The 124,470-nt window shown below is 36.5% G+C and overlaps 5 protein-coding genes and 1 long non-coding RNA gene across 10 annotated transcripts in view; 3 read left to right on the top strand and 3 right to left on the bottom strand.

Annotated features, from left to right (window-relative positions):
• Positions 1–4,778: 4,778 nt before the first annotated feature.
• On the bottom strand, positions 4,779–5,657 carry LOC121370145 (circumsporozoite protein-like). Its single transcript, XM_041495259.1, has one exon. It carries the CDS (start codon positions 5,655–5,657, stop codon positions 4,779–4,781), a length of 879 nt encoding a protein of 292 aa, XP_041351193.1.
• Positions 5,658–17,961: 12,304 nt separating this feature from the next.
• LOC121371681 (aprataxin and PNK-like factor) lies at positions 17,962–37,963 on the top strand. 2 transcript variants are annotated; one of them, XM_041497751.1, is made up of 12 exons: positions 17,962–18,375; positions 21,825–21,896; positions 23,791–23,954; positions 25,113–25,189; positions 25,580–25,629; positions 26,116–26,293; positions 26,779–27,258; positions 27,868–28,007; positions 28,567–29,066; positions 29,498–29,584; positions 32,737–32,819; positions 34,390–37,963. In XM_041497751.1, the coding sequence occupies exons 1-12, from the start codon at positions 18,280–18,282 to the stop codon at positions 34,647–34,649; spliced, it is 2,187 nt and encodes a 728-aa protein (XP_041353685.1). In that variant the 5' UTR covers positions 17,962–18,279; the 3' UTR covers positions 34,650–37,963. The 2 variants fall into 2 exon arrangements, with proteins under 2 accessions (XP_041353685.1, XP_041353686.1); XM_041497752.1 differs by lacking the exon at positions 32,737–32,819 and having other exon boundaries at positions 34,390–34,515.
• Positions 37,964–38,424: 461 nt separating this feature from the next.
• Positions 38,425–40,062, top strand: LOC121371680. The gene is made up of 2 exons (XR_005957814.1): positions 38,425–39,903; positions 39,968–40,062. It is a non-coding gene; the product is annotated as an uncharacterized LOC121371680 (long non-coding RNA).
• Positions 39,446–63,328, bottom strand: LOC121371679 (methylmalonate-semialdehyde dehydrogenase [acylating], mitochondrial-like). Its single transcript, XM_041497749.1, has 15 exons — positions 63,178–63,328; positions 62,229–62,276; positions 53,957–54,031; positions 53,135–53,296; positions 50,959–51,037; positions 49,366–49,520; positions 48,498–48,645; positions 48,101–48,165; positions 47,317–47,373; positions 46,998–47,057; positions 45,408–45,537; positions 44,536–44,717; positions 44,041–44,220; positions 43,222–43,320; positions 39,446–41,361 (listed from the first exon to the last, which is right to left on the bottom strand). The coding sequence occupies exons 1-15, from the start codon at positions 63,211–63,213 to the stop codon at positions 41,257–41,259; spliced, it is 1,581 nt and encodes a 526-aa protein (XP_041353683.1). The 5' UTR covers positions 63,214–63,328; the 3' UTR covers positions 39,446–41,256.
• Positions 63,329–93,217: 29,889 nt separating this feature from the next.
• Positions 93,218–100,383, top strand: LOC121372458 (protein lin-52 homolog). 3 transcript variants are annotated; one of them, XM_041498769.1, is made up of 6 exons: positions 93,218–93,308; positions 94,690–94,758; positions 97,361–97,395; positions 98,348–98,420; positions 98,725–98,808; positions 99,805–100,383. In XM_041498769.1, the coding sequence occupies exons 1-6, from the start codon at positions 93,266–93,268 to the stop codon at positions 99,864–99,866; spliced, it is 366 nt and encodes a 121-aa protein (XP_041354703.1). In that variant the 5' UTR covers positions 93,218–93,265; the 3' UTR covers positions 99,867–100,383. The 3 variants fall into 3 exon arrangements, with proteins under 3 accessions (XP_041354703.1, XP_041354704.1, XP_041354702.1); XM_041498770.1 differs by having other exon boundaries at positions 93,265–93,284; XM_041498768.1 differs by lacking the exon at positions 93,218–93,308 and adding an exon at positions 93,405–93,495.
• A 2,116-nt stretch (positions 100,384–102,499) lies between these two features.
• The window catches only part of LOC121371678, a 25,002-nt gene continuing 3,031 nt past the window's right edge, over positions 102,500–124,470 (bottom strand). For both annotated transcript variants that reach the window (XM_041497747.1, XM_041497748.1), the window contains 13 exons: positions 122,563–122,681; positions 121,299–121,417; positions 120,418–120,558; positions 118,766–118,867; positions 118,042–118,156; positions 117,266–117,387; positions 116,149–116,271; positions 115,255–115,354; positions 114,966–115,052; positions 114,395–114,475; positions 111,354–113,434; positions 110,535–110,585; positions 102,500–106,383 (listed from right to left, as the gene is read on the bottom strand). In XM_041497747.1, the coding sequence (XP_041353681.1) occupies positions 106,360–106,383; positions 110,535–110,585; positions 111,354–113,434; positions 114,395–114,475; positions 114,966–115,052; positions 115,255–115,354; positions 116,149–116,271; positions 117,266–117,387; positions 118,042–118,156; positions 118,766–118,867; positions 120,418–120,558; positions 121,299–121,417; positions 122,563–122,681 (3,265 nt within the window). In that variant the 3' untranslated portion in view covers positions 102,500–106,359. The remainder of the gene's footprint in view (positions 106,384–110,534; positions 110,586–111,353; positions 113,435–114,394; positions 114,476–114,965; positions 115,053–115,254; positions 115,355–116,148; positions 116,272–117,265; positions 117,388–118,041; positions 118,157–118,765; positions 118,868–120,417; positions 120,559–121,298; positions 121,418–122,562; positions 122,682–124,470) is intronic.

Raw genomic sequence — 124,470 nt, 5'->3', positions numbered from 1 at the left:
CAGCACAGGCGACGAATCAAGCGTATACGTTTGACGATATCCGTTCATAGCGAAGACACACGACTTTTTTAAAAGTGCATTTGAGCTTGTATTTCACATTGGTACATGATGTTATAATATGGTAACCAGATAATGTAACTTTAAATATTATATTTATTCAATGAAGATGGTTAAAAGAAATTTCATATCAAAAAATATATCTATTATAAAAACTGTGAATATGATAAATTTAACATCGAATGGTCCAAGTGGCTTAATCTTTTCGATTAAAAAATACTAGAAACAACTGATTTTATCTACAGTATATAAATGTCTACAAAGTTTCAACTTTACAAAAAATATATATATATTTTTTTATCTCTATTACTAAATCTCATTACTCCATCTCTATTATGATAGCGTTACAATCACGATATTTCAAACTAATATCTTCTCTCTTTTTTTCTTCTTTCTTTTGTTTTTCTCATCGTTGTGCACCTTTGTAATACTACAACCACTTTGTTTTGTTGGGGTTTTTTGGTGTATTTTTTTCAACCTTGTTTTCTCTGTACTAGCCCGTACTCAGAACAAATAAACATAACAAATAGATTACGGGTGTATATTGAGTCCATTTCAATATCCATGATTTAGGTTATTAAAAAAATGAATGTACTGTACAATTAAACAAACTGTGTAGATTTTATATACCTGTTTAAATGTGTGCATATGTTGAATATATTTGAATATTTTCTATGCATATAAATTCTGTAAGGCATTGAGGCAAGGCACCCCATCCTTGACTTTGCCAAAATGATCTGGGGAAATAAATTAAAAAATGTTTTAATAATAATAATTTTACAGAATGTTTTTTAAGTTAACTTTTTGACAAAATTAATTACTCTTATCATTACTGTATGATTTTCTTAATCCTAACCGTAAACTTAACCCATTTTCTTTCTGAGGGAGGACCCCCCCCCCCCCCCCCCCCCCCCCCCCCATCTCTTGACTGTGGTTGCATTCAATTCCATAGAGCCATACCAAAAATTTCTATCTGGCAGAAACACTGTGGTGGTAGTGCTCCATGTTCGTTGTTTGATGATGGTGCATCAGAAACCGACGACTTGTTCATACAAAACCTCTTTTTCTAGGCAAGTATTCGTTCCTGATGAGTCATCAGAAAAGCTGATGTCATGTTGTGTGCAGTGTTCTTTCCGTGTTCTTTGCACCATGAGAGTCCTTTTGCAGATAGTTCCTGCCTCTGCTGCCTCAGGGTGTAATTCACTAGTTTCAAGAATACCTAATTTATCATCTAGTGCAACAGACAAACCAGAATAGTTAAGCAAACTAAAACTGGTATCCTTTAATGAAGAAACTATGTTTAGCAGCTTATTGGTTTGGGATACACCAGGTTCAAGTGAAGCTCATTCAAAGGATATAGGGTTTACATTTCCAATGATGGTGTGTACTGAATATCAAATCCAGAAGTAATGAACACTATACCATGTCCACCTGTTGAGTATGTGGATTATTTCCAGGTTATATTGAGTGAACAGTAAAACCTACAGCTTCTGCTGTGTGTTGGGTATACACTCCTGGGTTTGTTGTGTATTTGGTGATCTCTCCGGGTTCTGTTGTGTGTCCAGGTTATAATGTGTGTTCAGTGATCTCTCTAGATTATGTTGTGTGTCCAGTGATCTCCAGGTTCTACTGTGTGTCCAGTGATCTCTCCAGGTTTTGTTGTGTGCTGGGTGTACTCTCCGGGTTCTGTTGTGTGTTCAGTGCACACTCCTGATTTTATTGTGTATTTGGTGATCTCTCCGGGTTCTGTTGTGTGTCCAGTGAACTCTCCAGGTTATAATGTGTGTTCAGTGATCTCTCTAGATTATGTTGTGTGTCCAGTGATCTCCAGGTTCTACTGTGTGTCCAGTGATCTCTCCAGGTTTTGTTGTGTGCTGGGTGTACTCTCCGGGTTCTGTTGTGTGTTCAGTGCACACTCCTGATTTTATTGTGTATTTGGTGATCTCTCCGGGTTCTGTTGTGTGTCCAGTGAACTCTCCAGGTTATATTGTGTGTTCAGTGATCTCTCCAGGTTCCGTTGTGTGTCTGGTGATCTCTCCAAGTTCTATTGTGTGTTCAATGATCTCTCCAGATTCTGTTGTGTGTTCAGTGATCTCTCCAGGTTCTGTTGTGTGTTCAGTGATCTCTCCAGGTTATGATGTGTGTTCAGTGATCTCTCCAGGTTATGTTGTGTGTTCAGTGATCTCTCCATGTTCTGTTGTGTGTGCAGTGATCTCTCCAGGTTCTGTTGTGTGTCCAGTGATCTCTCCAGGTTGTGTTGTGTGTTCAGTGATCTCTCCAGGTTATGATGTGTGTTTAATGATCTCTCCAGGTTCTGTTGTGTGTTCAGTGATCTATCCAGGTTCTATTGTGTGTTCAGGAATTTCTCCAGGTTCTGTTGTGTTCAGTGATCTCTTCAGGTTCTACTGTGTTCAGAGATCTCTCCAGGTTATGTATGATGTGTGTTCAGTGATATATCCAGACTATATTATGTGCAGTGTTCTCTCCGTGTTTTGTTGAGTGTTAAGTGATCAATTCTCCGGTTTCTGTTGTGTGTGCTAAATTATTTTCTGCGTCTGTTGTGAGTGATATGTCATGTTCAAGTTCTCTTGTGTGTGCTATGTCATGATCATGGTATGTTGTATGTGTGTTCTGTCATGTTCTTCTTCAGGTTCTGTTGTGTGTACTATGTCACATTCAGGTTCTGTTGTGTGTGCCACGTCATGTTCAGGTTTTGTTGCGAGTTCTCCATTATGTTCAGGTTCTGTTGTGAGTGCTATGCCATGTTTAAGTTCTGTCGCAAGTGACTCAATAAAGGCCATGGTATGTGCTGTCCTGTCTGTGGGAAAGTGCATATAAAAGATACCTTCCTGCATTAGGAAACATATAGCGGGTTTCCTTTGATGACTATGAGTCATAATTACCAAATGTTTGACATCCAATAGCCGGTGATTAATTAATCAATGTGCTCTAGTTGTGCTGTTAAACAAAACAAACAAATAAACTGTCGCAAGTGCTATGTCACGTTCATTTTCTATGGTTATTATTTTCTCATGTTCAGCTTTTTGCTATGTTATGTTCAGGTCTTGTTCTTTTGTGTGTTATATATCATGTTCAGGTCCTGTTGTGTGAGCTATGTTATGTTCAGGTCCTGTTGTGTGTGCTATGTCATGTTCAGCTTCTGTTGTGTGTCCTATGTTGTGCTAATGTTTTGATGTGTGTGTGTTGTGTCATGTTCACGTTCAACATTCTGTTGCTTAGCTTAGTCCACATACCACTAGGGTTTCGAACACGTCTATCCAGAGTCCGGCCTCCAATAGGATCAGGGGTCTGACTCAGGACAGGGATATTCTGTTGCAAATATTTGTTAACTGTAAAGTTAATAAAAGTTCATAGATCTTGCTATCGTTTATGTTGAGGCGACATTTTAACGGACTTTTAACCGTACGTCTGATTACACTGTCTTTTGTTACTGGACTTTGTCCTGGATAACTTACAATGACGTTTGTATGAGCAATATTGCTACATTAGGGCAATCCTGTAGGTCTTCAAAGGCAGCTGAAAGGAGGAACTTGATCACCGTAACATATAATTAAATACATGTACATCCAAAATCAGTGTAATTATGCCACATACAACATTATTATGATTTAAAATTGTATCTATCTAATTCACCAAAACATGTTTATTATTATAATTATGGTGACACCATTCTTGTCTGTTGCCAAATGGTTCGTTGCATATAGTACCAAATGTTTTCTTAAATAGACAGGGCTCTCACAATGACAAAAGTCATATTATTTTAGGATTCAAGCACATACAAATCGTCACCTTATTATGAAGAGGTCGTAAGTGACATTTTCTTGTTTTTGAGAAAAAAAACGAAAAATATGTTTCACCCCTTTTGAAAAATCAGACTTATTTTAATATGCAAATGCATTAATGGTTTTATTTATGACCTAAGGAGACATTAATGGTTACATATACCTTTCTTCGATAGGTTATGTAATCTTTGTAAAATTTCACTTACGTCCTTGCCATTCTCAAAGATTCTAAAGGACATCTGAAGTATAATTACGTACGACGTTTGTATATTTGTTTTGAAACAAAATAAATCAACATAATTAAATCAACATTCATCATTTTTCAAGGTTTTTAATACCAGGTGATTTGCATCTCCCTTCTCTTGCAGACTGGCCTGTTTCTGAACGGTGGCTCAATGTATATGTCACTGTTTTCTCCCCAATACCTAGTGTCTTCAGAAATACTGTCTGGCACACTTTAACCCTCCTGTCGTTAATAGTGAAAAAGTAATGCAGAGTACTATTGCGCCTGGTGTCTGCCGTTTTCTTCTTGTTGACCTCCTTTATACATACATGGCTGGCTATGTAATCACGCTGCCTTTGTCTCCCATTTGCCAATAACTCTGAAAAATCCTGTCTCTATCATCATCAGGCAAAATATCATTACATCTGTTAACGCATCTACCGCATCGGTGATAGATGATCTTCCTTTCCGGAACTACAGTCGCTTTTCGCGATGTGTATTCTTTACCTTCATTCCTGGCTCTTTTCCTTACACTCTGCTTCCATTCACTTACATTTCGCACTCTTTTTCTACCACATCCTTTTAGTTCTACACCATTCCCTTCATTCAGCTCTCTGTCATCACCTCCATTAGGCTCTGCTTCGTCCCCAACATTCGGCTTTCCATCTACTTCGCCACCAACACCCGATTCTCCATCATCCCGAACACTCGGCTCTGTTTTGTCCCCCATATTCGGCTCTGCTTCGTCCCCAACATTCGGCTCTGTTTCGTCCCCAACATGCGGCTCTGCTTCGTCCCCAACATTCGCCCCCAACATTCGGCTCTTCTTCGTCCCCAACATTCGGCTCTGCTTTGTCACAGACATTCGGCTCTGCTTCGTCCCCAACATTTGGCTCTGCTTCGTCACAGACATCCAGCTCTGCTTCGTCCCCAACATTCGGCTCTGCTTCGTCACAGACATCCGGCTCTGCTTCGTCCCCAACATTCGGCTCTGCTTCGTCACAGACATCCGGCTCTGCTTCGTCCCCAACATTCGGCACTGCTTCGTCACAGACATCATGCTCTGCTTCGTCCCCAACATTCGGCTGTGCTTTGTCACAAACATCCGGCTCTGCTTCGTCCCCAACATTCGGCTGTGCTTTGTCACAAACATCCGGCTCTGCTTCGTCCCCAACATTCGGCTGTGCTTTGTCACAAACATCCGGCTCTGCTTCGTCCCCAACATTCGGCTCTGCTTTGTCACTAACATCCGGCTCTGCTTCGTCCCCAACATTCGGCTGTGCTTTGTCACAAACATCCGGCTCTGCTTCGTCCCCAAAATTCGGCTCTGCTTTGTCAAAAACATCCGGCTCTGCTTCCTGGTCAACATTTGGCTTAGCTTCACCACCAACACCCGATTCTCCATCATCCCCGTTATTCAGCTGGTCTTCATCAGTCACGCCTCCAGCTCTTTCGCTACTAGTTGTTGGTATTGTCCTTTTTTCTGACGAGATCGTGCTTGGAATTTTCTTTTGGTCTTCCTTGGCGTTGACCTTTGGGGCATGCAAATGTCGGACTCTGCAAAGTTGGACCATTTTCAATATTTTAGTCAAGGCATTGTAAATAAATAAATGGGGGAGAGCCCATGTTTCTTCTATTAGGCTTGGGTTTCAGTCAAACATAGTCTAAGAGAGAACCCTCTACATTTCTCCATTAGTAACAATCAATCTTTTATATGTGGGGAAGATATTTTGCTCTCTCTCTCTCTCTCTCTCTCTCTCTCTCTCTCTCTCTCTCTCTCTCTCTCTCTCTCTCTCCGTGTGTGTGTGTCTCTCTCTCTGTTTCTCTCTTTCTCTGTCTATGGCTCCCTGTCTCTCTCTCTCTCTCTCTCTCTGTCCCTCTGTGTCTCTCTCTCTCCGACTGTGACTGACTGGCTGACTATGAACGACTGAACGACCAACTGACTGATTGACTGACTGACTGACTCACATATTGACTCAGGGAATAACTGACCAAATGAATGAATGATTGTTCGACTAAATGGACTCGCTACATTTTAAAATAATCACCTGTCAAAAGAAAGAAATGTTTTAACGACACACTCAGCACATTTGTTTTACGGTTATATGACGTGAGACATATGGTTAAGGACCAGACAGATGTTGAGAGAGGAAACCCGTTGTCGCCATTTCGTGACCTACTCTCTTCGATTAGCAGCAAGGGATCTTTTATATACAGCATCTCACAGACAGGGTAGTAGGCCTACATACCTCGGCCTTTGATATACCAGTCATGGTGCACTGGCTGGAACGAGAAATAGCCCAATGGGCCCACCGACGGGGATCAATCCCAAACCGACCGCGCATCGAGCGAGCGCTTTACCACTGGGCTACGTCCCCCCCCCCCCCCCCCCCCCCCGTCTAAAGAAAACGCAATATTATTAATATTATCACTAACCTAATACAGGCCCCAAAACAATGAAAGTTACACCATGTACATTTTTATAATTAGCTTTCGTTAGCATTTTGTTTACTGTACTTATCATTATCGCTACTCAATTCTGACTCTAGATCAGACTTTGTAGGTTTATATTCATCTTCAGATGAATAAACAGGATCTGAATCATCTGAATCAGTTAATGATTCGAGAACTTGGCTGACAGTAAACAACTGTTTTCTTCTTGAAGCCATGCTTTCTGAAACAGGAAACTGGTACTAAACATGCTCAGTAGTCACCTAGACCTTATCTTACTAAATTAATTTTACTTGCAACCTTGTGTTACTGAACAAACCTAGTACATCATCAGTTACTACCCAATACTTTGACCCATATGTTAATAACAATTGCCTCAATTACGACCATTGTATGCCAACAATAGGTTTCACCACTGAAGATTCATATGAAACAAAAACATTGATTTTGGCAATTTGGTCAGTTACGACCTTTCATAATAAGGTGACGAAATATTGACATAATGTATACTCTATTGTACTTCGCATTTGTAATTTCTATCACAGACCGATAACAAAGAATACATGTGTCGTATTTGGCACATACGACCTATGTCAGACATAATTATATAATGAACTGTATTTAAAAAGGGTGTATCTACCACACACGACCAGTCGTGTTCTCATAATGGACAGCAAGCAAATCGGAGGAAAGTCTTATGTGTCAGTTACGTCTATTTTCGTGCAAATTGGTATCTATGATTCACTTAGACCATTTAAATCCTTCTGTATAAGCGATGCAATTAGAGACACAGCTACGATTTTTTGTAACAATGTGTAATCGGGGATGACGATTCCGAATATGCAAAAAAAGACGTTTTAGGTCGTATCTGCCACTTAGACCTTTTAGCTCTCGCGCGACGAATTTAGATGCGCTTCCAAAAAGAGAAACATAAATAATAATGTACTCATTGATAATTTTGGTCGCATAATTTAGAGCGGGCGGCCTAGATTTAAATTGGAGAAAGATTTGTTGAATTGCATTCTTAATCGCTATTTAAACAGTGATGAGCTAGTCCTGTGAGTAGCAGTAATCCTGTAGACGATGCAGGTAAGATGAAATAGTGCCGTGATTACATGACTCATTCATCCCTGCCCCCACCGTTTAAATTCGCCACTGGGGATAGGAGATGGGAAGAGACTCGGCCACGATGGCTCTAGATAATGATTTTTATAACATAATAGTATGTTTCTACGACTCACTACAATATAAGGTACAAAACTTTGTTTTGTTTAACAGTAGTATACAGGCCTGTATAGAGTCATGACCTACTTTCCCGTGATCACGTGACCTTGGTAGGAGACAATGGGCTTGGTATAGACAATGGGCTTTTGTGTAGGAAACAATGGCCTTTGTATAGGAGGGTGCAGGTGTCTGACCTTGGTAGGAGACAATGGCCTTTGTATAGGTGGGTGCAGGTGTATGGCCTCGGTAGGAAACAATGGCTTTGGAAAGGTATGCGATCATGGTAAGAGACAATGACCTTTGTGTAGGTGTGCGATCATGGTAAGAGACAATGGCCTTTGTGTAGGTGTGCGATCATGGTAAGAGCCAATGGTCTGGGTGCAGGTGTGCGATCATGATGTATTCAATTAAATGTATTGCATATTACCAAACAAACTGGTGTCGGCAAACAAATAAAAGCAAAGAAACAACAATTAATAATAACACTATGTATAGGCCAGGTGTAAGTGACGTTGATGTTGGTTTTGGCTTCATTGTATAACGTCTATTGTGTGTGGTTTTTTTTGTATTGACAGTGGACATACACCTGGATGTTTTTTCACAGTGTTTTATTCTAGACACCCAAAATAATAGCCGTTAAAATATGTCTCGTGGGGAAGGACTGTAACTGTTTGCCGACTGTTTGGTTTAAAGTGAGGCTTTCATGTCGCCAGACAAAATGCGTGTGTGATGATTTTCATTCATTTGTATTTCTTTAGCACATTGTCGACGTTTTCTTTTGTGTTCGGAGGATCATTGAGCCATTCATTCGTTTTATAATAGAGGAGTACTTTATCAGACCTCTTCATCGGCCCTCATACAAAGACATTTTATTACGCCTCTCCGAGTGTTTATGAAACCAGGTGAACTGCAAAAGACATACCGACGCGTGCCCGTCTCAAGTAGCAGAATAAATTTGTTATGGTATGCACACTGACCGTGAAAGTTTGTTTGTGTTTAGCGACATCACTAGAGTACATTGATTTATGAATCATCGGTTATTGGATGAAAAACTTAATTTTGACAGTTTAGAGAGGAAACCCGCTACATTTTTTCCATGAGTAGCAAGGGATCTTTTATATACACAATCTCATACCCCTTATGGGGCCAGTATTTCATAATTAAATACAAACGTTTTGTGCGTGTGTGCGTGCGTGCGTGCGTGTGTGTGTGTGAATTACAAACACGAAGTAACTAGTGTGTGTGTGTGTGTGTGTGTGTGTGTGCTATGAGAGAAGGAGAAAACGCATTTGCTATGAAGAAAGAACGCTGCAACTCAACGCTCCAACCTAACCTATACTCTTTTAACTACATTTTAAACACGAGTATTTCCCAAGAGTACAAGCCTTTATAGACAACCAGTGTATTATGTCTGGTATATCAAAGGCCGTGGTATGTGCTGTCCTGTACACACAACTCTTGCTACTATAAAGTAGCGGAAGAAATATTCAATCACAAATCTAGTTATAGAGTAGAATACACAAAAAACAAACGCAATGGTTGAGAGAGAGAGAGAGACAGAGAGACAGAGATAGACAGAGAGAGACAGCTAGAAAGAGAGAGAGAGAGAGAGAGAGAGAGAGAGAGAGAGAGAGAGAGAGAGAGAGAGAGAGAGAGAGAGAGAGAGAGAGAGAGAGAGGGAGGGGGGGGAGAGAGAGAGATGTCACACGTGATTAATCCATTAGTGTAAGTCGGCGACACACGCGCCGCCATGGGTTTAACAAGTAGTACGTGTTAACCAAAGGGAAATAGCTGCATTTTTAAACAGAATACTAGAGTACTAGCCTTCGTACAGGGCTTTTTAATTACCAAATGGGTAAATACAGTGATCAATCTAGGATCGATCCCCATCGATGGCCAAATAGGCTATAGCCAACCAGTGCATTATGTCTGGTATATCAAAGGCCGTGGTATGTGATGTCCTGTGCACACAACTCTTGCTACTATAAAGTAGCGGTAAAAATATCCAATCACAAATCTAGTCATGGAGTAAAAAAAAAAAAAAAAAAAACGCAATGGTTTGGTTTTTAATTTATTTATTTTTCTAAAGTACAATCGCTGGTCTCTCTAGAGACAACTACACATGCAATGGACACACATTGGGTTACATCGAGAGGCCTTAAGGGCGACATGTGAATAATATGAGTGTTCATTTCTCTTCATCTTCGTGCTCATCATCAGTATCCTCATCGTCGGTATCGTCGTCGTCTTGTTCGTCCAAATATTCGCCGATCGAGGAACGATACTGATTTAATTTAGAACGAATCTGTGGTCTGAGATCTCTGTCTGAATTCACAAACTGTAGAATTTTTCTCCTGTTGGGGCCTTTGTCAAAGTAATGCATATACGTCAGAAAGCGAGAGTACGTGTCTTTAAATAACTTCCATTGCAATGTCTTCATGTTTCTTTCGATGGCATCTTGGGACATGTTTTTTTTTTTTCTTCGTAGCGTTTCCTCTTGCTTTCGAAATAGTCACGATTGATGTCGAATTCACGCTCGATCATCAGACGTACGCCTTCGTTTTCCAGATCGGACGACGGCTCTTCATTTCCCTCCTCGCACGTTTTCACGTGTCGCTGCAAGTCACTCCCGTCTTTAAAGACCAGACCACACGTATCGCAAGACTGCATCCTCTTGACCTTTTTCAGATAGGGCTCTACCTCATCTTCTTCTTCTTCGTCGTCACTTTCGTAGGCGGGTATGCCTGGTAGTTTTCTCTCTTGAATGCGTTTCTTTGCATGATTTGCTCGTAGAGCTCCTTCTCCGACGGTGGTTGAAACTCTTCTGAGACATTCGCCGTTACACTCGTGCTTATATACCATCCGGACGGCCCCGTCTCTAAACCATTTGGTGGAAGGCGCCAATGTTCGGGCGTGGTCGGTTTTAAGTCCACCAAGAGATGTCCGTAGGGCCTGTGGGTAGCTTCCTCAAACCGCTGCTTGAAATGACGAGTATTTCCAGGATACATCTGCTGTGCCAAGGTTAGGACTTGCTGCTTGTCGATGGGGTTGTTGAACAGTGCCAGGTAATGACAGTTTCTTCTTTGTGTCGGGTCCTTGCTGTTATAGAGGTTCTGGTTGATGGCAATCATAGAGAGGTTTCTGTGGTGACTTCCTTCCGTGAACAGATCGGTGATGCGAGGGTCTTTTCCAGCTGTAGACATCAGGTCGTCCAACACGATGAGATTTCTGACCTTGAACAAAATTTTACTCGAGCAACCATTTTGATCGTATCATAGAGAGGTTGCCATCGTTTGTAGAGCCAGATGATGCGCTGAGGAGGCGGGTGGATTTTACCATCCCTTAGCAGTTTGTACAACAAAAATGTTTTTCCACACGACGTGGGCCCCGACACGATCATGGTGAACGGATGTAACAATCTTAGGGGCTGCTGCTGCAGCGGAGCAGGAGCTATAGGAGCCCTATGAGCAGGAGCTATAGGAGCCAGAGGAGCAGGAGGAGCTATATGAGCTAGAGGAGCCAGAGGAGCCCTAGGAGCCGGAGCTATAGGAGCCAGAGGAGCTATAGGAGCCAGAGGAGCAGGAGCAGGAGCTATATGAGCTAGAGGAGCCAGAGGAGCCCTAGGAGCCGGAGCTATAGGAGCCAGAGGAGCAGGAGCAGGAGCTATAGGAGCCTAGGAGCAGGAGCTATATAGGAGCTATAGAGGCGGAGAGCCCTAGGAGCCGGAGAGCAGGAGCTATAGGAGCCAGAGGAGCCGGAGCAGGAGCTATAGGAGCAGGAGCTATAGGAGCCAGGGGAGCCGGAGCTATAGGAGCCAGAGCAGGAGGAGCAGGAGCTATAGGAGCCGGAGCAGGAGCAGGAGCTATAGGAGCCATAGGAGCCTGGAGTTGAGCTGAATAGAAGGTCTTCCAATGACGTAGCATATTTGATGGTTTTGAAAAAGTCTTTGGACATACGGGACACGATCTTTTGTTCATGACATGTTCCGGAATAAACCAATTCTGATTCATGATGTTGTCTATTGAAGTGTTCGACGTGAACTGACGATGTTGAAACTGCCATGCCCCCTTTTATAGTCTTCTCAAAAATGCTTGTGCCGTTTTTGCCCAGTCTGCTCTCGTCGTTTCTGTTCCACGCCACTCTCTTCACGTTTCCGTTTCTGCTCGGCCTTGGCTTGCTCTACCACTTGTTGTGTTGGGGACACCATGACGACTTTGGGTGCCGGGGGCGTGTTCTGTTCCTCTTTTTCTTTTTTCCATGTAGGGTCATACAGTTCTAGACATCGATCTACACTGTACATCATCTGATTTTTCCCACCACGTTGCACTGGAAAATGAGGTTGAAGTTTACCTTCTGCTTGCAACTTGTAGAAACGGGTCCACTTATCCACGTCGGGTACATATAACTTGTACTGGTATGACATGTTGCTTCTCTGAAGGTTCTACCTCAAATGACGATGTTACCCATTACCCTTTTATTTATACTCTCTACAATTTCACGCATGCACACAAAGATTAAATTTTGTGTGGTACGTATGACCCATCCCCCATCCCAAAGCATAGCTCGTGCACGGCTCAGGGCCACTCCCGGGACCACACTCAGGGGCCTCACACAGGGCCACACTCAGGGCCACTCAGGGCCATACTCAGGGTCACAGGTCCACACACACACACACACACACACACACACACACACACACACACACACACACAGGGTCACCCTTAAATTAATAACAAACAAAATGTGTTATTCACGAGTTTATTTTACAAAACGAAAAGTATCACACTCATGCAATACGTGTTTAATGTCTGAACACGTTATTCACATAGGGACATCTCGGGGACAGTCTGTAATGTTCCATCACTGGATCGTCCATTCTCTGCCATCGGTAGGCGCGTAGTCCACAGCAGTAACAGACAACGGCATCATGGTCTCCCGTGTAGAAGAAACCGGCCTTGGCGAGCTCCCTCGGTTTCTGTCGTAACTGTAAGGGCCACCACCCAAATGTCTGCATTCGTGTATAGAATCCTCTCATTTCGGGTCGATGAAAGAACAAGTAATGTCTCGAAAGACCATCCCATTCATCATCGGCGTCGTAGGCATCATCATCGTAGGGAGCAGCATCCGTTTTATATTCTCGAGCAGCATCCGTCTGATCCATGGGTTCTTCGTTCACAATTTCACCGGGTTCACGTGCAGCGTCCGTTTGATCTGTGTCATTTTCTTCTTGTTTGGTAGTCACTCTTTTGATCGTGTGTCTTTCTGAACATTTACAGATCAAGACGTCGTCCTCGTCGCTACTGCTGCAGCTGCTAACACTGCTCGAATATCCCGATGCCATCGTCTTCGTTCCAGATAGAGTGCAACAAGATACAAAAATCATCAGCAAACACGTCTGCTCTCTTCGAGTTCTCAAGCACGAATGAGCCCTTGGGAGAGAAAACACAGCCTTATATACAAGTCAGTTTAGTTGGAATCATTCTGTTGATGGTACCCATTGGGGGTGCAGAAGGAGCACTGAAGAAATCCCATCTGGTTTTGATGGTCATCTTGCATGGCGCAGGGCACACTCGAGTTCAGCTCTGGTACAAAATCACACATGACTGTGAAACAGCCTTTCAATTTCTCCCATTGTTGTAGAGAAAGGAATATTCCTTTCTTCGAAGGTTTCACAGATTTCGTTTCATCACAACCACCACCACTGACGCAGGTCCACCCCAGTAAAGTTCTTGTCCATACTAGCATGAACATTGGCTCCAAGGTGTTTGACCAATGTTTCATCCTTCCCTTGTTTCAAGGCTGAAATCGTTTCGTCTATCCGACTCTTACATCCACACAGTTCAACCCACTGCTTTAGATTTAGAGCGATATCTCGTTTGGTGGGGAATTTTTCCCCTTATCACTGTCGAATTTCCGGATATGTATCAAAAGTTCTTGCTTCCATGGTTGGGCCACAACGTATACATTTTGTCCAATTTCTAGTTGGCATCGCGATCTTTTACCCCGTTCAGGGCATTGAGTAGTACTTGATGAATGTCCCGATGCCATCTTCTTCTTTCAAAATAAAAAAAAGCAACAAAACACAAAAATGTGAATATCAACAACCTCTAAAAAAAAACTAGACGTAGATCTTGTCTGTGGACTTTTCGGCGAACGAATGACAATGAAGCCAAAAGCACCCTTTTTATACCCGAGGGAGGCACCCCCAGCTCAGTCCAAGGACGCACACCTGTACCCAGGCCATTGTCTCATACACAAAGACCATTGTTTCCTACACAAAGGCCATTGTACCATTGTTTCCTACACAAAGGCCATTGTTTTCCTGCCCAGGTCAGACACCTGCACCTCCCTATACAAAGGCCATTGTTTCCTACACAAAGGCCATTGTTTCCTACCAAGGTCAGATACCTGCACCCCCCTCTACAAAGGCCATTGTTTCCTACACAAAAGCCATTGTGTCATTGTTTCCTACACAAAAGCCATTGTTTCCTACCAAGGTCACGTGGATCGATCCTAAAATGACCGCGCATCAAGCGAGCGTTTTTAGCACGGCTAAGTCCAGCCCCATATAAGGTACAAGTCATAAAAAAGCAGTGCCACGGTAGTATTTCTACTTTTACCGGCCTCGGTGGCGTCGTGGTTAGGCCATCGGTCTACAGGCTGGTAGGTACTGGGTTCGGATCCCAGTCGAGGCATGGGATTTTTAATCCAGATACCGACTCCAAACCCTGAGTAAGTGTTCCGCAAGGCTCAATGGGTAGGTGTAAACCACTTGCACCGACCAGTGATCCATAACTGGTTCAACAAAGGCCATGGTTTGTGTTATCCTGCCTGTGGGAAGCGCAAATAAAAGATCCCTTGCTGCTAATCGGAAAGAGTAGCCCATGTAGTGGCGACAGCGGGTTTCCTCTCAAAACTCTGTGTGGTCCTTAACCATATGTCTGACGCCATATAACCGTAAATAAAATATGTTGAGTGCGTCGTTAAATATTTATTATTTATTTTAAATATGATACATTGCATTTGTATAGAACTTTGCATAACACTGATGCTTCCTGGGGTGTATATTAAATCAGGTTGCACTGTAGGAACAACACTTACAATTATGTTGTCACATCATATCAGAACACAGAAGATCCTGATAGTCATGAAAACACCCAATTGGACACTTTTTGACAAATATATTTTTTTGATATAGCATATATTCACTATATTATCATTATTTTATATTGTGTGCCATTTACTGTTATTTGACAGTCATAATTGCTTAATTAGGTGACACTCAGGCATGGGAGTTCATAATGACCTTGACCTTGGCATTAATTTACTGTGCACTGCTGAGAATAGAGTTTGAAAAAAAGTCTGTGCTGACCAATTGGAGATTTTGGCCCATATTTTTTACTTAAAATATTTTAAAGCTTATTTATCCAAGGTGATGGACATGTCATATAACACTAATCTTATTTAGGATAATAAGTCTAGGCAAGATGAAATAAGCTGTTAGTAATAATTCATTTTCAGTTAAAAAATAATGTTAGCTGATATTAGGTTAAGCTTTTAGATCTCCATTAACAATGTGTATTTGAATGCAATTGGCTCTGGAATGACTATATTTAAATAACCTGATTTCTGCTGTAATTTTAACATACTTTTTAGGTTGGTGAATTATGTTTTAGGCAAATATGGGAGTTTTTACAATTGTTTTTGTGAGTTTGGCAAAAACATTAAAATCTACAGAAGTGGGTTCTGTACAGCCATTTTGCATTCTCTTCTTTATTTGTACACAAATATAAGCTTGGTAATGATAGCTTTAGGTCAGTTCATTAAATCTTGTCCATATATTCAGTGAGTTTTCTATAGTAAAGGGTATTTGAAGTATATACCAAGTACAAGAGCAATTTTGACACATTTGTTAATCTACCTAGGAGTGTGTTAGTATTATCTTCCACTATCACCACACTTGTAAAGCTGTATTTTCCAATATTACTATGTAAATGATGTGTTACATTACAGATTGTAGTAATGCATACGATATAAATATTATATTCAGTTAAAACAGAAAATAATTAAAGAAAAATGACTTTCGCACTCTTTTGATGGATTGAATGTGCTTTTTTTTATGACAAATAAAAAATAAAGATGTAAAACCCTAATGATAACTCTAGATATGATACATGTCTGTAAGCACCAATCACTGGAGATTATTAATAAAATATTAACAGATATATTGGTAGCTGTCAGTGGATTTAATAATGCATATATAAAAACCAACTAGGCTGATGGGTTTGAAAATATTGCATTCAGTGACTTGACATCCAAGCATAGTCCATACCTTGGGTGTTTACCCCACTATGATGTGTACCACATTAATTTACTACTATGGGGTCATCCATTTAGTACGTACGCACAATTTTCCGATTTTTTGCACACACACCCCCCCGTACGCATGCGTACGCCAGTGCCCATCCCCCCCCCCCCCCTTGCGTACATACGCAAAATATCGTCAGTCAGTACCAGTAAATGTAGACAATGCCACCGTCGATGTCATCATGGTATACTATAATGAATGAATACTGCTCATTGTACAAATGCCATGCAGTGGAATGACGCAAAGGGTTAGTATGGCGAACAAAACAGGCGCCGACGATCTAGAACGTCAGTAAATAATCAAATTAACTATATATATATATTTTTTAATTTTACCCTAATAACACCCCCCCCCCCCCCCCCGCCGTACGCAAGCGTACGCAAAATGGCTCTTAAATTTTCAACCCACCCACCCCCCAAAATGCGTACGTACTAAAAGTATGCCCCTTGGGGTCATCCATTTAGTACGTACGCACAATTTTCCGATTTTTTGCACCCCCTCCCCCCCCCGTACGCATGCGTACGCCAGTGCCCATACCCCCCCCCTCCCCCTTGCGTACATACGCAAAATATCGTCAGTCAGTACCAGTAAATGTAGACAATGCCACCGTCGATGTCATCATGGTATACTATAATTAATGAATACTGCTCATTGTACAAATGCCATGCAGTGGAATGACGCAAAGGGTTAGTTAGTATGGCGAACAAAACAGGCGCCGACGATCTAGAACGTCAGTAAATAATCAAATTAACTATATATATTTTTTTTAATTTTACCCTAATAACACCCCCCCCCCCCCCGCCGTACGCAAGCGTACGCAAAATGGCTCTTAAATTTTCACCCCCCCCCCCCAAATGCGTACGTACTAAAAGTATGCCCCCTATTTGTGGATGCAGTGGTGTTCATTTCAGATACCACATGTAATATGCTTTTTTTCTAGTGAAGTTCTTATCATATGCCCATTAAAGTCTTTCAAAACACAGGGTCACTGCAATAAATGAGTTTTAAGGTAATTATTTATTGGAAATGAGAGACTCTGACTATGCATGCACACACTACATATACAACTAAGCATACACAACCAACCCATAGTATGTATCTTCAAGAATAGTATTTTTATTTATTATTTGTTTTAAATATGATACATTGCATTTGTATAGAACTTTGCATAACACTGATGCTTCCTGAGGTGTACATTAAATCAGGTTGCACTGTAGGAACAACACTTTCAATTATGTTGTCACATCATATCAGAACACACAGAAGATCCTGATAGTCATGAAAACACCCAATTGGACACTTTTTGAAAAATATATTTGTTTGATATAGGTTGCATAGTACCAAAGAAGAGAGTACCGTGTCAAGGTTCGATGTGCACCGTCAAATATTTACGGAGTAAAAGCAGCTGTGGGTGTGATTGGTAGTAATATGTGACATTGATTATTTGTGCAAATACTATTATCCATTGACAATAAATAAATACACTTTTATTTGTCATACAGTTGTTATGCAGTATATACCAGAGGTTGAAACTAATGCGGGGTACCCCCAAAAATGGAACTTCAATTTTCAGCAAAAATGACGGTTGCTATTAAAAACATAAATTAAATCTCTTAAATGATATGTGACCCCCCATTTTCTTGCAGCTAGATTAGATGTGAGGTGCCACACTTTCTATTGCTGTACTTCCTGGGTGTGTTGGAACTCTGCTTATATCAGTTTTATTAGTAAACGTTAACATTATCGGCAATAGGAATTGATTTGGTCTAATGGAACCTACAAAAAGATTCTAAACCGGAAGCTGGTATAGAATCATTTCCGCTTCCGGTTTTAAACCCAAACAACGCTGAAAACAACCCTTAAAACTAGTTCAACGCCTTTTACAATATATTTCACACATTTAAACAAACTTAAGAGAACAAATATTAGTATACAGTATTTCTTTTTTTATGTTTAAGATACCAGGTTGTATTTGTAATATGTTTTAAATCGTCTTTTGAACTCAAAATCTGGACATTAGCTTCGTTTTGAATGACTTGAATTCTTGATTCCACTGCAGTGCAGCCAGCTCGTACCGTGAAAATCAAACTTCAAAGCATAGCAGTACATAACAACATATCTAATATGCGCTAATTAAAAACAAAACGCAACCAATGATGTCAGGGATAAAATTGACACCAGTTGGAGGAGGGGACAGTGTTGAAGTTCCGCTTGGGAAAACTGTCATTGGCCGAGGCCCCTTTCTGAAGGTTCTTATTAGTATTTGCACTGTTATGAATGAATTTAGAATAAACTTATAAAACTATATTTTTGTATGCATTTTGTGTTGTGAAATGTGTCAGAGTTTGATAATGGCAATGCATGTCATGTGAATTAACTGGGACTGTAAAGAGAGAATTTGGCCGTCTTGTTTCAGTCCGATAACTGTTTAACAAACCAATATACATTTAATCAACTAATCCATATACATATGGGCAAGTCTTACATATTTCTCCCAAGTTTATTAAGATAAATGTATCAGCACAATATTTATTATTGCTGTGCAGTAAAAATAAATGTCTAAATGTTAAAAAACGGACCTTGGTGAACTAATTCCCCCCTAACAAATTGTTTAAATGTTTGTTAGGGTTAGGAATTGTTACCTTTTAAATCATTTTGTTGTATAATTTAGCTGACATAATATTTATATTGTGTAATTGAATATCGCTACATTTTATCTTTGAAAAATTATCAATTTTTGATATTCTGTGTAAAATGCCTTCCATGGGGGTGCTTTTTGAGGAAATTTAGCACAGAACACAGAATATTGCATTGTGAGACTTTAACACTGGTTTTATTCCATAGACATTAATTCCATCACAATACATTCTATGACCTTTATAAGAATAATAATGCAGTGTTACTTATTAATCCACTGCATGACCGAATACTGATGGTTTGGAGTTCAAATCCAGACCTTTGCACTACATATATATATATTGTTTGTAGTGATTAATAACAATATTCAGTTGATAATGCTAATTCAATACCTGAAAGGGTTGGAGGATACAGAAGTCTTTCTGCTATCAGGCATCGAAATAAGTCGAGAAAAGTCGAGAACGCTGATTCGTTCTTGACAAAAAAATTAGCGGTAGTTTCGTTTCCGAATGTAAACCAGGCAATGCATTCCGGACTTCCGCGTTTCATTTTTTCATAAGGAATTGTATCGCTGTTTTCCCGCACTTGTGCAATTGCAAACAATTATAGTCATTCCGCTTTTAAGCAGCGTCCACTAGATGAATTTACTTCCGCATTTAGTTTTTTCATGTGAAATTGCACCGATATTCGTGCGCACTTGTGCAATTGCAAAGCAATTTCGGCAATCCACATTTAAGAAGCACCCACTAGATAAATTTACTTCCGGATTTCGTTTCTCGTACCAATGTTCGCATGCACCGATACAATTTCAGAATCCTACCTATAAAGTAGTGATAAATGAATAACAAATTTACTAGTTTTACTAATCATCCTGTACACATCTAAGCAATTGAACAGTAATGTGAACATGATCAATTACACTCAAAATTTCACATTTCAAAAATATTAATTTTCATTGTTATTTTTCTAAATTTATTTATTCAATTGTTCATTTATTAAATATGAGTCACATACTTGTAAAGAATTACATGTAATACATTAAGAACAGTGATACGGTAAAGAATGCATCATAAATACATGCATACTACAATAATCATCAGGCGTTAAAAGTAGTAGTAACAGGAATTCATTTCTAACTTTCATATAGTTGTGGTAACCTATAGGTTATCAGGCTATATTTTGTGGTAACCTGTAAATGGGTTACCAGACACCATGCTTATTTTGATGCCTGGCTATATAATTGATCATGTACATGTATAATAACATCCTCATGATTTGCACCCTTGATATCATTAGGGGTATAAAGGAATGCATGTTTGTTTGCAATGCTTATGGTTTTAAAATGGATGGTGAGCAAAGAACTGCACTCCTGAAAATATGTAAGTAGGGTTTCTGCCAGATGGTAAAACAGGTATGGTGCCATACCCAAATGTTTTTGCAGATTTTATTTTTTAAAATTGACCTTTTGACAAGATTAATGACTGTTATCATTACTGTATGATTATCTTAAACCTATGATTATCTTAAACCTAACCCATACCCCCTATCAACTGTGGTTGCATTCAGCACACATTGTACATATTCAATTTCATAGCGCCATACCCAAACATTTATTTGTGGATGAAACAATGGTAAGTGAGCAATTGCTGTCGCTTTATAAATTCACAGTAATTTTGAGTAAATAAATTTAACATGGTGAGCAGGTTTTTGCCCACATGGAAAAGGTTTTGCATGAGTACATGGGGCAGCAGCAATTACTCGCATCAAACCATATGGACTGTATTGTAATACTAAAAATGCACATGGCAGGCCAAAAGTAACCACCCCTATCCAGGATCAGTGAATCCATGGCCACTTTACAGCTTGTTTTCAAGATTTGAGAGGAACTTTAAGATTGTCTATGACAGGTTGGCATTGGGGTTAGGAAACCTGTGCATTGCAACATCCTGATACCATGTCATCACAATTAAATGCTATAAGTTAATGCTATTGGTAGCTTCTTCCAGCCTGACAATTTTGGGGCACATACTTCAACTTGCAAACACTTTATGCAGAGCAACAAGGCCTATCTAGCCATGCATGTAAATCGTTATTTGATATCTTGGGAACATCCTGGATTGCTGAGTTCACCACATGATGTAATCCCAAGCACTGGTGTTTCGAGATGAACATGCCCTAATCATTGTGAAGACCATTGGGGCATCCATGCTTTGTTGTGTAGCTGTGATTATGGTGCTACGGGGACATAACTGTTACTAAACATTTTGACCTCCACTGACATTTTTGTTTTATTTTGTATGACACACACTCATGCTAACCCTGGATAGCTAGATGGGTGGACTAGTCTTGACATTTCAGTGTGATTTCTCGATTGTCATCAATAAACCATTTGAAAGTTAAATATATAACTACTTTTTGGGGAGTGTACAACTAAAATCAGTTTGTTTATACTAGTCACATCTCAGAATCACACCAAGATGTCATCTGCATGTTTATGATGACATTTAGACACTGCTTAGTTATATTGGTGAAATTTTTATGAAGAAATAAAAGTAAGGGAAATTTGGAAAGTCATTTTTAGTACATTTTTACCCCACAAATACAACCACAGAATTTACCTGTTATGTCACACAAGCAACAAACAATGTGGTAAAATATTGTTTAGTGGTCCGTCCTCACCATAGTGTTAAAATTAATTACATATGTTTCCCAAAGAATTGAATAGCCTTTATATTTATGTAGCTAAAAAGACAAAGGTATTACTTTTGTTCTAGTGAACAAATGAGCATGTCATGGTTAATTTGTGGAATGTGACCCAGGAGAGACACATTTTTATTACATTTCAACTATTTTTGTGCTTATATCCAATTAAGGTTCAAGCACGCTGTCCTGGACATGCACCTCGGCTATCTGGGTTGTCTGTCCAGGACAGTGGGTTAGTAACTAACTTAGTTGTTAGTGATTAATTTAATTTCACTGTTTTCCCTCCTGGAATGATATTAAGGACATGTGGATAGTATGAAAAGGCTATTAATTAATGTAAAACCTTGTTGTCTTTTAGATTACAGAGAAGCGTGTTTCCCGTACTCATGCAGAACTAGAATTCTGTGATGGAAAACTGTTTCTAAAATCAGTAAGTTGTTTAATTGTTTTTTATTAACTGCAGCTTTATGGTTTATTTGAAAGGTGAGATATATATATTTATTACCCAGCAGACACTCATAATGGGGAAAAGAAAAATCTTAATTTCTCACTGAGAAATTATCATGCATTGGTCTAACAAACAATACTATTGGATCATATGATGCTTACAAACCAATGACCTTGTCGGTACTAAATATGACATCAAGATTTTGCAAACACACAATGTAGTTTAAAGAGTTTGCGTTTACGGCGGTCTGTTCTGGTGTTAAATTTATAAAAAAAAAATCATTTTAATGCAGTTCATTATAGATTTTGTACCAAAATAAAGATAACTTTTGTTTTTGAAAATTATCTATGAACGTGATTAAATTACAAAGTTATAGCAATACTCGGAACAGTGCGTAAAGTGGTTTATATCGTTTCTATACATGTACATGCTATATGTGTGTAAAAAAAATAAAGGCTTTTAGAGAGAAAAAATAGCTCAGGTAATAAATAGAACAACAAACCCGGCACCATGCAGTTATTATCAAATTTTTGTCCCTCGTGAAATAATTTTCATTTGTCACTCACTAAAGCTTGTGACAACTGAAAATTAGTTCACTTGGGATATAAATTTGATAATATCTGGTAACTCGTTTATTATCCTTTATATATATATATATATATATATATATATACAGCACTTCACATATGTTGTTTTCGCTTCCTATTTATTGCACAAGTTTATTTTGTGCAAGAATAAATAGCATGAGACCGCGTAGCGTTCTTGCACAAAATAAACAAGTTCAATAAATAGGAAGCGAAAACACTGTATGTGAACTTCTGTATTTATTACATACCTCCTTTTATTTTTTTACAAAAAACAGGTTTTACTTCAACATCATTACTACACTTTTTTAAATTTATTAATCAATCCTCCTTTCATGGATTTACTTAATGCTAAGAATCATACTCTGCAGCAATCTTCTTGTGTAATGTTTCAAATACGAGGTGACGTAATATGTAAATCAGATATTACCTCAGTAATAAAAAGGTGCTAACTCCAGTAAAAATAATTTTTAAAGGGAATTCCCCATTTACAAGTTCTGGTCCAGATATGTGTGATACATGATAGATTTATCACACAGTTTGAAAATGTCTTTATCACTATAGTAAGATTGAATAGGTATGTAGTAAATGTTTATTACCCATGTGATATTTTCTCACACAAATTGGAATACATAGTTTTAGAGGTCATAACCTCTGCCGCTGATTGACTCAGACTGTGTCACATAGTGTGACTCTGTGATGATCGTCATGCAATGAATGTGCACATTCTTCTGATTCATTTTTTTGTAATTGGAAATATACTTGTTGTCAAGTTTTATAATTTCTGTCAGCTGTATAATTTAAAAAAATACATATTTTAATAATTTTGTTTAGCCTTGAATACATTTTAGTATTGTTTCAACTTTGTGTAAACATCATTGATAGATGTGTTTAGTAGGAAATCAGTTTCATTGATAAATAGCTAAATCAAGTACATGATGTCATTTTGCTAAATGATGTAATTTTGGTTAGCAATGTCCTCTTCCCCAGTCTTAGGTCTGTGCATTTTCGTGTCTTCATTTAGTTATGTTGAAAGTAATTCTGTCCAATTTTTTATCATTGGTGTGCGATGTAATAAATAGAATACTATACTTGTTCCTGAAAGATACAACTTCTAGTACAACTCATGTGTTTTCAATTATACATCACTTGCTTTCACTCGTGATGTACGATTGCAAACACACTAGTTGTAATATAAATGGTCTCTCACGGGAATTCATTTAGTATCCTCTGTTTATATATATCTGAAAAATACTGAAAATAAATTCATATCGATATTTTCTAATTTCCAGACTCACTCCAACCCATGTTTTGTCCGAATAAAGGATAAAAGTCAGCTTACTCTCCTGAAAGATGAAAAACATGTTCTTGAAGATACTGACGTGTTTGGCTTATTGCCAGACAAGTTATTTTATGAAGTTTCCTATGATGATCCCAAGATGAATGGTACAGCTGGGTATGTTTACTAGAGTGTTTGCTAGTATGTTACAAACTTGTTTCTTACACAGAACAGCAATTTAACAGATGACACTGTTCACTTCTTTATTATTAAGATTTCATATGGTATTTGAGTTCTGTAGTTTAGTACCCGGTACACATAAATCACAATACTAAAATTATGTAATGTTATCGGTAATGTACACCTACACATAAATCAGAATACTAAAATTATGTAATGTTATCGGTAATGTACACACTACACATAAGTCAAAATACTAAAATTATTTAATATTAGCAGTAATGCTTATTACCCACCCCAACAGTCCTTGTTATGAAATTATTTCACCAGTATTGGACTTTTTTTTGTATATTGATTTGATTTGGTAATATATATTATATTAAAAATATGTTAAAAAATTAAATAGGATTGACTGGTTGCAATTTGCTTTGAAAATCTTGTCTCTTCTGACAAACATTCCTCTCTTCCATAACTTTTCATAATGCATCTCTTAGTACCCATCCCCCTCCTAGAGCATTACGTAATTGTTGAATGGCTCCTATTTTAGTTTAAGAATGATAATCCAAGAAATACTCAGTGTCTGCATAATTTTCATCCATATTTATTTTTTCAGTGTAAATGTTTGACATCCAATAGCCAATGATAAATGCATCAATGTGCTCTAGTGGTGTCGTTAAAGAAAAGAAACTTTAATTTTTCAATGTAGGTCTTGGTCATAGTGGTTTTGGGTTTACATGTTGTATTTTAATGTTAAAAGTTAAAGTTTCTTTTGTTTAATGATACCGCTAAAGCTCATTGATCTAATAATCATTGGCTATTGGATGTAAAACATTTTCGTAATTTTGACATACACAGAAAACCCACTACATTTTCCCATTAATAGCAAGGAATTTTATATATGCACCATCCCATAGACAAGATAGCACATACCACAGTCTTTGATATACCCATCATGGTGCACTGGATGGGAACTAGAAATTGTCTAATGGGCCCATTGACGGGGATCGATCCTAGGCTGACCGTGAGTCAAGCAAGCGGTTTACCACTGGGTTATGTCCAAGTATTTTAATGTATGGATATGTATATTAATTAACTGTAGATTACACCTGGATTATGTTTCTATCATGTCGAGTACATGGACTTTTTTCTTAAAAGGTTTAATTCGGCCAGTGAATCTACCTCACAGTCTAAAACATCCCAGAAAGAGAAGTCATCAGCTCTAAAAGATGAAGGTACTAACATATTGTTTACAGCTAATAGCTACATTTCTCATTATAAAGAAAAAATTTAAACAGTGCAATAATCAGCAACAATCAACATAATCATAGGAATAACAGAATAACAATAAAGGTTACAAAATATAACTATCCATGTAGCACCTATAACACCTCACTATATAATTTCTTTTCAACATTACCTGGGGGGTGGGTGGGGGGGGGTGCACTTGTTGAGGACAGGTAATGTATCTATAAAAGAGAAAACACTCCCAAGTTTTCTCCAATTTCCTTTTAGAACTGGATATTAAAGAGTATCTTTGAAAACTGTTACTTTGCATTAAAAATGTTAAAATAAAATCTTTAAGTATAAATTATAATACTCTTCTTTTTTGTGGTCAAATATAGATTCTGATGAGGACCTTGATAGTAAAGCTAAATTGCAAAAAGAAAAGAATGTAAGTATTGTTAATCCCTTTATTCTTTTTTGTAAATTGTTTCCCATTGTATTTTTGATTAATGCAAATTTAAAATTCACACAGAAATAGTTTTAAAAATCAATTTACTATGTATATTAGTCATTTGGCAATGTACTAAATGTTTCACTGTTAACTTATAGTCAAAGATATATATTTCACAGACAGACATAGATTATTTGTATGTCAAGTTATTAGTGAAGTAATATTTAAATCAATAAATAGAAATTAATATGAATCAACATAAATTTTATGTACACATAGATTACATTTTAAAATTCTGGACAGTATTACTTTTTTTTTGTGAAGCATATCAGTAGCAAATTATAAGCATTGTACCTCAGTCTCCTACAATTCACTTGTTTTGTTTTCCATATCACTTCAACTGGAATTTAATTAACTATCATAACAAAATTGAAAATGGTCATTTCTTTGGGGTTTTTTCTATATTAATGGGTTTTTTTACAGACAAAGGTCACAAAAGGTCAGCCTGTGGTCAAGGTGCCAGGTAAGAAGGACATGGCCTTGCCACTGGACAAGAAGCGAGAACTGCCCACGTGGATGAAACAAGTAGCAGCAGCCGGCCCTTTACCTGAGAAGAAGAAGAAACCTGTACCCAGAGTCAGCGCTGTGGCCAAGAGAACAGGTTTGTTTCAAACAAAATAGACTGTTTATTTAATTTAACATGTTAGGTATCCGGAAGTAGATTTTTACATAGGTAACGATAGTTTGATTACCATATATGAATTACATTTGTGTAACCAGTGAGTAACCTAACTGCTGTTCTATACTACACAGATATTGCAAATAATATAATAATGTTTTTAAAATGTTCAAAAGTAGTCTTGAAAATTAAATTTAAAAAAAAATTGCAACTTATAATTCTAAAAACATAGCGATTCATTTCATAACCTGTTGACCATTGTGAATAGTGGGTGGGGGGTGGGTAGGAAATATAAAATCAGGGCATGCTAATATAACGTCTTCTCCAGCTAGACAAAAAGAGTCATTTTAAACTATAAAGAGCATTATTTAGGGAGGGGCATTTTACAGCTAGGTACAGCCCTGCCCATTCACAATTGTGCATTTTTAACTCTGTCCATTGTGATTTAACCTTTATTATCGTTACAGCCAAGTTGGTCCCTGAACCGGAGGATGATAAACTTAATGAGCCTCAACCCAAGGCAACAGCACGCCGAGCTAATGTCAAAAGAAAAGTAAAAGATGATGATTATAGTGATGATGAACCTCAGACTAAGAAGACATCCGGCAGAGCGTCTACAAAGGCAAAAGTAAAGTATAATGAAGAAGATGATGATGATGATGATGATGATGAAGATTATGAAGAACCTGTTCCAAAGAGGGCAACTGGTCGAGGTTCTGCCAAGAGAAAGGTTAAGCATGATGAAGATGATGATGACTATGAGGAGGTAAAATCATCACCTAAGAAACGAGGGCATGGCCGATCGAAGCCTAAAGGCTTGGATGAGGAAGAAGAAAAACCACGACAGCAGCATCGAAGACCAGCGAAGGAAGCAGAATCAGATGATGAGAACTTGTCAATGAGTCAGCGACCCCAGAGAGCTGCTCGCCAGTCAAGGGGAAGCTATGGTATCAATGCTTACTTGGTCAAAATATAAAAGTATCTTGAGTTGTTCTTGTAGCCAGTAGAAATGATTGGCTGAAATCAAAGCAGCCAGCTTTTTAACATATTTGCAGCCCGCTTGTTGACATATTTTCAGCCAGCTTTTTGGCATATTTTTAACATCTTTTTTCAACATCTCAAGGATAACTCTGGGTGAGCAGAAAATTTTGCCAAATTTTCTATTAAATTATAAAAATTGCAGAAACTTGGTTATTTTTTTAGCAAAATATCAATTATTACATGAAATTATTTTGCCAAATTAAAATAAAATTTGCCATTTCTTTTTAAAATTCCCAATTGGTGAAATTTGGCAAGTGCCAGAGCTAGCCTTGCATGGACAGAGGGATGGGGTTTGATAAAAGAAGCTATCATTGGGTGCCATTACATTTTAAAAATATATTATTTAATGTGTCACTGTATTTCAAATACATTTTGAAGGTTTCAATGAAATGTGGTCCCAGTTGTTTTAATATCTCATTTGAGTAATAGGTAATAAGATATATGTTAGCTGTTGTGTAATTAGTTATGACTCAAATCTGATGCTCTGAATTATAATGTTGTATTTATTGTTATAGTTGATGACATCATTATTGGTGAAGATGACGATGATGATGCTCTCCCTCCCAGTGCGAAGAAAGCTGATGATGAGGACAGTGATTTTGTTATTGATTTTGATGATTCTGGCAGCGACTGGGATAGCAAGAAGAAGAAAAAGGTTACCATTGGTTCAGATTTCCATTTGGATATCAGTTTTAGGGTTTACGCTGGACAATCAAAATCATTAACAATTTTGTTAGTTAGTCTGTAGCCAAATTCAAGTTTTATCTTGCCTAACAAATATAACAAAAACAAGAATTGTTTTTATTTGAAATCTGATTGATCCATTTAGCCAAACAAAATATAATGAATTAAGCTGTTCCAAAATTTTTATTTGTATAGCTATGTATTATAACAACAACCATTAGATAAAATGTAAAACAATTGTTTACACTGAAACCACTTTAAAATTTAATGTTCATAAAATAGTAAATAGCATTTTATATAACTTTATATAATAACATTAATTTTGTATAACAACCATAAATGACAAAAGTTATATAATAATAATCATAATCATAATCATATAATAATAATGATAAAACATTAATAATGAAATGACACATTGTATAACAACATCATGTCTATGATGGTCTGTTGTTGCTTCAATCTTTAATCCACACATTAATCCATAAAAAGTTTTTTTTTTTAATGTATTTTCTTTCTCTCTGTTTCAGGGTAAACCATCCCCACTGAAAAGTGTGTCGAGTCGCCGAGGACGACCGAAGAGGCTGACTAAAGGTGATGACTCTGACGATGACACATACGTCCCTCGACCGAGCAGAAGTCGTCGCGCTGCTACCAAGCGAAACTACTCTCAGGAGAGTGAGGAAGAGAGCACTGACGAGGATGATATTGTGTCTTCTCCACGATCAAGAAAGGGCAAAAAACACAAGGAAGACAGTGATGATGATGATGATGTGTCAAAAAAACAATCTTCTAAAAGGAAGAAAACGGTTCAGAGTGATGATGACGATAATGATGTTGGATCGCGGAGAAAGACCAATAGAACTATTAAAAAAAACCAAGATGATGATGATAAGGAGGAAGATAATACTGCTTCTATAAAGGGCAAAAGTCGTAGCAGTGGTGATGATGATGATGATGAAGGTGATGAAAGAAAGAAAAAGAAAAGAAAACACAGAAAACGTTGTGAATTTGGGAAGAAATGTTACAGGTAAACTTGGATATTACTCATTTTTGTAAAGATTCAAAGATCATCTTTGAACCTTCATTGTGAATACAATAAAAAATTTATCCATCCAAATACTTTGAACTAAAGAAAAATAAGTAAAATTTTCCATTTTTAAATTTCACTACGGCAGCATTGTTTAACTCAGTTTTAAAAATATAGAAGATATATAAAACAGTGTGTATTTAAAAATGTCTAACAAAATGGTCATAATGATTTTAAAAACAATGAAATTTTACAAATAAATGGTACTCCTAATACCAAAAATGATATAGGATCATTGATCCAAATTAGACCTAGAATGAAAATAATCTTTTAATTTTTCATTATTTGTTCCTGTGTATTTATTGAGTCAAGTCAGCTGATCGTAAGAATACTATTACTACCACCTGTACCATGTTTTCTTCTCTTGTTAGGAAAAATCCTGCTCATTTTAAAGAGTATTGCCATCCTGGAGATGCTAGTCATGATGAGGAAAGTTCCAATGAGAGTGATAACGACAGGTAGGAACGTTAAAGTTTGTTTTGTTTAACTACACCACTAGTGTACATTGATTAATTAATCATTGGCTATTGGATGTCAAACGTTTGGTAATTCTGACACATAGTCATCGGAGGAAACCCACTACATTTTTCCTTATGCACCAAGACATCTTTTATATGCACTTTCCCACAGACAGGAAAGCACATACCACAGCCTTTGAAATGTCCCCTCCACGAAGATACATTACCTTGATATTGTTCAATAACAGCGTCTGGTCATTTTAAAATTGTTCTTAAATATCCTTTTCAAAACAATTCCTTTTTTTTGTACCAGAAAATATATTTAATATATCTATAAAGTAAAAACTATTTGGTTTGGTTTTCCCCATTTTTGTTTTGTCAGCATGGTACATTGTGTAAACTGTTAAAATGCTTGGACTGTTAGTGTAACATTGTAGGTCGCTTAGGAAACAGATGTTAAATACTGCCTTTTACTACAATTTCTCAAAATTGGACATTTTGGTTTGGTCGTTTTAAAAAATTAATTATTACCAAGTATATTTTAATAATGTGTGCACCATTGTGAAGGATTTTCCAAATGTTCTGTATTAATACTAAAAAACCCAGATTTGAACCACTTTACTGTCCTGGGTCAGAAATCACATTAGATAACTAAAAAACTGTATGAATGTGTTGTCAGTGATAATGTAGAGTTTTGTAATGTATTGAATAAATCCAGAATAATATTGTTTACCTGATTACTCAGTTTACAAATCAATATTTAATTAATATTTCTAATTCAACATATTTGTAAGAACCAATTTGATTGGATCTCTAATAAAATTTCAGGTGGTAAAACTGCCGTTATACCGGTTGCAAATTTTTAGATGCTGCCTACGTTGCATGTATTCATATGCGCAGATTTTGTTTGTCAACAACAGGGCACAATATTTCACGCGAACCGTCGTTCTGTTCGTGTGTCGGTTATGCAAAATTAAATTTATGCGAACCGCAAATCGGTTACGTCGTGATCTTTAGACGTTCAGAAATTAAAACTTGCAGACATGTATTCATGCAGACAAACTACTAGTATTCTGACAAATGTTTTAGACTGATTTTTAGATACTTGATGCACGGCAAACCAGTAGACAACGGTATATTGCAAGGGTTGTGACTTGCGACCAAAGGCTCAGTATAGAGTCGAGCCAAAAGTTTTAAAGAAATGTGCACGGACCGCTAAGGCGCCTAAATTATCTGGAGCTATTCTATTGCGTTTGGTGGCACTAATACGCTTCCGTACTAAAGGAATATATGTAGACATACTATTGGATTGCCTATAATTCTACAAAGGTTGAAAATGGTTTTAACGTAAACAAAAATGCAAAAATGTCACAAAAGCTGAAAGTAATACTAACATCGAATGAGCTTTAAATAACAAACATTTGGAACGTCACTGTAGTATAGAAGTACCATCGATAAAGTGAAAGTTGCATCGCCACTGCAAAATATCAGTGTCAAATTGTGGTCTTTCTTTTTATGTTATTATAAGATTTATTTTTATTAATCTAATCATGCACCAATGAGTAGCTGGAGCTGGAACTGGACATTTGTTGTTTGAGTTTTTGGTGGGGTTTTTTTTAATCTGCTGTATACTAAATTTTACATATCAGTGACAAATGGTAGCCTCTATTTGTTATTTATAAAAGAAAATTATTAGTCTAATCATGCATATGGGCATTTTCCTCCAAATGTATCTATTTTGTTTCAGTACTGGGCTGATATTTAGTCCTTTTACAATAGTGTTAACTTCCGCAAGCTGCACAGAGGTTCTAGAATACAGTGGGCCGATGCCCGACCACAGTGGTTTTTAGATTCGGGCAACTAAAAATTACTTTTTGCAATCCCGATGGCAAGTGCTGAATAATAATAATAATAATAATAATAAATCTACAACGCTACGATCGTACGAAAACAAAAGAAACGTCTACAAGTCACTTCTTTCGATTTGCAATCATTAAAGAAACTGTTTTATAAAATGTTTTCTTTTGTACTTTGTTTTAACTTTGTTTGAGCTAACAATTATGTATTTAAAATATAATTTCAACGCAACTTTGAGGTAACCGATCAGGTAATCCACAGGTTACGGAAATATAATTCACGTAACCGAACAATTGGTTACCTAGGTAAAAACCACGTGAACCGACTTCCGGTTACCTCAGATTTCGAAATATTGTCCCCTGCAACAACAATGTCAGACGTCGGTCAAAACGTCGGCCACAACTATAACCCGTTTGGCACATGCTGGGGTAGAAACTAGGGGGGGAAATCATAAAAATTTTGAAAGCCAAAAAAGAAAATATTCCTGAATTATTCACGACATTAATGTTGACGAAACATCAGCACCGATTCCCCCAAACCCGCAAAAACAAACTCACAACCTGCACAATTTGTCTCAGGGAATGAAACTGGGTTTTTTACATGAAGTCACTTGCCAAAAATAATTTGAAATTCACAATTCAACAATCCATGTGTACAATTATGGCACAAATTTCCAACAGCAGTAAATCTTAACACGCTCACCGTAGTTTAAAAACTAATGCTTTGTTAATGTCAAGGTCGTTTATTATTTCAAACAATTGCTCTATTTTACTGTTCTTATTATTGTTATCAGTTAATAGTTACTCGAGAATACAATTCATTGTATACCACGTTGAGAAGAAATTTAAAATAAATTATTACAAAACGGCATACTTATTTGTTGAGCATAGGAATCATTTGTTGGTATGTAAATCGGTCTACATTCTTGAGTGACATCACTGTAATAACACTATATTTTAGGGAAGTCTGTTATAGTTTATTTCAGAAAAAAAGTAATAAAACAGTTGAAATTAGAATAGGCATAACCCTACTGTATTTACCGTTTTATTGGCGAGGCGTTAGCGGAGCTAATAAAACTAAATTTGTGACAGTAAAACTACCGATATACACCTGCAAATCGGAAAATTCAGTAGGGTTATCTGCTAAGTATAATGTGGCTTAACATAACCATCAGTTGAAAATTAGTATAATTCAGAAGTAGGTTTTCTGCAAGACAGTCTGTACTGTCAATAAATCATATTAATATGTAGAATGCATTACTTTACATTGTTTTCGTAAATATTTAATATTTGTAGAACCAATGCAGAGCATAGAGAGAAATTCTACCATCCAAAGGCAAATTCAAGACCACAGCGGAAAGTTACAAATAATACAACAGGTGTGTATGTTGGCTTTTTAATGAGCCCCGTCGGTGGGCCCATTGAGCTATTTCTTGTTTCAGCCAGTGCACCATGACTGGTATATCAAAGGCTGTGGTACGTTAACATGTCTGTTGGATGGTGCATATAAATGATCCCTTGAGACTAATGGAAAAATGTAGCGGTTTTCTCTCTAACACTGTCAAAATTACCAAATTTTTTACATTCAATAGCCGATGATTAATAAATCAATGTGCTCTAGTGGTGTCGTTAAACAAAACAAACTTACTTTTTAATGAGTGTAGAGAATTGTATTTTAGTTTATTTAAAAAAAAAAAAATATTTTCTCTCACTACAAACTTTAAGCTATAATAGAATTTATTACCCCAGCGGTCACTCATAACGGGGAAAATATTTTCCATATTTTCTCAGTGAGAAATATTCTGCATTGGTCTAAGGAACAATACTATTGGACAATTTGACGCTTACAAATCAACGACTTTGTCGGTACTAAATATGATGTCATCACGATTTGGCAAACACACAAAATGACGTCATGTTTTTTTAAAGAGTTTGCGTTTATGGCTCTGTTTTTGGGTTCAATTTATAACAAAATGTCATTTTAATGCAATTCATTATGTATTTTGTAGCAGAATAAAAAAGAACTTTTGTTTTTGAAAATTATCTATGAACGTGATTAAATTACAAAGCTATAGTAATTGTTAGAACAGTGCGTAAAGTGGTTTACATTGTTTCTATACAGGTTGGCCTTCGTGCATGTGCATCAAAAATAAAGGCTTTTAGAAAAAAAATAGCTGAGGTAATAAATAGCATAACAAACTCGGTACTAGTTATTATAAAATTTATGTCCCTCGTAAAATAATTTTCATTTGTCACTCGCTAAAGCTCGTGACAACTGAAAATTATTTCACTCGGGACATAAATTTTATAATAACTGGTAACTCATTTATTATCCTCTATTTACTTGATTCTGATTTGATGACGTCGATAAATAACTGAATATTGTCCTTCAATAAAATACAGGAAGTGATGTCATTACTGAAAATGGGAGGTAATTAAGAAATGGCTGAAAGAAACTGATTTACTAGAAGTTTGTAATTAATAAAAACAGTGCCAAATTTTGTATAAAATCGGTTTGCTGAACTACTTTATTTTATATAATTTATTCATTAAATTCATAAAAAAGGACAAACACATATCCACACTATCATATTATATTATATACTACACAACTACGTTCATGCAATCTTGTGTTTATTGTTAAAACATCTCAAAAAATTTAGTACTGCTGTTTCTGTTTCATTGTTGACTTGTGGTGTTCAGGGGGCTTGATGCACAGTCGGTCTATTTTTTGTTCCAGCCAGTGCACCAGGACTGGTTTATCAACGGTCATTGTATGAGCTATCCTGTCTGTGGGATGGTGTATATATAAAAAGATCCCTTGCTACTAATGGAAAAATGTACCTGGCTTCCTTTTTGAGACTATATGTCAAAATTACCAAATGTTTGACATCCAATAGTCGATGATTAATAAATCAATGTGCTCAAACTTTTTTTTGTTGTGTTCAGGTAAGAAGAGTGTAATGACTGATGATGGTGACGATGACGGTCTTCCAAACACGTACGACTATAACGACAGCTTCATTGATGACGTCGGCAATGCCAGCTCCGATAGCGATTCCTCGTACCTCGATCCAGCCGACGAGGATTCCGACTATGAACCAGACACACAGGAGATCAAGTCGCTGAAGAAGGAGGCCAAGGGATTTGTCAAAAACAAGAAGCTTGTGAAACCAGTCGGAAAACAAATTGTACCCAAGCCAGACTGAATATTTGCTTGTGTTGTGTGCATGATTTTGTTTCCCTTATATATATTTGTGCTTCAGTGCTCACCATGCAGTAGTGTTTAAGTGTCGTAATTATTTGCGCTGCGGGAGGAACATTAGGCTGTCTTACAGAAAGGAAATTCCAAATTAAATAGCAAAACTATTTTGGTATTAGTATGATGAAAAGCTTACAAGAACCTCCTGTGTTTTAAAGACCCTTCAAGGTTTTCCAGATGTTTTGTCCAGTATTACTTTCATCATAATTCACAAAACTCTCTTAAGTAACTTCACCATGTCTTTTTGCAGTGCACTTTGAGATCGTAAAGTTGCGATAGTTTAGTGAATTGGGCCTCCGATTCATAAAAAAATCTATATTTTTTTTACCTTGCTGTAATCTCATCCGCTGTAATCTCATCCACAATATTCTAAAGTTTGTCAGTTTAGTCAGTAGGTGTTCTTTCATTTGTTTAACCTAATATTATAGACAGACAAACTCTTTTTTTACAAATACAAATAAACAAAACACAGTACAGTTAAAAAAACATATAATGCAACAATGCATAGAAGTACATAAGGCACTATTCTGAAAACCAGGAAAGAATGAAAGATATGTATAAATATGGCAATTTTGATGAGTTGGTCATGTTTTAGTATGGTCATGTTTTAGTATACTAATGTTTTATCATTAATCTTATCATTAATCTTATATTTTGACTGGTAGGAAATGTACTGCAAAATTTGTCATGCAAGCAAATACATAAAATATTACATTTGTATATAGTAAATTAGCACTTGGTTGAAAATCCAGACATTAATGTGGCAAAATTTTAATAACCAACAATCATCTTAATATATTTTTAGTTTTGTTCCGATAAACAGCGATATATCGGTTTTATTGTTTTTAATACAAATCAAAGATATTCTAATTGCTACCTGGTGTGGCCGTAACAAGTCTGTTTAATTTCTTCCTGTCACATGATGACATGACCAATGTTTATCTTTAAAACTGTTTTTAATGCGAGTGACAAAAAGCTTGTTAACCGAAACCTATTATTACTTTGTCATGTCTTAGTAAAAACCTAGTTTTGTAATTGAATTCCTAACTATATATACAAAAGTTGCTTGTTTATTATTAGTTAAGAATATTTATTTTCTTTACATATTTTATTTTTTAAATATTACATTTTTAATATTTCACTAAAATCTTCATGAGCTGCTATTGGGTTGACATGCTGGAAAAATTAGTTTTGAATTTGTTTACCTCATACTGTCTTTACTGTATAGTAGAGGAGAGCATATTAGGTAACAGTTCACAAAGTGTGCATTTTATTGTCAGTATATATATATATATAACATTTTTGGTGGTATTGATTTAGAGAAAATAATACACACGCAACTGTTGGGAGACAGTTTATCCGACTAGTGATTGCTAAAAGCCACAAGTTGTAAGATAAATCATCTTCAGTGGGCGCAATTGTATTATTATATTTCTATAAGAAATCTGTTTAAGAATACAGGAAACTAGCTGCCATTATTTACCTAGTTGGATCATCAATACATCTGGTATGTGTCATATCCTAATGCCCATAATGCCATGCTAATCAACATGCCAATCACCATCACATTGATATAATAGTATCCTAATCACCAATACACCTGGTGTATCACATCCTATCACCAATACACCCAGTATAACACATCCTAATAACCATAACACCAGGTATATCACACCCGGTGTATCACATCCTAATAACCATAGCACCTGGTGTATCACATCCTAATAACCATAGCACCTGGTGTATCACATCCTAATAACCATAGCACCTGGTGTATCACATCCTAATAACCATAGCACCTGGTATATCACATCCTAATAACCATAGCACCTGGTATATCACATCCTAATCACCGATACACCTGGTATATCACATCCTAATCACCGATACACCTGGTATTTCTCATCTTAATCACAAATACACCTGGTATATCCCATCCTACTCGCTGATACACCTAATATGTTTCTGCCAGAAAAAAAAAAATTGGGGTGGGGCACTATGGAATTGATTATTTACAATGGCATGCTGAATGCAACCGCAGTCGCTAGGGAGTATTGGGGGTCTCACCCAGAAAGAAAATGGGTTAGGTTTAGGGTTAAGAAAAGCATACAGTAATGATAAGAATAATTCATTTTGTCAAAAGGTGAACTTAAAAAATAGAATCTGCAAAATTTGGGTATGGTGCCATTCCCATTTTACCATCAGGCCGAAACCCTGTATGTATCACCTAATGACCAATACACCCAATATATCACTGATACACCTGGTATATTGGAATCTCATTAAAAGTGCATCTGGTATTTCACCTCCTAATTATCAGTACATCGCCTCCTAATTATCACCCAATTATTAATACACCTGGTATATTGTATCCTACGATCGTAATCTCCAATACACCTGACATATTGCATCCTGTTCACCAATGTACATCACATTCTAAAAACATAAATACATCTGGTATATCGCATCCTGTTCATCACTATAAATGTGTAAAATCATAATCACTAGTACATTGTAAAGTATTGATGAAACCTACATGATGGTGCATTGTTTACTGTAACGGGTGTCACTGGTTGGATTCCTTACATGAACATAACTTGGATGTTTCTTTTTTTGGAGCATTTTGTGTGTGTCAATATTGTAGAGTTAACAATTTGAGTGCTACTTTTCACAACAGAAATGCTGTCGACCTCTGAATGTTATAGATATATCAAAACCATTTGGCAAATGTATAGGACACAATAAAAGATTCTAGCCATTGTCTGGCTGTTGGAACATTTGGATTAGACCATTGTTAAAGGAAGAAATGCACACAGGTCAGGTTTTGGTATGAAGACAAATTCCAAATGAGATTGCTGTATTGTGTAGTGCAAAAAATGTTACATGATCAGTTTTTTGTTGTAGCAGAAATCAGCAGACACTAAACATGTCTGGGTTTTGTTTAGTTTTCTGTATATTAAAACATTTTACGCATGAATGCTAAACAGATGGATAGTTCATCATACAAACCATTTTTAAAAACTGTAAAAGGTTTATGTAGTCACTGTTCAATATCAAATGTTTATGCTGCTTATTGCAAATGTTAATACTTCACAGTTGCTTTCAACGTGTAGCACATTTTTGAATATACATCTTCATTTTAAAGGGACACACCCTAGTTACGGCTAGTTGTTAACCATTACGGCATTGTTTTTCACCCATTTTTTTCACAAATAAAATTGCACTTTACTTACCGTTTATTAATTAGAATATACATTTCCATTCACCTGAAGTGTTTTTTGGTAATCCTGGTTTTTGTAATACCACAAAATGCATTTTTCGTATTTCATAAAATGGCACGGGCCTCTGAGAAAAAAACGTTGAGCAGACAAGGTTTAATATATTTTTAGAGGGGATATTTCCATTTCAGTGTCACAGACGTTGGTATACCACGTGACCGTTATCATTTTGGTTCGGTTTGTTTTCTCGTGCACGGTTCGTGCAATCAACATCCGATTTGTTGTTGTTCATGAACATTTTCAGTAACAAGTAAGTGTCTCAATACAAAACGTTAGCAAAATTATAGTCTTACGATATCTGGAGAGGGGATACAACCAGGACAGAACAGTTGGAACATGTCCAGAAGAGGTGAAAAGAACGCACCCAAAGTCTGTGAAATTTGTCGTGACGTAGGCATTGTTGTGCTTTGAGCGACATCTACCGGTGACATCAGAATACTAACTTTCAAAATTATTTCAAGCAATTGGGACGTGGGGATTCCCATGGTATTTATCGATATAAAACTGCTTTTTATTTGATAAAAACGTGAAATTATAATTTATTTTCGCTGGATGGAACTAGGGTGTGTGGCTTTAAGTAAATCATCAATATATTTGTACAAATTTTAAGGGCAGTCTGTATCAAAATAAAGACAGCTATTATATACCTGTGTACAGTTTCCTATCATTTGGGCTATGATGTTTATATAATTATATATATATATATATACACACACACAGAATATTGTCTTGTATTCTAGATCTTTGTTTTAGAAAATATTAAAAGTATTTCTTTCTTGAATACTTATTTACAAACTGTGAAATCATTTTAAAATCATTGAAAAGCTACACTATGTTTACCAAATGGTGTGCAAATAAATTATGTGGATTAATATATATATTTTTTTTTTATCAGAATGTTAAGATCTTCAGATTGGTCCTATGATCCATTTCACTTCAGGAGACTGGTAGTCCAATTATTTTGTTCTTTTTAAAATCACCTGCTGGTTCTGTAGACAATTTTAAATGCACATTAGTCATGCAACATGTAGCCTAGTGGTTAAAATGCTCGCCCGATTATCGGTCTAGGATCGATCAGCCCATGCTCCAAAACTGATGGAACCAAGGCTGTGGTATATATACTATCCTGTCTGAGATGCTGCATATAGAAGATCTCAAGCTGCTAATTGGAAAGAGTAGCCCATTGCATAGCAGTAGCAAGTTTCCTCTCTCATTATCCATGTGGTCCTGACTCTGGACCCTATGTCTGACGCAATATCACCATAATTAAAATGTGTAGAGTGTGTGTGTCGTTAAATAAAATATTTCACCTTATTAGTCATGCAACCAATTGTGTTAAGTAGCATCCTTTATCAAGACACCATTGTTTCCTATACTTCTATACAATTTTGTTGATCTAATTTATAAAAATTATGTGAATGGTATTAGAAAAGTAATGGAAGTGAAATCCGACAACAAAAACCTGTGCAGATAAATAATTTACTGAATTACATGTTATGTACAATAGTTTTATTGTGAACTCTGAGATTCATATATAGTTCTAACAAGTCACACTCAATGTAAATATTCTGATTAGTAGTCAATACAAGCATCAGAAATCCAAAAAGGTTACAAGACAAATGAGGAAAAACTAAGCCAGTTAAATAATGCTGAAAAGAAGTTTGTAATACATCTTAAACATCTCCGTCCAAAAAAGCCATTTTTCTTTAGGAAGAAAACAAAATATTTTCAAGCAGTGTAGTTGTCAAAAAAATATATATATTCTCAAAATTAATTTTTAAGCATTATACAGAGTATTTCATAAGTTAATCGATCTGAAACAAATAACCAGAAATAGCACAAATTAGGATGAGGAATTGGGTATTAAAAAGTTGCTTCAATAAACACAGGAAAAATGGGTAGAAAAACCCTTATAAAAAAAAAGTATAACTACCGTCACATGATGTATATAGGAGTTCACCATTCCACAACAGAACAGGAACAAAAGTATAACTACCGTCACATGATGTATATAGGAGTTCACCATTCCATAACAGAACAGGAACAAAAGTATAACTACCGTCACATGATGTATATAGGAGTTCACCATCCCATAACAGAACAGGAACAACAGAACAGGAACAAAAGCATAACTACCGTCACATGATGTATATAGGAGTTCACCATTCCATAACAGAACAGGAACAAAAGTATAACTACCGTCACATGATGTATATAGGAGTTCACCATTCCATAACAGAACAGGAACAAAAGTATAACTACCGTCACATGATGTATATAGGAGTTCACCATTCCATAACAGAACAGGAACAAAAGCATAACTACCGTCACATGATGTATATAGGAGTTCACCATTCCATAACAGAACAGGAACAAAAGTATAACTACCATCACATGATGTATATAGGAGTTCACCATTCCATAACAGAACAGGAACAAATGGAATGTTCTCTACATTTGCAAGTAATCATGAGTTTTATTTTCATTGTGGCAGTTTTAATTAATGTAGTTAATTCTGAGAAAAAAAGGGGGGTATTGAATTAAAAAAATATCCACTTTATATACATTTAAAAATCTTTTTTAATGTAAATCTGCTAGCACTATAATTGGTGTTTTATGTCATGTGGCTGTAAGTGGTCATGTTACTAGTTAATTATATGCTGCTAACAATGCCACCTATTCACACTTAAACAATGAAAATGAATCTGTCAAGAGAATGAATGAAGATATCTGTTGCTGTCATACTCTTCTTAGTAACATAGTTCTGGGCCCGTGCTTATAAAACTTAGTCTAGACTTTAATAATTAAAGTTCAAACTTTAATGCTATTTGAATGGCATTGCCATGACGTTAAAGTCTGGACTTTAAGGTTTATAAGCATGTGGCCAGGTATTCACTTTATATAATCTTAAATGTATCACGTAGGTGTTTTTCTTCTTGTTTAAACACCCAATGAAACCAAGGTTAGTTTCCCCATCATTAACTCTGACCACGCATATTACATTTACATTTATTACGTAACAAATGGATACTAATTACACAACAAACCTAATTTATAAACTTGTTTTCATTTCAAATTGAAAGCTGCCTTCAAATCAACAGATCCCTTCATAGTGCCACACATTAAGTTACAACCATGATTTGTTCACTGCTAAGAGTACCAAATATCAAAAAGAAAAAAGAAAAAACTGTCATGCAGAGTATGACAGTCCCAATGCACCATTTGTCTACCCTGGTTACCAGCCAGGCACCAGTCTAGCTGATTGCCTGTGGCTGATTACTTCATGATGGGCATCGCGGTCACGGAGCGGTTACTGAGCGAACTGTCCTCACTCTTCCACATCTGAGTGATCGTCTTCACCTGAGTGTAGAAGTTGATGCCCTGCAAATATAGTGGTAATAAAGATAAATATGAATTTAAAGGTGAACTTAATTAAAAGGAAAATTAAAACCAGAAAATTAAGGATGTTTTCTTTTCCATTAAAGGCTTTTAGTTTTATAAAAATTATTGAAAATTCTGGATAAAAATTGCTTTTGGCTAAAAGGAAAAAGAACCACAAATTAACTCTCGTGTAATTTTCCCCAAGTGTAGCTGTGTACTGAACGTACAAAAATTGATTAATGACATCACAAATAAAAAAAAAACCCATGTCATCCTTGTTTTCGAATAAAGTTTGGAATGTTTAGTGCAGGTATTTTTTAAGACACTTTGAGGCACTTACATGAAAGCAAAAGTAGGGTATAACACAATTTATTAATTATTGGGAGTACAAAGTATACAGTAAAACAGATTTAAACCATTCAGCACATACGTGTAGTTAACACTTTTATTTTAAAGTTAATCTTGAAGGTAATTATTTGCCTACATCTTGATAGTTTCTATCAGAAGATCCAAAAAGCCAATTTCCTTTCCTGCCAGTAAAAGTTATTCATCATTCATGTTGAAAGGTGATCTGAACTTAACTTAGGTTGATTATGGATAACTAATGGAAACCTCTTAAGACAAAGTGGCTAGCAAGATCTCATTTCAGTCAGTTATATTAGAGTTATCAAAATATGTCCTCATAACACAGGTGGCTACTTGTGCAGGTTTCACTGTCCAGGCACTCTTTTGTATTCATCAACACAAATGGGATCAACTAAGAACAGTAATAAATCTAGTATAGTATATAGTCATGGCACTAATGGGTTAATTTCTTACATGGAATATTTTAACTAAAAACTTAAATCAACTGACCAATACTGAATTTTCTTTCTTAAACAAAAAGTTTGTTTTGTTTAACGACACCACTGGAGCACATTAATTAATCATCGGCTATTGGATGTCAATCATTTGGTAATTCTGACTCGTAGTCATCAGAGGAAACCCACTACATTTTTCCCAATGCAGCAAGGGATTTTTTACATGCACTTTCCCACAGACAGGAAACCTTTGTTCAGTTGTGGTGCACTGGTTGGAACAAGAAAAAACCCTATCAGCTGAAAACATCCACCAAGGTGGTTCGATCCTGTGACATAAGCACCTCAGGTGAGCACTCAACCAACTGAGCTAAATCCCGCCCCTTTTCTTTCTTAAGCCCGCTTACCATTAACCTAATTCCACTCATGAGTGTATCAATATAGTGCATATACAGGGCATCTTTTCGATATACGCATTTCCGTATGTTGACATTTGACCGATGCACAATTTTTTCACATTTAAGTTTTCTGTGTGATAACGTAATGCAAAGTATAAAAACTTACTTGTGGCTTAAAAGTACACATCGATGTCAAAGTTTGTAAAAAAAATTAAAATATCAATGGTATGGAAATACACATTTCCATGCACAGAAACATGCATGATAACAGTGTTTGAAATAAGCACTTATCCGTTTGTCCTGACAAGCGATAGGCCTAATCTGCTGGGACAAGCAAAATGTACCTTAGTGGTTGTCTAGTGGACAAGTAAAATGTATAATTTCATTTGGAGAAATCAAAAACATTGTCCTTGCACTTAAATAAAACAACTTATTTGGTCAAGTTAAAATATTGATGGACAAGTAGATTTGTAGACGTACTTGTCTGGTGGACTAATGAAACATTCTGCTTATTTCTATCACTGGAGAAATGTCACACAGAGTTGTGTTAATGGAAAGCAGGCTTAAATCGGGATCTTAACAAGCTTTGGAGAAAAACAAGACCAAACAACCTCATTAGTGAGTTAAAGAATCTAACAAAAGCAGGGACAGTGAGGAACACATACCTGTTTGCCATAAAAGTTTGTGTCTCCTCTGAATGAAGCTCGAGACCCCGTGAAGGAAAACATGGGAAGAGGCACTGGAATCGGAACATTGACGCCCACCTTTAAATAGATAAAAATATATATATTACAACAGAACACCAAAAATATAATAACTTAATTTCTATGGTCACATCAGTTGCACTGGAATTGGAATACTGACAACAACCTTTAAATTAAATAGTCCAATTTTTTTATTTTTTTATTATTAAACAGAACACCAGAAATACAAGCCTTAAATTTCTATGTCCACATCACTTGAGCACCAGTTTTATTTGTAGGTTTGTAATCTTCATATTTGAAAGGCTAAAATATTATTTATGAACCAAACTTTGACAAAGATGCCACTGAAATTTTGTTTGTAAATGTAGTTGTTTACTAAAACATTTAACCAATCCAAAATGTCTCATTCAAACTGGGCATTATTTACACAGGGCTTAAATATTTAGCAAAAACCATCATTCCGTTTGAATATTGACTTACACTCTACATGTATTTACGTGCTTATATCCTATTAAGCTTCAGGCTCGTCCATCCCAAGACAAATCTCTGGCCAGGCAATGTTATACAAACTTAAAATTCTCACTAACTGCCAATTGGTTATGTAGTGACTATTAAACATTCTGAAATTAAAAGTAGCAAATAAATTCAAAATTTGAGACCAAACTGAACAATCAGTTTTCAAGGTAAAATTCTCATGAACTGACTTCCAGTTACTTAAGATTTTGAAATATTCTTCCCCGTGTGTACATTACTGTGAATCGCTCCATTTATGAAGAATACCTGTCCAACGTCACTCTCCATTGCATATTTCCTTGCAGTTGCTCCGTTCGTTGTGAAGATAGCAGTTCCGTTCCCGTACGGGTTGGCATTAACCAATGCGATGGCTTCATCTAGGGTGTCCACCTCCATACTGATCAGAACAGGCCCAAAAATTTCTTCCGTGTAACATTTCATATGAGGCTAAAACAAATATTAACATTGTAACCCATAAAAGTCATACCAGGGACACATGTTTCTCTATATAAAAACTATGCCAGTCACATAGATGGGTCAAGATGATAGGAAATAAATCAGGGTTCATAATATCATTTGTTAATTCATCAAATAAAAGCTGATGGTAAATTCTAACAATTTCAATAGAGATTTTTTTTGTACAAATTTAATGTATGATAAATATTTACAAATGAATCTTGGTCTTGTATCATTTCACTCAACTGGCACAACAGGATAAAAATACTGCTTATTTTTCATCAACAAACTTGTTTTAATACAAACCTTGACATTGTGCAGAATAGTTGGGCCAACAAAATTTCCGTTTTCGTATCCCTTCACTGTAATGCCTCTGCCATCCAAGAGAAGATCTGCTCCCTCGTTGACCCCAGACTGGATGAGGTCACAGACTCGCTCTTTAGCCTGGGGCGAGATCAGTGGGCCAAGGTCAGCATCAGGTTCATGACCTGGAACAAATGGAGAAGATGTTAACCAAACATATATGCAGTGTTCGAGATTACATTTCTTGGCCAGTATCCCAAATGGATACTAACATTTCAAAATCTGGTATCCCACCTGACAATTTAGTATTATATGGCATCCCAGTGGGATACTGGGTTCTTGAAATCTGGTATCCAAAATTAAATTCTGGTATCCCCGGGATATCGGGATACCGTTAATCTCGAACACTGATATGTGATATTATATCTAATGTATTACACATCCATAACACTTGTACATTTCTTACACACTTAAATTTGGTGTATCTCATATCAACTGGGTGCAAGTTTAAATTATATTAATCATAATTGCAAAATACATTTTAAAAACCTGCCTTAATAATAACTCATTACCAGTACTTTCAGATAATTATGGCAGAAATCCTTTTTCTTGCACATTTGGGTCACTATTTCTTTACTTTCACGTGGTTTAATATTTCATTCCCTTCTGACCAAACCCAATCATTTATCAACATCCAAATGTTTGTCTACAAGAGCACCAAGTGTTTTACTTGACTTATAGCCTAACTTCAACCAACTCCCATTCCCTAGAACACTTACTTTAGTCTTTATTTTTATCTGCAACATTCAGTGTTTAAAATTAGCTGAAATCAAATTTCAAATAATTACGGCTCTTGAAATCAAAATCAAACTGACCTGCATTGACTTTAAGTTTCTTTGACCTCTCAATGAACTCGGGAATCCATTTCTTGGAGTCGCCAACAAAGACGGCTGTGGACAAGGCCATACATCTCTGACCTGCTGCTCCGAACGCTGCACCAACGAGCTGTATGATAAAAGTAATTACTCAAGGCAGTAAGCAAACAAAATTATTTTAGCAAAAAAAAATACGATATTGATATTCTACCAAACATCATGTTATTCAGAAATGCATTGGTTAAAGAGATATCCATATCCTAAGCAAGAACAGGTAAGTAAATTGCAATTTTAATAATGCAAAAATTAAGTTTTTCCAAAAATATTTTAAAGCGGCTACAACTCAGTAAGGTCACTTTATGCAACTGTGGGTTAAAACCAGTATTGGAATGCAAAACCAGTACCTGCTTAGTAACCATGTCACAAACATTAGAAAAAGACCATCATCATAGACTTTAAAATGTCTATTAAAGCTCACGTTTATTGCATTTTCTTAATTTCAACTTATTTTTGTACTTAAGGTTCAAACTTAGTGTCATGGATATACTCCTCAGCTGTCTGGGATGTCTGTCCAGGACACTGGATTAAATAGAGGATATAAAACAAGCTAATATGTATTATTAAGTTTAAGTCCCTAAAACAATCCTTTATTTCACTAGAGACTTAAACTTTATAATACATAGTAGCAACTTTAATATTTTATTTACTACCCCAAGCCTGAATGTATTTATTCAGCTCCCCACTCCATGATATGTTCTATGTCCAAAGCACATATATATATATTTAACGTTATATTTTATTTATAAAACACATGCTCCAACTAAATTTTATAATTAAAATTAAAGTGTGATGTTACGTCCATTATCATATAATAGCTAGCATATCCAGTGTAATCAAAGTATGTGATGATTTTCAGATCACATACTTTCAGAATTTGATAACTTTTCAACTTAATTGAGGTCACGGCACTATATTTATTGACATTTAAGCAAAAATACTACAGCCCCACTCAAGAATTGATGTATGCATCAACAGTCATCAAACAAAAACTTCAATTGCAATTTTACATTGAAAGTTATCTAGCGTACTGAAAACAAACAAAAACGTCATGCACTAGTTTATTTTTATGTACGGATATCCGAGGTCATTCCCATTCGAAACGACACATCACATATTCATACATCATTTGAATATTGATTGATGGCTGACTGGAATTATAGTTGTACATACAGTTTAAAAGAATATATTGCATTATGATTATATGATAAAGATATTATTACCCTCCTGTGTTTTGGTATCGTCAATATCATATATTAGGATAAAAATAATGTATTATGTTTGCATAATATAATTTTTATTCCTAATATATGATATTGACAATACCGACACATACTCCTTTGTTTACCAATATTTTGTTTATATTGACAAGTAATCCGGCAGTTCTCAGAAATTACTACTGCTGCTACAGCTTGGTCAAGGTCATTGTATGTTGCATCTGATTTATTACATGCCCATTCATTGGTTGCTGTGAAATGAACTACCCAATCAAACGAGCAGTTATATCAATGCATGAAAATGCATTGAACTCACCTGTGTTAAAGTACTCTCCTTGTTGGCATCAGGCATTATTACACCGTGGTTCTTAGCACCCTGAAACATCAAACAATAAACAATACAAAATTAGTTATATTAATTTATAACAATGTTTTTACTGATACAGAAATAACTTGGATCAAACAGAACCATTACAAATATACCAATGCAATTATTCTATTCTATTATAACAATAGCTCATTCAAATGTATTAGTATGTTAGTCTGTTTAGTATTGCCATGAACAGATTTGTAAAATCTTCCCATACCACCATAAACATAACAACATCAATAATAAAAATAAACATTTTACTTACCATATTTGACTGAACCCTCTTCCCAGACTTGGAACCTCTTTCATAGATATACTGGCCCTAAAAATAGTAAACACTTTAGTGGAAATTGTCCTGAAAATAAACCCTATCCCCTTCCAAATTCAAATCCCATTCTGTAGCTATATCCAAAACCCAGTGCATTTTAAAATTCTTATCTTTTTTTTTAAATGTTTTATTGAACGATGCACTCAACACATTTTATTTACGGTTATATGGCGTCAGACAAATGGTTACGGACCACACAGATATTGGGAGAGGAAACCTGCTGTTGCCACTATATGGGCTACTCATTTCGATCAGCAGCAAGGGGTCTTTTATATGCACCATCCCATAGACAGGGTAGTACACACCACAGCATTTGATATACCAGCCATAGTGCAATGGCTGGAATGAGAAATAGCCCAATGGGGCCACCGACGGAATACTTATCTTATGCAATTATTTTGATGGTATTTCCCTGTTTAAACATCACAGACTTTAGCTTCTCTCTGTTATAACCATATCCAGATGTGTGTTACAGGTTTGTAGATTAACTAAACTTGGTGTCCATTTTTACGGGTTGAAACTAAGGTCTGCACCTTTAAGTTGTTTTTTTTATTGCAAAAGTTACTAGTTTAAAATTGCAGCAGGCAGGCTCAAAATTGCTTAAGATGAGCATTTTCCTAATGACGAAAACATTTTAAAACTACTGTAAGTAATTAATTCTTAAGTGGTTCACTACACACTTTGTATCTCAATAAAACAAAAATCTTGTTAAAATACTTACAGCTTGATCTGATCCAACAAATGATATGGCCTTGATATCAGGATGATCACAAATGAAGTTCACAGCTGAAGAACAGGCAAATTAAAATCACCATTTTCTGTTTTCAACAGACATAAACAGGATTTTATTTTCAAACTACTGAAAGGAACTAAACAACTACAGTTAACAGTTGTCCACCACTTTTTAATTCTGAAGTCTCAAGAACTTTACCACACTGAAACCAAGGATATTACTACAGTTTCAGATCACTTATTTTTCTGTTTACCAGTTAAAGTATTAGATGTTTGAAGACAATTTTGCTAGAATTCTTACAATTAATCTTGTGGGGGAAAGTATGCTAAAACCCCCTATTTCCTTTAACATAGTAAACCAATGTTTAATTGAATTAAGTAGCTACCATCATGTTTTCCATGAATAACGTTAATGACTCCATTTGGGAAGCCGGCCTCCTTGGCAAGTTGCATCAACATCATCAATGCTCCTGGGTCGCGCTCCGATGGTTTTATCACAGACGTGTTACCAACAACTGTGGCCATCGGAAACATCTGGAAAGACAAACAAAGAGGTGAAAGTTTACATATTATAAAATATTCATGATTTAAATGATTTGTAACATCTCTATTTCATTACCTGTTCTTATAGCGATATTCTCCAAAGCTGTTGAGTGTCATTAAATATAAAGTTTAACCATCAAAACATTTCAATAACTTTCTCATTACACAATTGCATCAAACTGGACATTGTTTTTATCCTGCCAAGTAGTTTTAATAATTTGAAAAGTCACTATTAAGAAACAAGACTTACCAGCAGGTCCTTACTGTGCATGTCTTCACCTGCAGTATCGTACAGAATGTCATTATTATATTTCTGACCAATGATGTGTTAGTGAAGACAATCAAACTTGTTATAAGTGGACACAAAAGAAACAAATTACTTGAAGTAATGTTTGTTTTATTTAATGATATCACTAGGACATATTGATTTATTGGATGTCAAACATTTGATAATTCTGACACCTTGTCTTAGAGGAAAGCTGTTACAGTTTTCTCTTAGCAACAAGGCATATTTTATATGCAATTTCCTAGATAGGATAGCACATACCATGACCTTTGTGAAACACTGGTTAACAAGAAAACTGTTTGAAGAGACCACTTTACCATTCTCTCTACCATCTTATCTAGTACAAACTGAGCTATATATCCCAGCTACCTGACTAAAAGTTTTTTAATTAAAAGAAAGTCTGTGATGAAGACAGAGTAACATACCCACAGTGGAATCATGGCTGGAAAGTTGAACGGTGTGACTCCAGCCGTAACTCCTAATGGCAGGCGGAATGTTACGGTGTCCATGTCTTTGGCAATACCAGATAACGACTCCCCCAGCTGCAGGTTAGTGATACTGCAGCAGTGCTCCACAACCTCTGAAGATAAACACAAGGAATAAATGTAACATCCTGGTGAGAGGAATCAATAAAAAAAAGTTTGTAACTTGTGCCATAAGAAAAATAATAAACCAAATGATATATAAAGCTATGTTCTTCACACTGTACCAGGAAAGCATCTTAATCATAGTTATATTCACTCAACTCTGACAATGCAACATAAGAATTCAATGTGACTTTAATATATTAGTTTTGCATCCAGGTCATAGGATTTCAAATTTTATGAGAAAAACGTTTTGAGTTCCATGCCTTATGATCACGGGAAAGCATCAGAAACTGGGTTTTTTTAAATAATTATATATGTATTATTTTTGTCAAATAGACATGTTCGATATAATAATCATGGGAATCAAAATTTCTGTTCCATGATTTTACACACACACATGAAATCCAAGGCCCTATGCATCTTATGACACTCTACAAGCGTTCTATACACAGCAGTACTAACAAATTTTGTTCAATTTTTACCAGTAATTCTTTGAATATCTTGTGAATAAGAACTTAAATATTGGAAATAAACTTGCAACGATTTATTTGTTTGGTACACTATTTGTCACATGCTCTAAGTTGTTACTACAATGGAAAGAAAAGAATATTTGTTTCATAAAATCCTACCATGGGTGTGTACCAGTCTCAAGCAGCACTGATTAAGACAGTGAAACAAATGAATCCACCAACTGTGATTGATCGTATGTCCCATCACACCTCACAACAACCTTTCTACTATTGAGCTACATCTCACCCTAGCTGTTATAATTTTTGACAAAAAGCAAGTTGGAGGTGTATAGGTTTATAACTTTTTCTCATAAATTTTCATCTAAAAAGTTTATAATTTCGAAAAATAATGTTCATATGTGTAACAGTAAGTATCAATTTCATGGGTCACATTTTTATATTTTACAACAGTTAATTCTACAATTTTTTTTAATAAAACCAGGTTTACTTGTACACATTTAAACTTATGGCTAGATGTCAAGGATTTGCTGACCATAATTTTGGAAACAAACTATAATTTATATCCCTATATTTAATCATTTTTGTTGTTGGTAAAACAATCAAATTTATTATCAGATTAGCTGCACAATCAGTATCAATTCCTCAAAATTATCACAACATTCCACACTGATGTCAAGGAAAATACTTGACGAAAACCACTTCTTCAACTCTAAAATTCTCAACAAAAAAAGAAAAACAAAATTGGCCACTGCTTTTATTAAAGTTATTTCTGGTTGTTTTGTTATTATTTCTGACCAAAACTGTGTATAAAATGGTAGGAAATATGAATTGGTGAATGCACTGCATGTTTTGTACAGTGTGTCAACTTGTCTAGTCTGCAGAATCCTAATAAACAATAGTAGGTAATGAATAAAGACATATTTATTATGTGTCCAAACATATTAACAAGAGACACACTCACGCAATCCTCTCATCACGTCACCTTCGGCATCCACCAGAGTTTTACCCTGTTCTTTTGTGATGTTCTTGGCAATCTCTTTCTGAAAAATGTAAATATTCTCATACTAGAAAATAATTTAGAGTATATGCAATACTTGAAGATGAATGTATGGTGATTTTAAAAATACCAAGTAACATGTACCTCAAGCCTTCTATCGATGTTAGAAAATTTCATGTCCTTGATCCATCCTATTAGTAAATCCTTTTTCCGTATATCAAGTCAGCAGACTTTCATTTTTGAACCTGGGAGAATAAAAAAATTACTCTTTTCAAAATATTTAGGGAAAGAAGGGCAGACTTAATCTAGAATTTAAAAAATACAAATAGTGTTTTCCTTTCCCAATAGAAAAAGGTGATGTTTAATAAGGTGAATAAGGTAATGTTTCATCATGTTCAACATTGATTCAGAAACATTCCAAATTACACACATGGTTTGAAATGTATTTTATTATCAAAAACTACTACGTCTGTTAAAAAAAACATTTAAGCAAAACAAATGAATATTTTCTTTAAAAATGTGAAAGTATTAAGTAACTGATTATTGTGTCGTTGTTAAAACGAAAGTAATATGTATAATTTTTAGTACTACTGAAATGAATCTGGCTGAGAACTCACAATGATTAAGTGGTCACTGCAAACGACTTAACATGTGTTAGAGTCTGGCACCAACGTAATATAATGGATCAACAAGGTGTCGAGTGAGCTATAACACTATACAAGTCAGTTTCTTCATGTATGTTGTAGGGTTGGGGTTTTTTTAAATCTTAAGTCTTTGCTAATAATTCAGTAACTTGAGCAGGCTTTCGGCCAGTTAATGGCCTTAAGGGAAATGGCACTCTTCAAAACGTGTATATGGAAAAATCATACTTTGACGTCCAGTGGGGATGAATAGTTGTGGCAGAACCAGTCCTCCATGACATGTACATCAAAGGCTATGGTATGTAGTAACCTGTCTATGGAAACATCCCTTAGAACTGCTTTATCGTCATGAGTAGCCTATGAGGTAGCAGCAGGTTTCATCTTTTTGCCATTTTTAGCCCAGCTCTTCCGAAATGGAAAACAAAATTTCTTGGCAAATCAATACCAAAATCCACTTCTGGCAATAACCTGCCGGATGACTCATATTTTAACGTTTTGTGATGTTGATCTCCTAATTTGCTACATGTTTTGAACGACATGCGATGTTGTTTGCAATGCAAACTCCTTGCCATTTTAACTTGGGTGAAAACGAGGCAGAGTTCGGAAAACCCTGTTTGTCTGTGAACATAATGTCTCTTTTACCGCATCCACATGTTTTCTAATCCACACATGTTTTCTGCAAAAATCATCCATGTTTATTTGTTTGAACCCTTGATTTGTACCCGTACTTTTTTATTTGTACCCATAAGATATTTTCTGTGGGTTTTTCAATATCAGCTTTTTTGTTAATTTCTGAGAAAAAAGATAGATTAGCTGTCAACACTGCGATCGGAAAATGTTTTTTTTTGTATCAAAATGAGAATTAAGATAAATTGTTTGTTAAAGTTAATCCAGACTACAAACGGAAACAATTACCATGATGTCGGCCGTTCTTATCATATTGTGTGACTTTAACCGAGGACTTACGATATTGACCCATTTGAAACAACTCAGCCATTTGATTTGTACTTACACTTCGGCCAAGGTATTCCAATTGAGTATGTTTTAAACTACAATTTTCGGGGGTTGTTTTCACTACTTTTTTGTTTTAATTGCAAAATAAAACCATGCTGACAAATAGTTTATTTTATATATGGAAAAAAAAAAAAAAGATTTGAGGGAAAGAATCTCAGGCTAGTGATATCTGTAGGCTAATGTATTTTTATATTTACTAAGCTGGCTAAATAATATTTTTGATTTTTTAAAAATAAAAGACTCACAAGCCTGGGACATGATTATTGTACAAACTTTTTTTTCAGCTTTTCAACGTTTTCTTATTACCAAACCTAATTTCATTAAAATGTCAATAAAAAACGAAATTGAAAGCGAAATTCTACTCTTTTGTCAAAACTGAAACCAGAAACAGAAACCAAATTACATCACTAGATTTGCAATGTTTTCTTCAGCTAAATAAAAGCACAATATGCATAAAATAACAATTCAATCAAACATATACAAACCAAATTATCCTTGACGAGCTGCTGGTATTTGAACATGATCTGCTGGCGCGTGAGGACGGTTGTCCGAGACCAGCTCTTGAACGCCTCCTTAGCAGCAGCTACCGCAGCCTCCATCTCATCTCTTGTACTCTCGGGCACACGAGTTATTACCTCATTGGTAGCCTGGAAACAACAGCAAGGAGTATGACGGAATAGCATGCTGGTCAACAATAATGAAACACAAAATCTGGCAGTTTTCGTTCCCCTCTTCCCTCATGTAACATGAAGTCTCCCTCCTCAAACATTACATCATCCCTCTATCACTATGACATCATTTGACCAACATTATTCAATTTCCCCTGTTTGTGTTTGTGTTTTGGTTTAACAAATCATCCGTAATGGAACAAATAAGACATGACTGACTGCATAAATTTACTTCATGAATAAAAATTAAATAACATTTTGAGACTGGCTGCATAAATTAACTTCATGAATAAAAATTAAATAACATTTTGAGACTGGCTGCATAAATTTACTTCATGAATAAAAATTAAATAACGCTTTGAGACTGACTGCATAAATTTACTTCATGAATAAAAATTAAATAACATTTTGAAAGTTACATTAAATAACTCTACATGCAAGTTCTCTCCAAATAACATTTTACACGATATGCAAAGATAACCTTTTGCGTTGGGCACTATTTACCCTTTAGTAATAAAGAATATAACATACATTTTTCTATTTCAGCAAGTCAATTCCCTGTTTGTAAACTAAGAGCAAACAGTTTTACAAATGTATACTCACAAGTAAACAGATTATAATAATTGTCTGTCAACTTACTGGATTATGAAGATCAATCCATTTATCGGTCTTTGATTCCACAAATTCTCCATTAATAAAATTCTTAGTTGTTGGCTAAAATAAAAGATAAAGAATGAGTAAACCTACATTTGTACATTGCTATGAAAGTCAAACTTGATATGTAACAGTATATAAAAGAAATATAGACAAAATTTCATCTTTGATATCTTCAGGTAATGCAAAATAAATGTCTTGAAAAAAAAAAATTCAAGGGCCGTAACTGTCATGAAAGTCAAACTTGATCTGTAACAATACATTTTATCCAGAAGCAGTGAGAAAAACAAGTCTGGAAAACTATATGTGGCATATGTTTTTTAATATTGAAATAGGCCAACAAGTTCACCTATTGCTCGAGCGACAATCTAATTGAAATGGAGCTTGGTTATATGAACCACAGCCGTAACAGCCGAGGACTCCGTATATAAACTTCAAAATGGTTACGATTATTATTTAATCTCGTTGCCATAGAAATGAATCAACGTTCAGCCATACAGTGTTAAAATAACTATCATTATCTTAAACACCAGTAATTTAAAATGTACTAAGGTCTCAAACTTTCTTTTCATATAATCTAAAAACAAACTACCCATGAAATAAATAATATGGTGGTATCTTTAGGACACACACATTTTTTCTTACTTTTAAAGATACTGAACTTCAACTTACATCTCGAAATCTGGACTTGTTTTGTTGAGTGCGTATAACTTTTTATCTTGAAATGTCGGCATATTCAGACCTGTCAACCCTCCCGGATTCCACGGGAGTCTCCCGGTATTTGATCAAATCCCCACCGCCTGCACAGGAGACAATTTCTCCATGGCCTTTGACCAGTTGTGATGCACTGGTTAGGTGAGATGTTTGACACCCCAACAGTTGATGATTACTTAATCAATGTGGTCTAGTGGTATTGTTACACAAAAAACATCAACAAAAACTTGTATCTCACCAGACCAATCTCACCAATGCATTAAAACGTGTTTTATTTTATCAAATAAATAATTTGTAATGCAAAATTGAATATTGATTTAGTTCTTTAAAAAATAAATTAAACAGCTACAGTTATATATTTTGCAGTTGAGCAGTCGCCTAAACCAGCCCTGTATGGTTCGTGATACAGCGGCCACATAAATAGTCTCGCCAGATAATTTTAGAATTTGTACGCTCCCAAATAACGTTATAAAAGGCGAAGTGTGATTGGTCGGTATTTAAATTATTATTTACAGACGAAATGTCACCTGGACATGGCAGTCCACGCAATGGTGGTCTTTGTGATCGATAATGATCTGGAGATGAAATCTCCATATCGTCATCACCAATGTCGGTCAACGTTTCATAAATATCGAACGTTGTTCAATCTTTTTCAGCCAACTTGAAGGTACTTCAATAGGTTTTTTGGTGTTATTTGCTGTCTTAGGGAGACTAGTGCCTGACCGGTTTGGTGGATTTTTCAAATTCAATGACACTGATGCCTGTGACATTTTCAAAGCAGTAGATTGCTTTCGAACCTGATCTACTACTTTTTGTTTTGAGGCAGGCTTAGCTGCTTGTTTTCGGCTTCTTTTTTTTTTTATGTCGGACAGCAAGCATTTTGGTACTTCCCTGCTGCACATTTAGTGTTTCCACCAACTTCCTGGCTTCCTGAAACAATAAACGCTTTTCAACCTTTACCTGTTGGACTTCCTTTTCTAGCTTCCATCTTGGGCCTTCATGTAAATACGCAAAATGTTTTCCTTTACAATTTATGCATATGATGTCATTTTTGCATGCCGTACCGTCATGGTCTAGCTGACCACAACAGGACATGTCAGTTTGTTTCTACATGCTGTTTGGCCATGGCCAAACATCAGGCATTCGAAACAGTGCAAAGGATTGCGAACATATGGTTCAACAGGTATACAGAGGTATCCAGCCTTGATAGACTGGGGAAGAAATGGCTTATTAAAGCACAAGGTAAATGTGTTTGTTGGAACAAGTTTGTTGTTTCGTCAAAACATTATCCTTTTCACTGATGTAACACTTTGTGATGATAAATTTTCAAGGATTTCATTATCATCAACTCCTGCCAAATCATGAGGAATTTAGAGTGGTGTGTGCTGTCACTTGATGGCTACCCATTTCTAAAATTTTTGGCTCACTAGCGAGTCAGACAAGCCCTTTATGCACACCAAATGATGAAAGTTTGCCCAAGGCTAAAAATCTTGGCCAAGATCAGAAGAATTTTATCCAGACTATATTTATTACAATTCATCAACCATGAACCCACTAACCATGGAGTTCAACAAGGAGACATGATGCTGTGGATAACCAGCAGACAGCCATGCCACGGTTACATGGTTGATATACTTAAAGGAAACATGTCACGTAAACCATATTTGGCACCAACCATGTACAATTAATTATAAATTGAATCACCTAAAAAAATTTTTTATAAAAAATTAATTACTTAAAATATCTCCATAAAAGAACCCCAGATACGAGCTCTTAGCGGAAATTGCCGATCTTTAATGAGCAGGGCAATCACGAGGTCCGTGACGTCAGAGACGCGTCGCTTGATCTGACGCCTTACACTTAAAAGCATTAGTCCGTACCACGCATAAAGAATCTAAGACTTGCACAGCTTACCAAAACAATGAGTGTTCGTTCGCAAAACGTTTTGCCGTATCAATATGAGCTGTTAGTAAATGAAGAAAGACACACATTTACTTACAACAGTGATACTGAAGAAAAAACGGATAGCGAGTCGGAGGGTGGAGAAACTGATGGTGCCAGACCAGACCGGTCGACCAATTTACAGCCCGGAGCCCGAAAGTAACCCGGAGACAAAACCGAAACTCGGATGCTAATGCCGAGGTGTATACTGTTCATATTTAGCATAAAGATACACCTCGATATGATGTATTTAAATATGTAAAAAATATAAATGTAGGACAAACATTTTTGGGTGGGTTTTTTTTAGAAAATATCGCATTTTTTATGTTCGGGCTGTACATAATGAAATCTGTATGCACAAACGCTCTAATTTACGACAAGGCGCTTCACTTTAATTAACCTGGCTTGTAAAACAACATAAATGACTTGAGAGTATAATCAACTTTTAAACTAAATATATTTCTATTTGCATCAATAGAACGAAATGGGGTTATAGTATTTTTCTCTCATAAAAAAAAAGTAGCATATTATTAGGCCTATTGGTTGGGTGCGTTAGAGTAAAAACGACCACTCACGATACCCAAGTGATAATTTTCTTTTCTTTGGTACTACGTAATTGGTCAGTTTTGTAATTTTAGATGGGAAAGTCTACTTAATCAAGGGTTTTACAGCATTATTTACAGTAATGAAGCAGGGCGGCTGATAATGTCCATTAATATTGTACTATAGTCCCGACAGGTTACGCCACAATACCCTGTGATCTTAAAAAAACTGGCACGTATTTTGTACGTATGTCTAGACCGTGGTAATCACTTACCTGGTCGATACCCTGCAATATACACCTGCCAATCAGGAATCACATGTGCAGGCCACGGAAAGAAAGGACCAATTAACTAAAACAACACTCCGATTCTCAAGTCAGCCCGTGGATGAAACATAATAGTTATTTCGACACCGACAGTAGTGGTTTATTTTGTATTGAACTTCGTGTTGCTTTGGGGCTTCGGGCGATGAGGAACGTTTTTGTGACGTATTCCGCCCGAAGATTAAAAACATTATTTAAAATTATTATTGTTTTCTACACGTTTTTTAAAAACATATTTAAATACATCGTACTGAGATGTATCCTCATGCCAAATCCCATGTTTGTATATGCCATATTTAATTACTTATTGACGTTTCCTTCTTCGGACGGTGAATACAGATTTTGTTATGTAGGCCTACAGCCCTAACATGAAAAATCTTTTTTTTCCAAAAAAAAAAATAAATAAATAAAAATTCTACATTTTTGTTTTAACATATATAAATACATCATGCTGAGGTGTATCTTTGTGCCAAATATGTACAATGTACACCTCGGCATTCGCAACCGAGTACTGTATTTGTCTCCGGGTAACGTTCGGGCTCCGGGCTGTAAATAGGCTGACACCAAAGTACTATGCGGTGTTGGTGTCCAATCTTTTCTTTTGCGATAAAATACACGCGTCTTTCTTCGGATACAATCCTTTGGAAAACCATAAAAAGACAATCCCGATCGTTTAAAGTGTTTATTTTTACACCCAAAGGCCGCGCAGTACGGCACTGTTGGACTGAAAAGATCGTAAGCCCCTTACTCCATATATAAACAGTTAACAACAATGGAAGAGTACAGCGGCTCTGACGTCACTTCCCTTTTTTTCCGAACGCTCACGAAGAAATATGCATAAATCGTACTTTGATACTGATTAGCGTAATTTCTTCATTTTAAGTTAACTACACGTATTTTATTGTTATAAAGTTATTTGTATATTATTTTTATATCATTTTTCTTTTAAAATGAGCTATAATATGGTCTCGTGTCATGTTTCCTTTAAGCATTAATAAAACATAAATACCCAAGTGACATTAGCCACCGCCTAGAGAGCAACAAATGCATATGGTTAGTCAAGCAATGTGCCAGCTGATTGATCAAGCTGGGCCTTCCTGACCACCCATCTATTTGAAATCCAGGCCAAAGTACCCGTAGGTATACCCCAAACTCAACCACCAGGATCCCATCATCTATCTTCACGGGATGCACCTCATGGCAAACAAGGTGCCCCAATAGGGGAGTTGCACTGTATTAACCATTCTTAAAGAGAATGTTATACCCCTGCACCATGGTGAGGTTACAGTACACAGTGTCAAAGAAAACATTTAAATGACCATTTATCCAATGAACATGAAACTGTGGGCATTGGGTACAGCTCTTCAGCCACTGAAATTGAAAGTTTCTTTTGTTTAACGACACCTCTAAAGCACATTGATTTATTAATCATCGGCTATTGGATGTCAAACATTTGGTACAGTAAAGTACTCTTATAACGAACTGCATGGGACCAGGACCATCGGTTCGTTATAGCAGTAGTTCGTTGTAAACATTTACAGAAGTTGGCCGTTTTCATTCAGGAAGTCGGCCATTTTGGATTTTTCAAATTTAAATATCATAAACACAAGAATTAGTGGGGTGGGTTTTGTCTGCTTAGTGAGCACTGGTCCCATAGCCTGCAGGGCTGTAGCGATGTCAGCAATCGAATGAAACAGGCATAGCTACATCAAATTTACTTTGTTTTATTTGTTTTAACAGTTAATTCATTATACATAGTTTGTTATATACGTTAAAATATATTAATACTATATAGGGGAGAAAATCAGGACTTTACAATCAGTTCGTTCTAACCGGTAGTTTGTTATAAGTGTGTTCGTTCTAAAAGTACTTTACTGTAATTTTGACATATTGTCTTAGAGAGGAATCCTGCTACATTTTTCCATTAGCAGCAAGAGATCTTTAATATGCACCATCCCACACAGGATAGCACATACCACAGCCTTGATATACCAGTGCAGTGTTCTCCAACTTTTATGCGACCAAGTTGGTGGACATGTGGCTGAAGTCCACGGGGGGGGGGGGGGGGGGGGGGGGGGGGGGGGGGAGGGGGTGAGCTCGTGTGAGGGGTTCGCCCCCTCTCGCACCGGATTTTTTTTTAAATCTTAAGTCACAAAAGGTGCTTTTTTTCTGGCATTTAATAGTTGATTTAAATAAAGTTAACCATAATCTATCTCATGATCTGCCGCACCGGCACCGGTCACGCTGAAGTAGTAGGGCCTATTGTCCGAACCAAATTGTTAACGACTACAAAAAATTACTCTCCTATCTTTAATTGCCGTTAGATTTCCTCCAAAGTTTGTCCAGACACAAATCGGAAAAAACCCACTACAAATATACAGATTCCACACACGAGACTGCAACGATGTCACCGATATTGTCTTTGCTGAGATTGCATAGGGAAAAATACATGCAGTTTTCTGCCGTCTGCCATGTTGTTTGTTTATGGAATACTCTTCAAGAGGGGTGAAAGCCTCCAAAGTATGTGACACAATTAATATGAAATCGATGATCTCTAGTGGTATCATTAAAATAATAATAATAATAACCAAAAATAATAATAGCATGACGTCATCACATTTGCTTTTATATCATAACATGTTATGACGTTGTTAGATTAAGTCCTATCCTTTCACCCCCTCTTGAAGAATATTCCATAAAAAGTCAAAATGGCAGCTGATACAAAATTACATGCTTTTTTCCCTATGCGCTCTCAGCGAAGTCGATATAGATGACATGGTTAGCATCTGGTATGTGGAATCTGTGTCATTGTAATGGTTTTTTCAAGATTTGTGTCTAGAGGAAATCTAACGGCAATTAAAGGTAGGAGAGTAATTTTTCGTAGTTGTTAACAATTTGGTTCGGACAATAGATGATCATAGGCCTAAATGTGTGCAGCCAGTGAGCTAATCTCACCCGGAAATTTTTGAAAATAAAAGCTCATATAGATGCGATTTCCTGGCATCTGGGGATAGTATTTTGCCGTCTTTCATTGCATAAAATATTATTCTCGATTTATGGTTTTCAACATGCCAACAGCCAACAATAGACAATTCCCTTGCATGAAATTTGCCCGGACCCTTGTCAATTACTCGCAAGGACTAAGATTTACTAAAAATCATAATATGCAAATTGCCAATGATGAAGTGACGGGCGGCTGTCTGTCAAAAATTACCGCTTGCTGATTGAATTAGAGTAGCCAAGCTGTTGAGAGGCAATCTACGTTGCACCACTGAGATTGTGCCGGGACACACCCTAGTTACGGCTAGTTGTTAACCATTACGGCGTTGTTTTTCGCTATTAAACCAATTTTTTCACAAATAAAATTGCACTTTACTTACCGTTTATTATTTAGAATATACATTTCCATTCACCTGAAGTGTTTTTTGGTAATCCTGGTAATCATGGTTTTTGTAATACCACAAAATGCATTTTTCGTATTTCTTAAAAACACACACACGTTTGAGAAAAAAACGTTGAGCAGACAAGGTCTAATCTATTTTTAGACGGCATATTTCCATTTCAATGTCACAGACGTTGGTGTACCACGTGACCGTTATCATTTTGGTTCAGTTTGTTTTCTCGTGCACGGTTAGCGCAATCAACATCCGATTTGTTGTCATTTGTGAGATTTTTCTTCACAGTTCGTGAACATTTTCAATAACAATAAAGTTCAGACAAGTAAGTGTCTCAATACAAAACGTTACAAACCCTTAAAACCAATAATTTTGCTAAGTCTTACGATATCTGGAGAGAGGATACAACCAGGACAGAACAGTTGGAACATGTCCAGGAGAGGTGAAAAGAACGCACCCCAAGTCTGTGAAATTTGTCGTGACGTAGGCATTGTTGTGCTTCGAGTGACATCTACCGGTGACATCAGAATACTAACTTTCAAAATTATTTCAAGCAATTGGGACATGATTCCCATGGTATTTATCGATATAAAACCTGCTTTTTCACTCCATTTGATAAAAACGTGATCTAAGTGTGTTACAGGTTTGTAGATTAACCAAATTATAATTTATTTTCGCTGGATGGAACTAGGGTGTGCGGCTTTAACGACTCCCGCTTTATCACTGCTGGATATTGGGGAGGCCCGGTTTTAATTTTGTTCGAAACGTGGACATTTTGCGACCGGTATATCGGTGATTTTACAACCTGAAATTTTTAGCAGGGATCCAATCAGATTCGTTCTTACAAATGTGTTGAATTAAAATATTATTATTATATACTCCAAGTCCAAGTAAAGGCTAAATATAGCGATAGGTGAATAGAACCGACGGAAGTTTTTTTCGTCATAGCGGACTGATTTTCGACTTGGCGGCATTTTTTATCAGCTTGACGAACCCGTCTGTGAAAATCTTCAGCTTGGCGGCGCAAATTCTCAGCTTGGTGATGCACTGGCTGGGACAAGAAATAGCCCAATACTGACGGGGATCAATCTCAGACTGACCGCGCATCAAGCGAGCACTTAACCACTGGGCTACATCCCACTCCTCAGCCATTGTTACAAAATATCTGTATCACTGTCAAAGCTCTATTTACATCATGTTGTTGAATTCTGCCTACTTCTCAGTACTGAAACACAAGCAATACCCTGCAGGAACATGCATTTTTCCTTTAATAACAACAAAATCTAATCTTTAATATTGCTAGTGGTTTATATAAAAATATAAAAACATCTGTAATACTCACAACAGACCCGGATGCATAGCATCTTGTTAACATACATCCTGTTAAATGCTGAAAGTGAAAAAAAAAAGGTTTTATAATTTTAAGTTATTACTTGACATCATCATGTATCATTAATATTAATATAAAATGTAGGTAAAATTTATCAGTAATTAAAAGTAGGAGAATAATTTATTGTAGTTGATAACAATGTGGTTCAGACTTTAGTGGTCATCCCAATCAGTGTAATAAAACTTACACCCACCACCCCAACCATTTTTCAAATTTGCTATTAGCAAGGGTTAGAGCTAGCCCGAGCACTCTGACTGTAAGAGAGCTAGACGGACATTTGGACATAAACACGCTCTCATTAGAGCGTGTTTATGTCCAAATGTCCGTCTAGCTCTCTTACAGTCAGAGTACTCGGGCTAGGGTTAGAGCTAGCCCAGACGTATCCATTCTAAATTATGTTTGAACAAAGCAAGGTATGATTGGGGCGACCAAGCACAAAGTCCATACACTTCAAATAGTTTTTATTGGGGGGGGGGGGGGGGGGGGGGGGGGGGTAGTTAACTAGAATGACTAGAGCTTTGGCCTATCTTGGTTGAGTTGGCAAAGGGAGAGTTAGTTTGGAGTGAGCTGACCTCTCCTGTCAATAGTAAACTTAATTGAATGGTTTTACTTTGGGGGTGGGGTTGTAAACTGTTCTATTATGTTAAGATATTTTATGCTTTGATTTTTGTTGATGAAAATGCTTCTGAATACTTAACAAAGAAATACTTTACAAATGAACGACAAGCAGACGACGACAAATCTGATACTGGTTGTACAAATCGGGCATAAAACAAGCCTCACGGAATTTCAAGCATTACGGAATTGGGGGCATTGACGATACACCTTTAGCACATGTCAAGTGGGACTAAATTTGGTGCGACATACAAAAATAACATAACCATTACATAGAAAGATATACCTGTCTCAGTACTGCGACTCGAAAAACAGACGACATGTCTGCAAAAGTCCTATAAACTGACAAGAAAAGCGCTCGAGCTCAATGCTCGTCCTTGACCAATATAAAACGTAAATGCCACACAATGCGTGACAAATAAACTGTCGGCCTGTTTGAAATGCGCTTTTACGTTTTACCCACAGTGGCATATATATTTTTAAAAGAAAAGTTAAAAAAAAGTAAGTCGGTTAACAGTCTACTCTACCTATACACCTTGAAAAAAGTTAAGCACTTCTATTACTTTTGCTCTGTGTGCTGGCCCCACAGAAACATGTCCTATTTCATGTAAAATTAAAATTTCGTTGATAAATAAAGAAAACAGTCATACAATTTTAGAATGTGGTATTCACAGTATTCATGCGCGTGTACGGAGGGGGGAGGAGTAGGAGTCGAAAACCTAATTATGCTCTAAGCATTTTCTTCCTTCCGGGGAGCATGACCCGACCCCGTCTAAAAATGTCTTTTGCCACAGTCTATAGGCCTACCCACCCCCTCCCCAACCCCGAACAATTACACGCAACTTATATTTGGTGGACATGTCATTGTGTGTATTATTGACAAAACTGACCCCCACACCTCCTGAAAGTATGGATCTGTGCAGGATTTGCAGTTGTGGTGGATAGTTACCGTTAGGCCCATGGCGGCGACCCCATCATGACTTCACATTATGAGATTGTCAATGGCGGGTATAGTCAACACGTGTCCGAATTGGACCGCCTCAACCTCCTCGATTCCCAGTCTGGAGCTCCACGCGGTAAGACGTGTTTGTTTCGCTGGTGCACACTGCACGTGCTTTCGTGTTCGACTTGGGAATCCTTCATTTCGTTGTTTTTGTCAGCGAAATGAAGTTTTCTACTGGGATGTATGCGGCCATTGGAACTGATTGAACGCTGGAACGCTTTTCGTTTCGACAGTCTGCACCACCAGGTTGGATTCTTTTTCAGCGAGATTCCTCGCCTCCACGTCATTTCTCCGTCTGACTATGTTGACTTGTTTTTTCGTGACTCGTATGACGGCCATTCTGCAGAACGCCACGGTTGTTCGCGTTTAGTCTCTACATGTCCGAGCCTGTCCTAGCAGCACTGGAACATTGACCGCCCCAGTCTAAGAAGAAATAGGAAGCGGGGTCGGCCCCTACTACTCTTTTCTAGACTTTACTTTGCTTTATAGTGATACCATCTCGTATCCTCCGGAGTCGGGCCCGTCCGCACCACTATACCAACCCATGACGACTGGACTATACCCTAGTCTGATACTCTCTCGTTCAGACGGATCCGCCTTCTCAAGATCTGTATTTCAGCACAGCACTACACCTTCAACGTCTATCGACTGTCAATCTAGGTTTTTTTCTTAACGACATATCGATCGGACTTTAAACTTTTAGATCTGCGTTCAAAAGTTTATGTCGAAATTACTTTTTTTTTAAATTATTATTATTATTAAATAGTCCGATCCTCTCTTCTTTCTCTTATTTAATTTTGGACAGTCCTTCTAAAATGCTCCAAATTATATAAATATTCGGCCGAGCAGTCAATTCTTTTTCTTTTTGGCTTGTAACTTTTTTCTTTCTTTTAAAAAAAAAATGTATTCTATTAACTTTTTTACTAATATATGCTATTTTCAAAATTCTGCCCATTTTCAACTCTACCCCCCCCCCCCCCCACACACACACACACCCCACCCCTCCTCCATCCCGAGTCAGATCACCGATCTTATCGGAGGTCGGACTCGGGATGGGCGTGTTCGAAACCCAAGTGGTATATGTGCACATTAAACAACTTATCATCATCATCATCATCAACCTCCTCCTACATGTTTGTAATTAGCTACTAGCATAAGTTATGCCATTCTCGATGTGCATGCTTGTTCCATTTCCTGTAGATTGGCTGCTGATGGGTCCAGCTTCTCGTATATCTTGCGTCCCAGGATGTCCCAGATGTGTTCCAGTGGGTTGATATCTGGACGTATAGAAGGAAGGATGGAAGGAAATGGTAATACTCAAAAAGCGTTATTTTCTCAGACAGTCTTAGCTCTATCCAATCACTCCAAACTAATAAATCTACCAGACCAGACATTCTCGCAGCTATCCACAATAAACTTCATGAACTAAACCATCTCAATTTAACAGTAGTATTCGAATGGGTCCAAGCTCACGTAGGGATAATTGGCAATGAAATAGCTGACTATGGAGCCAAAACTGCACTTTCAATCACTAATAAAATTACAACACTACCTTTAGGAATTTCAGAACTCATGTCAAAAGCAAGAAATATTACATTAATCAATGGCAGGCCAACTGGGACCTAACAACCAATACATGGCACTATAACATCAAACCACTAGTCAACTCTATCCGACCTAAACACCTAAACACTTATTTGGATAAAATAATTACTAAATTGCGCATAGGTAAATCATCGCAGCTCAACAGCTGCTCTTTCACCAATAAAAACCCTAACTGTGAGTGTGGCACCCGGGAAGACATGAAACATTATCTCCTGGATTGCACGTTACACAACAGTCAGAGAAAACTAATGATAGAACCAATAGCCGAAGCCAACCATAACAAACCAATTACGCCTAACTTTCTAATTAACCTTGATAAATATCTAAAACATAAAACCTTCAAAGCAGTATATCAATTCATCCAGTCCCCCAAACCAAAACTATAAGTGCCACGTACTGCCCGCCTTGCCAGCGTTCAGTCGACGCGGACCCCCAACCCGACTGATCGCAGGCAGGATGGGAAACCGTAGCACACCCACCTGGCTCCTGACAGTCGTAAAGTTAAAAACTAAAACTAGAAAATGATCACAAACCACCCGCCTGTACGTCTCCCGGAGGGAAGAGCGATCTTCTGCACTCGACCAACATGCACTCCAATTCGGGGGACCAATGGAGGGAAGGTGGCGATCTATAATTAAGATAAGTAATTAATACGCTGCTTAACTCGTGACAACCGTGACTCCCTGGATGGAACATCCACCCTACGCACTCGAACAGACCACGTATTCCAACCCGGGGAGAGAACGGTGAAACGACAAAAGTAAAAGCATATACCTAGCCAAATTAGCTGGCACAAATTTAGCAATAAATTAACAATTATTCAAAACCACCCGCCTGTACATCTCTTGGATGGAAGAGCGACCTTAAGCACTCGACCACACAAGCACTCTAACCCGGGGATCAACGGCGGGACGGTAGCGAATGATTTAAGAACCGCTAGATATGACAATGCTTTGATCGTGACACCTGTGACCCCCTTGGTGAAACATCCACCCTACGCCCTCGAACAGACCACGTATTCCACCCGGGGGGGGGGGGGGGGGGGGAGAGAACGGTGAAACGACAAAAGTAAAAGCATATGCTCAACCAAATTAGCTGGCATAAATTTAGCAATATAAATTAACAATTACTCAAAACCACCCGCCTGTACATCCCTTGGATAGAAGAGCGACCTTAAGCACTCGACCAGGCACTCCAACCTGGGGATTAACGGCGGGACGGTAGCGAGTGATTAATAACCACTAAATATGCCAATGCCAACTAGACCTAACCACGATAACCATATTATTCTACTGTAAATATGTTAATGTTCTGAAACCCGTGATTGACAATTGACAACCGTTAGCGATACATTAGATTTAAAAAAAAAAAAAATTCCATTTAAGACAGGATCGAAATCGCAACAACCCAATTAGCTAATAACCAGCCAATCAACATCGTTAGACAATCAACCAGGATAGGACACCACTAAATATCACCTATTTGTATTTGCAGCACCCCTCAGTGGTCCAATCCAACCAATCACGGATCAAGAACCCCACCACACCTAACTGTAAATAAACTGCACGAATTTGTCTTTGCACTTGCACCATGTTCTTTATTACTGATGCATGAAATCCTAGCTGACTAAGGTAAGTCAACTAGGGCTCCAGAAGAAAAACACAAGCAGGAAAACCAGATAACCCGAAGACAAACCAAGTAAGGCTACTAAGATATTCTATTTAGGGGTGGGAATCAAAATTCTTCAAACTAAGTACCTGTCTGTCAACTGTTCTGTTCTACTATACAATTGCTACCTGTCACTGTTAATTTCGTTTCATTCATTGGTAATAAAGTTAAGTATGCCAAGCACTAGGCTTTTTAAACCAATACTTACACTATAAGGGTTCCACCCTTCAAATTAGATAGCTAGGCTAGTATAAATCCCCCTCCGTCATTGTATTCAATGCTATACAAAGACGGAGGGGGATGGGTGGTCATGAATGACCGTTGAACTCACTAGAATAGGGACTAAGACAATAGGTACAACTTTAACACAAAACTAGAATTAACACACAAACTACACTAGTACACAGGGTGCATTGACTAACAATGCACCCGCACCCATTTAATGGCCCAGCACGTGCTCTAATAAGGAACCGGACAAAAGAATACCGGTTCCGAGTACACAATTGCAATGCACCCGGGGGAAGCTGAACAAAGGAATATCAGCCTCCCCCACCCAAACCCCCAATACTTGCTGCTGGCGATAACTTGTTCTTGGTGACACTAAAGAGTAGGACACGGAGGACTACGCCAACAACATCACGTCGACCCACTCGGAACAACTGCCTTGCCTGCCAGTGTCAACTACACAATTGCACGAGTCTCCCCTGGGTTGTCATGCCACGACCAGAAGCGGTCAGGCCCTTTATAAGGGCCCTATGGGCAACCTAGGGGACACCCAGCATCATAGAGGTCTATAATTAACGAGCTACTCTCGATTCACTAATATCAAAACCTATATTAGCTCGGCCATTTACCTTTCGACCGACCGTTCAAAATTGCGCCAAATTTCCTCAATCAAAATTGCGCACCCCTTTCTCTTTGACATTAACGGCTCCATTCAAAATTCCATAGCACCACCACCACCCCCACCCGCCTGCTACCGATTCGATCGGGCTGCTGGTGCTCCCTTGCAGCTGCCAGTGCAGGCGGCCCCTCCTCTCCCCTCCCCCCATCTTTCCTGTCATGGACGGAGGAGCCGGCCAAGGCCGGCTCTTGTGCCCACGACGTGCGTGCGCTACAACAGCTTGTTCTGAATGTGCACGTAAAACCCTATGACCTGACCTGACCTGACCTGACCTGAAGGAAATGGTTTAATTAACGATACACTCAACAGATTTTATTTACGGTTATATGGCGTCGGACATAATTTTGGTTAAGGACCACACATATATTGAGAGAGAAAACCCGCTGTCGCCACTTCATGGATCCTTTATATGCAGACAAGATAGTACATACCACTGCCTTTGTTACACCAGTTGTTAAACACTGACTGGAACAAGAAATAGCTCAATGGGCCCACCGACGGGGATCGATCCTATGGAAGTATAGATGGCCGGGTTCTGCTATAAAGTAAAATAACCTTGTTACCTGTCGAGAACGAACATTACGTGGTCTCGCGTTGTCGTCCAAGTAAGTCAGAAGATGGCTATCAAAAGTAGTGAACACGCAATTTTAATCATGCATATTATTAGCTGCCTTTCACCACCAAATTCTCTTATAGTTACGATCCATGTTGAACAAGAATAAACACCATACTTCAGAATACTTCAATTGCGCTTGGATTTAGGCTAAATAGCGTCGACTGACTGCCTTTTAAGATTCGGAGTCGGCTAAATTGTTGCAGGTAGGATTACAGCATGCGCGTGCTTTGCGCATCAGAACTGCTAGAAAACATCCACATCCTCGCTGTGGATATCAGTTCGTGTCACTACCAAAACAGTTTTATTAATTATGTTCGCGGTCACACGTCGTAGATTAGCCTGCAATAATTTGTTCAGGAGCCCTTAACTTTTTTTCAGGTGTATATTAATGAAGTCAACAAGACAAGGCAAGGCTATTTACACTCGGGCCGTTACACAACGGCATAGGAGGAATATATACATAAACATTTTGTTATATACACGTGACAAGATGGTTGACAGTAAATACATTAATTACAATACATTCACAAACACATACACAAACATACAATCACGCACATCAATATATTATGTAATAATACAGATATTTAATACAGATATACGGGTATCCAAGTACTTATAAACGAATAGATTGTTAAACTTGTATATGGTGCAGTGGATAATGATAATAGTTTATAAAATATGTTTGGTTTTGATGGTGTTTGTAGTCAAGGGCGTTTGAATTCATTAGCTATTATATTTATGAAACATGCTAATTTCTTTAGTGTACTAATTCGTTTATTCTCCATTAGTTCTCTAAATTTATAAGTAGGCCTACTTGGTCGCGTATAATAATATGGGTGTAGCAAATGGAATCTTGAATTATGGGGGAAAAAAGACAAATGAAAAGATAATGGAACTCGTCACCAATGTCCATTACATTACATAATGTACAAATTCTATCTTCTATGAGTATGTTACCGGTACATTTCGCTCCATTTCTCAAAATTGAATTTCCGTCAATGGCCCGTCATCTATGATGTAACGCTTTAGGGCGGGTGGTGATTGATTGATTGATTGATTGATTAAAACATATTTTATTGCATATAATGTACAAATGGATTGGGCACAAATTATCCAACTTAGAGGCCCTCTCCTAATAACATACAATAATGACAATATGATAATAACGGCGACTACAACTATTACAGGAATATACAAGAAATTAAATATTCGAAGAGAAGTATATACATGAGAAAAAAAAACCCACAGAGAAAAACAAACAAAATAATAAATAAATAAATAAACAAATAAATAAGTAAACAAATAAATAAGAAAAAATGAAGAAGGAAAGCAAACGAAGGCAATTTATTTTCCAATCAGACAAGCCAATTAATAAAATATTCTTAGCAGACAGGTTCCCGCGTAACTGATTTAGAATTAATTAGACATTATTATTATTGTTGTTGTTGTTGTTGTTGGTGGTGGTGGTGGTGATGGTGGTGGTGGTGGTGGTGTTGGTGTTGGTGTTGTTGTTGTTATTATTATTATTCAAAACGTTAACGCTATGTGTGTTTAATATATTCATGTAGCCTACATGATAGAATATTTGTTTATTAATAGTATCATTTACAACAATACTGCCATACAATACTAATTGCAAGTTCTTTATTTGCCTTAAGTTTAAAAAAAACTTATCAGCATAAATACATACATATATAATCACAATATATGTACAAATATACAAATACAGGTGGAGAGTGATTTAAGAATTAATGGTAAAATTAACATAGTATACTAGTAATAGTGGTGGGATGTACATATGTAAAGGGGGGGGGGGGATCCCATAACGCACAAACCATTCTTTGACCAGAACTTCTGCAACTGTCCTGGCTTTCTGGTCTCTTGTTGGGACAGCTTGAGTGAACTTAGTGAACACATCTGTCATCACCAAGACATTTTCTCGCCCATCAGTTGCAGGTTCAATAGCCAAGACTTCTAAAGGTTTCTTGGATAGAAAACTTCCCATTGTTGGTCTAATCTGGGGTCTAGACTTTGCAAGCAAACATCTGTTGCAATTGTGACAATATTTCTCAATGTCCACAGTCATTCCTGGCCAGAAACATCTTTTCTGTATCAGTGAAAGGGTTCGTTCATACCCTTGATGGCCAACTTTATCATGGAGTGCCTGCATGGTTTTCTCTCGCAACACTTGAGGTAAAACAAGCTGGTGCTGAGTATTGATACCATCTTGTATAACGCGATACAAGACACTGCCCAATTCCTGTACTTTCTCCCACAGTTTCACCAAAACCTTCACGGACCTGGGTTCCTTCTCCATCTTTTTAACTGTAGGCTTGTGGTTAGTTCTCCAGAAGTGAAGAAACCTCTTTATGTCAGGATCCTGCAACTGCAACTGACAAAGGTCCTTACTTGAATACGATGGGAGTGTCTTAACTGCCACAGGCTTTGGAGCAAGAGCATTAGCTCGTGTTGTAACACCTGATACAGAAACTCCCAAGCTATTCACTTGGACTGACACTTGAACCATAAGTTCCTCAATCCGTAATTTTAGATCACTGGGAATGATTGAGCTGCTAGTGGATTTAGCAACTTTTCCTGCAATCCATTCCTGATCTTGATTCACATCACTATTGTGTCCTTTGACACACCGACGGTTCAGGGCATCAGCATTTGCATTGCTCTTGCCTGATCTGTACTTTACCGAGAAGTCAAATTGAGCAAGTTGAGCTACCCAGCGCATTTCTGTTGCTCCTAGCTTTGCAGTATTGAGATAAGCCAATGGGTTGTTGTCTGTATAAACTACAAATTTTGACCCCAGCAGATACTCACGAAACTTGTCAGTAACTGCCCATTTTAATGCCAAGAGCTCAAGTTTCAATGAGCTATAATTTGCATCATTGCGCTCGGCTGGCTTCAAACTGCGACTAGCATAACATACCACAACCAGTCGTCCCTCCTGTTCCTGGGAAGGAACTGCACCTAAACCCTGAAAGCTGGCATCTGTTTCCACAATGAATGGTTCCCGGAAGTCGGGGTAGCCAAGGATTGGGCTTGTTGTCAACCGAACTTTCAGGTTTTTAAAAGCTTCATCGCAAGACTGATCCCAGCATTCCTGAAAGGCTTTCTGGGTCAATGATGTCTTTCGAACTTGTTTTCCCTTTTTCTTTTTGCCTCCCCCTAGAAGACGATCAAAAACCATTTCCAGTCTTTGGACCATTTCATCAAAAGTGCGTCCAAATACAAGAATATCATCAAGATATACTATCAAAGAGAGAAGATTTTGGTCCCCCAGACAAGCTTGCATTAGCCTGGAAAAGGTAGCTGGAGCATTACACAAACCCCTTGGCATTCTGGTATACTCAAAGAGACCAGATGAACCTGCCCGAAAGGCCGTCTTTGCAATATCTTCTTCAATAGCACACTGAAGAAATCCATGGGCCAGATCTATTGAAGAAAAATACTTGGCTCCTTTCAGTGCCTCAAGTGCTTCTTCTACCCGTGGTAGTGGGTGGGCATCTTTAACAGTCTTAGCATTTATAAGTCGAAAGTCACCACAGATTCTCAGTTTTCCATTAGACTTCCTGACCAGCACCATAGCTGATGCATAGGGTGATGTGCTGGGACGCAGGATGCCAGCAGCTATCTGGGTCTCCAGATACTCCTTCACTTCTTCCTACTGACTGGGTGGGACTCTGTGATAAGGAACTTTAAAGGGTGTGTCCTCTGTGGTGACAATTTTGTGTTTGATGACATCACAATATCCCAGACCATGATCACCTTTGCTGAAGATGTCATCATAATTGTGGACAAAGTCCTTCATTTTCTGTTTTTGGGCAGAAGTTAAATTGTCTCCAATATCTAACTTCAAAAAACCAAAATCGTCATTCTGTACATTTGGTAAACTTTTACGTGCACTTTGGACTCCCACATTAAGTGGCTCTTTTTGGTAAGTGTTTAACAACTGTGCCCATGCTCAAATCCCATCTGAGGAAACGTTCTACCTAACACACATAAATCAACTTCAATATAACCTTTAAAAGAAATACTCTGAACATTGGCAGCAGAAACATTAATGAATGGAGAGAGGTCAATCAGCTCTCCTACCTTACCTTTTAAATTGGTTTTGTAAAATGTTTCCGTGATGGTGGAAACTTCTGCACCAGTGTCTAGAAGGCATCTGACATTTACATTACCCATTTTAATAAGAGCTTCTGGACAACTACCGATAGCTTTCCGCAGAATTGAGTCTACTTCCACATTTTGACAGCCTATTGTTTGACTCTCTACAACAGGCCCTAATCGTTTAAAGACCCACAACCATGACCATAGCGTTGCCTAGGACAGTCCACTTGGAAATGAACCTCGCTACCACAGAAGCAACAGCAACCCCGCCCTCTGTGTACCTGAGTATAGCGTCGACCCCGTTGTGGTAGGAACTGTAGAGGCCTTGAATTTGCATTGTTTGGAGGCTGACGGTTTGGTCGAGACTCATGGATACTAGATGGAGTACCAGTCAATGTTGCTCCTTGGGGGCGGCTGAGAATTGTCTACTCTCTGCAGAAGCTGTAGAACTGCATCATTCTGCTCTCTCTGTGCCTTCATATGCTCACGGAGCATGTCCCCTTGTTGTTGCAGTATTGAGAGAATACTCTCTGACGATGTTGCCTGAATGTGAGCTTCATGTGGAAGAGAGGCACACCCTACAGCTTCCTTAATCATGGTCTGGCGAATAGGTGGATCCCTAGATCCACGTTTGTGCCAGTCAATAGCCCAATCCCTCAGCTTCAAGAATGAGTCATTGGGATTGGTCAGCATCTGTCTGTTCAATTCCCGACTCAATAGACGATCTCGGACACCTTCAACAAAAATGGCTGCCAAATTTTGTTCTTTCTGCTCCTTATAATGTTGTTCGTATTCCAGATGTTGATACAAACGTATCAACTCATGGCTGTAGGTCAGAAGAGACTCGTCAGACTCTTGTTTTCGACCAAAAAGTCGCAACCGCTTCTGCTGATCATTGCCATAGTCACTGAAAATGTTACGAAGAATTTTGAAAATATCTTCAGGATCTGCAATATCGGAATGCCCATCTATTTCCATCCGAGCTGGACCTGCTAAATATTCTCTGATGAAACGTAGAGAATTTTCACCTGTTAGATGTCGGGACTGAATATGAGACTTGATGTCCCGAATCCAGTCCTCCAAGTAAATATCTGATCCAGGTTTTCCCTGGAACCGACCAATGTGACGTTCCTGAGCTATAAAAATTACCTGTGATTCAGGACGTGGTGGTGGAGTTGGTTCAAACCTGGCAGATTCTCTTTCAGTATGCTTATTCCGCAAATACCTAATTGTGTCCAAAAGAGTTTCATTTTCTTTGGCCTGATCTCTGAACTGAGAATCAAGTTGCTCAAAATCATGTCTAAGAGACTCATACTCACCTGCATCCTCGTTTGCCATAGTAACTTACTATAATTTGTTTTTCTTCCCTTAGAACAAGTGTGTGTGTGTGTGTGTGTGGGGGGGGGGGGGGGGGGGGGGTCCGAAATAAAGTGGAAGTGAGAAAAAAACGAAGGAGTGGAATAAAAAGGTCCCACCACAAACCTTTATGTTGACTGATTAAGTGATAAAAGCATCCCCTGAAAATAATAAAAGTCTAATCTTCATAAGAAAGGACCTACCATAAACTAATACTTACCTATATGTTTCTCAAAGGATCCAGTATCAAGACAACATATGAACACCTCTTGCACCAGTTTAAGCTTACAAGCCCTTATTTTAAAGAAATATGCTTTTTCAAATTTAGAATAATTCGGGTTAGAACAGATGTAATTAATACTTAATCAATTTTAACTTTTAACTTTAAACTATGATACTGACATCCTAATTAAAAGACAAAGATATGTTATCCAGTACTAAATAAAACATCAACAGGGTTCTGTCCTTTGTTTGTAACAAACAATGTTCAAATGTTTGGGGTTTTTCTTCTTCCTGGCTGCGAAGTATCAAGCTTTAAGTCAACTGTTCGTCTTTTCTTATACACCATGAAATCCTGGGAATCTTGAGAATCTTCTTACATCTTGGGATTCTTGTGATCTTTTGAATCTTGTGACATGTCCCTTGGTCAAGTCTTGGTCCGTGTGGGGACGTCTATTTTCTTTCACCTGTGACTAAATATTGGGGCTATAACTCTATTTGCCTTCAGATCCCAATTCTGACACCAAATGTAAAGGGGGGGGGGGGGGGCGTAATAATCGTCTGGTACAGAGGGAGCAGATTGACTACCTTCACCCTCAAATGTGAATATAGTAAATATGTATTAATATAAATAAGAAAGACGAGGTTCAGGATCTGAAGGGCTTTAATAATAGGGTTAATTAATTATAAGTAAATTAGAACACTGGGGTTTCCATATAGGATAATTTATCCCCAGGATCTATAAATCAATATACAAGTAGTGTATATCCCACAGGTATAGCCCTAATATTTAACAAAATAGAAAACAGTTATATAAATACATGTTCAACAAAAGTGTAGGCTAAGCAATTAAATAGCATTAGTAACCAAGCTTCATCTATCAAACCAAATACACATAATCATTAATATCAACACTCTTCCACAATATCATTAAACCATGGCTTCAAGAAGAAGTAACATGAATAAGACATTTGTAATCATCCTCAACCCATATAAATTTGGCCGGCACTAATGCAACAAGTTAACAATACAAAATAGATTATTTCTAAACACTTAATAAGAACTGTCACTCTATTATTAGAAATGCATTTTTACTTTAATATTATCCTGATAAACATGTTTTCCTATTCTAATTATGTAAAGTTGTATACGTTTCGTCTCTAGTGTACATGTATATCCTTCACATAAAAACAAAGTCAGAAAGCCATTCCCCCACAAAGACAAACACATTACCAAAGGTTATTCAGCTTAAGTCAATTAATTTCAAGCTGAGACCAATGTTTATGTTGCAGCTGAGGATTTACCAGATATCGGTGTCGAACTGGTCGTCTGCTAAAGGAATGACCCCAGGTCATTCTGACCATTTCCCAAAATTCCAAGTTCTTTGTTCTCTTAGAATTAGAGTTGTTGGTGCTAATTAGGACACACACCATAATCCCCTACTGAGAGAGAGAGAGAGAGAGAGGCTAAATACCAACTGTTCCCTTGCAGTAATCGTTTACATGTGTGATCATTTGGTGATAAAATATATTTTGCTCACTAACTCAGCTCTTTCCTTTCAATACTAACAATGTCTTTAATATATTTTATCCCAGCATAAACATTTATAATAATCAAACCATTAACCTCGTTAATGAATACATATGTATGCAATATTCAAATATTAATTATTCAAATAAGTACAGAGATGAGCCTTTTATTCAAAAGGGCACCTCTATTTAAAAGCATACTAAATATGTGTACTAAATACAGGTTTTGTACTGTCTACTTGGACATTCATTTATGAAAATGACTGATCACATATATACCATTTAAGTACAAATTATGAAAATTATAATATACATATCTGTAAAAGTGTAATATGAATGAACAAACTAATATGTAATGATGCCAGTATCACTTACCCCACACGACCAGAGTCCAAACCTGAACAAAAACAAGCAATTATCAGTCGCGTTTTACAGATAAATAAATGAAAGCAATAAGGCATTAATTGGGCTTTTTAAGATTCCCTCTCACCAAGAGTTAATATAAATTGCTAAAGCAGCGGTTTATCTCTTTTGAGCTAACATATTTAATAAAACGGCGCCAACATATTTAATGTCAAATAAAAGCTCCCAAACTATACAGTGCAAGAAAATGTCGATAATTATGATACATCATGATATGGAACCTTATGACATCTTTGTTCTTTCATTCTTAAGCATTATGGCAACAGTACTAACAGGAAATAAAATGATCACTTTTACTAATCGTTAATGTGCTTTCGGGAGAGAAACCAACTTTATAAAATACTATAACTATGCATTCAATCTTATAAAAATTATCAATAGCTTGATTCCTAAATAGCAAATATACTTCCTTGTAACTAAATGTAATACGATGCTTACCGTAAGATGGCTCGAGTAACTCGGTGTTGATTGCTCGGTGACCAGAGTGGAATGCCTTGTGTGAGATCCACACCAAGAACAAAGAACTTTGGCCCTTTTCCACATATGGTCATGTCACATGACCACAAAAGCTGTCCCCTCTGGCACCAGCCTTCCAAACATAATAATGTAAGCCCTTAGAGAGTGGTTGGTTGTGTTCTTTTTATAGAAAGGGAGGAACTATACATGCAGTAAATGAAACAATGATAGTGCATTTCCACCACCATATGAAGCAGGCAAATCCCGACCTTCAAGATATAAGAAATAATACACCATATATATTTCACTATCCTACACATATATATGTGCACTATAAACATTATCGTGGTATAGTAATAATTCTAAATATATATGTATATATTGATGTATACCAGATGAAAGATGATTAATATACTAGCTAATGAAACGGCAGGTTAGTGGATGTCATATTTTAAGTAAGCTGCAGTAAATCGTCTCTAACTTTATTTGCCAAAACTAAATATTTTCCCAAGTTATTGATGCCTTTATTGTTTTCAGTTGTTAATAGTCCAGTGAGCCTAAATACGCTTGGACGTCTGTGGTAACATTGTTTAATACACTTATTCCTCAAATCATTCATAGCTGGGCAAATAAGGATAAAATTATATTCGTCTTCTATATCATTAGTTACAAATAGTGCATTTTCTTTCAGCCCTGTCAATTTTCCTATACCTTCCGGTTTCTATATTTAATTTGTGTGCACTAATTCGGATCTTTGAAATTTCTTTTAAGTGATTTAATGGTATGGGTTTTCTAAGATATGTTTGTAGCTTGAATTCAAGTAACAAAAATTTAGATTCGGTGAAGTCGTTATTCGGCTAAAACAATGTTGTTTAAAATTATCGTAAATTCTTTCCTTAATTATATATATTATATTCTCTGTTACCAACATGTGGTATGTTCCATATATAGATTAGTCCAAGCCTATTTAGTTCTTGTTTGACTTGTGTTACCCAGTTACCCTTTAATCGTTCCATTTCCTCATACATAGCTAAAAGGATACAATTTTCAGTATTTCGTATTTTAATCCAATATTTAAAAATTCTTAATTTTCTCATAATATACAGAGGAAAACGCCCTAACTCACTATATATAAATGCATTACATGCCCCTTTTTGTACTCCAAGTAGGTGTTATTTTCACAGAATTTTGTATGAATATTTTCAACATGATTGCAAACTTCACGAGATACGATATACATCATATTTGACAAAAAACCATGAAATTTTCTATTTATTATATAACGTTTGGCAATTTACCTTTATTTTTAAAATGCCAGCAGCAAAATAGTTCCGGCTTTCTTACAGTGAAGATAACTCTTTCTACAGTGACGATAACCCATTTTAGAGTGAAATAGTGAAATTTTCATCATAAAATGTATTATCGTCACTGAGTGATTGATAACACTTTTATTTCACTGATATTTTAAGATACATGTATTTCACTAAATGTTATATAATAAACGTGGATATTTTAATTTTTAATAGATACATATAAATGTTGCGCTAAAATTGATTGGCAAAATGGGCTAAAGTGTTCAGAAGATATTGATAATTTCAATACACAAAACCTAATGGGATTTTAAAATAAATTGAAGATTACTATTTGCGTTTCATATACATATACACACACACACACACACACACACACACACACACACACACACACACACACATTATTTTGTCTATTTGTAAAGCCAGATACGTTAGTATGTGCAAAAAATTACCAGATTAAATTGCGTTATTTAACTGTGAAAACGCAGTAGTTTATTTTCTATACCTCGTACTAGGAACATTGCAATTTTAAAAAGTAAATTACGAATGGGCTTATAAATGAAAATGTTCGAAGGCAATTGATAACTGGTGGGTGAAATGAGGAAAACAATACCCTTGTGACTGCTTTTGAAATCATGTCTAGAACACATTTTATTTTAATTTGTTCACTATGGTAATCATACATATATGTTGATTAAATTAAATATTTCACTAAATATGTAACAATATTAATATAATTGTAATATACACGATTTCTGCTACTTATTTGTAAATTTAATTTGTATGTACTAACTTGCTTGTATCGGGAGCATATTTGTATAGTTAAATGCGATCTGATTCATAATCAGTTTGTTTATTTGTTGTTGTTGTTGTTTAGTTTTTTTTGGTTTTTTGTTGTTGTTGGGTTTTTTTTTTGGGGGTTTTTGGTAAACGCAGGATATCTCTGGGTTTTTTTTGTGTTACAACTTTCTTTAAAAGGAATAAAAATATTATTAAAAAAACAGGAAGAGTTTTTGTGTGAGTGTGCTTTGCCGATTCACACAGTTTGCGGATGATTTTTTTTTTTTTTTTTCATACTCCTATGAATGTAAAATAAATAACAGACACTCCTTAAATGAATATCTGTATATACTGTATGTATGTTCGCACGAACGCACGCAAAGATACAAAATGTGTACAAAGATAGAATAACAAAGTAAAAATTATAAAAAGAAAACAAAAATCTTTTTTTTTTGCCTCCCTTGACTAGCAACATGTCAGGTCACGTTTAATTTCTCCTCTCTTGAAACCGTAGCAATATTACATTAATTATAGGGAGTGTATGTTAAAGTAGCAATGTTTCATGAGGTGTAAGGACATTTGCATCATCTACAGAATGTAAGTTATGTGCACCTGTGTAGATTTTAAAGTTATATAGGAAAGAAACAGTTGTGAGTGATATGTGAGCTGTATGTGAGCTGTACTCACTTAAAGTAAATCGTGACAGGCCTTTCTTGCCACCAACGTATCAAGCAAAATTAAAAGATACTGGTGATTTTCCTATTTCCAACAACTGTTAAACAATGCCTCCGAGTCGACGAGGTGAAAAGGACAAGGAGAAGGAGAAAAATACAGATGTATGAAAACGATAAAGGTTTGTGTGCATGTTCTACAGAATTAAAAAAAATTCGACAAACACTCAACACTTTACCAACAGTCAAAGACATTGAATCAATGATACAGAACGCTGTTGATAAAGTTTTAAATAAGATTGCGGAAAAACTGAAGATTGAGATATGTAAAGAGGTTAGAAACGAAATTGAAAAACGTGAGGATAAAATAGAAACATTGTCAAACGAGAAAAATAAACTACAAAGTGAACTGAATGATTATAAATTTAAAATGAAAGACATGAATGAACGTTTGGAGGCATGTACCAATACAAACAACACAGCAATACAAATGGCCAACCGAAACGAGCAATATTCTCGAAAACGAAACATAAAGATCTTTGATATGCCAGAGGAAAAAGGGGAAAATGTCTTGGACAGATTTGTTGACATGTTAAAAAGCGTTGGGGAGGCCATTGATCCAAATGACATCCAGGCAATTCACAGGCTACCAGGACACGATAAGAGACAGCCACGATCCGTGATTGTGAAATTTTTCTACTCGGACACCAAGCTGAAAGTGATACGATTACGCAAGACAATGAGAGAAAAACTGAAAGTCAGGCTATCGGACGAATGAATGAATGAATGAATGAATGGTTAACGACACCCCAGCACGAAAAAATACATCGGCTATTGGGTGTCAAACTATGGTAATGCAAACAAACAAAGTGATGATCAACATCAATATAAGAATTCAAGATTTAAATAAAAACAGTGTAAAGAACTGTGCAAAATTACAAATTTATCACAGATAGATACTGACTTTTACTCAAAATTTTAATTTTGTGCTGTATTGGCCATTCTCAAAGAGAATGTTACACCCCTGCACCACGGTGAGGTTACAGCACGCGCAGGGGCTATCGGACGATGTCACGCGCTTAAATGTGCTATTGATGAACAGACTCGGATCGAGTGAGCACGTTACGGACACTTGGTTTTCTAATGGTAGTGTGTTTGCAGTGAAGAACGGCCAGAAGAAAAAATATGACTTGTTTCATAAACCATAAATATGTATCATTTTCTAATAATTCATAGTATTTTGCTGTCATAGTTTTGTCTTAATGATATGTCCAGTGCATTGCTGCACAAACAGGTGTATGTACAGTAAATTAGTACAGATATATATATGTGAATATGTATGAATGTATGTAGTATGCGTGTGTGTGTATGTGTGTACGTATGTATGTGTGTACATGTATGTATGTATATATGTGGTATAACCGCTTAAACGGTGATCATATACTATAGTATACGTTGTATTTACTATATAGCTATTTCTACGGTAAAATACTGGGCTCTTTTTAATATTACTACTATTTTATAAAAGATATTGTGCTGGTTTGTTTTTGTTTTTTTTAGTTTTTTTTTCTTTCGTTTTCCTTTCTTAATTATTATGGATTTTTAAAACTATTATCTCGGTTTAATCTATTTACTTATTCATCTCAAAACATTTATCGAATGTTGCGCCTTAAAAAAAAAAAAAAATCTTCACTCCTCGCCTTTTTATATTTTATTTTATTTTATTATTATTACTTTTTTTAATTATTAATTTGTTTTCATTAAATAGTATAATTATTATAATTATTACTATTATTACTATAACTAATATTATTTAAAAAAACCCATGTTTGATACCTAAGTAATTAATGAGATGATTGATTAATTGGTTGATTGATTGATTGATTGTTCTGCTTATCTGTTAATTTTTGTATTTGTTTCTTCTTAGTTATCTACTCATTGATTATTTGTTTATTGTACTGATTTAAATAGTGGTGACTGTCATAGTGGACAAATTATATAGCAGTAGTATGGTCTTAATTTAATTTAATTTAACTTAAGTGGTAGTTTACTGATTTTACTATTACTGCAATTATTATTGCTTTTATCATCATCATTGATACTACTACTACTACTACCACTACTACTACAGCTGCTGCTGCGGCTACTGTTGCTATTATTATTACTACTTCGACTACTACTATTACCACCACTGTTATCTCATTAATGACATTACTAACGTAGGAAAGCTTAAAGCTGTTTTGCCCCCCCCCCCCCCCCCCCCCCGAACATTTAAATCAGTTTAAAGAAACGATGTCTGCGTTTTAAAAATTGTTCCGTGCTTTTCATTTTGACACAGGGAGACAACAGTGCATATTTTATACACTAATTCATTCTCTCTGGGGTTTTTTGTTTTTTTTATTAATTAGAATCATACTTTCTTTTACTTTTATTTCCAAACTGCAATTTTATGTAACAGTGACCGTTTATGTTAAACTATGCGGAATATATGATAATGGCTGATATACAAATTTTAACAGTTAACTGCCAGGGATTGGGTGATCCAGAAAAAAGAAAGGATGTATTAAACTATCTGAAACAAAAGAATATTAACATATATTGTCTACAAGATACACATTTTACACATGAATTAGAACCCTATATTCAAGCACAGTTGGGGTATAAATGTTTATTCAATTCACATTCTAGTAATTCACGGGATGTAGCAATACTATTCAATAATAATTTTGTTCTTGATATAACAATAAAAGGGGAGAAGATTACACTGGTTAACATTTACGGACCGAATGGGGATAAACCACAATTTTATGAGAACATTTTTAACTCATTAGAAGAATTTGAAAATGAAAAATATGTTATATATGGTGACTTCAACTTGGTACTTAACCCTGATTTAGATACAAGAAACTACTTACATATTAATAATCCTAAAGCTAGAGATCTAATTTTAAAAAACTTTGAGAAATTTAGTTTCGTAGATCCATTTCGCGAACTTTACCCGAATTAAAAAAAATATACGTGGACTGAAAAAAATCCTATTAAACAAGCTAGATTAGACTTTTTTCTCCTATCAGAAAATTTAATATCACTTGAAAATAAAATATCAATTGAGAGCAGTTATAGATCTGACCATTCCGGAGTGATACTTTATTTAAAGGTACATCATAGTAAAAGAGGTAAGGGGCTGTGGAAATTTAATAACTCCTTACTTAAGGATAAAACGTACGTCAACTCCATTAAAGAGATAATTGAAATGTTAAATGTCAATACGCAATTCCTGTATATAACATAGAAAACCTAGGTGAAATTCCTAATGAGAATATCCAGTTTACGATTAATGATAAACTTTTTCTAGAAGTTCTATTAATGGAAATTAGGGGGAAAACTATCTCATATTCCTCATTTAAGAAAAAAATATATATATTAGAAACAAAAAATTTTGATTTTCAAAGGAGGTTTTCCATCCAGCAAAGTGGAAGCTACAATGGGGAGAAGAACACTTCACTTTATTAGGTGTAAAATTTTCGCTTAACTTGGACAAAACGATTTTGCAAAATATTGAACCAAAAATACTTGAAATAAAAAACACGATAAAACAGTGGTTAACGAGAAAACTTACAGTTATGGGCAGAATTGTTGTTGTAAAAACTCTCATTATTTCCAAAATAACACATTTATTAATTTCATTACCAAATCCATCATTAAAATTGTTAAAAGAAATAAACAAAATCATTTTTAATTTTATATGGCAAAATAAACCAGATAAAATCAAAACGTGAAGTTTTAATACAAGATTACCAGTTTAGGGGTATTAAAATGTTAGACGTTGTAAATTTTACATCAGCACTGAAATTGACTTGGATAAGAAGATTATTTCTATCACAATCCAATTGGACAACTCTCTTTCAATCTGTAACAGGCTTAACAACTAAACAATTAATAATATATGGGGATAATTTTATTCAAATTAAGAAAAGGAACATACATAATTTGTTTTGGAAAGATGTATTAAATAGCTGGCTAATACTTCAACAAAAACGCGGCTTTAATAATGATGATTTGTTAAGTTCTAATATTTGGTATAATAATAACTTATTAATAGACAAAAAAACTATATTTTATAAACACTACATTGAAAAAGGTATATTATTTATACAAAATTTATTAGATGACGAAGGACGATACATGAACTTTGATACATTCAAAGCAAAATATATCATAAGGTAATTTTTTTTAGAATATACCTCGTTATTAACGGCTGTCAAATCCTTTATGCGTGATAAAATAAATACAAATAACCAAACATTCAATTTAGGCAAAAATCCAATATTTCCATCGAAAATTAAATTCTTTCTAAAAGACCAATTGGGAATGAATGAATGAATGAATGTTTAACGACACCCCAGCACGAAAAATACATCGGCTATTGGGTGTCAAACTATGGTAATGCAAATAAATAAAGTGATGATCAACATCAATATAAAAATTCAAGGTTTAAACAAAAACAGTGTAAAGAACTGTGCCAAAAATACAAATACAAATATCACAGAATTTTACGGACACCGAATTTTACTCTAAACTTCAATTTGTGCTGTATTGGCCATTCTCAAAGAGAATGTTACACCCCTGCACCACGGTGAGGTTACAGCACGCGCAGGGGAACCAATTGGGAAGTAAAATCTTTTACAAACTACTAAATAAATCATCTATAGTTCCTACATCACAAATGAAATATTCAGCGGAAGGGTGTGATTTTACCTCTTCATTATGGGCGAAATATTATAGTTACCGTTTTGCTCTTTAAAAGACCCAACGCTGTTGTGGTTTCAATACCAGATTTTACATAGAATTATACCAACAAATACCTTTTTACATAAAATAAAACTGATTGATTCTAGTATATGTAACTTTTGTTCACATGAACCAGAAACACCGCAGCATCTATTTTATGACTGTTCTAAAGTCGTTGAACTCTGGAGTATTATAGAAAAATGGTTGTTACAAAAAGGTGATTATACCCAGTTGAATAGGAACACAGTTTTATTTGGAATTATAAATAGTAAACATACATTTGTAAACTGGTTAATTCTTAACGTAAAATATTACATATACAAATCAAAATTACAAAAGAGTACACTAAATGAAACTGGTATTAACAATTTTATTAAAGATAAGTTACAAATAGAAAAATACATATATTATAAAAAAAAATTACATACAGAATTCGACGACAATTGGGGACCATGGTTAAAAGTTCTAGAAGGCCACAACTGAGACACTTAATACTTTTGTTATGTGTATAATTTTAAGTATGACGCCAGTTTGGAAGTATATCAATAACTTCATTTTAAGTTTTCTCTTTTCAATCTTCTTTTTATTTCCACTTTTGTTACTGCTCCTTTTTTATATATTAGTATATTGTTTGCTATGTACTTTGTAAGGTAGTGAAATCAGGGCCCCAACCCTGACACTATCATAACATACTTCTGGGGCAATAAACTATTAAAAAAACCCCAAGAAAAAAAACAACAGAAAAACCCCAAACAAAACAAAACAAAACAAAATATCAGTAAAAATAACAGTAAAAAAAGAAGAAGAAAAAAGAATGTGTTCACCTATCTTAATCAGGCTGTATTGATGGGATCGATCCCGCAATGTCAGACTTACGTGATATCTGAACTGGGTTTTTTTTTTTTTTTTTTTTTTTTTTTCCCATATTTTTTGTTTTTTTTTGTTTGTTTGGGGGGTTTTTTGTGGGTTTTTTTTTTTTTTTTCTCAGTTTCAGTTGTACCACTAAGCCATAACAAACGACACACAGACCCCCAGCCGGATCTCAAGGTGTCTCACATTCTAAGCCTCCAAGTAGCTGGATTATAGGAGCACGCCACAACTCCCAGCAATAACGAACCTAGATTATAATGTATATTTGTGATTGTACTCTGTTCACTTCGTAATTACGTGTTCATAACTCAATGTAAAAATATGTTTCCAGAAATGAAAACCAATTAAATAAAGGTAAGAAAGTGATACATACCACTAAGTTAAAAAAAAAGAGAAAAAAAAAGAAAAAAAAGTAATTAAAAACGAAAGTAGAAAAAAGTCACTTTTCCAAAGTCCATATTGGGCGTCGCTATATATACGACTGCCGTGTACATGATATAAATTTATCTATATACACGTCCGCCGTTTCATCTGCAACTGAAAACAGTCTATACAGTCTATACACACACGCGCGCACGCACACACACACACACACACACACACACACACACACACACACACACACACACACACATATACAATAATATACATTTGAATACGGCGAACACTTCATTCCAGAATGAAGGGCAGAATTCTTCTGAACATGAAACTTGAATTACTTAACAAATAGACTGGATTAACTGTCAATACAATATTATCTCTTGCTAAAAGGTATACATGTATATGAAATTTTATTTTAATATTTCACAGTCATTACTAATGGATATTTGCCACATTCAGTGAAAAGTGTAGACCCATAGGTAAAATAATGTTAAAATTGCAACAGATTCAAAATTTTAAGTAAAAGAAAATTGATGCCAAAAGCCAAGTAAAATTTTAGCTACTTTTGTTTACGGCACAGAGAATTATCTAAAGGACAAAATAAGAGAGAAATGACAAGAAATCACGTTAGAAAAAAGAAAAGAAAATCGATTTGCCTGCTTCATATGGTGGTGAAAATGCATTATGATTGTTTTATTTACTGCATGTATATTTCCTCCCTTTCTATAAAAGAACACAACCAACCACTCTCTAACATCTGGAACACGAACAACATTATCAGGAGCAGAAAGAACAAAATTTGGCAGCCATTTTTGTTGAAGGTGTCCGAGATCGTCTATTGAGTCGGGAATTGAACAGACAGATGCTGACCAATCCCAATGACTCATTCTTCAAGCTGAGGGATTGAGCTATTGACTGGCACAAACGGGGATCTAGGGATCCAAATATTCGCCAGACCATCATTAAGGAGGCTGTAGGGTGTGCCTCTCTTCCACATGAAGCTAAAATTCAAGCAACATCGTCAGAGAGTATTCTCTCAATACTGCAGCAACAAGGGGACATGCTCCGTGAGCATATGAAGGCACAGAGAGAGAGAGAGAGAGAGAGAGAGAGAGAGAGAGAGAGAGAGAGAGAGAGAGAGAGAGAGAGAGAGAGAGAGAGAGAGAGAGAGAGACAGAGACAGACAGACAGAGAGAGCAGAATGATGCAGTTCTACAGCTTCTGCAGAGAGTAGACAATTCTCAGCCGCCCCCAAGGAGCCACATTGACTGGTACTCCATCTAGTATCCATGAGTCTCGACCAAACCGTCAGCCTCCAATCAATGCGAATTCAAGGCCTCTACAGTTCTTACCACAACGGGGTCGACGTTATACTCAGGTACACAGAGGGCGGGGTTGCTGTTGCTTCTGTGGTAGCGAGGTTCATTTCCAAGTGGACTGTCCTAGGCAACGCTACGGTCATGGGCGTGGGTCTTTAAACGATTAGGATCCTGTTGTAGAGAGTCAAACAATAGGCTGTCAAAATGTGGAAGTAGACTCAATTCTGCGGAAAGCTATTGGTAGTTGTCCAGAAGCTCTTATTAAAATGGATAATATAAATGTCAGATGCCTTCTAGACACTGGTGCAGAGGTTTCCACCATCAAAAATACATTTTACAAAACCAATTTAAAAGGTAAGGTAGGAGAGCTGATTGACCTCTCTCCATTCATTAATGTTTCTGCTGCCAATGGTCAGAGTATTTCTTTTAAAGGTTATATTGAAATTGATTTATGTGTGTTAGGTAGAACGTTTCCTCAGATGGGATTTTTGGTTGTAACTGACTTAGCCAGTTCCTCAATGTCCTTGAGGAAAAGCCATTTACCTGGGGTAATAGGCAGCAATGTTATGCGAGTTATTCAGGAGAGACTAACTCAGGAAATGGGTCATGATTTCTTAACCAAACTTCCCCAGGAAGTGGTTAACAAAGAATGGGTCCATGTTTTAGCACTGTACTGTCAATGGATGGCTGCCTTAAGTGTTAAAGATGCTGGCAACATGGAAGGAAACCTTGGGTTTGTCCGTGTTGCTGGTAAGAAACCTGTTAGGATCCCAGCTGGCTCCAGGCAAGTTATTACTGGGTCAACAAGACGGTATCCTAGAGGTGTTCAGAAAACAGCTGTCTTGGAAGAATTAAAGGAGGTAGATGGTAATCTACCAAATGGTATTGTTGCAAGTCCTAGACCTGTAACAGTAGCAAATGGATTGAAACAGTGGGAGAAAGTACAGGAATTGGGCAGTGTCTTGTATCGCGTTATACAAGATGGAATCAATACTCAGCACCCAGCTTGTTTTACCTCAAGTGTTGCGAGAGAAAACCATGCAGGCACTCCATGATGAAGTTGGCCATCAAGGGTATGAACGAACCCTTTCACTGATACAGAAAAGATGTTTCTGGCCAGGAATGACTGTGGACATTGAGAAATATTGTCACAATTGCAACAGATGTTTGCTTGCAAAGTCTAGACCCCAGATTAGACCAACAATGGGAAGTTTTCTATCCAAGAAACCTTTAGAAGTCTTGGCTATTGACTTCACGTTCCTGGAACCTGCAACTGATGGGCGAGAAAATGTCTTGGTGATGACAGATGTGTTCACTAAGTTCACTCAAGCTGTCCCAACAAGAGACCAGAAAGCCAGGACGGTTGCAGAAGTTCTGGTCAAAGAATGGTTTGTGCGTTATGGGATTCAGCGACGAATTCATAGTGATCAAGGTCCGACCTAATCAAAGAGCTCTGCACTATGTATGGTATTAAAAAAAAGCCGGACCACACCATACCACCCACAGGGCAATGCTCAGGCAGAGAGATTTAACTGTATGATGCACGACTTGCTTCGTACATTAAATCCTTCTCAGAAGAAATGCTGGCCAAAATATCTTCCCGAGTTGATCTATGCCTATAATGCCACTCGACATTCTTCAACTGGTTATTCACCATACTTCCTCTTGTTCGGTCGAGAGCCAAAACTACTTTTTGATCAACTTTTCGATGATCTTGATGAGGCAGAAGAAGGCGCACCAGATGTTGATGAGTGGATAGCACTCCACTATCAGAGGATGCGGAAGTCATTCGAGAAGGCAGGGGTGAGGCTGGAACATGAGGCATTACAAAGACAGAAAGGCCAGAATACCAAGTCAGCAACTACCACCAGGGTAGACATAAAATGCAGGATGTTTGGAATCCAAAACCATACAGAGTGGTTGCCAAACCCAATTCTGATGGCCATGACTATACTCTGGAGCTCATGTATGGGGATGGTTTTCAGAAAAATGTCCACCGATCAGAGATTTTAGATTCCAAAGACATTGTGGTTACTGAGACAGTGCCAAACGGTCATACCTGTCGAAGTATCTTCTGATATCCAGTGTGATGACCATCCAAAGGGTATGGACATTCCTATCCTGAATGCAGTAGCTCAGGCACTGAATTCTCCAGATCCAAGCAGAATGCACGAATTGGAAATTGAGAATGCCAATGATGAGAATCTGCTTTCTCCACTTCCATTGGATGACATGATCTCAGCTCCTGTCTCATTTAGTTCCGGTACGGACAATGAGGTTGTTGAGGATGTAGATAGCATAGTCCAACCACCAATCGACAGAAGAGAGGAAACACCTCCATCTTTGGTGACTACACTGGCTCAGCCCCAGCCACAGAGACATTCTACAAGGTCGGGTGCTGAACAGCATAGTAACCCTCTCTACAGTTGTACAGGAGAGAGTAGCAGTATCTACATCAGCCAGCTCGCCGCATGTGCTCTTGGCACAGTTACTGTTGCATGGGCTGCAGTGACTGATGCTTTGAGTTGCCGAGGACGGCAACATTTTAGGTTGACATGTGTGTGGGAGACCGATGTTTTTGTGAATACCATTATTATATGTTTTTGTGTGTTGCCGAGGATGGCAACATTTTAAGTTGGGAAGTGTATAGGATAGTGAAATATATATAGTATATAATTTCTTACATCTTGAAGGTCAGGATTTGCCTGCTTCATATGGTGGTGGAAATGCACTATGATTGTTTTATTTACTGCATGTATATTTCCTCCCTTTGTATAAAAGAACACAACCAACCACTCTCTAAAGACTTACAGTATTATGTTTGGAAGGCTGGTGCCAGAGGGGACAGCTTTCGTAGTCATGTGACATGACATGACCATATGTGGAAAAGGGCCAAAGTTCTTTGTTCTTAGTGTGAATCTCACACACGACATTCCACTCTGGTCACCGAGCAATAAACACCTAGTTACTCGAGCCATCTTAAGGTTTGGACTCTGGTCGTGTGGGGGCTATACCTGTGGGATATACACTACTTGTATATTGATTTATAGATCCTGGGGATAAATTATCCTATATGGAAACCCCAGTGTTCTAATTCACTTGTAATTATTTAACCCTATTATTACATAAACAAAAGTACATTAATTTAATTTCAACTTATTTTCGTGCTTATATCCAATTAAGGTTCAAGCACACTGTCCTGGGTACACACCTCAGCTATCTGGGCTGTCTGTCCAGGACAATAGGTTAGTTGTTAGTGAGAGAGAATAGAGTGTAGTGGCCTTACACCTACTCATTGAACCCTTAAAAACTCGCTCTGGGTTGGAGCCGGTACCGGGCTGCGAACCCTGTACCTACCAGCCTGTAGTCCAATGGCTTAACCACTGTGCCACAGAGTACTTAAAATTTCACTTAGCTTTATTTTTTACTTACAGTTTTGAATCTGTTGCTATTTTAACAATATTTGACCTAGGAGCCTACAATTGTCACTGAATGTTGCAAATTAGAAAACAAATTAGCCCCCATGTACCTCGCGAAAGTTCCGGCTAACTCCCATAGAGGGCGTAATCCATTATGGCCGCTGGTGGCGCGTCCATACTATAAATCGGAAATCACCATGTCTCACTTAAAATGCCAGCTATAGTCATGAACAAGGTGTCTATTTTTATTACACAAAGGGTGCTTAATCTTTTGGTGGGTGATATATGTGTAATTTAAAGGCATCTTGACATTAAAATCCAAGATGGCCGATATCCACCACAGTGATAATTAGAAAGCGAGAGAGCTCTTGAAATATTTGGGTTAAATCATAAATGAAGAGTGTTTTATACTAAAAAGAGGATTCACAATCTATTGGTGAGGTTATTTTTGCCATATGAGGTTATCCTGATCTTAGAATCCAAGATGGCCGTTGTTTGTGATCTTTAAAATAAAAACATGCAGGAGCCCTTGAACTCTTTGAGAATAATAAATGAAGCGTCTATTTTCACTAAACAGTCGTTTTATGGGTCGTTTTTACAATTTGATGCCATTTTGACTTTTAAATTCAATATGGAGCTATATTGAAACAATGGAAAGCGCAATATATTTCAAAATAATTCAGTGAACAAACTTAAGATACGATAGGTTGTAACTGAAACCTGTCTATCTCATAAGACTGAAGACATCAGATACTGATGCTGAACTGTCAACATCTGTTACCGCCATTATACTGGACGACGCAATATTTAAATATTTTCCACTGACACAGGTTCAACCAGGACCAAGAGAAGAGGGGTGTGTAACAAGGGAATGGCAGAGCTAGATTAAATTTGTGCTTATGCAGTGTTGTTCAAAACAATCGTTGTGTGGTGGGAACTTCATTGTTTCTTTTTTGTTCTTTTAATGTCACCTTTATCCCAGGTTTCTGCAAGGTTTGAGCTAATCATGTCACCATACACAAAGTTCATGACAAAGGTTTTAAGGACATTCATGGTTTCTGTGGAGATAGGAAGTGATGATCTAGAAGAGTTCGAGTTTCTTTTTTGCATAGTACATATCTCATATATATAATATAGCCCTTTTGCCATGACCAGAAATGTGACAGTTATTATCCAATGACTTGATATTGCAAAAATAAACTCACCTAAATATTGTACATTCTGATTTTGTGCAAAGAGACACTTCATTTATGATTTAGCCCAAATATTTCAAGAGTTCAGCTGTTTTAAAAATTATCAATATGGTGAACAACGGCCATCTTGGTTTTGAATGTAAAGATGACCTCTACTTGCAAAAATAAACCCACCAGAAGATCAGGCACACTCAGTATAATGGTAATAGACACCTTTTTCGTGATTCTAACTCACATATTAAGCGAGATATGGCGATTTTCGATTTCCAGTATGGCCACCGGTTGCCATCATGGATTTGGCCCTCTTGTGGAGTTAGCCGGAACTCTCGCGAGGTACATGGTGGTTACATTTTTTCTAAAGGTCCCCCCAAATTTAAATCCACCTTCAAACTTTTGTCACGGGGCCGCTAAATATGACCCCACTATATATAGATATTGGCAACATGCAGTGACAACTGTAGACTCCTAAGTCAAATAGTAGGCTCCTTGATCCTTGGTCCTTGGTCATGTTCGGTAGAGTTATAGGTTTTTCTTTTTTTTCTTTTTTTCCGGGGGGGGGGGGGGGGGGGGGGGACTTAGCTTTTGGTGTCGTTTTTTTTTGTTTGTTTTGTTTTGTTGTTTTTTGTTTTTTTACTTACTTACAATTTTGAATCTGTTGCTATTTTAAAACTATTTTACCTATGAGTCTAAAATTTCAATCTGATGAATTAAAATTAACTCAACTATTAGACCAGTAAAGCTAATTTTAATCAGATTGTCTCAAATTTCACCGAAGGTGGCAAATATCCATATGGTAGGCCCCTAATGAGTGTGAAATATCAAAGTTATAGTTCCCATACTTTAAAAAAATCTTCATTCAGTAGGGTTATGGGTGTTTGGGCTACCGATTTCTCGCTCGAGCTACCAGGTTAGATATGTTTTGCATTTCCTGTTACTCTACAATCAACAAGACGTTTAATTGATGTAGCGGATTTCCTCTGATGACTACGAGTCATAATTATCAAATGTTTGACATCCACTACTAGCCAATGATTAATTAATCATTAGTTAGCGGTGTCGTTAAACAAAACAAACATTAACTTTAACTTATTGATCGGTAACAGTGTTAGTTGCTCCCCAGACCCTAGTCTGACCCGCTAACCACTAACCGACTAACAACTAACCCACTGTCCTGGACAGACAGCCCAGATAGCTGAGGCGTGTGCCCAGGACAGCGTGCTTGAACTTTAATTGGATATAAGCACGAAAATAAGTTGAAATGAAATGACCCGCAGGTGGCGATTTCGCAATTATAGTATAGAATCTAATAAAATAAAAGAGAGTATATTTGTCAGCGGTAGGATTAGTGGTAGGATAATACAAATAATTTGAAATAATTCAGTGGCCAGAAATAATATTTAATAAGGGGCCATTCAAATTTTTCGTAACAATCTAGGGGGTGAGTGGGTGTTGTTCCAAACGTTATATAGCGTTGCAGGGGTGGGTGGGTGTATTCAACAGCGTTATTTATTTATTTTATTTATTTATTAATCTTATCATTATCGTCATCGTCATGTCATCGTCATCATGATCTGAATGATCTTGTTGTTGTTGTTATTATTATTATTATTATTATTGTAACAGTTGTAGTTAAACGTTGTACAGCAGAAATACGGTACTAACCGGATGATTTTATGCTAAAAAATAGACAGGTTTCCATACGCGTAAACCGAATAAGGATTGGCTCTGCAAACATGGCAGGACAAAGTGCGGGTAATTCGCATTTCGATACTGGAGGTATTTTAAACTCAGTGTAGATTGATGGGTTATTATTTTATGTACTCAAATTGATTTTGTTTTACCAAAATAATGAACGGCCTACCCCAGTGTAACTCCACCCTTGTAAAAATGTATAACCACTTTCCAGAACCAACTTGTCAGGGGGACGATTGGGGTTCGTATCCCGACTTCGCTGGTTTGGCGTGTGTGTGTTTACGTTTTATTTATTAAACATAATGATAATATACGTAATAATGATTGATTTTTGTGGTTTTGAACAATAAATATTAGTCAAGTTTGTTTTGTTTAAGGACATCAGTGTCACATGCTCACTATTTGAAGTGTGAACCACATTGTTAACGACCACAATAAATTACTCATACCTTTCATTAAAGTAAAATTTTCCCAACATTTTGTCCAGACAGAAATTGTGAACAAAACATTCAATGACACAGATACTGAATGAGGTAGCAGGTCAGCTCGCCCCCTACCAACTCAGCCCAGCAGTTGGTCAACTCTCCCCACACTCTTATCAAATTAGCGTTTTACCAGTAGTTTAAGTAATAATGTACATTAAATATTGTTGAATATGCACACTAGTCGGGAGTCCAAAAGCCTTGCCTGATCATTCCTTTTAGAAAATAAGGGACAAACTCACAAAATAGGCTTGAAAGTTCATTGTTTATTCAATATTAGTTTTACTGTAAAGTGTAATATTAATAAATAAAATGACACCATAGTTGTAGACATCCATTTTTAATTTCGTCACAATTATTTATGGACAGTAAAGTTTGGGGTGAGTTGTCCAAACACTGTGGCGAGTTGGTAGGGGGTGAGTTACTTTTGGGGCGAGTTGAAAACCATGTCACTTATATCGACTTTGCTCAGATCTTCTAAACTGCTGAAGTCCAGACAACATTGTTTAAAACTACATTAGATTACTTTCCTACCTTTAATTACTGTTAGATTTCTCCCACATTTTGTCCAGACTGAAATAGTAAAACCTGCCATTACATTGACCTATTTCTACATACTCAAGTCCGGACCACATTGTTTAACAGCTACGATAATTTACACTCCTACCTTTATATTACAGGCCATGGGATTTCAAATTTCATGGGAAATACTTTTTAGGTTCCGGGCCTTGTGATCATGGGAATCAACTGGAAATTGTTTTTAAAAAAAAATAAGAATTTCAGATTATGATATTAAATTGTCTCTTTTAGATGATATTGTCTGTTTCAGATAATGATATTAAATGGTCTGTTTCAGATGATGATATTAAATTATCTGTTTCAGATGATGATATTAAATTATCCGTTTCAGATGATGATATTGAATTATCTCTTTTAGATGATATTGGCTGTTTCAGATAATGATATTAAATTGTCTGTTTCAGATGATGATAATTGTCTGCTGAGTTTGGAGAAGTTAGACCGAGCATCACCTGATTTGTGGCCTGAACAGAGTAAGTTATCATTTACATGTCACAGAAAACAATGACATAACTTTTTGTAAATATTTGTTTTGTTTAACTACACCACTAGAGCTCATTGATTTATTAACCATTAGCTATTGGATGTCAACGATATGGTAATTTTGACATATTGTCTTAGAGAGGACACACTACATTTCTCCATTAGTAGCAAGGGATCTGTTATATATGCGACATTCCACAGACAGGATAGCACTAGTGCTGGGCGGTATTGAAATTTCAAGTTCGGTATTGGTATTGTGGGGGGTGATTTACCTCGGTATCAGTACAGTATTCGGTATTGACATAGTACTGATAACTATACCCATATCAAGCAGTATTTTATGTATACCTACCTCTAAACGAATGCCCAAGTTAGAGCCTTTTTCTTGTTTATATCCAACCCATTTTATTTTGTTTAGGATAGGTAGGATAGACTACAAAAGTAATAGAACCACAATAATCAATGTCAAATATTTAGTAATTATTTGCTCTTTAGTAACTAGTGCATATAATACTGGATAAAGTTCGTATATGGTATAATTCTTACCTGTTTTCTCTTTGACACTTCCCCTATTTCATCGAGCCGTTTCGATGTTTCTTTGTAGGTTTCCTTGTGATGGCACTGAATGTGTTTTTTCAAATTTGTTGTATTGCCATGGTCGGCCAATACCTTTCATTTGCACATTCATATACGTTTTTCGGTCAGTTCTTTGGAAGTACTGTGCCCATGCATTCTTCTTGTTAGCCATTTTGTGAGTAATGTAGTGTTGTCAGATGTATTTTTAGTGTTTTACTTAATGGCAGGAATACTTATTTTTCAATACCGAAATGTTCGGTATTTTGAGATTTGCTTGGTACAGTAAATCAGTATTGACACGATACCGATACCGAACGGTATATATACCGAATACCACCCAGCTCTAGATGGCACATAAGACAGCCTTTTGATATACCAGTCGCAGTGCACTGGCTGGAACGAGAATTAGCCCACCGATGGGGATCAGTTCTAGACCGACCGGCATGCATCAGATGGGCTATGTGCCACCCCTTTTGATTGTATTACATAATATGATGATCTGTACTTGTACCTAATGATCTATATCATGTATGAACGTAACAGTTTGTTTATTACATAATATGATGATCTGTACTTGTACCTAATGATCTATATCATGTATGAACGTAACAGTTTGTGTATTACATAATATGATGATCTGTACTTGTACCTAATGATCTATATCATGTATGAACGTAACAGTTTGTTTATTACATAATATGATGATCTGTACTTGTACCTAATAATCTATATCATGTATGAACGTAACAGTTTGTTTATTACTTTAAATTTATGATTCAACATTTTATTTTAAAATGATGATAAAAGTAAAAAGATGAAGTAAAACTAGAAGGCATTGACCCTTGTTATGCTAAATGTAATTTTTTTAAAGTACTATCTAGAAGTGTTTTAATGTGTCTAAGACTGCACCGACAAGATAAGATTAAAAAAACCTAAACAAAACAACAATGGGAATAGTAGAAACTGAGTTAGGAGGATTGAAAAACAGCTAGCTTAATGAAAATGAAAGCACTTATGATTACTTTGTAAAAAACAAAGAGATGGAAATGATGTTGGAGAATCTAAAAATTGTATATTAATATATATGATAGTAATCAGTGTGCCAAATTATGTTAGGGTTGACAATAACAGATGAGTAATGAGCATGTGAAAGGAATTATATTTTTCCATTACGCTTCGTCATGTTGAATATATTCCAATCAGTTTATGTGAAATAAAGTACAATGAATTATTTTGAGTAAGCAAAAGTGTAGCCCCTGCAGTAAACAGTAAAATGGTTTAGGTTTTAAATTATGTTATAGTTCATTTGGAAAAAAAGCCACTCCACCTTTTTCGTGCATGCACGGTTGTACATTTCAGCTTTTTAATATTACTACTCGAATTGTTTTTTTTTTCATGAAACTTTACAGTTAAATGAACTTACGAATAGCAGTCAGTTGAAATCTTTGTTCCCCATGCTCACTGACAACACTTGTTGTCAATACAGACCAAGTTCACACCAGCAAATAGTTTGTAAATACTAGTATTAATTTTCAAATGAACTTATTTTTTATTACATTCAAATTTAACTTACATTTGTTCTGAATGGATAATGTGTACTACAGTAGACACAGAAAAATGTATTACACATTCTGCAAATAAATATATAATTGAACAAAAAAATCTAACCATGTGGCATGAAAATCATAAGAAATTATGTTTTGACTATAGTTGATATAGCTTACATGATGTCATGTGACACGCATCAGTTGTTAATTCATTCAGTTTCTACAAGTCAAGTAGACCTGATATTTGGAATTTTAAGGAATAAACAAAAAGAACAGCAAAATTAATGGTTTTTAACTTTTAGGGGGAGTTGTAAAGTTTTCTGTTAAAATACTTACTTGTTTGAACTGTATTGTTTCTGAATTTTGAAGAAAAATACCTCTAATAAAAAATGAGCAGACGACAACCATGCAAACAGTGCATGAGAAAACAAACCTAGTGTAATGAATATCTTAACCTTTTATCTTGTAGTCCCGGGTGTCTCTGAATTTGCAGCTAGCAGAAGTGTAAGTTGACATATTATTAATTAAAAGGATATCTTCCTCTGTATGTTTCACTAATCAGGCATTGAATTTGGGGATATGTTTTTCATTCTACCAGTATCATAAACATTATTTAATATAGATGTTTTGGGATTTGATCTCATAATCTTTAGCTTTCGACACAAAATCTGTGATTTGTGTAAGCAGCGAATTGGGCTAAATTTGCAGTATTGTAATCTATCACTTAGGGTCGAAATACTGCCATTCCGACCGGTTTTTGTTAGTCGACATTACCATGGGACAGGAGATTTGTTTTTGCCCATCTCATCGGACTGACAGTTATTTTACGTTTTAGTCTATCATGTTTGATCTGGCAGGTTTTGATTCAGACTGGATCTGACAGAATTGTAGCTTGCTGGTCCGAATATCCAGCAGGAATTTCAACCAATTTCGATCCCTGTCACTGTTTATTTTTGATTGTGGTCAGGGTAGTAACTGGAATTATTGGTAATAATCAGGGTGGCCAGATGGGCCATTTAATTTTTTTTTTTATGACAGACGGTTACTGAATTTAATTAGGCATCACGTTATTGTATTGAAAGGAGGAACTTACTGGTAGTTAAAGAGAAACAAATATGGCAGATTGATCAGTCACATTTCCTTTTTTATGCTACACATTTTTGGTATTGGCAAGATCTATATCTTTTTAAAATTTGTGATCAAAGTTCATGTTGGGTGACCATTTTCAACCCCGATTTAAGTGCTGAATATTACTAAACAAACAACATTTTGCAAGCCAGCTTTTAATTGATGGTATTCCTTTGTTAATCAAAATTAATTGTTTGATCAAGTGTTGTATTTCACCCTATTCAGGTTTAAATAGTATTTTGATAAATTGTCCATGCATTTTGTTTCTGATTACACAGCATATAACTACAAAACTACAAGCTTATCTTTATGAACTTCTCCATTTCAGCCACTTTCAGCTTCCAGTTCTCCACCAAAATGGCTGGCTGATTTAGGAAACGATGACATTGATCTTCTCCAAGGTATGTTTTTACAAGTTTAAGGCTATTTCAGAATGTAACCAACATCTGACAACAAGTTTGCCAAGCATTGCCCATTTTGTGCAAGCCAAAACATACACCAAAAGCTAAACGCAGATTTAAATTTCCCACAACACAAATTATCTGTCTGTTATTTATCAATTGATTGATGCAAATAAATGATATAGCACAACATAGTTTGCTCCATTTTCTGACCCCAGTCAAAACCTATTTATCATGAAAATAACATTAAGAAACATCAAACATTCTATTTAGTGTAGCATTATTTCCTGTGATTATATTGCAGAATTTGGAAGCCTCACATCCTCTCAGTTGATGGAAAAAGTCAAAGGATTGCAGAATCTAGCCTATCAGCTTGGACTGGAAGAAGGTTACCTTTTTAAAATTAATTAAGTTATATATGTATACAAAATTTGTGTCTTTGATCATTGGGTATTTACAAGGAACTTAAAACAGTACTAGATGTACATTTAGTATGTTTATTACTCACTTTTTTTTCCGATACAATGTTTATGGGTTTTGCTTCATATGCTTTTAATAAAATGAGATTGTAAAAACAGAGGAGGGGTGGTTCTGAAAACAGATAAAGAATACTAGAACATTATAGTGATATTGAAGAACTAAACATATATCATGTTTAGAAATTACCTATGAGTATTAAGCCGTATTGAAACGTTTTTTCTTTTACAAGTTTCCAATGCCTAAAGCAGTAACATAATTAAAATGGTGAAAAATATATGTTCTTTCTTATATTTAATGAAAAAGTAATTCTATTAAATTTAAAGGGCAACAATTTGTGTGCTTGCAGATATTTTGTTTTATCTGTACGATTAAAGTCATAATATAAAATTAAATTTATTAAAATATATACTAATATCTGCTCTATTTTTCTGCCCAAATTGCTGAATTTAGTGCCATGGCTGAAGATCAATAAAACACCAGTTTCTTCAGAATATCCTAACAAATTACTATTGTAGCTGGACCTTTAGTTAAATACTTCTGTTGACTGCAAGGTGTTGACAGTTTTGTTCTTTTCTGTAAAATTGTAGTGGACATATTTTACAGTACTGAAAAATGCATTGCTTTTCTCCTGGGCGGGATTTACCTGTCTGTTGATTGTATTTGTTCTCATTCCAATTAGTGCACCATAACTGGTCAAAGGCCATGGTATGTGCCTTCCTGTCTGTGGGAAAAGTGCATATGAAAGATCCCTTGCTACTAATGGAAAAATGTAGCAGGTTTTCTCTGATGTCTGTCAGAATTACCAAATGTTTGACATCCAATAGCCGGTGATTAATAAATCAATGTGCTCATGTGGTGTTGTTAAACAAAACAAACTTTAATTTTGTTTTGCTTTTTTTTGCAGCTCGTGAAATGACTAGAGGAAAGTTTCTGAACATCTTGCAAAAACCAAAGCAGAGAAATTAAAGTGGACATTTGTAATGCCTTGTGCCTGCATAATACAAGTTGTGAAATGGACAGGAATGCAGGGTACATGTCAATGAATTCAATATATTAATAAGAGTGGGAACCACAAGAAAGCTTGTAGTTACTTTGTGTGGACCCATTTCTTGTTCTCATGGTTTCACCAGTGGTGAAAGTTTAGACAGTGCCATGTATATATGTGTGACAATATTTCAGTGCATGTTTTACTATTAACAAGGGCAGCAGTTTTGTTTTGTATATAACCTGTACAGTAACTATATCACCACCTGATGTAGCAGCATTCTGTTGATACACAGTAAATAACATGGAAATCATTTTGCACACAAGAGCAGTTGCAGAGTATGACAAAAATTTTGAAGTCACTGGCCACAAGGCTAGTGGGTTTGTGAAAAGTAAACAATGCATGCTGTAACTGTGACGATGTAGAGATAGCATGTTACTGCAGTTTGCAGAGCTAGTTCAAGTGGATTATTATTACATACTGATTGCGTTGTTGATATTATTCAATGACAAATGTCGCAATCAAATTTATTAAACAAAATTTATTAAGAGAAAAAACAAAAACAACCCACAATCGAGCGATAAGGAGAGGGAGGGGGGGGGGGGGGGGAACCACTAGCCTGAACTTAAAAACCACTAGCCACGGGCATCGGGCTAGCGGATTTGTCAAACTCTGGCAGTTGTTTGTCAAACCATAAAGACTAGTAATTTTGTTCATTGGAATTATAACGAATGGAAACTGACAATTTACACCCTGTCTTGGACATATCCACTGGGGAATCTCTGAAGATGTGCCAAAGACAGTTGTGCTTGAACCTTCTGTGGATGTAACGAGTCAAATGGTTGATTGATTTACATGTTAAAAAAGTTTGATGATAGTACAAGTCATGACCAGCTGTGGTGCATCACATTATTCAAAAGTAGAAATATTTTTTATTTCATGGGTAATGTTATTTGTTATGATACAGCATACTAACGTATTACCAGGCCCTTAGGAACGGGGTGGGGTGAGAACAAAAATGCACTTTTTTCCTTTTCGTTCTCAAGACTTGCTTTTCAAGTGGAGAGTAATAATTACCTCCCCTTAGCATGTGAATTTATATGGTATTATAAACTAAGCTGAATATTTATTTAAATGCAGGGTAGAGATGCCCATTACATGTTTCCTCTCTGTGTGGGATTACATCTTTTGAGAGGGTGATTACCCCATCGACAAAACAACTTTACTCCTATTCATAAGATGAAAATTGAGTAATATTCTAGACTTCACAACTTTACTATAGTTTCTGTTGTATTATAACTTAATATATTAAACTATGTTCTCTTCGATGGAATTGTTCTTTGTAAGTTGTATCCTTTGATGGATGTACAAGATGGTATTTAAAATGATTATGCAGGTATAGGCTCTGAATTCATTGCCCATTCTTCATGTGAATACATCATGTTTAAAATTGAGCAGACTACCTTTTGAAAATTATTTTCCATAATGCTCTTGTTTTGTTTACTTTCTACCACTGATTGCAGATCCTGACATATTCTTTAATATGATTCTTAATCTTCAAATTTCATCAAGCAGCTCTAGGTAGATGACTTACCTTGAGGCTGACATGTCAAGAATCAATGAATCCACAATGAGGGTTGGAACAGCCCAGTGGTAAAGTGCTTGCTGGACTTGTTGCAGCCAGTGCACCATGACTGGTATAACAAAAGGCCATGTTATATGCTATCATGTCTGGTATGTTGCATATAAAGGATCCTTTGCTACTAATGAAAAATTGTAGCAGGTATCCTCTCGAAAAATAAGTAAAAACTATATAAAATGTTTGACGTCCAATGATTAGTATATCATTTTGCTTTAATTGTGTTGTTAACCAAAACAAATGTTAACTGCTTAAATTTGTAATTATAATGAATGCTAAAACTCTTATAAAAACATGTTTTAAATCCATACTAATGGATGTCAAATATTTGTTAATACTGACCTATAATCTGAGACAGGAAACCCGCTATATTTTTGCATTAGTAGCAAGGGATCTTTTATATGCACAGTTGTGAAGCGCTGGCTAGAACGAAAAATAGCTCAATGGGCCCACCGATAGGGATCAATTCGATCAGTTTCCTTTATCCCTGTATTAAAAATGGAAATATAACTTCTGGAATTTGATGGCTGTTTAAGATTTACATTTGTTTTTTATTTGCATCGATCGTTTTGCCATTTTTTTTTAATGTAAGTTGGAATAGATTTAAAATGTCTTTATATGAACTTTTAACATTATTCACTATAGTTGCATGCTAATTCATTGGTTCCCTTTTGATGCAGATGGACTACAGAAGTTGTCAATATCGACTAAGAATGCTGCAACAGACATTTTTCCAGAAAGGATAACATAACACATGGCCTTTTATATTGAATAACATATCTCCTATGGGATGTCACTTCAACCCATCATAGAAATTAAAATTCCCTGGTAACAAAAACATCTTGAAAAAAAAAAAAATTCTTTGTATAAAAGCTCAACTACACTGAAAATAGCATTTCCATGCAATGAAAACAATTATAAAACTATTTCTAGTCGATCAACTGGTAGAAAGGAGTAAAAAACAAACCCCATGTCTAGTACACATTCACACAGAGTAATGTGCCTTTTTATTGGTTAACTGGTCTTGTTGTGTATGGTCATTGTTACTCGTTGATTACATCATTCTGTAGAGAAGGCAGTATGTACAAAAGGACGAGTGCCAGAAACTATTAGTCTTAGTATGTACACTGGAAGCATGCATCTGCAAAATCTCCCAACCAATCACAATGAAGGAAACAACTGCATATGTCTGTGAATTGTTAAGCAAATATGACACAAAAGATCATAAATTACTTTTAAAAATGGAAGATAACATTAATATAAATAAAACAATTTCCTATTAACTTGTCTTTTTTTTTCAAACAAAGACATTAAATAAAATCCATGCAAAGTGAGAAACTCCATAAATGTTAAAGGCAAGTATTTATAAACATCTATAAAGTATTACAATATATATATGTCCAGGTTTAATAAAAAATGTATGATCTATCATGTATGTATGTATTTATGTACATGTGTGTGTGTGTATATACAGTACACACACGTTTAAAACAAACAATAGATGATGGTGCAACCTCTGCAGTTGGCATGGAGTTTTTAATTCTCCATGGCACTTTTTTCGCTATGGATTATATTAAAAAATTTTTAATGTAATATAGACATTGTCTTAATTGCTGTGGTTCAACGGTCTTTTTATATCCATCAGTATATTAGATTTTTGACGTCCCTAACACCATTGCATAAAGATGTTGCCAACTTAGCAAAACATTTAAGATTCTTGTCTCTTGTACCATTCAGTATATAAATACAATAATAATACATATATATCCATAAAACTGAATGATTTATAATCAGTTTAACATAAAAAAAAGTTTTGTTAATGACACATTATGACAAAATATTTATATGCAATGTCTATGATAAATTAATTAGGAATTAATCAGTTTCAGTGTATAATTAATGCTCAGTGTGAGCACAATCAGTACACAAGTGGGTGAAGTGTAATCATCTTAAGCAAATGAAATTTCTGAAAGATACTGAATTTTATTCTAAATCTTAATTTTACCTACCTGTGAAAAACAGGTTTTTATATTCATATATTTACCCTTGCTGGACATCCATCTAATAGCTTTGGGTTGCTGTTTATATTCATATATTTACCCTTGCTGGACATCCATCTAATAGCTTTGGGTTGCTGTTTATATTCATATATTTACCCTTGCTGGACATCCATCTAATAGCTTTGGGTTGCTTTTTATATTCATATATTTACCCTTGCTGGACATCCATGTAATAGCTTTGGGTTGCTGTTTATATTCATATATTTACCCGTGCTGGACATCCATCTAATAGCTTTGGGTTGCTGTTTATATTCATATATTTACCCTTGCTGGACATCCATCTAATAGCTTTGGGTTGCTGTTTATATTCATATATTTACCCGTGCTGGACATCCATCTAATAGCTTTGGGTTGCTGTTTATATTCATATATTTACCCTTGCTGGACATCCATCTAATAGCTTTGGGTTGCTTTTTATATTCATATATTTACCCTTGCTGGACATCCATCTAATAACTTTGGGTTGCTTTTTGTGCTGCTGGGGTGTCCTAAAACATTCATTCATTGAATGACTTCCCTCAACTAACATTCGATCATAAGCAGCTATTGGGCATCAAACATTCATTCATTCAATCATTCGATCATAAGCAGCTATTGGGCATCAAACATTCATTCATTCATTCATTGAATGACTTCCCTCAACTAACATTAAATCATAAGCAGCTATTGGGCATCAAACATTCATTCATTCAATGACTTCCCTCAACTAACATTCGATCATAAGCAGCTATTGGGCATCAAACATTCATTCATTCATTCAATCATTCGATCATAAGCAGCTATTGGGCATCAAACATTCATTCATTCATTCATTCAATGACTTCCCTCAACTAACATTAAATCATAAGCAGCTATTGGGCATCAAACATTCATTCATTCATTCAATGACTTCCCTCAACTAACATTAAATCATAAGCAGCTATTGGGCATCAAACATTCATTCATTTATTCAATGACTTCCCTCAACTAACATTCGATCATAAGCAGCTATTGGGCATCAAACAATGGTACATGAATAATGAGAAATTAAAATTATGAAATTTCTCAAAGATCCTGAATTTTATTCTAATCTTAATTTTACCTACCTTGATATTTTTACTTTTTGTGCAAGAGTTTGCACTTTTTTTATATTCATATATTTACTCTTGCTTGACATCCAATAGCTGATGTATCGTTTTGATGCTGGGGTGTTCTAAAACATTCATTCATTCATTCATTCATTCAGTGACAAACATTCCAACACAACCAGCTATTGAGTAGCAAACAATGGTATATGAATAATGAGAAATTAAAATTATGAGAATGACAGGCTTATAATTAGATAAATATAAAGGTATGAACTAGCCTCTGAAGGGATTTGAACCTTGTTTGTTTGATTGTGGGTCCAATGCTAATTTTTCAAGATTTATATCAATTTCATATTCTGTCTTCCATAATTTTAACAATGGTGACTATGTACAAGTATATTTTAAAATAAAAATTGTTTTGTACATAAAACTTGATAATATAATTAATTACATGACGACAGTTTTAAACATGAAAGTATACCACAGAAAAATAAATTACCCGCATCCAATATACATTGTAATACATAAACATAAATAAAATGGTATCCATCGTTTCGCATGCAGAATTTGTGCAGTTACACGAAATCTAAAGTAGATGCTGCCAGTGATTGATATTACTTTTAACAAATGTAATCATTTGAATAAATACAAATTAATCCAGTGAATTTCACCTGACTACAATGTTTCATACTATGAATACCAATACAATAATCTCAGTGACAGGAAAAGGAATACAGGGAAACCCTCAAAACCGGAGAATCACAGTAACAAGTTTATAGTCTGGTTTTGAGAGGTATCCAGTTTAGAGAGGTGTGAAAAACGTCTGGTTTTGAGAGGTATCCAGTTTAGAGAACGTCTGGTTTTGAGAGGTATCCAGTTTAGAGAGGTTATAAAAACGTCTGGTTTTGAGGTGGTCTGGTTTTGAGAGGTTTCACTGTATTTGTTAAACAACACTTTGGCATATTTTAAACTATGGATATTAGGGGACTAACGTGTGAAGTCCAGAGAAAATCACCTGTCCTGCCACCAGACAACTACCAAAAAAGCAGCAAGGTATTTTTACATGCATTTTTTCCACCCATAATTTGACGGTACATACCAAGGCCTTTAATGTACCAGTTGTGGGGCACTGGTTGAGACAATGACACCCCATCACCTAATCGGATTCCATTGAGCGGCTACTTTCCCACATCCCACCCCAAGAAGATCCCCAATGAAGTAATTGATTTGACCATGATAGATTTCATTGATAAATCTTATATGGTGGTTTATACTGACAAAACTATTAAATTTAATTATTCACCAGCATTAGTGTTTAATGTTTTAAATAAACACCAAGATAATTACACAATTACATTTAAATGGCCTCTCAGTACAAGCCTCAAATATGTAAAATCCAGATATGCTGTACCACATATATGTAATTGTAACATAATGTATATGGTTATGCCACAGTACATGGTGTTTCTAATGTTTTGGGGGAACTGAACTACTGAACAACTAAAACAACTCTTGCTCTGCTGAATGCCACAGGCAAGTTATATCTTGCACACCGCTTGTCTGACTGTTAAATTCCAATTGCTCCAGGAGTCTGACAAGAATATATTTTCACACGTATGTACACATTATTATTTCATTATAATCACTGTCCCCTTTTCAGAGAAAATATTGTTTTTCCTTTTCCTATTTGGCTGGACATCAGCATTCACTAAACTTCCAGCAAAATGATATCCTACAACAGAAAATAAAAGCCAGTGTAAATAAACATAAAATATTTTACAACAAAGGAATTATAATATGATGTAGGATCTGTCATGAATTTTACTGTTCACACTGATAAACATCACAAAATCATTAAGGGTAGATCCACAGATAATCACAAGGGAAGGTCTGAAGCATCATATTTAGTATATGTATGTATGTATATATATATATATATATATATATATATATATATATATATATATATATATATATATATATATATGGGTAGTGGGTTGATCATAGTTTAGCAAAAATTATTGCACTTCCATTATTTTACATGACCTAAATTTTATCATGAACCTTATATATTTTCCATAATAATCCAATATTTGCTTTGTTTATGAAATAAAATATTCAAAAGAATGTATCCATAATATTTTTGAAAACAAAGTGCTGATCATATGTTCACATATTAGATGCCGTATGAGGTAATTATGAAAACAGTATTAGTTAGTTTGTTTTCTTTAATAACACCATTAGAGCATATTGATTTATTAATCAGCTATCGGATGTCAAACATCTGGTAATTCTGACATGATGTAGAGTGGAAACCTGCCACATTTTTACATTAGTAGCAAAGGATCTTTTATAGGCACCATCCCACAGACAGGACAGCACATACCACAATCTTTGGTATATTAGTCTTGGTGCACTGGCTGGAATGAGAAACGGCCTAATGGTCCCACCAGTATTGACCCTAGAGCGACCACACATCAGACAATCTCTTTACCACTGGGCTACGTCTCATCCCCACAGTATTACAGTGATTCAATGTCCACCGACTGGGATCGACCCTAGATCGACCGTGCATCAGACAATCTCTTTACCACTGGGCTACGTCTCATCCCCACAGTATTACAGTGATTCAATGTCCACCGACTGGGATCGACCCTAGATCGACCGTGCATCAGACAATCTCTTTACCACTGGGCTACGTCTCATCCCCACAGTATTACAGTGATTCAATGTCCACCGACTGGGATCGACCCTAGATCGACCGTGCATCAGACAATCTCTTTACCACTGGGCTACGTCTCATCCCCACAGTATTACAGTGATTCAATGTCCACCGACTGGGATCGACCCTAGATCGACCGTGCATCAGACAATCTCTTTACCACTGGGCTACGTCTCATCCCCACAGTATTACAGTGATTCAATGTCCACCGACTGGGATCGACCCTAGATCGACCGTGCATCAGACAATCTCTTTACCACTGGGCTACGTCTCATCCCCACAGTATTACAGTGATTCAATGTCCACCGACTGGGATCGACCCTAGATCGACCGTGCATCAGACAATCTCTTTACCACTGGGCTACGTCTCATCCCCACAGTATTACAGTGATTCAATGTCCACCGACTGGGATCGACCCTAGATCGACCACACATCAGACGAGCTCTTTACCACTGGGCTACATCTCATCCCCACAGTATTACAGTGATTCAATGTCCACCGACTGGGATCGACCCTAGATCGACCGTGCATCAGACAATCTCTTTACCACTGGGCTACGTCTCATCCCCACAGTATTACAGTGATTCAATGTCCACCGACTGGGATCGACCCTAGATCGACCACACATCAGACGAGCTCTTTACCACTGGGCTACATCTCATCCCCACAGTATTACAGTGATTCAATGTCCACCGACTGGGATCGACCCTAGATCGACCGTGCATCAGACGAGCTCTTTACCACTGGGCTACATCTCATCCCCACAGTATTACAGTGATTCAATGTCCACAGACTGGGATCGACCCTAGATCGACCACACATCAGACGAGCTCTTTACCACTGGGCTACATCTCATCCCCACAGTATTACAGTGATTCAATGTCCACCGACTGGGATCGACCCTAGATCGACCACACATCAGACGAGCTCTTTACCACTGGGCTACATCTCATCCCCACAGTATTACAGTGATTCAATGTCCACCGACTGGGATCGACCCTAGATCGACCACACATCAGAGGAGCTCTTTACCACTGGGCTACATCTCATCCCCACAGTATTACAGTGATTCAATGTCCACCGACTGGGATCGACCCTAGATCGACCCACATCAGAGGAGCTCTTTACCACTGGGCTACATCTCATCCCCACAGTATTACAGTGATTCAATGTCCACCGACTGGGATCGACCCTAGATCGACCACACATCAGACGAGCTCTTTACCACTGGGCTACATCTCATCCCCACAGTATTACAGTGATTCAATGTCCACCGACTGGGATCGACCCTAGATCGACCACACATCAGAGGAGCTCTTTACCACTGGGCTACATCTCATCCCCACAGTATTACAGTGATTCAATGTCCACCGACTGGGATCGACCACACATCAGAGGAGCTCTTTACCACTGGGCTACATCTCATCCCCACAGTATTACAGTGATTCAATGTCCACCGACTGGGATCGACCCTAGATCGACCACACATCAGAGGAGCTCTTTACCACTGGGCTACATCTCATCCCCACAGTATTACAGTGATTCAATGTCCACCGACTGGGATCGACCCTAGATCGACCACACATCAGACGAGCTCAGACGAGCTCTTTACCACTGGGCTACATCTCATCCCCACAGTATTACAGTGATTCAATGTCCACCGACTGGGATCGACCCTAGATCGACCACACATCAGAGGAGCTCTTTACCACTGGGCTACATCTCATCCCCACAGTATTACAGTGATTCAATGTCCACCGACTGGGATCGACCCTAGATCGACCACACATCAGACGAGCTCTTTACCACTGGGCTACATCTCATCCCCACAGTATTACAGTGATTCAATGTCCACCGACTGGGATCGACCCTAGATCGACCACACATCAGAGGAGCTCTTTACCACTGGGCTACATCTCATCCCCACAGTATTACAGTGATTCAATGTCCACCGACTGGGATCGACCCTAGATCGACCGTGCATCAGAAGAGCTCTTTACCACTGGGCTACATCTCATCCCCACAGTATTACAGTGATTCAATGTCCACCGACTGGGATCGACCCTAGATCGACCGTGCATCAGACGAGCTCTTTACCACTGGGCTACATCTCATCCCCACAGTATTACAGTGATTCAATGTCCACCGACTGGGATCGACCCTAGATCGACCACACATCAGAGGAGCTCTTTACCACTGGGCTACATCTCATCCCCACAGTATTACAGTGATTCAATGTCCACCGACTGGGATCGACCCTAGATCGACCACACATCAGAGGAGCTCTTTACCACTGGGCTACATCTCATCCCCACAGTATTACAGTGATTCAATGTCCACCGACTGGGATCGACCCTAGATCGACCGTGCATCAGAGGAGCTCTTTACCACTGGGCTACATCTCATCCCCACAGTATTACAGTGATTCAATGTCCACCGACTGGGATCGACCCTAGATCGACCGTGCATCAGAGGAGCTCTTTACCACTGGGCTACATCTCATCCCCACAGTATTACAGTGATTCAATGTCCACCGACTGGGATCGACCCTAGATCGACCACACATCAGACGAGCTCTTTACCACTGGGCTACATCTCATCCCCACAGTATTACAGTGATTCAATGTCCACCGACTGGGATCGACCCTAGATCGACCGTGCATCAGAGGAGCTCTTTACCACTGGGCTACATCTCAACCCCACAGTATTACAGTGATTCAATGTCCACCGACTGGGATCGACCCTAGATCGACCGTGCATCAGACAATCTCTTTACCACTGGGCTACATCTCATCCCCACAGTATTACAGTGATTCAATGTCCACCGACTGGGATCGACCCTAGATCGACCGTGCATCAGACAATCTCTTTACCACTGGGCTACATCTCATCCCCACAGTATTACAGTGATTCAATGTCCACCGACTGGGATCGACCCTAGATCGACCGTGCATCAGACAATCTCTTTACCACTGGGCTACATCTCATCCCCACAGTATTACAGTGATTCAATGTCCACCAACTGGGATCGACCCTAGATCGACCGTGCATCAGAGGAGCTATTTACCACCTGGCTATGTCCCGCCCCCACAGTATTTGAGAGATTCACAGCAATGACTGCAATAAAATAAAATAATTTTTTGAGTTTCTGTAGACTTACGTCATCATCTTCTGGTAAATTTGTGTTTTTCTCACATGATGTACTTTCAGCCTGGAAAACACCAAAAATCTTATTCATATCTTGTTTAAGCAAAACGTGATGACTTTAACCTCATGGATATAGAAGTATACATATTTTTATGTTTATTGTAGCTTTCTTGAACCAGTGGGCTAATTAATCGAGTTCCAAGTTTCTGCCATTCTACTTCTGTGGTTCCTGTGGCATTATTATCAATATCTTTATTTAAAATGGACTTATTTTTACTAAAAGATTTAAATCCAAGTTATTTAATTCGTATAAATTTACATGAGGGTTTTTATTAATGTTCAGAATCTTATATCTTTAATAGTTTTTAATATAAACACAAAACACACCTCCTAAGAGTTTAGGTAAAAAGGAAGGAAGAAAAGTTTTATTTAATGACACACTCAAACACATTTTAATTGCAGTATAACCATATAATGGTGTCTGACATATGGTTAAAGACCACATGGATAACGGGAAAGGAAACCTGCTGCCACCACTAAATGGGCTAAGCAACAAGGGATCTTTTACATGCAGCGTTCCACAGACAGGATAATACATACCATGAGCTTTGTTATGCCAGATGTAGAGCACTGGCTGGAATGAGAAATAGTCTAATGGGCCCACTGACGGGGATCGATCCTAGAACTAGACCGGCCGTGTATCAGTCGAGCACTTTACTACTCGGCTATGTCCCACCCATCCCTGTGTTTGGTATGTTACAGATTAAGTACCCTGCTCCCCTCCAAAAAACAACAACAAACACTGCATCCAAAATAACATCCACAGAATTACCTTTTCATTAGACATGTCAGTATCACTGTGGGTTGAGTTTTGTCTGTCCGACATCTGTTTAACTGATTCAGTCACTCTGCTTTTTACCATCTGCAAAACAATTTTATGTCTTGTCTTTACACTAGATAGAGATCTAATTGTAGTAAGTAATGAATGTTCATCCTCACAAAGAGTTCTTTGCTGAATGGTTTTCATTTGTTTATGCACACTGCTTGGGGAAGATGGCAAGTGCACGTCTGTAATTTCATTCACTACAGGAGTAAGTCTATCTGAGATTACATTGGAATCTGGTACTTTTCTTGGTCGTTTTGGATTCTGTTCTGTAGAATTCAAAGAGACGTGTTGTGACTGATTTCCAGGACTGTCTAATGCTGTTTCTTCCTTGTGCTGTTTTTGTACACATTTTCTTTTACAAGGAGAGTGTGCTGAATGAACACCAGATTCAGAAAACAAACTCCTCCTCTTAGCTTCACTCCGTGGTGTGTACTCGCGTACTGCTGTAGCACTAATTGGTGAAATATCTTTCATTTTATTGTATTTTTTGAAAACACGGTCAAGATTTTCCACCCTTGTGACTTTAGAAACAGGACTTTTCGCAAGTGTGCTGCCTAGGTCATTACTTGTCGACTTCTTGTTATTAGCTTTCTCCTTTTGAAGAGATACAACATTCCTACACACTTTTGAAACAGTATTTTGAGATTTCCTCCTGGATTTTACAGGTTTCTTCCCCTCTGTGGTAGCTGCTTTCTGTATTGCTTTAGAACTCTTCAAAGGTGTCACCGTAAACTCAAAAGGATCATCCTCTACTACCTTGGTGTCTGTTTGTTCAGAATTCATCTTGTCTAGACTGGTCCTGGTGTTCTTTTTCTTCATCTGTTTTTTCTTGGCATTGTTGTATTTCTCATTCCACAACCTCAAACCTTTTACAGTATTTGCTTTGTTTTCACACTTAGCCATATGAAAAGCTTTCGTAAACATTAACTTTCGTTTTGCTGTTCTTGTCCGTCTAGAATGAGAAATTAACGGTTTTCTGTTTGAGTTTTGTTTGTGTAAACTAATACATCTAAAATTACCCAAGACTTTAACTTCACTATCAGTATTGTCAACATGATCAAGTCCTGATTTGATTAGCTTTGAGTTGCTTTTTGACACTTTATTTTTTGTGGATTCGTTATTTTCAGACAAAGATTTTTTTGACGGAGATGGAAAGATTTCACCGACAGAATATATCGGTACCGATTCATTTTTTAGCTTATTGGTTGAGTCTGTTGCATATGATGGCAGAATCGGCTTGTTGTTAGTGATGCTATCTTGTGAAAAAGAGTTAGACAAACAGAATTTTTTTGCCAGCTCTTTCTCTTGTGCTGTAATTTCTATAACCGAGCAGTCATCATGATCAGATTCAGAACTACTTGATGCGTATTCACAAAGAAAGTTTGTGCTATTCACAACTGGTTTTTTCCTTCTCCGGTTTTCCCTAACAAAACTGAATGATGATTTCACGTGTGTTTGTTTTACACCTGCATTAAAATGAGTTCTCTCTCGTTTCTCTTTGCCATCCATCAAGTCTTCCACCCTCTCCTGTTCTACCGTGATCATGGCCATAAGATTCTGTAGCTTTGTGGAATTCAAACAAATGTTGGAGTCAGAATGATCCGTTTCACTCTTCTTCAGTTCAGAATTCACTTGCTTGTTTTTGGATTTTACGCTGACCTGATTTTCTGCCAACGTCTCCAAGATGTCTAAACCACCGGAGTCCTTCTGTTTGTAAGATTGCTCTACTACCCCGTCAATCAAGTCATTACTGGATCCAGCAGGATGTTGTGTACTAACATCAGTCCTAGATGAAGACAACACAGTTTTTAGTTCCACTCTAGGACTTTGCATTTCCGAAGTGTTGGGTTCAAACGGGCAAACTTTGGCAATTTTATTGCAAGGTACTTGATTTGATTCACTGAATTGAGTGCCCATCTTAAGCAAGTCAAATGTTGATGGATTCTGACGTTTTAGTTCTGCTGGTATCTTGGGAGCTAATCTGTAAGACCTTGGATTTATGTCGATACAATTAGGCAAGCTATGAGCTGTGGAGATAGATAAAAAAATTAAATTAAATTATATACTTTATAACTGCCACAAGAACTAAAAGTCAATCACTTAAATCCACAATGGAATACATTCCATAGATATGCTTATGCAACTGAGAATATTTGTAGATTAAACTACACCAAGTTATTGTTAAACAAGCATTCTGAGAGAACTGCTAACATGATACATGTCCCTTACCTGGCCCAACATTTTTATCTCCTAAGGGCCATAACTCTGTAAAGTCAAAGTTGGTCCGTAACTATATGATACGGAAGGAAGGAAATGGTTTATTTAACGACGCACTCAACATATTGTATTTATACAGTTATATGGCGTCAGACATATGGTTAAGGACCACACAAATATTGAGGAAGAAAACCCGCTGTTGCCACTTCATGAGCTACTCTTTTCAAGTAGCAGTAAGGTATCTTTTATATGCACCACCCCATAGACAGGATAGTACAGCCTTTGATGTACCAGTCGTGGTGCACTGGCTGGAGTGAGAAATAGCCCAATGGGCCCACTGACTGGGATCGATGCCAAACCGACCCAATGGGCCCACTGACTGGGATCGATGCCAAACCGACCCAATGGGCCCACTGACTGGGATCAATGCCAAACCGACCCAATGGGCCCACTGACTGGGATCAATCCCAAACCGACCCAATGGGCCCACTGACTGGGATCAATCCCAAACCGACCGTGCATCAAAAGAGCACTTTTATCACTGGGCTACGTCTCACCTCCTATATGATAAAGCTATACACAAAATTTCGTCTTTATATCTTGAGGCATTGTGGGAAAAAGAAGAAGAAAAACTATATATGGGACAGATGAACAGACAGACAGACAGATAATAATTCATATGCATATTTTAAATGAGAAGCTAAATGTTCTTTTCTTTAAAAGAAGCTGTTAAAATGTTTTACAAAATTACAAATTTGGTATAACATTACCACTTGGTATAAAATAGCCCAGTGAGAATTCTGGAGCCAAGAAGGAGTGACGAAGAGCCTGAGTGGGTGTCAACCTTTCATCTGCAAATAAATCACTGAAGAGTAAAGCACATTTTAAAAATATGAGTTTAACATACGACAGTAAATGGAACAAAACATCCAAGCAGACAACTAAACAAAATCACAAATAGCACAATGGGTCTGTAAAATAAAAGGTGTCAACTTCATTAGAATAATTTCAGGGTGTGGTATCGAATCCATGGACATACATCCTCCTACTATGAAATAGAATAAACATTCTGACGACTATTAAAAAAAATACCAAACATTATTCTTAAAATTTAATTTTAATTTTTGTTTGGATTTTAAAATGTTAAGACTTTTATTTTGTTTTTGGTTTTTTTAACTTTGTAACTTGGAGACCAAATTTCAATTGCCTAGCTACAAATAAAAATTTCTGTTGGAAAAGTAACATCTATTTTACACTGTCTGAAGGCGAGACATAAACAATAATACCCAGATACAAGAGTGTCCTTTTTTCACCCGAGATGTATTTCAATAAATATCATACCTGGATTGTATCTTAACAATTCTGCCAAGAAGTTCGCAAATGCATAGTTTCGACTGTCTCGTAAGTGTTGCATCACACAGATTGTTGCTGAAATGACGAATAATTTAAACTGTCAAATACAAATAAATACATACTCTTTAACACAGAACAGAAACTTCATTATCTCGGTAATGATGGAAAATTGTAATAAAAATCTACATCTAATTGCAATAGTTTTATTCCAATGATATAAAAAATGGAAGTGTTGAAAACAATATTAAATTTCTAAGTGTAAGATGCTTTGACTCACTGTCAGGTTGTGGTATTTTGGAAGTTACTGTCTGATGGTTTTCAAAAAACTTTCCACGCCGGAAAACATTCACTGGAAACCGGCCCAGTAGTTTAGTCATCTGTAACAAAAGGGTGAAATATTAATCAGAATCAGGGTTAACCCAGTCCATTGTGGCATATTAGCCGATTACTATTTGTTATACAAAGAGACTAAATCTTTTTTGAATTAACCACCTTTGATTAATTTTCAATGAAATAATATAAATATCTGAAAATTGGCTAAAACTAAATTTGTTCCAGTGTGAGACTTGAGAATGTAATGAAACTTGATAACATCAAACTGTATTAATCAATGTTATATTTTGAGTTAGTTTTCTACCAGTGAACCAGAATAATGAAAATTGTCCATGATTTCAAAATGTTCTTAAACATGGACATCTCATACTTGTACGGTGACGTTATATTATTCTACACAATCTAATATTCAAAATGAATGAATGAATGAATGAATGTTTAATGACACCCCAGCACAAAAATACACATCGACTATTACTGGGTGTCATAAAAGGTCAAATGTTCATAAATGATTGTTTAGAACACTGTAATTCATTCAGGGAACAAGTATGTATTTTATTTCATTGTATACAAGTATTAATATTCCATCCCTAACAGTTTATGAAGATGGGGAAATTATGCAATAACTTTTATTCTATTTTTTTTTTAATTGAGCAATCAAAGACTGTTGACGGGCTGTTTTACATCTTCACCTTATTGGAACTATTTTTCAGAAGCCTCATAACACCACACCCATTTCCTCTGTCTCTACAAATATAGTAGAAGTAGCAAATCCTAACTGCCAGAATTGTAACAAAGACGTGAAAAATTCCAATGACAGAATTGAACATATACTTACACTGTGCAGCAATTCATCTTTAGTTGTTCCACTGAACAGACTCTCTCCGAGATAGAGCTCGGCCAGAACACATCCAAGAGACCACATGTCCACCTCCGTCCCAAACGGGATTCCAAACATCACCTAAAACATCATGGAAAACTTTAGGGTTTCCTCTTATCAAATCAATGCTGTATGTATACCTAGCATCTCCATTTACACACCCACTCTCCATATTAACCCACTTGGTCCCAATGTTTCAACAAATTTCCAGTATTGTTTACTGGGGGGTGGGGTGGGGGGGGGGGGGGTGGACTGGGATGCAAACAGGTGAAAATCAGACTGATATATGAAAAGAAAATCACTAATCAATTATTGCTAAACTATTTTTGATACCAGAATGTTTTAATTAAAAAAAAAATACATTGATATTTCAGGATCAGTTGTTCTAGCTTCAATTTTTCACAAATACTGGCTACAAATCAAAATACCAAACATTTTCTTGTATCATGGCAATAGACCACAAACATAACCCTGTAACAGTTCACAAAACAAAGCAATGGTGCATAAATCCACAAAAATCCCTTTATCCATAAGTACACAAAAATATAACCATTTCTAAATCTGTTCCATCCTGGCTTATGGGTTTTCTAAGGTAGTGAAACATTATCAGTTTATAAACCATAAACCAAACTGCTTGAAGACCTAGAGCCTTTTTGAAGTATTTTATTACATACCCATTTAATTGTACTATAGTAATACAGACAATTCTGACCGTGCAATAAAAAAATATTTTATCGAACATATGAGTGATACAAAATCTTGCATGCATAGTATGTGTTCACCCGAATGTCCCTAGCCAGGAATGACATCATGTTCCTTGACGGAACGCAAATGCTAATTCCATAAAATTCAATCAACTTTCCAGACTTTTGTTAATCATAATATAGAATATACCAGTTGTATTGCCATGTTATTTATTGCACTTGTTTATAGTGCGCAAGACCTATACAACCTGACCGCTACGCGGTTTCGGCGTATAATATTCTTGTGCACTATAATAACATGGGAAACAACTGGTATGTAGTTGTGTCTATTTATTAAACACTAACCAATAGATCCCAGTCAATAATGTTACCTCTGGGGCTCTGTACAGCAGAGTTTGCAGCTCAAAGTCATGGTAGTACAAGGAAACCTCTTTGTGGATGTGGTGAATGGCATTTCCAAAGTCGATCACCTTCAACGAACCGACATCGTGCACTGGAATCATAACACAAATGGACTAAGGTCAACACAGATGACTCTAAAATAATAAATTGAACATCAGAAAATTAACTAAAGTAGAGTTAATGTTTTTAATTTGTAAAAATTACAATAATAGTCACAAGACAATAAACCCTGCTTGCTTGAACAAGTTGAATAATGAAAACAGAATGTGTGGAAAAGTTAATTTCTAGTTTCTTCCTATTCTAGTTAGCAAACGTTATGGTAAGAAACATCCAAAACGCCCCCAGTTTGGTCATCTTTTATATACTTTGTAATTCAGTGTCTGCTATGGAGTTATCTGCCCTCAAGCATGCATGATACACCAAGATTTTATTTACTAATTGCAGATGCCCTCCCATCCCTAATTTCTTGTTTTTAACTTTTTGGATGACCCAGATTATGACTACTACTGAACTAAATAATTTAAATGTTGACATATTAAAGTTATAAATAAAAAGTGGCTCTTACAATAGCAAAAAACCCGCCTTGATACAATAAGAACATTTCTTAAAAACTGCTCCAAATGTTTGACATTCAGAGCTTGTAAAATAAATAACACTATAGGTGCAGAAAAATTTGTATTAATTAGTGACATAATTTCTGGATATTATTCACATATATTGTTAAATAAGACAAAACTGAAAGTACCATCCTTAAGAAGAATGTTCTCAGGTTTGATGTCTGCGTGAATGGTGTTCTGCCGTTGAAGAAAACCTAGAACCTTTAGTAATTGGAACGCAACCTTCCTGATCTTCTCAATTAACTAAAAAAGAATTGTTCACATTAAGAGACCAAATGTGAAAAAAAACACCCCAAAAAACAAACTAAAACTCTGAATGCAAGTATCTGCATAACTCAAGGTAGGAAAATCTTACCATCTTGTATATAGATATATATCTATTTTTGTGATATGTTACACATAGCCAAAGTGTGGAAGAGTTTATCATAGTGAACATCTTTTCCAAGTCATAAGGCCTATTGTTAATGTCCCCCATAATCCCCTAAACTGTGTTGTTTTGTATCAAATGTTGTGAATAAATTCACGTGACCGTATCATATCAGTTTATTTAAGAGAAGAATGTTGATTCCCCCACCCAAAAATTATTGAATATAACAAAACAAATATTTTTAATCCTTTGATAGATTCGCTATACCCAATTCCAAATTCAAACACGTTCAAGCTACAATTCGTTTTGTAAGATGAAGATGATTAATTTAGTTTTTTTCTGATTCACACTTTGAAGTCTGCATCATGCATCACTTTAATACATTTGTAATCAAAACATGAAAGAAACAATGAAAAATGAAGACCGACCTAATTCAACGAATAGTTACCAAAATGATACAATATTTATGCCAGAAAATTACGTACCTGACAGTTTGGCAGATTATATTCTTCAAAGACACCAGTTATTGGAGTAGGGTGAAGAAATTCAAACACTAAACAAAAATGTCCATCAAACGTAAAGGTATTCTATTAAAAAACAGAAAGAGGAAAAATGTTAAGTATTATTATATGGAGAACAGGTAGTACGGGGTTTTATTTCTCATATTTTGACTTCATGACCATGACTTTGACATTGGGAATTTTAGTGTTCTTTTACAAACAAAAGTGAATTTTTAGTTTTATGTTAAAAACATCTCATTACGCTAAATTGATACCCTCCTTGATCCAAAAGCATCCATTAAAAAAATGCTAATTTTGTAAGGTATAAAACTGAACAAACCAAAGCTGCTTGTTTCCTATAACAGATTAAACAAGCAGTTTGAGAGTACTGCTAAAGCAATACATGTCCCTTACCAAACACAACAATTTTTCTTATCTGCTAAGTTCAAGGGCCATACTTTTCTGAAAAGTGGGTAAATCACCATGAAAGTTAAACTTGATCAGTAACAGTACATGATAAAGCTATATACAAAATATCAGGTCAATATCTCAAGGCTTACTGAAATAATTTTTTCATATCTCCTAAGTTCAAGGGCCATAACTCCATCACAAATAAGTAAATTGCCATGAAAGTCAAACTTGATCTGTAACAGTACATGATAAAGCTATACACAAAATGTCACCTTAATATCTCAAGGCTTTCTAAAAAAACCCATCTGAAAAACTATATGTGGGATAAACAGACAGACAGACAGAAGGACAGGGATGAAACCTATAGTCCCCTCTGGTTGGATCAGTAGGGGACTAAAAACAAACAGTTTAAGCATGTAGGAAAACCAGTTTATTTGAACAATTATTTTATCTAGTGATTGTTTTTCTTAAAAATTGTTTTAAAAAACTATTGGGATCAGCAGGTTAAATTATGGTCAGTCAAATAACTGGAAACAATATTTTATGTTATGCCTAATACAGCTTTATAGATTATAAAACAGAATTCTATAAACTGGTTTAACGTAGTCATGTGAAAACTAAAGTGTCTAGCTATTTACACAATATTAGGTTCTTTAATATTACCAACAAAACATAAATGAATAATATACAGTGAAACTTGTGTAAACAGGACCCTGAACAAACCTCAATCCTGTCAAAACCGTCGCAAGTTTCATTGTTCTGAATTTGCTAAATTCTAAAATACAACTTCTAAACACTGAATCCTGTCTAAATCGGATAAATAGTAGGTGCCCAGCATGATCTGGTTTAGACAGGTTTTATTGTACATGTAATATTTAGTATGTTTGCTCCTTGAAATGCTACCTTGATCCAACCCCTGCAAATAAGAAAATGTCCATGGCAAAAAACCATAACACTGAATAAAACTGGAATATAGTCCTCACCATATAAAGTGTCATGGAGAATTAAAAAAATCCACAGCATTCCCTACTGCCGTTAGCAATTGGTCATTTGATAAAAAAATAAAGTAATTACACCACTTAAATCATCTCTCTTTTTTCTTTTTGAAAAAGAAATGTTGGTCAGTAAAGAGGTGTGATTACAATACCAGCCAATGTAGTGTAAGACACTGAAATTACTCTCGTTTTTCTTTAAAAGAAATGTTGTAAATAGGTGTGATTACGTACCAGAAGATGCACCGTGTGAGAGAAGTGACACGGATCAGCCACAGCCAGTCTCCACAGACAATGTCTCTCCTGCAGTCCGATGTTATAAAACGACTGGTGCATCACTTTTATTATCACCGGCCTGTCCTCACAAAACACATCCTGTAACACAAAACGAGAAACATCTACTTGTAATAATTTCACAAACATGTTCAACAAGTGCTCAAGCTAGTGCGCAGTTAAACTTGCACACATATTATGTTATGTTGGAGTAAGTCATCTTAATATGCTCCTACATCATATACCAGTCAGAGCATCATTTAAAAGATGGGGATGAGAGATTAATCTAATTCTCCCAGGTGGTATATCCCCTGAACTTCGCAGAGTTTTATTTTTACTTGTAGTGTTCTGATTAAGTCCTAATTACAATGTATTAAAAACAACATTTATTGACCTTTTAAATCAAAATGTTTACGATCAAAAAGTACACCAGACTTCATACTGAAACAAATTAAAGATGTTATTAAATGCTCCCCTAACTTAGATTATGGGGGACCCATTTGAGGTATTATCATATTAATATAATATAAATTCACATGCTAAAGGGAGCTAAAATGACTTGAACAAGTCTCAGGAAGTAATGGGGAATGAGTGATAGATTGCCATTTGGGTTTTGCAGCCTCAGTGCTCACATAAGAATGTTTAGTTTCAGCAAAAATTACAATCTGTTGGCTGCTGTGAAATTCAGACCAATCTACATGGTGAGAAAGAATTTAAAAAAGAGGTCATGTTAATGTACAAAAAGAAATGGATTAACTATATGCATGCTCTTACCATGCCAGATAAGAACGGTTAAGTAAAGAGATGCATACAAAAACCTAGTAACAGACTAAAAGAAAAACCTTGGCTCCCACGATGACAGCGAACTGGCCTTGTGTAGATAGCTTGTCGGTCAAGCGGTATCGCCGTGAGAGAATCTGTCCATCTACCGGTCGGAACTGGTCACGCTTCTTGTGTTTTGCTGCAAACACGAAGAAAATCACAACTTTCGATACATTATAATGTTTATACACTTATGTACCAAGCAAATTCCATGACTCAGGCATCAAATTTGGTAAATTAGACGGCAAGGCCATTTGACGTAGACTGATCGTATTCGAGTATGATGGCCAATTAGTAACTTGCAAAATAATTTCCAGGGCACAGTGGCAATTTGCCACATGGCCTCCATTAAATTTGAGCCCTGATGACTTACCATGACATTCTCACGGCATTTTCCATGATCTATTCAAAGATTTTTTCGGGAGATTTATTATTACATTTATTTAAAAATTAATTTAATGCATATAATTATTGATGTTTATTCATTTAATTTTCCTCTATACTTTTTAAATTACTATCCATTAACATGCTTACCAACAACTCTACTTTGCTTTTGCATCCATTATTTATGTTAAGAAGTAGAGCACAATAATGAAATCAGACTAAGATAATTAGTGAATTAAAGCAAGTTTATTACTGGTACTGAACTAAATTATATGTATGTGCATATTTTGCTACTTCGTTTAAGAGTGTGAACAGATTGATAATCAGTCCTTCATGTTTGAAAATACCAGGCGAGTGATAAATTACTCTTCTTAAAAGCTCCTGGTGAGTGATTTGCATTATATAGGAAAGATCTTGAGTAAAGCTTGCACATATTGACACAACGAAGTTTTAAATAGCAGACATTGAACACTGACTGAAGAAAATATCATTATACTAGTATCCAAACACTGGGGTTAAAGCAGCTTCGTATCAGATACCCAGCGGCAAGTGTGCCGAAACCATGTTTTTAGGTGGTTCATAAAGCTCTTGTCATATAAAATTAGGGTGCACTTGGGAGAACAAGCGCAATCGTGCACCTCAGATGTGAAGGACTGAATAACCTGTTTTTATAACAAGAAATTAACTGATTATACAATTAATCACACCAGATCTATTAATAGTAGTATTATGTATATATATCAAGACTGGATGCTTGGTGATCTTTTCTTTCTATATTTTATGTACCCCTCCAAAACAAATAAAAAAAACCCAAAAAAAATAAACAAATAAACAAATAAATAAATAATAAACAAACAAATAAATAGAAAAACAATCTGTTTTTCTATCAGTATCACCTACCCGATGGTTCTGAAGGTTTCTTGCCAGCTCGAATCTGTTTAAAAACTGCTTGCAATCCACCAGTGACATACGCACTAACATGATATAATGGCGGGTCCTTATGCACATTACGAGCAGACCTATAAACAATAATGCAAATTATATTAATGTTGCTATACATGAACCAGGATGTTATAAAAAAAGCTAAAGTTTAATAAATAATAAAGAATAGTGAGCAGAGTTTAACAATAACAACAGAAATGCTTGTTTCCTATTACATGCTGTAAACAAAATACATTCTGTTTTGGAAAATTGTTTATGTCACCCAAGTGATTGTTTCTGGTTACATGACCAACCCTGAATTTAACCTGCCAACTTTTTTTTTTTTTAGTGATTACCATGATACAAATCACTTGACATGGTCATCAGTTTGCCATTATAGGGCCTAATCTAGAATTTAAAAAAGTTGGAGGTCAAGTGACTTCTCCTTTCCCAGAAGAAAGGTTTGATAAATGAAATAAGTAAACTGAACATTTATTGGTAGTATGGTACATTTCGTAATGTTTTGTCATGTTCCATATTCAGGGGCAAGACGTAGCCCAGTGGTAAGCGCTTCCTTGATGAGCAGTCAGTTTGGAATCTATCCCCATCAAAGGATCATTGGGCTATTTCTCGTTCTAGCGAAGGCACCACGGCTGGTATATCAAAGACTGTGGTATGTGCTATCCTGTCTAGTGGGATGGTGCATATAAAAGATCCCTTGCTACTAATGGAAAAATGTAGCAGGTTTCCTCTCTAAAAATATGTCAAAAGTACCAAATGTCTGACATCCAATAGCCAATGATTAATAGTGGTGTCGTTAAACAAAACAAACTTTGTTTCTTTTTTTTCCCATATTCAATCTGAAAGGCTTCTAATTACAGGGTTTCTGTCCGAGGGTATGGAGGGTAAAAAGACTATCCCTTTAAAGCCGCACACCCTAGTTCCATCCAGCGAAAATAAATTATAATTTGGTTAATCTACAAACCTGTAACACACTTAGATCACGTTTTTATCAAATGGAGTGAAAAAGCAGGTTTTATATCGATAAATACCATGGGAATCCCCATGTCCCAATTGCTTGAAATAATTTTGAAAGTTAGTATTCTGATGTCACCGGTAGATGTCGCTCGAAGCACAACAATGCCTATGTCACGACAAATTTCACAGACTTGGGGTGCGTTTCTTTCACCTCTCCTGGACATGTTCCAACTGTTCTGTCCTGGTTGTATCCCTTCTCCAGATATCGTAAGACTTAGCAAAATTATTGGTTTTAAGGGTTTGTAACATTTTGTATTGAGACACTTACTTGTCTGAACTTTATTTTTACTGAAAATGTTCACGAACTGTGAAGAAAAATCTCACAAATGAACAACAACAAATCGGATGTTGATTGCGCGAACCGTGCACGAGAAAACAAACCGAACCAAAATGATAACGGTCACGTGATATACCAACGTCTGTGACATTGAAATGGAAATATCCCCTCTAAAAATAGATTAGACCTTGTCTGCTCAACGGGTTTTTCTCAGACGTGCGTGCGATTTATGAAATAGGAAAAATGCATTTTGTGGTATTACAAAAACCAGGATTACCAAAAAACACTTCAGGTGAATGGAAATGTATATTCTAAATAATAAACGGTAAGTAAAGTGCAATTGTATTTGTGAAAAAATGGGTTTAATAGCGAAAAACAACGCCGTAATGGTTAACAACTAGCCGTAACTAGGGTGTGTCCATTTAACTCTTGGAAATGAATTGATATATTTTGGTAACATTTAGATAGACTGTAGTAAGAGAGCTGCTATTTAAATTTGGTTAAAGTGCATGAAATGTGGTGTCCAATTTGAAAACATTTCTAACCCTGTTACCCATAATCACCTAGCAGGG

The sequence above is a fragment of the Gigantopelta aegis genome, chromosome 4, assembly GCF_016097555.1.
Source record: "Gigantopelta aegis isolate Gae_Host chromosome 4, Gae_host_genome, whole genome shotgun sequence".
Taxonomy (NCBI): Eukaryota; Metazoa; Mollusca; class Gastropoda; order Neomphalida; family Peltospiridae; genus Gigantopelta; species Gigantopelta aegis.
The sequence above is the reverse complement of the archived record's forward strand: the minus strand, read 5'-3'. Positions and strand labels throughout refer to the sequence as shown.

Coding starts and splice junctions, on each gene's coding strand:
- LOC121370145 (XM_041495259.1), bottom strand. CDS start 5,657: ATGGTCCAACTTTGCAGAGTCCGACATTTGCATGCCCCAAAGGTCAAC.
- LOC121371681 (XM_041497751.1), top strand. CDS start 18,280: ATGATGTCAGGGATAAAATTGACACCAGTTGGAGGAGGGGACAGTGTT. Junction 21,897..23,790: donor GAAAACTGTTTCTAAAATCA/GTAAGTTGTTTA, acceptor TCTAATTTCCAG/ACTCACTCCAACCCATGTTT. Junction 29,067..29,497: donor TTTGGGAAGAAATGTTACAG/GTAAACTTGGAT, acceptor TTCTCTTGTTAG/GAAAAATCCTGCTCATTTTA.
- LOC121371679 (XM_041497749.1), bottom strand. CDS start 63,213: ATGTCGTCTGTTTTTCGAGTCGCAGTACTGAGACAG. Junction 44,221..44,535: donor CTATTCTGCACAATGTCAAG/GTTTGTATTAAA, acceptor TATTTGTTTTAG/CCTCATATGAAATGTTACAC. Junction 43,321..44,040: donor TGGAGAGTGACGTTGGACAG/GTATTCTTCATA, acceptor ATCTATTTAAAG/GTGGGCGTCAATGTTCCGAT.
- LOC121372458 (XM_041498768.1), top strand. CDS start 93,420: ATGTATAACCACTTTCCAGAACCAACTTGTCAGGGGGACGATTGGGGT. Junction 98,421..98,724: donor TGACATTGATCTTCTCCAAG/GTATGTTTTTAC, acceptor ATTATATTGCAG/AATTTGGAAGCCTCACATCC. Junction 98,809..99,804: donor TCAGCTTGGACTGGAAGAAG/GTTACCTTTTTA, acceptor TTTTTTTTGCAG/CTCGTGAAATGACTAGAGGA.